Below are 144179 nucleotides of genomic sequence, written 5' to 3'. Positions count from 1 at the left end.
CCCAGAGAAAACACGTGCAAGTCGGTAAATCAAGACCAGAAGTGCGCCCCCAGCCTTGGGGGAAGGGTCTTCTTTAATGTGGGGGCAGTTCTGGGGAGTCCTGCCATCATTCTACACCCCACCAAATCCTACAGGACGGTCTGGCTTTGGCGAGTGTCACTCTGCGTTTATTTCGTGCCTTATGGTTGGGGTGGGAAGAAAATGAAGTAAGAATCACTAACTTCTCCATCTCTGCTGCCCAAAAGCCGGAAGGCGGTGCCCAGTTAGGGACCAGTGGGGTTCCTCCGCCCTCATTCCCTCCCTTCCTCTGGCACAGCCGGGAGGCTGCGGCGCCAACGCTCACCAAAAGGGCGCTCGCGGGCCGGGGCCGCGCGCTCGCAGCTCCCAGGGGAATCCGCGTTGCCAGGTTAGGTTTAACGCCTCCGCCCGCGCGCAGATTGTCACGGGCCGAAGGCGCCACCTCTGGCGCTCAGGCGCGAGCTGCCCCTCCCGCTCGGCGAGTCTTCCCTCTCCACTCGGCCCTCCCTCCACACCTCTACAGCCACCCTTCGCCTCCAACCCGGCCACGCGCCTTCCCCTGCTGGCGCCAGGAGGAGCGCTGAGTTTGGGTCGCCAACCCAGCCCCTGTCGCCGCCTCCGAATAACCGGCACCTGGCTCCTGGGCCGAAGCGGCAGGGGAGACAGGATGCAGTCGTGCGGGGGCGCCGCGGCGGGACGCCGAGCCTTCGACAGCATCTGCCCCAACAGGATGTTGGAGCTGCGGGGCCGGCCTTTCAGCAAGCCCGGGAAGCTGGAGAAGAAGGTGGGGCTGCGGGCCGGTGCCGGGCAGGGTCCGTACGCTCCGGGTCCCCGGGGCTGATCCATGCTCACCGTTTCTGTGTCCGGTAGTTCGGCCCTCCGCGGAAGTTCTTGCCTGGTTGCAGCGGCGGCAGCCCAGTGTCGGTCTACGAAGATCGGCGGGACGCGGAGCTCTCTGCGCTGCCAGGTGAGCCCAGTGGCTCCCGCGCGATCCCTCGGGTTCCCCAAACCGGGTGGGTGGGGCACGCGTGGCTGGGAAGCGCTTTTCTTCCCGGGGCCCGGATGTCCTGGCGGGGATGCCAGCGGCGAGACCTGGCCGGGAGGTTCAGGGTCCGCCGCGCGTGTCTCCGGTTCTACCCGCGCAGCGCTCACCACCATAGACCTGCAGGACCTCGCCGACTGCTCCTCGCTACTCGGGTCCGACGCGCCGCCTAGTGGTGACTTGGCTGCATTGCAGGTATCTCCCCTCACTCTGGAAGCCGAACAGCCCCGATTCCGACTCAGGAGTCAAGGGTTCGTTTTCCGCAAAGGCTCATCTCAAGTGGGGAGCGCAGGCACGTTTGGCTAGTGGGGGCAGACGTAGTGCTGGAATCTCAGCCCCAAGGACCGGAACTTCTTCCTGTCTCGTAGTCCGTGGCGACGGCCGTATTCTCAGAGCTGCTCTGACCAACCTGGAACAGAGGGGCTCGCTTGGAGGACTACCCTCCTGGGAAGGGGTCTCCCGTTCTCCCCATCTTTTCCCTGGAGCTGTGACAAAGCAATGTGGAGATTGCGCACTGAGGAACCAGGCGAGTAGGTGGGAGCAAATTTAAGAGCTGGGTACCTGGTACCTGCCCTGTCAGTGCCCCCACATTCCCTTCTTGGCTATTCACTAACAGTTTTCATTCCCTGGGTATCTAAGGAGTGTGAAGATTGGAGGATAACTACTCGATCAAGACTGGAAAAGACGAAAAGAGTTTACATTTAGGGGAAGAGGGACCAAGTTCAAAGAACTCTGGAAGAAATCTGACAGAAAACGTTCCTCTTTGCAGAGATGGCCCTTCAGCAATTGGGCCCTTTATAAAAGGCATTTTCTCCCCCTGCAAAGGCTCGTGTCACTTACCCTCATGGGGCAAAGAGGTATTTTGACTTTTTTTTTTTTCCTCGAAAACCTATTTTCTTCCTCCCATCCGACTTCTACCACTTGCCAGGGGTAGATGATGGAGGTCCAGAACTTTTCCTGGAGAAGACAGAGCTGGTACAGAAAGAAAGAGACCACTTAGAGGAAGATCCCCTGGGAAGACTCTGGGCAGTGCACATTCAGGTCAAATTTCCTAGCCTCCTTCCTGCTGGGTAAGGTGAACAGAGACAGGAAGCTCTCTAGAAGTATTTGATGTCCAGAATGAGCCAAGGACCTGGGAAAGCATGCAAGGAATAATTTCCTGGGCTCCAGGTCTTGTGTTGGCCTCAAGTCTCCTCGTGGTAAGATCTTTAGCTGAATCTCTACTAAGAGGAGGACCTTTCCGCCCTTGGAAAATGAGTCTGGTTTCATTTGAGGCAGCTCCTTCAACCAGGACAGAATGTTTCAGGATTTGTCTGAGCCCTTTCTAAGCTACTTTGCCCCATATAGCCTCAGTTCCCAACTGGTGCTTGAGGCCTCCTGGATTGAAGTTTTCCTCCTTGAGGAAAGCTGATACTTGTACTTTCTTTGAGATGAGGGCCAGACTAGGTTCCTCTTCTCAGCAATATTTGAATAGTAAACAAAAGCTTTGGGGAGATGAGTATGATTAACCCAAAGGAATCAATCAATCGATAATAGTGGAGTCAATAGAATAGATATTTCTTATGGGCATATTAGATACCTTCCCTCACACCATGTGCCTTGAGAATCTTCTTTCCTCTTCTCCAGTGCTGTGTTCATTGGAAGCCAGGCTCTCCTTAAAAAAGATGAAAGCTAGAGGCAGTGAGGCATAGAGGAAAAAAGACTGAACTAGTCACCATCATTCTCTCTGGTTACATTTCGGAGTTGGATGACTTGGGGCAATTCAATTTCTCTGAGTTCGAGATTCTTTATCAAAGGGGTTGGAGTCACTTCCTGGGCCCTTCCTGCTTCCTACATTGGAGTGGAAATTAACATAGGGACTCTGTGTAAAAGAGTTTGTCAACTCTAAATGTCCACGAATTAAGGGAATAAGAATGTCCAGGGGCTGCCAGCCGCGCGCAGGCACCTTGCAGGAACCAGGTGTCAGGATGTTGGGGTGCATCACAGTGTAAAGGAAAAGTAAACTTCTTACTGAGAAACAAAAGAGCAATAGAGTCCACACTTGGGTGCTGAACAGAAACGGTTTCCATACCATCCCTGCCCCTTCTTCATAGCCTACCTTTCCCTCCCTTATGGGGAGAAGGTGGTTTAGCTGTGACCGAACCTTGGCGGGATATATAGCCTCAAGTTATTTCTTTGGAGACACTCCACGCTGTAGGGTCTTGGGAGGAAAGACAGAGCGTACGCACACCCACTCTCTTAGGGCACTAGCTCTGTGGCGGGTCGGAGGTAAGTTGAACTGAGGTGCAGAGAGAGCTGGAAGAACTCAACGGGCCTCACGGAGACAGCTGGTTGTCTGGTGGCGGGCCAATGAGGCGGCTCAGGGGCAGCGGGCTGCAGGAGGTGGGGACGGGGGCAAGACGATGCGCGGAAGGACCCATGCCTCAAACAGCCTGCACAGTTTCGGCGCCCTTCGGAACCCTCTGGAGCCGGGTCCCTGCTTCGAGTCACCCGCTCCCCACCATGACAGTGCAAGCCTGCTGGATTCCAAGCCTGGAATGGGGCTTTGATTTTCAGGTATGAGGCTTGGCTGCGAACATACGAGAGGGCGTGCAGACCCGCTGCCAAGTCCGGGAGGACGACACTCGGTCTGGAACGAGTTTCAGACCTGCTGGAATTGACATTAACTAGTTTACACCTCCGTTTTTTTTCCAGAACCAGTCCCTGCAAACTGCTGCGGACTTTGATCTGCAGGATTTCAGAGACACAGTGGATGATCTCATTGCAGGCAAGTGCAGTCTCCTTGCAGTTAAATAAAGGAGGCAGAGGTGTTCCCCCACTCCGAAAATCAAACTAGTTCAGATTTCGGTTTCGTGGCGGCGAAGGCGGTAAACCCAGCACCTGTCGACGTCGTCAGTAACTCCTCAATGGGTCAGGCCCTTACGTATTTATGAGACTCCACCCTTTCTCACCGAGAAGATGAATCGCTGCATCTCTAGAGCTTTCTCAGCTTGTCGGTTTGAGCTCTGGGAGAGGGAGCCCTACGCTGTGATGTGGTCAGGGAGAGGCTGGGTGACAAGAGTGTACAGAACAGCGGACCGGTGTGACTTCGGGCAGGTTTGTCTTGGCCACGGTGGCGATTCTATTCAGATCAGCTCAACAGGCATATATTGAGTGCCTGCTGTGTATGAGGAAGATATTAGAAAGGGCCTGGGAATCGTAGGGATTGCAGAGTGAGGGGTGCTTTACTTAACAAGGTCTTCCCACAAATCCTACATCCGGAGTGGCGTCTTGTCCCTGTAGCTAGCTGGGCACGCGTCTGAGGCTGCAAACCTAGCTCCCACTCTTCCTCAGACTCATCCTCTTTGATGTCGCCTCCTCTGACCGGCGGAGACTTTCCCTTCACTCCTGGCAACGTATTGCCATTTGGGCCCTGTCTCTCTCCGCCGCTGGACCCAAGGGCACTGCAGTCACCGCCGCTGCCCCCTCCAGACGTGCCCCGGCCGGAGCAGTACTGGAAGGAAGTGGCCGACCAGAACCAGAGGGCATTGGGGGACGCGCTCGTTGAGAATAACCAAGTAGGGACACTGGGCTGGCTTCCAGGAATCCTGGGGTGGGGACTGGGTATGGAGCTCCGGGCGGAAGTGGGGGTGGCGGGAGCTGGCAGGTGTCCCTCCGTGAGGCAAAACCAGTGGATGGGCGGGGCGAGGGCTTCACAGAACTGCGATTGCTCCAGGGCCTCTCCTGTTTCCAACCGCAGTAAGTGGGAATAATCCTGCCAGACACCAGTATTTAGTGCAGCATTCCTATATGCCTGATATTGTGCTTATCCATTTACTTTCTCTTCTCATTTAATACTTACAATCACTGAACAAGATAGTAGTCCCATTTCTCAGATGAGGAACCTGAGGTATAGGAAGATTGAACTTCTGAGGCAGAACCTGGATCTGCTTGTTGCCCAAGTTCGTCCTCTTCACCACCACAGTACACGGAGGATCAAGATACATTTTGTCCAAGTGCTTTGTAAAACAAACAAAAGTCAAATAAACAAAAGCGATTATTATTCTCACCAGTGTAAATGCCCTTCGGCCCCCAGTTCCAGATTAGATGTTAGACCCCTGGTATAATTCATGCAGAGTATACAGATGAGACCGACCACAGTGGCCTACCTTTTAATGTTTGGGTCTCCTCCTGCAGCTGCACGTGACGCTGACCCAGAAGCAGGAGGAGATCGCCTCGCTCAAAGAGCGGAACGTGCAATTGAAGGAACTTGCCAGCCGGACCCGGCACCTGGCCTCGGTGCTGGATGTAAGTGGGGCGCGGGAGTGTGGGTCATTGCAGGACGTCGGAAATGTTCCTGTGCACCCCTCCCCCAGTCCCCAGAATTGGGACCCAGAGAGAGTTGGGAGACAGGTGGAGGCTGCTGGGAGCTTGCTGAGCCACTGGCAGCTTGCATCGGAGTCCGCGGAGTTCGAAAGGGACCCAGGTCTTCTTTGCGCACCCCGCACCAAGAGAGTCCGGCTTGCCCCAGCTTGGCGCCCCTCCATCTTTTGTAGAAGCTGATGATCACGCAGTCCCGGGATTGCGGGTCGACAGCCGAACCCTTCCTGCTCAAGGCGACAGCCAAAAGGAGCCTGGAGGAGTTGTTCAGTGCTGCGGGGCAGGATTGCGCGGAAGTGGACGCCATCCTGAGGGAGATTTCCGAGCGCTGCGATGAAGCGCTGCAGAGCCGCGACCCCAAGCGGCTCCGGCTACAGCCGGATCCCGCGAGTAGGGATGACATGCCAGGGAACCTCCACGGCACCTTCCGGGGGCTGCGCACAGAGTGCAGCCGGAGCGCGCTAAACCTGAGCCGCAGTGAGCTAGAAGAGGGTGGCTCCTTCAGCACCCCCATCCGCAGCCATAGCACCATCCGCACCCTCGCTTTCCCCCAGGGCAATGCCTTCACCATTCGGACCGCCAACGGGGGATACAAATTCCGCTGGGTCCCCAGTTGAGCTGGGATGATGTTCCCCCAAACACTGCCCTGTATCCGGACTGAAGCGCCTGGAGGCTAATTGGGAGGCTAATTGGGAACTGTTTCGCGAAACTGGCTTCAGAAGGACTCCCTCTGCTGGGCGAATGCCACCCTGAAACTTTTTTTTTCAGACACCAAAACGTCTCGATAATGATGTCCTGCACAGTCCTGGTATAAAATACTGTATATTCCCTTCCCTTCCACAGTGTGTGCTGTATGTGTGCGTGTAAACACACATATAAATCTCAATTTTAAAAGTATTTATTTTAGTAGCTTTGAATTATGTACTTCTAGAGTGGAAAGGACTTAGAAATCACTTAGCTATTTTATATTTGTATAATGCCCTAGTTTTATAAGAAGGGAAAGGAGCCTGTAAGAGATTAAGTAATTTTCTATAATAAGAAGCATTATTGGGAACTTCCAGGTTTTCTCACTAGTCGTTTAAAGATTGTAGGTCCAATGCATAGGGGCACTTGTACCCCAATGTTTATAGCAGCACTTTCAACAATAGCCAAATTATGGAAAGAGCTTAAATATCCATCAACTGAGGAATGGATAAAGATGTGGTTTATACATACAATGGAATTCTACTTGGCAATGAGAAAGAATGAAATCTGGCCATTTGTAGCAATGTGGATGGAACTGGAGAGTTTTATGCTAAGTGAAATAAGTCAGGCAGAGAAAGACAGATACCATATGTTTTCACTCATATGTGGATCCTGAGAAACTTAACAGAAGACCATGGGGGAGGGGAAGAGGAAAAAAAAGTTACAGAGAGGGAAGGAGGCAAACCATTTAAGAGCTTCTTAAAAACTGAGAACAAACTGAAGGTTGATGCGGGGGGCGGGGGGGGGGAGAGGGGAAAGTGGGTGATGGGCATTGAGGAGGGCACCTGTTGGGATAAGCACAGGGTGTTGTATGGAAACCAATTTGACAATAAATTATATATTAAAAAATTAATAAAGATTGTAGGTCCAGAAGCCAGGCTTCTGGGTGATTGTTTAATTACATCACTCAACTTCCCCTGGTCCTAGAAGGACCCTTAATTTTCTTACTATTGAAAACTTTTATCCTGGCTGGAAGAGTAAAAAATTAGGAGAGACAGCTAAAACGCTTGCCTTAGGGCGATAAAGTAGAGGCAATGAGCTACCTACAAAATAGGTGCTAAACACATTTGTTTGTAATGATCATTCATATAATTTTGTAAGATTTATGGTTTATTTTATATTAATTATAATTTTATATGTCTGAACAGAATAATCACACAAAAAGCAAACCTTGTTGATAAAAACATAAGTGATTTTAAGAAAACGGCATATTTCATGTGAAAAAGTATATATATTTGTGTGTGTATGTATATATATAATATGTATATTTGTGTGTGTGCGCACATGCACACATACGCACCAGAAACCAGTTGGGAAATCTTGGTAAAAACAAAACTATCTATTTGAATTCCATAGATAAAACTGAGGTGCACATTCATGTCTTACATTTCTAAGGTTGATCTTCTAAGAAAAACTTACATGTTACATAGTGCCTTCACTTTGACTTTTTTTCTATTTCCTTTTGTGTGGGGTTCCTTTTTCCACTGGGTTGTGAAATTATGTGAGTAGCGTATGTCAAGTAGTGATTTGTCCCAACCTTTGCTGTTCTCAACCTGAGAGCTACTCCTTGCATTTGTGGGTTCAGCTTGGGGGAGTTTCCAGCCGTGTTCCACCACATCGCCCATTCTGTCATCTAAGTGGTGATATCAGGTAGCAGGGGAGCTGGGCAGGGTGGCAGGACCTGCTCCTCCAGTTTGTCCTAGGCACTGTTATCTGTATTTAAATAGCCATTTAGAAACAAAGCAAAAAAAAAAAAGTGATAGAATATACCACATTTCCTCATATTTTGTCTAACAAATGGACTCTTAAAAAGTACACTGGACAGTTCAGAATTCCTTTCATCAGCTTCTATATAAAGTTACTGCAGTTGAGCTTCAGAAAAAACAAAAACAACGAAAACCTTAGCTTGCCCTGAGGAGCGATCAGCAGAAAGTCACTGACATATAAAGAGCACACAACCCCTCTCCTGTTTTCCCAGTACAAAGAGGAGGGAGAGCTTGGCTTAGTGCTGAGTGTCGAGGGGTTGGTGCCTGCGTCAAACAACACTTCTTCAGTAATTTCAAACCTGTAGGAGTAACCAACAGTTTCTTACACTGAAGTCAGTATCCTGTACTCCTGCAGGATAAACTCCCCTAAGAACACATTTACAAGAGTCAGAGACCTTATGGTACCACTGATTTTATTATTCTATAGCTTAAAAGTTTTCCTTTTTGCTTTTCTTCTTCTTCTTCTTCTTCTTCTTCTTCTTCTTCTTCTTTGGAGTTGTTTTTTGAGAAAATGATAAACTTTAAAAACTGCCATAGCTTTAATGTTTCTTACTACTTGTGTGCAATCAAATCTCAGTTGCCTATTGTAAGTCTTCAATTTCACTTAATTCCAAGGGAAATAATGTGTCCCTCAACTTTTAAAATATGACACAGACAATGTGGCTTCTGTTGACAAATGAATGTGCTACTTGGTTTGACATAAAGTATGGACGTCAAACATGTGCTCTTCATCATAGAGGGGCCATGCATATGTGCTGCAAAATCAAAGCCAGTCCATTACAAACTTGGATGCCTCCTGCTCGTGATTTGGTTTGAATAGAAGGACATTTGTAAAGCTGTGACCCAAATTAAGGCATCTTCTCCTTGTGAATATTAATAACACTTGAAGAAATATAGTAATCCAAAAAACTTACGGTTGACTGGCTTTCATCATTCACTGTATTTGGGGTCAGCAGACAGAAGGGAGGGAGATGTTTTCCAAAGGTCACTAGGTTGAAATAGGTGTCATCCTCCCCATGAAGCTCTGTCAATTTAGTGTCACTGGAGATTAGAGTACACAGCATACAACAAAGAATAAGTGAGAAATTTTTTTTTGAACAAACCAAAAATTAATCTTTCCCGAAACATAGAAAATTAGCAAACCATCTACTATTTGAAAGTAATACATAGGTTACCTGGGTGGCTCAGTCAGTTAAGCATCCCTGAGGTCATGATCTCACAGGTTATAAGTTCAAGCCCTGTGTCAGGCTCTGTGCTGATAGCTCAGAGCCTGGAGCTTGCTTCAGATTCTGTGTTTCCTTCTCTCTCTGCCCCTCCCCCACTTGTTCTGTCTCTGTTTCTCAAAAATAAATAAATAAAAACATTAACAAAAAAATCAGAAAGTAATACACATATAGAGTTATTTCTACACATGAAGGTTTATGGCATGCCTGGGTGGCTCAGTGGGTTAAGCGTCCAACTTTTTTTTTTTTTAATGTTTATTTATTTATTCTGACAGAGAGAGAGAGAGAGAGAGAGAGAGAGAGAGAGAGCATGAGCAGGAGAGGGGCAGATAGAGAAGGAGAGACAAGGAGACAGAGAATCCCAAGCAGGCTGACAGTGTGGAACCCTACATAGGGCTTGAATCCACAAACCAAACCCGCAAACTGTGAGATCATGACTTGAGCAGAAATCAAAAGTCTGCCACTTAACTGACTGAGTTATCCAGGCAACCCTAGGATCTGACTCTTGGTTTTGGCTTAGGTCAAGATCACACAGTTAGGGAGTTCAAGCCCTTCTTTGGGCTCTGTGCTGACAGAAGGAAGCCTGTCAGAAAGAGGACTCTCTCTCCTTTTCTCTCTCTCTCTGCCCCTGCCCTGCTTTTTCTCTCTCAAAATAAATAAACACTAAAACATATTAAAGTTTAATCTTTTTATTTTTTAATTTTTTAAAATGTTTATTATTTAGTTTTGAGAGAGAGAGCACAAGGAGGGGAGGGACAGAGAGAGAGGGAGACAGAATCTGAAACAGGCTCCAGGCTCTGAACTGTCAGCACAGAGCCCATTGTGGGGCTTGAACTGTGAGATCATGACCTGAGCTGAAATGGGACACTTAACTGACTGAGCCACCCAGGTGCCCCAAAAGTTTAATCTTAATGTCTCCATCTTCCCCACAAATCTTTAGATTTTATAAAAATATTTATGAGTAAGCAAGTATAAAATAAGAGCATAAGACCTTAGAAAACAATAAAGCCTGATTAATCAATGTAAAATGAGCCTTGAAAATTGCATTGTATTTCATCTTTAACAACTGAACAAGGAAAATAATTTAAGCAAACATGAATGTGGACACCACATTCACTCTGATTTATATATTTATATTAAAAATACATTTTCTTTTTATAACATCATACATTATACTATATTGTAATGGTAATACATATTTATTATAGAAATAGGGGCACCTGGGTGGCTCAGTCGGTTAAGCCGCCAACTTCGGCTCAGGTCGTGATCTCGCGGTCCGTGAGTTCGAGCCCCGCGTAGGGCTTTGTGCTGACAGCTCAGAGCCTGGAGCCTGTTTCAGATTCTTGTTTCCCTCTCTCTGGCCCTCCCCTGTTCATGCTCTGTCTCTCCCTGTCTCAAAAATAAATAAACGTTAAAAAAAATTAAAAAAAAAAAGAAATAAAAATAAGTCCAGGCATTTAACAATTCACTAATTTAACCGGTATATACTGAATACCTGTTGTGTGCTAGGTATTAGGTACATAGTGGTAAATACAACAGGTGTGGATCTGCCCCTTTGGAGCTTAGAAGCTAGGGAGTGAGACAAACAATAACCTGCAAACACATAAATATATAATTTAAAATTAGAATAGGTGCCTTGATGAAAACAGAGATCAGACATAGAGAGTAACAGTGGAGAATCCACGTACATGAGGGAACTTGGAGACCACACCTCGGAGAAAGAAGTTTTAAGTATTAAATCTGAACTTTTATCAAAGTGATATACACACGGTTAAAAAAACTTAAACAGAGAACTTATGTGAAAAGTAATGATCTGCCTCTCCCATTGTTACTGTACTCACCAGGTGCAACCATTTTTTTAAATTTCTTTTGGCTGTTTACCTTGCTAGTTGCTTCCATGACAAAATCACTGGTTTTTAACACTGGCTCTCATGAGAATCCCCTAGGGAGGTTTTGGAACCAGTATCAAATATGTGGGCCTTACCTACAAAGGTTCTACTTTAACTCTTTGTAATGACATCAACATTTAATTCTTCTTTGGTTAAAGAACATACTATTTAAGATTTGGATCTTTTGAAATCTACTGAGATTTGTTTAATGGCATGCTTATGTTCTAAGTTGGTGCATGTAACTTATAATTTGAAAAGTGTTTATTTTCAAGTAACTGAGGGCAGTCTTCTTTAAATGTTAATTAGATTAAGGTGGTTGATATTTTTGTTCCTATCTTCTATATCCTCACTTATTTTTGCTTTTTCTGTCTTATTGTGTTATCAAATACTATGAAAATCCTCAACCGTAATTTTGAAATTGTCTATTTCTTCCTTTCATTCTGTCAACTTTGCTTCACATATAGTGAAGTTTATTAGGCACAGATATTAAGGCACATATTTTATACTATTATATATATTTAAATGTATTGGCCCTTTCTATTATTATGGTGTTTCTCTTTATCTATGGTCATATTCTTGTCTTGAAGTCTACTTTGCCTGGTATTAACATAGTTACCCCTGCTCTTCTATATATAGTGTATGCATCAAATATTTTCTCTTTTGTTTTATTTCCAACTCACTTGTTATCTTTATATTTAAGATATGTAGAGAGCATATATGAGGTTCTTACTTTTATATCCTGTTTGACAACATCAGCCTTTTTATGTAATGTTCAGTTCGCTTATGTTTAATGTAATTATTGTTGCAGTTGAACTTAACTCTGCCATTTTGCCATCTACTTTTTATTTGTCTTATATACACTTATTTTTGGTTCCTCTGTTCCTTATTTGCCTTCTTTTAATAATTTTTTTTTAGTATTCCATTTTAATTTCTCTGATGGGCTTTTAGCTGTATCTTTTTGCATCTTTTAAGTAGTTGCTAATCTAGGGATTAAAATGAGCCTCTTCACTTTATTATAATCTACTTAATGTTGAGTGACTACAGATAAAACTTCTAAAACTCTGAAAAGTATAGTTCTGATGATTATCTTCTTATCCTTCTGCTACTTTTATATACATTTCATCAATATGTATAACTATAAACCTATAAACCTAACACTACAGTGTCTCTCTCCCATAAAAATTCTCATCTATGAAAAAGCTCATTTTTAGGTAACAGTGTACTGGAAGTTGTAGCCAGTTTAATAAGGTAAGGAAAAAAAAAGTCATAAGGATCAGAAAGAGGAAGCAAAACCAATGAATGTGGTTTCATTTTTACTGCAGCTGAGCTAACTTCTCTAGAAACAATATTCAATCTTCTGAAAAACCTTATAAAAAGAGTCATTCAGATTTTTAGTACACACTCTGAATCTGACTTAATTAACTTAATTTTTTACTTTATTTAATTTTCTTTTACTTTCTTTGGTATCAACAAGACACAGACATAAATGAGTTGAACAGGCAGACATTATCTGTTGAATTTAGACTATGATATTTTGACATAATTTGCTCTGGCTTGACATATGAAATATTTATATATATTTTTAAATAGACTTTTAGAGTTCCCAGATATCCCCTGGGATACAGTTTCCCATATTAACACATATAGTTAGTATAGTTAACTATAGTATAGTATGTTTGTTAACAATTAATAAGCCATATTGATAAATTATTATTAACATGAGTTCACACTTTATTCAGATTTCCTCAGTCTTTACCTAACATCATTTTTCTATTCTGGGATCCCACCCAAGATACCACATTACATTAGTCGTCATGACTCCTTATACTGACTTTGTGGCAGTTTCTAACCCTTTTTGTTTTTGAGGCCCTTAACAGCTTTAAAGAACACTGGTCAGGTGTATTTTAAAATGTCCCCCTCTACTGAAATGCATCTAATGTTTTTATCATGATTAGAGCAGGGTTATGTGTTTTGTTGGAGGAAGATCCTATAGGTAAAATTACGTTTTCATCATATCATAACAAGGGTACATTCTATCAACATAACTTATGACTGTTGATTGTTGCCTTTGATCACCTATGTTGTGTTCATTAGTTTCCTTCACTATAAGGCTACTCTTTCTCTTTCTTCCTTACTTCCCTGTGAAAGTCTAGTACATGTAACCCACCTTAAGAAACAGAGAGTTGTACTGTTCCTCTTTTGGGGTAGAGTATCTATATAAATTATTTAGAGTTCGTCTGCATGAGAAATTTGTCTCTTTCCCCCATAACAGTTATATCTAAATGCTATCACTCTCTCTCTTCATCCATCTATCCATCCATCCATTCATCCATCCATCCATCCTATCAGATATTTCCTTTTAACGTTAAACAAAGAAAAAAGTAAAAATTATCTTGCTCTTTAAGACTCAGTATTATTTCTAAATCTAAACTGACATGTCTTTTTTTTTTTTTTACTTTAAATTTTTATTATTTATTTATTTTTAAATTCCAGTGTGGTTCACATACAGTGTCATATTAGTTTCAGGTGTACAATATAGCATTTCAACAATTCCATATGTTTCTCAACGCTCATCAAGATAAGTGTACTCTTAATCCCGTGACCTATTTCATAGATACCCCACCACCTCCCTTTTGGTAACCATCTGTTCTCTGTAGTTAGGAGTCTGTTTTTTGGTTTCTCTCTCTCTTTTTGTTTGTTTCTTAGATTGCATATATGAATGAAATTATACAGTATATGTCTTTCTCTGTGACATGTCTTTTTTGGTCTATGCCCAAACATAACTGAGCAAAATCATGTTATTATGTTTGTTTTCATTTTACTAATATTTGGCTTTTACCTGAAAATTTACAGTGAGATTCTCTACACCTTATTATTTATTTTTGTAATAGTTTAGCGTATATGCTAATACTCTTATTACAGATGAATGAAAAAATGATTCAATGCCATTAAGTTCTCATAGCAAAACTGCCTCTACAATTGATTCCTAGTTTTGCCCCCACTTCAGTGAGTCTTATTATATTTAGTTTTCTCTACATAAATTTTAAGACATTATTTTTTTAGATATTTATTTTTGAGAGAGAGGGAGACAAAGTGCAAGCAGGGGAGGGGCAGAGAGAGAGAGATGGAGACACAGAATCTGAAGCAGGCTCCAGGCTCCGAGTTGTCAGCACAGAGCCCAACGTGGGGCTCGAACCCACAAACTGCGAGATCATGACATGAGTTGAAGTTGGACGCTTAAGCAACTGAGCCAAACAGGAGCCCCAGTAAATTTTAAGACTTTAAAGAAAAAATCCTTTCCATTTGTTCCTTCCTTTTGATTCTCTAATTTAAACGTTTCCTGTCTTTGAATAATAAAATTTAAACATAATAGAGTGGAGGGGAGAAATTAAAGCTAGATTTTTCTGCAATGCTTAGGAAAACCATCAATTAGCAAAAACTAAAAAACTAAAAAGTAAAATCAGACTGTTACTTTGACAACAAGATGAACACAAGTATTTTTTTTTAATTTTTAGTGGCAATCTTTTGCCTTCCTTTAAAAACATTTGGTTTTTTTTCACCTTTATTTTATTTTTTTATTTTTTAAAATTTACATCCAAGTTAGTTAGCATATAGTGAAACAATGATTTCAGGAGTAGATTCCTTAATGCCCCTTACCCATTTAGCCCATCCCCCCTCCCACAACCCCTCCAGCAACCCTCACTTCGTTCTCCATATTTATGAGTCTCTTCTGTTTTGTCCCCCTCTCTGTTTTTATATTGTTTTTGTTTCCTTCCCTTATGTTCATCTGTTTTGTCTCTTAAAGTCCTCATATGAGTGAAGTCATATGATTTTTGTCTTTCTCTGACTGACTAATTTCACTTAGCATAACACCCTCCAGTTCCATCCATGTAGTTGCAAGTGGCAAGATTTCATTCTTTTCGACTGCTGGGTAATACTCCATTGTATATATATGCCACATCTTCTTTATCCATTCATCCATCGATGGACATTTGGGCTCTTTCCATTGTTGGCTATTGTTGATAGTGCTGCTATAAACATGGGGGTGCATGTGTCCCTTCGAAACAGCCCCCCTGTATCCCTTGGATAAATGCCTAGTAGTGCAATTGCTGGGTTGTAGGGTAGTTCAATTTTTAGTTTTTTGAGGAGCCTCCATACTGTTTTCCAGAGTGGCTGCACCACCTTGCATTGCCACCAACAATGCAAAAGAGATCCTCTTTCTCCACATCCTCGCTAACATCTGTTGTTGCCTGAGTTGTTAATGTTAGCCATTCTGACAGGTGTAAGGTGGTATCTCATTGTGGTTTTGATTTGTATTTTCCTGATGATAAGTGATGTTGAGCATTTTTTCATGTGTCAGTTGGCCATCTGGATGTCTTCTTTGGACACGTGTCTATTCATGTCTTTTGCCCATTTCTTCACTGGATTATTTGTTTTTTGGGTGTTGAGTTTGATAAGTTCTTTATAGATTTTGGATACTAACCCTTTATCTGATATGTCATTTGCAAATATCTTCTCCCATTCTGTCGGTTGCCTTTTAGTTTTGCTGATTGTTTCCTTCACTGTACAGAAGCTTTTTATTTTGATGAGGTCCCAGCAGTTCATTTTTGCTTTTGTTTCCCTTGCCTCTGGAGACATGTTGAGTAAGAAGTTGCTGTGGCCAAGATCAAAGAGGTTTTTTCCTGTTTTCTCCTCGAGGATTTTGATGGCTTCCTGTCTTACATTGAGGTTTTTCATCCATTTTGAGTTTATTTTTGTGTATGGTGTAAGAAAGTGGTCCAGGTTCATTCTTCTGCATGTCACTGTTCAGTTTTCCCAGCGCCACTTGCTGAAGAGACTGTCTTTATTCCATTGGATGTTCTTTCATGCTTTGTCAAAGATTAGATGGCCATACGTTTGTGGGTCCATTTCTGGGTTCTCTATTCTGTTCCATTGATCTGAGTGTCTGTTCTTGTGCCAGGACCATACTGTCTTGATGATTACAGCTTTGTAGTGTAGCTTGAAGTCTGGGATTGTGATGCCTCCTACTTTGGTTTTCTTTTTTAAGATCGCTTTGGCTATTCGGGGTCTTTTCTGGTTCCATACAAATTTTAGAATTATTTGTTCTAGCTCTGTGAAGAATGCTGGTGTTACTTTGATAGGGATTGCATTGAATATGTAGATTGCTTTGGGTAGTATCGACATTTTAACAATATTTGTTCTTCCTATCCAGGAGCATGGAATCTTTTTCCATTTTTTTTTTTGTGTCTTCTTCAATTCTTTCATAAGCTTTCTATAGTTTTCAGTGTATAGATTTTTCACCTCTTTAGTTAGATTTATTCCTAGGTGTTTTATGGTTTTTTGTGCAACTGTAAATGGGATCGATTCCTTGATTTCTCTTTCTGTTGCTTCATTGTTGGTATATAGGAATGCAACCGATTTCTGTGAGTTGATTTTATATCCTGTGACTTTGCTGAATTCGTGAATCAGTTCTAGCAGTTTTTTGGTGGAATCTTTTGGGTTTTCCATATACAGTATCATGTCATCTGTGAAGAGTGAAAGTTTGACCTCCTCCTGGCTGATTTGGTTGCCTTTTATTTCTTTGTGTCTGATTGCTGAGGCTAACACTTCCAATACTATGTTGAATAACAGTGGCGAGAGTGGACATCCCTGTCTTGTTCCTGACCTTAAGGGGAAAGCTCTCAGTTTTTCCCCATTGAGGATATTAGCGTTGGGCCCTTCATACATGGCTTTTATGATCTCAAGGTATCCTCCTTCTATCCCCACTTTCTTGAGGGTTTTTTATCAAGAAAGGATGCTGTATTTTGTCAAATGCTTTCTCTGCATCTATTGAGAGGATCATATGGTTCTTGTCCTTTCTTTTATTGATGTGATGAATCATGTTGTTTTGTGGATATTGAACCAGCCCTGCATCCCAGGTATAAATCCCACTTGGTCGTGGTGAATAATTTTTTTAATGTATTGTTGGATCTGGTTGGCTAATATCTTGTTGAGGATTTTTGCATCCATGTTCATCAGGGAAATGGGTCTATATTTCTCCTTTTTAGTGGGGTCTCTGTCTGGTTTTGGAATCAAGATAATGGTGACTTCATAGAAAGAGTTTGGAAGTTTTCCTTCCATTTCTATTTTTTGGAACACCTTCAAGAGAATAGGTGTTAACTCTTCCTTAAATGTTTGGTAGAATTCCCCTGGAAAGCCATCTGGCCCTGGACTCTTGTTTTTTGGCAGGTTTTTGATTACTAATTTGATTTCCTTACTGGTTATGGGTCTGTTCAAATGTTTTATTTCTTCCTGTTTCAGTTTTGGTAGTGTATATCTTTCTAGGAATTTATTCATTTCTTCCAGAGTGCCCATTTTATTGGCATATAATTGTTCATAATATTCTCTTATTATTGTTTTTATTTCTGTTGTGTTGGTTGTGATCTCTCCTCTTTCATTCTTGGTTTTATTTGGGTCCTTTCCTTTTCCTTTTTGATTAAACTGGCTAGTGATTTATCAATTTTGTTAATTCTTTCAAAGAACCAGCTTCTGGTTTCATTGATCTGTTCTACTGTTTTTTTGGTTTCAATAGCATTAATTTCTGCTCTAATCTTTATTATTTCCTGTCTTCTGCTGGTCTGGGGTTTTATTTGCTGTTCTTTTTCCAACTCCTTAAGGTGTAAGGTTAGGTTGTGTATCTGAGATATTTCTTCCTTCTTTAGGAAGGCCTGGATTGCTATATATTTTCCTCTTATGACCGTCTTTACTGCGTCCCAGAGGTTTTGAGTTGTGGTGTTATCATTTTCATTGACTTCCACATACTTTTTAATTTCCTCTTTAACTGCTTGGTTAGCCCATTCATTCTTTAGTAGGATATTCTTCAGTCTCCAAGTATTTGCTACCTTTCCAAATTTTTTCTTGTGGTTGATTTCGAGTTTCATACAGTTGTGGTCTGAAAATATGCACGGTATGATCTCGATCTTTTTTTTTTTTAATGTTTACTTATTTTTGAGACAGAGACAGACAGAGCATGAACAGGGGAGGGTGAGAGAGAGAAGGAGGCACAGAATCTGAAACAGGCTCCAGGCTCCGAGCTGTCAGCACAGAGCCTGATGCAGGGCTTGAACTCACGGACTGTGAGATCATGACCTGAGCCGAAGTCGGCCGCTTAACCGACTGAGCCACCCAGGTGCCCCTGATCTCGATCTTTTTGAACTTACTTAGAGCTGATTTGTATCCCAGTATATGTCTATTCTGGAGAATGTTCAATGTGCACTGGAGAAGAATGTATAATCTGCTGCTTTAGGATGAAATGTTCTGAATCTATCTGTTAAGTCCATCTGGTCTAGTGTGTCATTCAAAGCCATTGTTTCCTTGTTGATTTTTTTATTAGTTGATCTGTCCATTGCTGTGAGTGGGGTGTTGAAGTCTCCTACTATTATGGTATTACTGTCAATGAGTTTCTTTATGTTTGTGATTAACTGATTTATACATTTGGGTGCTACCACATTTGGCGCATAAATGTTTACAATTGTTAGGTCTTCTTGGTGGATGGACCCCTTGATTATGATATAATGCCATTCTGCATCTCTTGATACAGTCTTTATTTTAAAGTCTAGATTGTCTGATATAAGTATGGCTACTCCGCCTTTCTCTTGTTGGCCATTAGCATGATAGATGGTTCTCCATTCCCTTATTTTCAACTGAAGGTGTCTTTAGGTCTAAAGTGGGTCTCTTGTAAACAGCATATAGATGGATCTTGTTTTCTTATCCATTCTGTTACCCTATGTCTTTTGATGGGAGCATTGAGTCCATTGATGTTTAGAGTGAGTACTGAAAGATATGAATTTATTGCCATTATGATGCTTGTAGAGTTGGGAGTTTCTGGTGGTGTTCTCTTGTCCTTTCTAATCTTTGTTGCTTTTAGTATTTTTCTATATACTTTTCTCCCCTGAGTCCCCCTTAAAATTTCTTGCAGGGCTGGTTTAGTGGTCACAAACTCCTTTAATTTTTGTTTGTCTGGGAAACTTTTTATCTCTCCATTTTGAATGACAGCCTTGCTGGATAAAGAATTCTTGGCTGCATATATTTCTGATTCAGCACATTGAATATATCCTGCCACTCCTTTCTGGCCTGCCAAGTTTCTGTGGATAGGTCTGCTACAAACCTGATCGGTCTTCCCTTGTATGTTAGGAACTTTTTTTCCCTTGCTGCTTTCATGATTCTCTCCTTGCCTGAGTATTTTGTGAATTTGACTATGATACGCTTTGTTGATGGTCAGTTTTTGTTGAATCTAATGGGGGTCTTCTGTGCGTCCTGAATTTTGATGTGTGTGTCTTTCCCCAGGTTAGGAAAGTTTTCCGCTATGATTTGCTCGCATATCTCTTCTACCCCTGTTTCTCTCTGTTCCTCTTCTGGGACCCCTATGATTTTGATGTTGTTCGTTTTTAGTGAGTCACTGATTTCTCTAATTCTTAAATTGTGCTCTTTTGCCCTAATCTCCCTCTTTTTTTCTGCTTCCTTATTCTCTATAAGTTTGTCCTCTATATTGCTGAGGTTCTCTGTTCTTCCTCATCCATCCTTACCGCTGCTGCATCCGTCTGTGATTGCAGCTCAGTTATAGCATTTCTGGCTATTTTTTACTTCTTTTATCTCTGCAGAAAGGGATTCTAATCTATTTTCGACTCCAGCTAGTATTCTTATTATCGTGATTCTAAATTCTGGTTCAGACATCTTGCTTGTGTCTGTGTTGGTTAAATGCCTGGCTGTCGTTTCTTCATGCTCTTTCTTTTGGGGTGAATTCCTTCGCATTGTCATTTTGAAGGGAGAAAAGGAATTAATGAGGTAGAAAAATTGAAATTAAAAAAATTAAAATTAAAAAAATATTAAAATTAAAAATTAAACACACACACACACACACAAAAATCGAATAGATGATGCTAGATCCTAGGTGTGTTTTGGTCTGGATGTTGAAAGTGGTTTGGCAGATTAGAGAAAAAAAAGGTGGGGGGAGGAAAAAAAAAAGGAAATCATTTGAGAATTTGAAAAAATGAATACACTGAAGTAGACTAAAATGAGATGATGGGGGTAAAATAGAATTTGAAAAAATATACACAAAAGAAAGAATATAGTAGAAAAAAATTAAAGAAAAATATTTGTAATAAAAATTAAAAATAAATATGAATTTTTTTGTGTATTCAAGAAAAAAGAAACAAAAAAGGGAAAAAAGATGAAAAAACAAAAAAAAAGGAAATCATTTGAAAATTTGAAAAAGTGAATATACTGTAAAATAAAATGATGGAAGTTAAATAGAATTTGAAAAAATTTACATGAAAGCAAAAAATATAGTAAAAAAATTAACTAAAGATATTTTTGATAGAAATTGAAGTAAAAATGAAGTTTTTTTCTTTCTGCATTCAAGAAATAGAAAAGAAATGAAAAAAAGAAAAAAGAAAAAAAGGAAATTGTTTGAAAATTTGAAAACGTGAACACACTGAAGTAGACTAAAATAAAATGATGGAAGTAAAATAGAATTTGAAAAAACTTACACAAAGTAAAAAATATAGTAATAAAAATTAAAGAAAAATATTTTTAATAAAAGTTGAAAATGAAAATGAATTTTTTCTCTTTCTGTATTCAAGAAAAAGAAAAGAAATGTAAAAGATGAAAAGAAAAAAATATTGAATAGATGAACCTGCTGCTGATTCTGTGGTTCAGATTGTGCAGATTGTTGTGTTAATCCTCCAATCAGTTTTCTAGGTGTGTAGGACGGTTTAGTGTTGGTCTGGCTGTATTTCATGGACACGAGACACACAAAAAACTTCCATGCTGTCCCACCATCTTGGCTCCTCCTCCCAAGATGAACACAAGTATTGAGCAAACAAAACGTAAAACAGCAAATTCAATAGCAAATAAAGAAACTTTCAGGTGTTACTACTTAGAGAAACTTTAGCTTTAGGTTCTTTGTTTCTGGATCGAAAGCAAGACATGTATGCATTTACTTTTGGAAAGTTTTGCGGATACCTATTCTTAAGAGTAAACACTCCACAGTAAGTGGCTTAACCATAACGCATGTATACCAGGAATGGAGACCTTTGCTATGTGGAGGGAATGGAAAGATGAGAACAGTGGAGCTGAACTTGGCATGAAAGAGAGGCTGAGGGAATGGGGTTATGTGTTACGCTTACTTTTATGGGAATTTTAAAATGAATTCAAAGTTGCTAAGTGAATAATGAATACAGCTACATTATAGAAAAATCTTTATGTCATTGTAGTACAAAGAAATTTGAACATCTAAAAGTCACATCTATAACAGGAGAATGTTTTTAGTTTCAGAGTTTAGTTTTACAAAGTGATGTACTCAAGAAGTATTTCATCTTCTGAACCAAATACTTAAAAAAATTTTTTTTAATGTCTATTTATTTTTGAGAGAGACTGAGTGCAAGAAGGGGAAGGGCAGAGAGAGGGGGAGAATCCAAAGCAGGCTCCAGGCTCTGAGCTGTCAGCACTGAGCTGTCAGCACAGAGCCCAGCGTGGGGCTCGAGCTCATGAACCGCAAGATCATGACCTGAGCTGAAGCTGTACGCCCAACTGACTGAGCCACCCAGGTGTCCCTGAAACAAATACTTAAAGCACCCAAAATCCAGCTATGGGTTGGCACAAAAATATTTAATAGATTGATACTAGAGGGAAAAAAAGTTTATAGTTATGTTGAAAATCTTTCAACTAAATGGAACTCCTAGATTGAATTAGAATGACAAATTAAAGTTGTCCAAATACAAAAAATACAATCTAGTTTTTGTTATATACAAACAATAATGTCCTTATTCTATTAAATGTATATTTATTGGCATTTTTATCAAACTATCTTATGGAACCTACTTTGAGTTCATCAGGTAAATTAAATAGTGGCGTAACCTAGGTTTGTTTTTATTTAATTTATTTCATTTTGTTTGTTTTGTTTTTATTTACTTACAGTGAGAAGATTTTGGCTGAACATAAGATATTGTCCAGGATGGTATCTATGAATAGCTATTGGCTGTACTCATTTAGAGTAAAAATACCCAAAGAGATTCTCTCTCTTTTTTAAATTAAATGTTTATTTATTTTGAGAGAGAGAGAGAGAGAGAGTGAGAGAGAGCAGGGGAAGGGCGGGGTGGGGGGGACAGAAGATCTGAAGCAGGCTCCATGCTGAGGGCAGAGAGCCTGATGCCAGGCTTAAACTCACAAACTATGAGGTCATGACCTGAGCCAAAGTTGGATACAACCAAATGAGCAACCCACGCACCCCAGAGATTCTCTTTTTTTTAAATTGCACTTTAGTTGACATATATTAAATTAGTTTCAGGGGTACAACATAGTGATTCAATAATTACATACATCAAGAAACACCACAATAAGTATATTATAATATTATTGCTTCTATTACTTATACTGTACTTTTCATCCCCAAGACTTACCTATAACTGGAAGTCTGTACCTCTTAATCTCCTTCATCCATTTTATCCATTCTGTTACCCCCTTTCTCTTTTGTTCTCTGTATTAAGAAGTCTGTTTACCTGTGGGTTGTTTGTTCATTTGTTTTGTTTTTTAGATTCTTTCTTTAATGTTTATTTATTTATTATGAGACAGAGAGAAAGACAGTGCAAACAGGGGCGGGGGCAGAGAAAAAGAATTCCAAGCAGGCTCCACTCTGTCAGCACAGAGCCTGATGCAGGGCTTGATCTCACAAATGGTGATATTGTGACCTGAGCTGAAATCAAGAGTCGGGCAACTAAACCAAATGAGCCACTCAGGTGTCCCAGTTTTTTAGATTCTTTTACCTTGAGAAGTTATAAAGAAAACTGCCTGAAAAGAAGAGAATCTACATTCTATGAAGTAAATCACACATAAATTACAAATAATTGTATACATGTCTACAGGCAGATGACAAAGGGCCTATAGCCTCAGTGTGTATTTGCAGTTAACAACTTGTCATTTCTCAGGAGGGTGATGACAAAGCCCTGGGCCAGACTGCTTCATGTAACCTATTCTTGATCAATCCTTTTTTTTTAAAAATCCATTTCTGTATTTCTTGATTATCTATACTGGACCATGTGAAACTGATTAGCTCTTTGTATCTGAATTGATAGGCTAACTGCAGAATTCACAGTCTGTTTTCATTTGCTCTAAAGTTTAGTCTTTCAGATATAGACTTTCTACCTCAACCAGAGAGACTCCATTTATTACACTCTATAGTGCTGGCTGTTTCTAGTCTTGTTTCCCATTATGCCAATTCATGTGATGTAGGAAATGCAGGTAGTGTGATGCTCCCTTAAATGAAATACATTCTACTTGGGAAAGCTTCTTAATACTTGTGCATACCTTCTGTGAAATGACTGACTTACAAAGAACGTCAGGAGTGTAATTCAGCACACATTTTTGGAACACCTCTACTGTGCTGAGAAAGTCTCCAAGATGAATGAAATGAGGATCCTGTTGTCAGGAGCTTGATCTTTCCCAGGTTAGGGTCTTTCCCATATTACTATCAGCTCAGGTCTTGATTTTCTATGTTTTATTTATTTATTTTTAAAAAATGTGTATTTAGTTTTGAAAGGGAGAGAGAGAGAGAGAGAAGGAGCATGAGAGGGTGAGAGAGAGAGAGATCTGAAGCAGGGGAGGAGCAGAGAGAGAGGGAGAGAGAGATTTCCAAGCATGCTCTGCCCTGTTAGTGCAGAGCCCGAAGAGGGGCTCAGTCTCACGAATTGTGAGATCATAACCTAAGCTAAACTCGAGTCGGACTCTTAACTGACTGAGCCACCCAGGGACCCCTAAGTTTTAGAAATAATCATATCATGGCATATTAGTAAAAGATACTCGACATCAGTCACCATTTGGAAAATGCAAGCAAATCAAAACCACAATGTGATAGATACCACTTCATACTTACTGGATTTGGTATAATAAAAAAGACACATAAAAAGGGTTGGTGAGAATATGAAGAAATTAGAATCCCCATATAATGCTGAGGGCAATGTAGTGTGGTACAGCCACTTTGGAAAACAGTTTAGCAGTTCCTTAAAGGTTAAACATAGAGGCACCATATGACCCAACAATTCCACTTTTAGATGTCTACCCGAGAGAAATGAAAACATGTCCATAAAAAACTTTTGCATGAATGTTCATAGCAGCATTATTCATATAGTCAAAAGGTAGAAACAACACAAATGTCTACCATCTGATAAATAAATAAAATGTAGTGTGCCCATGCAATAGAATATTGTCCAGCAGTAAAAAAGAATAAAGAAGTGATATATGCTACAATGTAGATAAACTTGGTAAACATTCTGCTAAACTTAAGAAGCCAGTCAAAAGAGACCATGATGAATGAGTCTATACTTAGGGAATGTCCAGAATTGGCATATCCATAGAGACAGAAAACAGACTAGTGGTTGCCTAGGGCAACCGTTGCCTAGGGGGAACGGGGTGACTGCTAAAGGGTAAGGGATTTCCTTGGGTTCATCAAAATGCTCTAAAATTGATCAGGGTGATGCTTACACAATTCTGTGAATATTCCAAAAACCAGTGACTTTTAAGGGTGAATTTTGTGCTATGTGAATTATATCTCAATAAAGCCATTAAAACAAATAAACAACAACAAAAAATACCATAATGCCTGTGAAGAAAGCAACAAAAAACTTTAACATCTACATTTAAGCAAAAATACTAAGAGCTGTTTTGAAGCAGACCATCTGAGTCTTAGTCCTAGCTCAATCATTTACTAGCTGTGGGATCCAGCACATTCTTTAACCTCTCCATGCCTCAGTTTCCTATCTGGAAAATGGAGACACTGGCAGGGGCTACTTCACTCAGAGGTGGATATCCATAGGTTTTTGCATAATTGAATGTTAATGGGAACAAGTACAGTGGTCACATTAGAGTTCAATAAATGTTAGCTATTTGTAGAGAGCTTTAACATTCTTAAAGTACTCTTACAAACATTTTCTCACTTGATAATACAAGTACTCAGGAAATTTACATTCCCTCTGCCTCAGTAAAATTTGAGCAGCTTGTTTTTGGCCCTCAAAACTCCTGATGCCTGTCATGCTCCTTACCCCTCCTTCACTTCGCCATGCCTAGGATTTATCTCTATTTCATTCTTGCTTTTACCTAATTTGTGCTAAGATGTCAATAAATATCACTTAATAATGTGACAAAGCCAAGGAATTTCCATGTTAAAAGAGAGATCTTAAAAAGCAAAAGAACTTGTAGAATCTAAAGGGAAGGCAACTCTCCAATTGTATCCTTATGTATAATTATGTATCAATTAGGGACACAGCCTGACCTGCCCACTCTGAGCTGGGATCTGATTTCTACCATGAGTAGCTTGTGGTTTAGTCTGTGAATTTTGTCTATTTTAAAATTGGCTGGAAAGTCTTAAAAATGTATGAATTCTCTTGTATATACAATTTCTACTTCTTTAGATTTGTTAGGCATTATGCTAATAAACAAAGATTCTAAAATTTTCTTTAATTCTGAGAATTTTATTACAAAATGAAGCATTTTTTTCTTGTTAAAAAATCAATAACTGCAAGCAAAAAAGAGTAACAAACACCTGTATTACCCTGCTTTGGTGGGAAATTCCATTTTTGTATATATATATATATATATATATACACACATATAAATACATACTTGAAAGAACAGAAATCATACCCCATTGTACACTCATTTTTTTTCCTACCCAACAATATGATTCTTTTGTGGCTTTTATTTCTGAAATACTTTTTAAAAGGTAAACTCTACACCCAACATGGGGCTTGAACTCACAACCTGGTTATCAAGAATCAAATGTTCTAAGAACCGTATGATCTTCTCGATAGATGCAGAAAAAGCATTTAACAAAGTACAGCATACATTCTTAATAAAACCCTCAATGACGTAGGGATAAAAGGAACATGCCTCATCATAATAAAGGCCAAATATGAAAAACTCATAGCTAATATCATTCTCAATGGGGAAAAACTGAGACCTTTTTCTCTATGGTCAGGAACAAGACACAGATGTCCACTCTTACCACTGCTATTTAACATAGTACTGGAAGGTCTAGCCTCAGCAATCAGACCAAAAAAGAAATAAAAGGCATCCAAATTGGGAAGGAAGAAGTCAAACTTTCACTATTTGCAGATGACAGGTACTCTATACAGAAAACCCATGGGGCACCTGGGTGGCTCAGTTGGTTATGGGACTGGTTCCAGCTCAGGTCATCACCTCATGGCATTAGTTTGAGCCCAGCGTCAGGCTCTGTGCTGACAGCTCAGAGCCTGAAGCCTGCTTCGAATTCTGTTTCTCCCTCTCTCTCTGTCCCTTCCCCGCTCCCATTCTTTCTCTCTCTCTCTCTCTCAAAAATAAATATTAAAAAAATTAAAAAAAAAAAAGAAAACCCAAAAGACCACAAAAATGCAATAAAGTCACAGGATACAAAATCTATGTACAGACATCTGTTGCATTTCCTTTTATTTTTTTTTTTAATTTATTTATTTATTTTGAGGGAGAAAGAGAGCACGTGCAGGGGAGGGGCAGAAAGAACCCCAAGCAGTCTCTGCACTGTCAGTGCGGAGTCCGACGCTAGGCTTAAACTCATGAATCACAAGATTCATGCCCCTATATTGCATTTCTACACACCAATAATGAGGCAGCAGAAAGAGAAATCAAGGAATCAATCCCATTTGCAATTGTACAAAAAACCATAATACCTAGGAATAAATGTAACTAAAGAGGTAAAAGATCTGTATTCTGAAAACTATAATACACTGATGGGTGATTGGCATTAAGGAGGGCACTTGTGATGAGTACTGGGTGTTGTATGTCAGTGGTAAATCACTGAATTCTATTCCTGAAACCAATATTGCACTTAATGTTAACTAACTAGAATTTAAATAAAAAGTTAAAAAAAAAGTACTGATGAAAGAAACTGAGGATAACACAAAGAAATGGAAAAACATTCCATGCTCATGGATTAGAAGAATAAATACTGTTGAAGTGTCTATACTACCAAAGCCATCTACACATTTGATGCAGTTTCTATCAAAATACCACCAGCATTTTTCACATAGCTAGAAGAAACAATCCTAAAAATTTGTATGGAACACAAAAGACCTAAATAGCCAAAGTGATCTTGAAAGAGAAAAGAAGAGCAGGAGGCATCACAATTCCTGACTTCAAGTTATACTACAAAGCAGTAGTGATCAAGACAGTGTACTGGCACAAAACAGATGCATTGGGGCACATGGATGACGCAGTCAGTTGAACATCTGACTCTGGATCTTGGCTCAGGTCATGATCTCACAGTTCATGAGTTTGAGCCCCATATTGGGCTCTTCACTGATGGAACGGAGGCTGCTTGGGATTCTGTCTCTCCTTCTCTCTGCCACTCCCATGCTCGTGGTTTCTCTCATAAAATAAATAAATAAACTTAAAAAAAATAGACACATGGGTTGGTGGAACAGAATAGAAAACAAAGAAATGGACCCAAGACTATATGGTCAACTCATCTTCAACAAAGCAGGAAAGAATGCCAGTGGAAAAAGACAGTGTCTTCAATAAATGGTGTTGGGAAAAGTGGACAGCAACATGCAAAAGAATGAAACTGGACCACTTTCTTACACCATACACAAAAATAAATTCAAAATGGTTGAAAGACCTAAATGTGACAGGAAACTGTCAGAATCCTAGAAGAAAACACAGCCAGTAAACTCTTTGACACTGGCTGTAGCAATTTCTTACTAGATATCTCCTCTGAGGAAAGGGAAACTAAAGCAAAAATAAACTATTGGGACTTTATCAAGATACAAAGCTTCCACACAGTGAAGGAAACAATCAATAAAAAAGGCAACCAACAGAATAGGAGAAGATAATTTGTAAATTTCATATCTGATAAAGGGTTAGTATCCAAAATCTATAAAACTTATCAAACTCAACACCCAAAAAAACAAATAATCCAGTTAAAAAATTGTCAGAAGACATAAATAGACATTTTTACAGACATGCAGATGGTTAACATACACATGAAAAGATGCTCAACATCACTCATCATCAGGGGAATACAAATCAAAACCATGATAAGATGTCCCCTCACACCTGTCAGAATGGCTAAAATTAACAGCTCAGGCAACAGATGTTGGCAGGGATGTGGAGACGGGGGAACTGTCTTACACTGTTGGTGGGAATGCAGACTGGTGCAGCCACTCTGAACAGTATGGAGGTTCCACAAAAAGTTAAAAATAGAACGACCCTATGACTCAGCAATAGCACTATTAGGTATTTACCCAAAAGATACAAAAGTATGGATTACCAGGAATACATGCACCCCAATGTTTAGAGAAGCATTATCTACAATAGCCAAACTATGGAGAGAGCCCAAATGTCCATCAACTGATGAATGGATAAAGAAGATAGGGAGTGTATGTGTGTATGTACATATATACACATATATATACATATAATGGAATATATATAAGAGAACATTACCCAGACATCAAAAAGAAAAATTTGGCCATTTGCAGTGAGGTGAATGCAGCTAGAGTGTTTTATGCTAAGCAAAATAAGTCAGTCAGAGAAAGACAAATACCATATGATTTCACTCATATGTGGAATTTAAGAAACAAAACAGATGAACATGGGGGAGGGTAAATGAGATAAACCAGGAAACAGACTCTTAACTATAGAGAACAAACTGAGGGTTACTGGAGGGGGGCCCCAGAAATTGGATAAATGGGTGAAAGGTACTAAGTAAGGATGGCACTTGTTGTGATGAGCACTGGGTGTTATATGTAAGAGATGACTCACTAATTCTACACCCGAAGTTACTATTATGCTGTATGTTAAGTAACTGGAATTTAAATAAAAACTTGAAAAAAAATCATAATAGTGAAACGTGATAAAAACAAAAAGAATCACATATTCTACCTACTGAGCCAGCCAGGAGCCCCATATTTCTGAAATATTTTAATGACTCCATCTCATTATAGAGATGTGGAATGATTTATTTAAGCAATACCCTATGGCTAGATATTTAACATATCTTCATGGGATCATGAATATTGTATAATTACTTCAAAAATAAACAAAATGCTAGGAATTTAAGGGAAGTAAGGCATTTCTTCCAATTTTCAGCCTTGGGGCCTTTATAATGGTGGTATAGTTTGGAGTTCTATAATCAAAGATAATAATATTGAAACCTGAGGATTCAGAGGAGGACAGTAAACAAAGCATTGAGAAATAAGAATTGAAATTATTTAATCTTAGGAAGACAATGCTTACAGATGACTGTACACTTATTTATATAAAAAGACTATCCTGTAAGTACCTTGAATTTTAATTTTATCACACAGACCGTGAGTATCAGAATTATTGTGTATATCTCCACTTGTAGCCTGAGAGTACCAGAGGCATTTCATTTTACCATTTGCCCTGTAGTGTGTACTGTTTGAAGAATAAAAGTCTGTTGAACAGGAGTTGAACATAATTATGACATTTCAAAGGAAGAGAGAGCATTGATACTTTAGTCCTGCGTACATACAGTGACTTTGCAAATTTCCATATACTTCTACTAAAGAAAATTACCAGCCATATGACTCTGTAAATATCACTAGTATGCTACTGTGTGTTTCCTATTCCCATAAAGAAGAATTTAAGACTTTGCCTCACTGCCTTACTCTAGTAAATCAGGTCCTTGCATATAATATTACTGAAATGTAAACACAATTGTGTTGAAATTATGACCCACTTGCTAATTTGAACAGTATGAAATGTTAACTAAATGCTTCTGTATTTACACAGGTATGTTTGCTTACTGGGTAAGCATAGTTGGAAGTGTTTCATTTTTTTTTTTAAGTTTATTTATTTATTTTGAGACAGAGAAATTGCATGCATGCAAGTGGGGGAGGGGCAGAGAGAGAGGGGAGAGAGAGAGAATCACAAGCAGGCTACTCGAGGAGAAGCTCGATCCCAAGGAAACAGAGATTTTGACAGGAGCTGAAATCAAGAGTCTGATGCTTAACTGAGCAACCCAGGTGCCCCAGAAGTGTTTCATTTAAGTGTGATGATCTGACGGTCTTATGGTGCAGCTGAGGAGCAAATTTTTCATTATAGTTATACAAATCAGATTTTCTGGGCATTTGTTGACTAAATATCTGGGCATAAAGCTGTGGAATCTCTACAGAAAACTTAAGAATACAGCCATGGCACACAGCCAATCCATAATGCATTCAAATAATGTGGTCTCAAAGTGGAAGGTGTAAGATTTTGCTAGGCTGTTGAGTAATAAGGTAATCTAAACTTTCAGGTTGTTTGAATCACAATTTATCATACTTGATGACAAAATAATTTAGGAGGCTTGTGCCATGCTAAACTAGGTCTGATTCTTGTCAGGGCTTGTTGGGGTTTGTTAACAGGAAACAGAAAATGTCCTTAATGAGATCTTCCCTTCCCTTCCCTTCCCTTCCCTTCCCTTCCCTTCCCTTCCCTTCCCTTCCTTTCCCTTCCCTTCCCTTTCCTTCTCTTTTTCTTTTTCTTTTTCTCTTTCTTTTTATAGCAGTTAACAAAATAAAGGCTCTTATTTGGTCAAGTCTCTATTTAATGAAGACAAACATATCTTATCTCCGTACATGTTATCCTCCACCCCAAAAGCAGAGAAATAAGTTTATAAACTCTTAATTTCCCAGTAAAATCAAGTAGGTTGGAATTGTGGACATTAAATATTCTTTTAAAATGGTTTTTCTTTATTCCACTGCCAAAGTTTGTAGAAAAGTGCTTATAACGTATTTAAAGTGCTTAGGACATTGGCTAAACATAGCTGGCATTCAATACATTTTAGCTATTAGTTTTTGTTTTGTAAAGAAAACAATATCTCAATATAAAAACTTACAAAGTTAATGGGCACAATTACAATTGACAGTAATTTTGAGCTAAAAAAGGAAAGTGAGAATAATCAAAATGAAAGAAAAAAAGCAATTAGGATTATGAAAGTCATCAAATAACCAAGATGCAGGTTATGTTGTATGTTTTTTAAAATCTAGTAATATAGTCCTATAGTTCCTGAGTAAGTTCTATAGTGAACAGTGCTAATAATTACTCTTCCTTGTTCACAGTGCCACCTTCAGGAGGGAGAAGTTTCCTTAATTTAGTGCAAGTGCACTAAATACTGGATTGAGCAAGGTCAAGTACCCAAAGATCTGGCATAATAAAGACAATGTATGTTTTAATTTAATTGATTATCAAGAGAATGTCGACTCTGATTCTTTCCATCTGACTGTGTTCAATGCAGAAGACCAATCTGTGAACTTTTTTTTTTTTTTAATGTTTATTTATTTTTGAGACAGAGAGAGACAGAGCATGAACAGGGGAGGGGCAGAGAGAGAGGGAGACACAGAATTGGAAGCAGGCTCCGGGCTCTGAGCCATCAGCCCAGAGCCCGACGCGGGGCTCGAACTCACGGACTGTGAGATCGTGACCTGAGCTGAAGTCGGACGCTTAACCGACTGAGCCACCCAGGCGCCCCAATCTGTGAACTTTTACATTGTGATGTGGGAAATTTAAAAATTGATTAGAAATGAATGCATAGGATTTATAATTGATTTTCTTTTGGGATACCACACTTAGATCATAATATATAAATCATGCAATTATTACATCATCACCAAGAGATTTTAGCAGTCTCCCTTGATATTTTGTTTCTTTAACCAGTCTCAGAAGGAAATACTCGAGGGGTGCCTGGGTGGCTCAGTCGGTTAAAGTGTCCGACTAGGACTCAGGTCATCATTTTGCGGTCGGTGAGTTTGAGCCCTGCATTGGGCTCTGTGCGGACAGCTTAGAGGCTGGAAACTGCTTCTGATTCTGTGCCTCCCTCTCTCTCTGGCCCTCCCTTGCTTCCACTTTGTCTGTCTCTCTCTCAAAAATAAATAAACACTTAAAACATTTTTTTTTAAAAGAAGGAAATATTCCATATTGAGTAAAAACTAGAGTTAAGTAATTACTTCTAGTACTTAAAATAGTACCCAGTCCATGAATAATTGGTTGAAAAAGCTGAACAAATGGTTGAAGAAGCTGAAGTAGGTCAGATCGACAACCTGACAGAGGAAAAGGGGTAGAGCCATTGGAACTACTAGAAGTGTCTAAGGCTACACTGTCCAAAATGGTAGCCACTAGCTTTTGAGGACTTGAAATGCAGATAGTATGAATTGAGATGTTCTATAAGTGTAGAATATATACAACATTTTGAAGACTTAATAGAAAAAAATCATAAAATACCTCATTTTTTATATGGATTACATGTGAACATGATGTTTTGTATATATTAGGTTAAATAAAATATTTAAATTAATCTCACCTACTTATCTTTACTTTTCTTAGTATGTCTACTAGGAAGTGTAAAATTACATATATGGTTTGCATTATATTTCTACCAGGCAGTGCTTTCTAGGCCATACAAATCAGTGTGGCAGCAGCACTTGTAACAGATTTACTGAGCACATACCATGTGCCCGGCACGTATGAAGTGCCGATAAGATTTTCAGGTAAAGTTCCATGATCACTTGTGTTTTTGCCTGGGTATTAAAGCTGGGAGATCAAATAATTGCCCCAGATATTACAGATAGTAAATGGAAGGGGGGTTATTCAAACCAAATTTGGCTGTACTCCAGAGTCCACTTCTGGATACCATACCTACACTATACTAACTCCTGGGATACCCTTTACTTGAAATTACATCAGAACAATGTAGAGAAGGTAGAGATTTTTTTTAAAGTTATTTTTAACTTGTTTTTAATGTTTATTTTTTAGAGAGAGAGAGACAGAGACAGAGAGCACAAGCAGGGGAAGGGCAGAGAGAGGGAGACACAGAATCCAAAGCAGGCTTCAGGCTCTTAGCTGTCAGCACAGAGCTCAACGTGGGGCTCCAACTCACAAACCATGAGATCATAACCTGAGCCAAAGTTGGACACTTAAGTGACTGAGCCACCCAGGTGCCCTGAGAAGGTAGAGATTTTAATTCAAATGTTCAGTTCTATAGCAGGAAAAAATGAGGCTAAGAGAAGTTAAGTCATTCCAAGACTTCTTGCAGTAGAATCACATAGAGCTTATCTCATGATTTGGGGTGGGGTAAATCAAAATAAATCCTAAATGGTAAAAGAAGAGGGTGCCATGAGAGCAAATAATTAGGAGGTGGAATATGGCATGAAAAGTTAGATAAGGAAGTAATGTTTGAATTAAGATCTAGAATAAGAACAGAAGTTAACTAGGTCAAGGAGGAGGGGCAATAGGAAGAACAAAATACAGTTGACCCTTGAACAACATGGGTTTTAAACTACATGGATTCACTTACACACAGACTTTTTCCCATAAATACAGTACAGTACCGTAAATGTATTTTTCTTATGATTTTCTTAAAAACATTTTCGCTTCTCTAGCTTACTTTAAGAATATAGTATATAATAAATATAACATACCAAATATATGTTAATTGTTTATGTTATTGGTAAGGGTTCTGGCCAACAGCAATAAGTAAGTTTTGGGGAATCAAAGTTATATGCAGATTTTCAACCATGTTGGGGACCAGTGCCCCTTAAGCGCTTCATTGTTCAAGGGTCAACTGTATACACAGAACTCAAGGTGAAGGAGAATGGCTTGTTTAAGGAAAAGTGCTTATAAAAAGAATGCGAGGAGGTGGGTGGTTCCAGGCAAAGCTGGAGAGAAAGGTAGAGGCCAGATCATTTGGGGAATTTTAGGCCTTATAAAGGTTCTGGTTAATGATGTGGCTAACTTCATACAAGTAGTAGGTGGAAAAAGCTAAGCTTCCAAAACCAAGTCTTCAGGCTCCAAAGCCTGTGGTCTTTTCACAACTCCATGCTATAAAGGAGCAAAAAGACAAAAAGGAACACATTCTGTGTCATTAATAAAATTAATCCAATTAATAAAATTAACAACCAATTTAAGTTTATTTAATTATCAATAATTTATTAATTAATAAATCCAATTAATAAAAATAAAATTGGATTAGGAACAGAAACCTTAACATTTATCTGGAAGATACTCCACAGTGGAGTGGAGTGGAATTTCAAGTGGAATGAGTCTCTCACATTCCTGCAGGTTTGCTAAATATACTAAGGATCCGAGCTCTGGAGGACCCTTTATCTAGTCTATTTCTCAGAACTGATTTGCAACAAATAAATTTGAGTGGTGAGTTAACCTCTCCATCTGGGAAAAAGAGCAGGCTTGCTTCTGCTTACTGTAAAAGCAGTGGATTCCCCAAGCTAAGCATTCTTTTCCTCTCATGCAACCCACTATGGTGGCAGGCATCTATATGGGCCCTCTGCATTGCACCTCTGAGATTTGGAGGCATGGTGAATTGATGTAAGCATAATGCTCCTGCTGACTGCTGTGTTGTGAGTAATAAAGTCCTTTGTCTCTGACCCACAAGTCTTGTGTCTTCTACCAGCATCTATGAAACAGCAGAGGCTAACTTCTTAGATTGTAAATAGGATAAAATCAAACCCTAGACTTGAAAGTTTACATCTAAATTACCAGTGGCCCCTGGAAAACTTGGGAAAAAAGGTGTAAGAGTAAGCAATCTTAAAATAGGTAAGAAGAAACAAAGAATGATTTTTAAATTAGCTTTTTGCATGGGTTTATTTAAACTGATCCTCCAATTCTTCACCCTCTGGCTTTATAAAAAGAAGCCCTGACTTTAGGACTTAAGGCTCCAAACTGCCCTTTGGTGGTACTCTGCTTCCTTTTATGTTAAGCTCTAGAAAGGTAACTTCTCATGTGCTGGTGGGAACTGTGGCAGGGGGCTTTCGCATTGCTGTGATCAGACACAGTGACTGAAGGAATGGCTGATTTCAATCAGTTTCCCTGTTGGGGGATACCATGTGGAGGTCACTTTGGTGGGTAATTTGTCAACCGTATGATGCAGAGGTGAGAAATATGTTAGCGTTCGCTCAGGCTACTCTCTCCTCATTTTGTAATTTGACTTCTTGTGGGGAGGAGTAACTTGGCCAAAACCACACTGTGAATGAATGGCAGAGTGGAATTCCACTGTTCTTTTCACCACTCCATTTCTCTTCCACTTCTCCAGAACTGTCGTCAATTCATTGCAATTATGTGGTACTGACTTACCAAGCTCAAATCTGGTGAATAAATGAGAATTCAATTCATTTACAATTGCAGATATATAACTGTCTAGAGTGGGATCATTTCCATATCAGGGGTAAGACTTCCCAGACTTAAGCTTAAGTCATAAATCAAAAGGTTGCCTGGTGAGCAGAGAATTGGAACACATTTAAAATGTCTATTCTCCAGTGATATAACCATCAAACTAGAGTAGCCATATGGATTCCTCTTGATTTAGTGTATTACTACTTAGAGAACTGGATTGGAGTTTGGAATTTGTTCACTTATATATTATTTCTTGACCACCTACTATGTGTCAGACACCTACTATGTATAGGCTCTGGACCTAGGGATACTAGCCTCTGGCCAGTGCTTTATAGAGACATGTTTATTATCCAAATACTCTCTTAAATTAGCCATCTAAGTATCATTACTTCATCTCAAAGAAAAGAATTTTTACTTTCAGGGATTTTATAATATCTCTCTTGAACCTCATTATCAATCTGTATAGTAGGTAGTAATTATCATATTTTACAGAGGAGGAACCTGAGACTTAAAGGGGTGAAACAACACTTTTCAAGTTACATGCTTAGCAAGTGGCAGGCCTAGGAAGACCCAAATCTACCTTAGTCCAAGCACCTTTGCTTTCCACTATACCCTTTAACCCATACTTTTCTTAAAATTGGGTGTATTACCTTCTAGGAATAGCCATATTAAGGTCTTTCTTTTGTGACTCTACAATCCTAGTTCCAGGATTTGTGAACGGTTCTAATCTCATCTACAAATCAATTCTGCCAACGGTTATTGAATATGAACTATGTACAAAGCTTACTATGTACAAAGCATTGAGCCATTCTCTGGAGGATACAGAGATGAAAAAGACCAGATCCTTTTATTCTTGGAGCTTACAATATACTTATACAAATACAAAACCTGGAATTAAGCTGACTAAAGATACAAACAAAATGCTACAGGAATATAGGGAAGAAAAAGTTAGAATTAGGGAGATTTGAGAAGGGTTTTGGAACAGGTAACTGAAATTTCAAGGGTAAGATTGCTAGAAGACATGAAAAAAAAAAACCCTCAAAAGTGAGATGGCTGCCTGGGTGGGGTGCTTCACTGACTCAGCCCCAGTAGAGCATGAGCGCCACATTTTCCTTGCAAGAAAATAAATAAACAAACAACAACAAGAGAGGTAGCCTGAAGGCAGGAGAGGGCTGGGCATCACCTACATTGTGGGGAACAGAATATACCAGTAGTATCATCGCAGATGATGCAAGAAAGGTAGGAGGAAGTTGAATTGTAGAGGGCTTGCAGGTCAGATATAAAGTTTGGAAATTAATTCTGTGTGTAAGGAAATCCTTATAGGGATTTGGGGCAGGGGAGAAATCCAATTCAGTAAAGATAATGCATAGTGACTTTTATAGCTTTGTCACTGGATCCTCACTGCTTTACATGGTGTTTGGAACTTGTTCTGTGCAAATAAACATGTTAAATGGAATTAATGGGAATTAATTAATAATAAACATTATTAACGAAAACATATTAATAATTGATAATAATAATTAATTAAAATTAATGAATAATAATTAGTAACAATTATATTAATAATAATCAATATATTATTAATAATAAACATGTTAAATGGAATTAATGGGAATAGACTAGATATTGAATTATCAATGAGGTTACTGTAATAATAGTTCAAGAAGAAGGCAGATGTAATCTTATGGGAAGGGAAAGTGTTAAAGAAGGCTGACTTTGACTCTATTCCACAAGTAAGATAGGGATATTGGGAAAAGGGTGCAAGTAGGCAGAAAACAGGCTGTTTGCGGTGAGGGGGAATAAGAAGGATTCTTAATTCTGTTTTGGATTATGTTGTGTTTGAAGTGCTGCTAGGATATCTAGTAAAAGGATTTTTAAGTCTACAGCATTCATGAGCCCTCTTTGAGGGGGTACCATGTTCATATACCTCACTTTATCCATAGTTTATACAGATTTGTACTGATTTCAGTTTGGTATTTTCCTTACATTCCTTACAATTCTGGAGAAGTATCTTATTTTAGTTAGTACCCTACGCAAGAGCTGCCTTAAGCAGAAAGAGAAGGGGAAAATGCATAAAAGAAGATGAATAGTTGGAGGCGAAGTGATCTTCAGATTTCACGCTTTAAGCTCGGTAAATTGTACCCTCCACCTTCATTAGCTCGGGTATCATGGACTAATATATCTTAATAAGGACAGACCCGGTACTTAGAAGCCGGGCGGTAACCGAAAAATAGGCATGTACAAAAACCACTTATAACTGAAAAAGTGGTAAGTCCATTGTGACCAGAGGTGACACGGTAGTTTATTGAGTACTCTTCTGACTGAGGCTTTTATTTGGTAGAATCTTTACAAATTATTTTCCGAGCCCGGCTGCTAGCCTGAATTATAAGGGATTCATTTATTCCTTCCCACGTGCTATTTTGAGCTATATATGATTGGGAGCAGACACGCTCAGTTTATTTGGCCAGAATGTGATGGTCTCCTTCCCTTTCTTTCCCCAAACTTCACAGCTAATTTCCCGACTCTACCACAGTGCAGCTATCCCAAACTCTCCCCTGCATCCAGGCTTTCCCATCCTACTTGGAGTGGAGCTGAATGGATCCTGAATGGTAGGCACTTCCCTCCTACTCCCCACCCCCTACCCGCACCTGGTGGGGACGTGCCCTAGGGACGGTTGGAGCGCACTGCAACGGTCCCTTTTGTCCGGTAGGCGGGCGCCAAAGTGGTCTGGCTGGCGCGGGAGGTGGGGCGCGAGTCGGGGCGGGCTGGTACGACAGGTGGGGGCGCAAGCCAAGCGGGAGACGCCGGGCCAGAGGGGCGTGAGAACCGGCAGTTGGAGCTGGGGATGGGGAAGCTCTCCGGTTTGCAACTGAATACAGCGAAGTAGAAAAAAGCAAGGTGCAAAACGATAAGTATAGTAAGATCATATTTACGTAGGAAGATGCACAGCGTCAGACTGAGTACACACGTATGTACGTAAATGCATTGGAAAAGGTCTGACAGCTCTGTGGAAAGGAGAAAGCTGGGAGGGCGGATGAAGGGAGCTGACTTGGTGCATTGTGTATGTGAGATTCTTAACATTATTATTTAGGAAGAAAATGTGATCATGTAATTGAAAAAATCTGCACTTGGCAAGTTTGTTTCTCCTCTTGGCTTCCCATCGGTAGAGACCTGTTCAGACTCAGACCGCAGGCCAGACAGGAGTCAAGAAAAACGCCTTTCTCCCTTCTCACTGCTTCACCACTTACCCCCCTTCACCTTGACACCGTTGGAATTGGCCTTGGCTTTTGTGGAGAAGCCTTCCTCACAGCCCTGGTCCTTATCACAGATCTGCCTGCAAAACCCTCTCGAAAGGAGGAAACACTTTGAAGAGAGTAAATCACACACAGGCACATAAATACATGAATTAGACCCTATTCCTAAACCGTATTTGATAAATATTAAGATAAAATGTTTACAGGATATATCAATTTTATCTTAAACAGTTGTGCCATGTGTCCTATTAATATGATCACATGATATTAATTTCTTATTTTGAAATAATTTTTGACTTAGAAAAATGTTACACAAATGGTACAAATAATTCCATTAAATCCTTCACCCAGCTTCCCCAGACGTTAGCATTTAACACAACTATAACACAATTATTATAAGTAGGAAATTAGCATTACTACTACTCTGTTCACTATCTACAGATATTATTCAGATTTCTACAACAATTGTTCCTTCCCCTCACCCCAGTCCAGGATTCAATCCAGGATCTCACAATGCATTTAATTGTTATGTTTTACATAGATACTTCTAATTGGTGATAGTTTCTCAATTTTTCTTTTTCATGACTATACTTTTGAAGAATACTACTCGCCATTTTGTGAATGTTCTTCAATTTGGTTGGTTTAGTATTTTCTCATTATTAATTCAGGTTGTGCATTTTTGGGCAAAAATATTAAATAAGTTATTTTGTGCCCTTTCTAGTGCATCATATCAGGAGGCACAAGATGTCAATGTGTCCTTAATGGTGAGGTTAATTAAAATGGTGTCCTTAATGGTGAGGTGGTGGCTGCCAGGTTTGTCCAATGAGAAGTTACGATTTTCCTTTTTGCATTGGGTCATAGGAGGCAGACACCCTCATCATATGTACCTCAGTTTTACCATTCATGATCCTTGACTGCAACAGTTAGTACTAAGGTGTTTGCCATGGTGATTTTTCTACTTCCATCATTCTTACTAAATTTCAATATGAATACTTAAATGCACAATAACTTTTTAAAGGAAAATATTTTTACTGCTTTAACCTAGGGGGGAAAGGCATTTGGAGATTGTGTGATATGCTGTGGAATTAGTGGCTAAAATGGAATTTATGAATGCATTACAGATAACTGAATTCTAAAAGAATAAAACACTATTCTTAATACTTGTAAGGGCATGGATTCTAAAATCACAGTTTACATGGATTTAGAAGCTCATTACTTGAACTGGATTTATTACTCCTGTGTTTGTGCCCATCACTGACCCTTTTGAGGATCTGTTATCTATGAATCCTTTCCTTGCTAAATGGTACAGTAAAATGGTACTTAAAAATAGAACAAAAAGTCTTCGATTTTATTTCTAATATGCTGCTAATTTTTGCTGACATTTGCAAAACTGATCTTTAAATTAACAATACAGTTGAAACTCAGCCAATATCTCACTTTATTTAGCCTCCGTGTTTGCTGAAAAGATTTACTGGAAGTCAATGCACTGTAAGGAGGTGAAATTCTTGTGGGTGAAACTTACATATTTCAATCCATTTGGCTATCAAGCATTTTGATAAGCCTCATTTGATTATGTTACCCTGTGCAGCGTTTTCCCTAACCTTTATTACTGTAGATGGAAAACTGGTCCCAAGATTGGGTCTCAGCCTTGATGTCAATTTTTCTTGCTTTCAGTAAGAAGGAAAACAGGAGAGTAAGTTTAGAGTTTTTGTTGTTGTTGTTTTGTTTATAAATCACTGACCCTTCTGAGTATCTGATATCTATGAATCCCTTACCTGGTAAAATGCACAAACGCACATGTTGCATGAGAGCACAAGCAGTCCCATGTCAAACGGGGGGGAGGTATGGAGGTGGTTATGGGGAGGGAAAAGCTGACTGTCAGAAGCTTCCCAGACACGGTTTTCCCTCCTGCCATATGGCACAGCCAACCTCTCTTGGCAGCTCAGGTGGGGCCGCTAAGGCTACACAGCCCATCTGTCTCCTTGTCATTTCCATCTAACCCCCTCCCTTAACCCCCAATATCATCCTCTCCTTTATTACTTAGCCCCCAGTCTGCTCAGCTTTCTTGCTGGCTCTTCACTCCTCATGAGGTGCTCCCTGTCACCAGCTTTCACCAACTCTTTCACCTCGCTCACCAACTCTTGTTTGGGAAGATAGCGCAGAAACTCAAGTGAGAGAACCTGCCCACTTCCAAATGGCTGCAGCAGAGAAGCACTTGAGTGAATGTCAATGCTCTCCCTTCTCATCAGCACAGAACGCTTGCCACGTTTCCCTGCCTATCTGAAAGTGGAACAAGAGCTGATGAACACGTTGGGGGGATACGTCTAATATCTATGGCTTACACAAACGGTCACCATTACCAACGGAGAGAAAGTCCCGTTGTAACAAAACTTTCTCCCCCCCCCCCCCCCCCCCCGCAAACGGAAAGAACGTGAACTCACAGAACCCGCTTCTTCGCCCGCCAACCCCCTCATCTCCTGCTGGCGTGACAGCCCTCGGCGCCCGGCCCAGCTCAGGCCCGCCAAGGCTCGCGGCAAAGCTTGGCGCTCCAGTGCGCGCCTCCGCGGACAAAGAGCAGGCGGCGGCGAGGCTGGGCTGGAAGGTGGAGGCGGGCCGAGGGGCGCGCCGGGGGGAATCCCTCCCGACTTCTGACGTCACCAAAGCGCTGGCCAATGAGAAGCGGGAGAGGGGGATTCCCGCTCCCGCTGCCGCCCCGCCAGCTTTTTAAACAGTACCCTGGGGAATACTCTCTGGGAGCAGTGGGAGGAATGGGGGAAATGGAGGTTAAGAGCGAAAAATGATGGTCCTGGGGGATGAGACTAGAGGTTTGACGATTAGGCGTCAAGGCTGGCTTAGACCGGGGGGAAAACCAGAGCCGATCGAGGTGAGGCCGAACACCCGGCAGGGGAAAATCCTCCTGAGATGGAGTGGAAACTGGAGCGCACCGCCCCGCGGAGGGTCCGGACGGAAGAAGAGATGCTGTGGGTGAGTAACGTCCTTTTGTTTCCCAGCCCCGACTCCCTGAAGGGGACTCTGCCCGCTGAGGACCAACAGGTAGGACAAACTCTAAACCCCGATCCTTCATTTTGCGATGTGTAATTTAGTTGTGTTCTAGAGGTGCCTGGCTGGTAGAGAAAATGAGTAAATGGGGTTGGACAAGCTGAGGATCTAGAAACATTCCGCACCTAACATTATGATTTTTCTCTCCATATGTTATATATATTTTCCAAGGAGAACGTCATGCGGGTGCTCGCCAAAGACATGAAGCAAAAGAGAAGTCAAGGTTCTCCCAAGGTAAGTGTCTAGTGCTTACTGTGGTTCTCTTAATTCTGATTTTGAACAAACTAATTTTTCCTAAAGAAGGTACTTGTTGGAAGTACGGCCTGGTCTAAGAATATGAAAATTTAAAAAATCAGTCTCCTAAAATATCACTAACTGCAGAGTCTAATTATACACCCTCCCCCCACATTTCTATAAGAAACTGAAGATCCCTGACAAGAGTAATTGTTTGTATATCCATGGGGCTTTCTAGTTTTTGGCTCAACAGAAAAGGATAAAGCTTGGATGTAGGCAGCGCATTGCTAGCTGGCTGTTACTATTTCATTTTAACAGTTGCGAATTGTACTTTCCTCTGTTGCATTTAAAAGCTTGCCCCCCAAAGAAATGGAAATGGTGCCATCTTGTGGATAATCGGGAGAAGTGGCCTAATCCAAGGTCGATCCTCACGTTAAAATTGATCCAATGTATTACTTTTTCTCCTTCAAAGTCTGAAGCCAAGGCCTGTAGCTTCTCTCTTCATCAGTGTAAGAATAAAACAAATATAAACGAGTTTTTCTTATTTTTACTACATAAACATCCCTCATATGCTTTAAATCTCTCATAATCACCATTCACCTTGCTTCTCTCTACACGAACTTGTTCTTATTCCTCTAAACTTTACTCATAGATTCTAGTTTCAAACCCATTAACATTTTTACAGATTTTTCTTAATCTTTTAAAAATCTTGCAATATTTAAGTGGTGACACAATAAATCAAACACATAACAGCCCTTTCAGAATGCAATGCCTAATGTTATTTATAATGGGGGACAAAATAATGACAACTTAAGTCCCTAAATACTTTAAGAATGATTTTTTCCTTCCAAAATAGCTACAGTTTTCTTTTACACCAAAATTATGCACTTCCATGACTCCTAAATATTTTCCTTCCTAATACAGACAATTGGTCTTTTGGTCAGTAAAGAGAAAATATTTCTCAGTAAAGAGAAATAATTGGAAAAGCTACAGTTAAGTATAACTTTGCAAAACCATATTTTGATATCCAAGCATTTACTGTGGAACAGCTAAGTGCAAGTGTTCTGAAAGTTTGTCTTTTTAAATTTTTGCTGAGATTTAAAAATAGTATTTTTTTTTTTATAATAATTTTGGAGTAACAAGTTTTATTTATGAGTTTTCTTTTCTGTGACTATTAAGATTACAGTTCGGCTACTGTGTTTCATATTGCATACAGTAGCTTCAGTGACTTCATGGGCCATGAAAAGCAGCAGTGACCTGAGTCAGGTAGGCAGTGTATTGTTAGCTGGCTGTTTTGGGTCAATGTGGCAGCCACAACTACCCTGCCACTTGCTTCTGGACAAATTCTTCTTGCTAACAAGCTGCACTGGTTTCCTGTGTGTGATGGGTTGGCAGTGTATTGTTAGCTGGTTGAAGATGTGAATGACATCAGCTAACATGCAACTGCTATCTTATTGCATATACAATGAACATCAGAGTATAATTGATTCTGTAATTAGTGTGTGTGTTTGGTGCATATGTATACTTTTTGCTATGAACCAGGGCACTGGTAACCATAATACTTGTAATTGCTCTTCAGTCACTCAATTATAACACCATAGACAGTGTTACAAATGGTGAAGAAAGCAATACATTTTTTTTTAATTTTTAAATATTTATTTTTGAGACAGAGACAGAATGCGAGTGTGGGAGGGACACAGACGGAGGGAGACACAGAATCCGAAGCAGTCTCTAGGCTCTGAGCTGTCAGTACGGAGCTTGACATGGGGCTCAAACCCACAAACTGTGAGATTATGACCTGAGCTGAAGTCGGATGCTCAACTGACTGAGCCACCCAGGCGCCCCCAATATAATTAATTCTTAAAATTTTTTTCCAGGTAATATTTTTGGAGTCCTGGGTACACAGTATGAAAGTATTTGTGAAATTATTTTTTTTAGTATTTATTTTTAATATAAAATTTGGAATACAATGACAATTTGAAAAGGAAAGCCTAAACTCTTTCCCCCAGTTTTCAACTAAGTCTATAGTATTCTTTCTAGATAATCAGCTTCTTAATATGCCATTAGAGCAGGTCTCTGTAACCATGTGTATGTACCAGCTGAAGAGAGAATGGAGAGGTAACTTTGAAGATGAATCAATCAACTCAAACATTTTCACTTGAAATATCAAGAAAAGTGGAAATTTTGGGGTGTGGTTGGGGGATGTGGTTGAATTGTTTGCAGGATTTGCCTGAATTTTTCACTTCATTTTCTGTCAAGTCACAGACTCATAAAATATTTGAGCATGATATTTAGCTTGTGAAGTGGGAAGAACTAACTGTACCATATGCTTTTAAATATTTTCTGATTCCTGTGGAGGCCATTTTGACCCATGCAACAGTGTTCAGGAACTTGCTGGGTCCCAGATAAACAGTGACATCAGTGTCCTCATGTGGGCATTTGCAGCAAGTTCGTGAAGCTGACTTTAGGTGGTCTGGTCAATTAGTTATATTCTAAGTGAGATGTGAGAAATATATTACAGTCCACTGTAGTGAATTACAAATTACTGATTTAACAATTTTTATTCTTATTTAAGTTTAAACATTTAAAACCATGGGAGATTTATACCTATAATTTGATTCTTTATGCATTTTGCTACTTTCATATCCTCTTTTCATTGTTGCCCATTTCATTTTCAGCATTTTTCTGTGTGTGTTTAAGGATCCCTCCCATGTAAATACTGTTTTCATCATTTTTCTTACAAGGCTAAATTTCAACATGTTATTTTTTATGGAAAGCCACTGACTTGTTGATAAAAATAAAACCTACTTAATTTAGAAGGCTTGGCCTTTGTGTTTTAATTTTTTTACACTAAAGAATGAGACATAAAATGCAAACATTTATACTCAATAAACAATACATATTTAAAGCTGTTCTTCACTTCCATATTCAGGAGATGATGAGAAAGAGAGAGAGAATGGAATGCATGAAAGATGAATTAAGGAGATCAGTGGGTAAGGAGGAGAATGAATATATATATTCAAATGAAGAATGTCTCCATAGGAATCAGAGGGAAAGACAGGGACCCACAACTGGGACATCAAAGCCACTCTATTCCTTTCCTCCAAAAAGAGAAGGCTTCACTCTGCAAGGTATGGCCTTACCAGTTCAGCGAGAGGAAGGAAGAGTGGGGAGGAGTGTGGTATATTAGTTTCTAGGCGTGACAGTTATTAGAATTTTATTATTCCATGGGAAAGATGAAATCAAGGTGAGGAATACACATGGATAAAGTGTTCACATTATAGCCACGCCCAAACATCCTTTTTTCCCCCAAAGAAACACTATGAATGAATGTAATGTTTTGTACAGGGACCAACCAAGACTTCTTAGCTTCTGCAAGGTAGTCTTGAAAGAGAGTTAATATGTTGAAAATATAGAGAAATACAGGTTTTGTTTTTCTGCTTAGGCTTTGTCTACAATTTTTTTTTTTACAGTAGTATTTTCCTACCTGAGACTACCTGCAGACAATTCAGTGAAATCATTAGATTTTACTGTGATTATATAGCATATTGTTAGCAGCTTTTCATATTTCAGGGACTGTAGTTCCACATTTTCACATAAGCCACCAAAACAGTATATTTATAAAAATAAATAATATATGTTTTTGCTCTAGATTGAGCTCTTTGGCGATCCTTATGATAACCTAATCAAGTCTGATTTTTAAAAGTTTTTGTGTTCTGGATCCAACGTAAAGTGGTTTGTGTGAACTGAGTGTTAAATTTTCAGAAATCTGGCATGCCAGTTATTAAAGCATTGGTAGCTGGAAGTTGGCCATGTGGGAGCATTTATACCATGGAAATTGGCAAATGCTGCAAACTGGAACCCCTCCTCCAGAGAGGTGGTTATTACTTCCCAGCCACCACTGTGTGCAGGCTATATATACTACAATCGCTAGGAATTATATATAGGCACATATATACATTAAGATTATACTAATTATTAAGCATTTTTGAAAATGAAGTATGACTTTCATGGTATACTTCAGGCAAATTCCTATTTATTCCAATCTCCCAGCACCACGGCTATGTCTGCTATGAGATGAAGATCAGGAGTTAGAAGGAAGTACTCCTTTCCACCTTCCAAATACACAAAAACAAACTTCAAGCCAACGAACTACTGACCACAATGAAATGAATTTGATTTTGTCCATGAGTACCTTTTTACATGATGCCAGCTATTTTTCTGTTATACTTTTCAATTTAGACAGTAGCAGTCTATGTCCAAGGCTGTTTGATGCCGAGACAGGGAAGAGAGGCTCAATTCAAGAAGATGCAATTTTTTCTCTTTATGTATATATACCTGGCAGAATTCGTATAAGACACTGGAGTTATGGGTTGAGCAGTACATCAGCAAATGGCTTCACACACTCTTTAGTACACAGAGGCTAATTGTTACAGAACCCTGAATGGACACCTACTTGCCACACTTTCAAATCCCCACCTGCCTTCCCTGCATACCCAAAGGGGAAGGGGAGAGAACCAAGGACTGACTATAGTAGAGACTGTAGGTTGAATAAACACGGAGGATTGGAGATATGTAAGTGAAAACCCCCTTTATATGGCTTTGGAGAGAACTAGTGACTTTGGGCAGGATGGACATCTGAACTGCATTCACTGGGACAGTCCTGGTCATTCCCCACCACAGCAGCAGTCTTGTGGCACTTGTAAATGGGGTGTATGGCAAGAATGCTCTGAGAACAATACTTGGAAAGTTTGCCCTTAACAAAATTTTGCTTAGAGTCTCAGAATTCAAACTGCTTAGGCTCAGAATTCAAACTGCTTCTATGTTCTTGGGGCAAAATTGCAAAGGACACATAGGCTTGTTAGGTGGCTTTTATTTCTTCAAAAATAATTCAGATTACTGATTCCAGTCCTGATCACATAAGACACCTTGTCAAGCACGATCATTGACTTGGAAGGTTGGAAGGGGCTCTTTGTTCAGTCTGACCTCCCTAAGTTTATGGGTGAGGAAATCTGAAAGTAGTCGTGTGATTTGCCCAACATCATACAGCTGGTGAGGGGTACAAGCAGGTTTGCTGACACACTAACCTGGCATTCTTGAGGCTATCCTTGTGAATCTTCTGGACCTCTAAGAGAAACTGTGCCTCCCCCCAGCCCCCAGATATCTTACTAAATACAATCAGAGCTGTGTGGCTGGATATATGCTTTGAAGCAGAAGGTGTTCCAGGAAATATTTTTGGTTTCTCCAAGGACTTTAAACACTTGCAAAGAACTATATGCTGAGGTGGCATTACTGACTTCACCATAAAAAAATCTTTACTTTCATTAATCAGGACAGTATATGGGGGCCAGCTCACAGCTATTTAGATTGGGTCTTCCTTCTTGGCCAAATTTTACATAACTGCCTTTTTACTTTTTTTTTTTTCTTTAGCCCTAGTATTCCTATTCATTTCATGAAATGAATATATATTTAGTGGGGCAATAATTAGCCTTCATCAACTTGGCAAGTTGCTTTATCAGCCAATAATGAGAAGATGGACAGAATATAAAGGTTATGATAAAGGAGAAAAAGCATGTTGTGACTCGGTCAAAAGGTTTAGTGATTGCTGATGCTTAAGACTGGTGTAATTAGTCCCTCCCTTTTTTACCTTCAGACCTTTGACTATTTAGAGTTGATTCTTATTATTTTAGCCATCAGAATGATGCAGCACTGAATTCTTTCCAAAAGGTTAATCTAATCTGAATAAATTAGCAACCAGTATTAATATATAAAGAATTGAGCTAAATAATCATATACTCATAGCCTTTTTCTTACTCTTGGGATTTTTACTCAGCAATTAATATTCTATTTATAAAATTTGAGTTTCTTCTGGAAAATAATAGAGAAATATTGACAATGATGAAGGTTTTTCAAATGTTAGGATAGTGTCATTTATAAATGACTATTTGGGCAGATACAGTAAAACATACTATGAACCTGTACTTAAAAAAGAAAACAGAAAAAAAACAACTAAAGAAACAAAATTCCTGTGCCTGAAACAAAAGTACATAATGATTTGAATCTCTCTATATATTTAACATTTTTTCAGTGTTTATTTTTTATTTTATTACATAAAAATAGCCATTTACAGTTAGTTAATCCAGAAAATTCAGTCACACACAGTGTCTTGAATTCAAACAGAGGTCTAGTGGATTGGCATTTCCATTAAGTACAATCCTGAAAATGTCAAGTCGAACAACAGGATATTGAAGCACATTGATGACTGTATTTTGAATTATTTAGTGTGATCTGATGAAATACTTAGTATATTTCATTTTGATTCTTTAGATACTCTTTATTTTTGTTTTGGGTAACATCTCTGTCCTGGGGGCATTATTCATTACCACTCACTGGCAAGGTATCATAAAAACAAACAAACAAAAAATCCGTCAGTGCCGTATTTAATTGTCAGAGTATTTAAATTGAGACCAAACCCCCCCTCCCCTTGACATTTCTATATTCCGACTACGGCATTTGAATGACTCACTGGCATTTTCATAGGTCCTCTTTCTTTTTTATGATCATTTGTCTAATCAGAGCTGCTATCTCAGGCCTGATGACTTCAATGGGTTCCTCTGGCCTCCAGGTTTTCACAACTTGACCCTCAGGGTTGACCAGATACTTCCAAAAATTCCACCTTGGTTCTTTCTTTGAAGAATCTAAAGTACCAGAATATATTTTCATAAGCATAATTTTATTTTTTGTCAAGATTTTCATTTCTATTAGTATCTATGTAAGTGATAACTTAAGAATCAAGTTCTAAGATTATCATAATGTCAAAAGCAAAACAAAACAAAAAATAAAACACCCAAACAAGGCAAAACTCAAGCTCCAAGTAACCATATTTCTGTACATTTGGTGACTTCACTGATGATTCTACTGGTCCGGAATCATGAAACAAAGTGGTTTATTCTGGATTTATTGATCTAAATAACAAAAAAGTTGGGGCGTCTGGGTGGCTCAGTCAGCTAAGTGTCTGACTTCAGCTCAGGTCATGAGCTCACAGTTCATGAGTTCGAGCCACACGTCAGGCTTTGTGTTGAGAGCTCAGAGCCTGGAGCCTGCTTCAAACTCTGTGTCTCCCTCTCTCTGCCCCTCCCCTGCTCATGTTCTGTGTTTCTCTCTCTCTCTCTCTGTCTGTCTCAAAAATAATACACATTAAGAAAACTAAAAAAAAACAGCAACAAAAAATTTACCTTGTCACTAGCTCAAAACTTTCAGTTTCTTAACATTTTTAAAGATAAAATGATACTCTATGGTCCTTGGTAATGGCCTGTACGGAATTCTTTACATATTAAATATACCTATGTTTTTAGTATTGTTACATATTATGTAGAGGAAAACAGAAAGGAATTCTAAATCACATTATTTTGTTTCTAAGTTTTTATTTTAATTCTAGTTAGTTAACATACAGTATTAAGTCATATTGGGAAATTATGTGGTCCTTTTGAACCATCCTAATGTATGTAAGAAATGTATTTTCCATTTACATTATCCAGAATTGATGTTCATTATTGACTAACATGTGAAAAAAATATAAACAACTACTTAAGATGTATCTAGTGTCTACTATGTGCCCAGGAATGTATGCTCATTGCTTTAAATGGATCCTTTTGTTGAATCTTTACAGCAACCCTGTGAAATGGGTATTATCATTAACCCCATTTTGCAGATGAGAAAAATGGAGTCTTAGACTCGAGGTCTTGTGGCTAATGAGCGGTAGAGCCAGCCCTGATATCTAGACCTTCTACTCCTATACTTCCCACTCCTACTTCCTACACCAAGCAGATTTTAGGAGGAAGATGACAAATTCATTTTTTTACAGGAGGGGATTCAGGTGTATGTGGGACATTCTGTCAGAGGAGGCAGGTGAGTATAAGGCTTTGGGGCTTAGGAGAGAGAGCTCAGTCAGGGAAAGGGGATAGAATAAGAAGAGCTCCAGTGGGCCGTGGCACAATCCTGAGAATCAGCACAGTTAAGGGTGGATGGAAAAGAGGAACCTGAAAAGAAGAAACAGAAGGGCCCAGAGTGGCAGTCACTGGTACCTGCTAGGTTCAAGAGATTCATGGAGCAAGAAGCCAGACACAGTCATCTAAGAAGGTAATTGAGACGGGGAGGCAGAAATTGTAAGTATTAACTATTCTTTTAGAAATAGCGATGAAATTGGTAGAAGGAACACACTGTCTAGAGTTTTGAAGGTGTGGAATGCTTTGCTTTGGGCTGGGAGAAAGAAGCAGTGAGGGAGCATAGGTTAAAATTAAGAAATAAAAATAAAAAGTAGCCTGATTACTTATATGTGTTTTACTTGGAGTACTGTGCCAAGCATTTCAATTTATTTCATTATTAGAGAAAAATATTTTTGACTAGAGCAAACATCAAGGACTCCGTGTGAGCATCCTATTATTACATGAAAGCCATCTTAACATCATTTTGCAAAATTGCTCTTTTCTATAATGGAAAATGTGTCTCTAAAGATAATGCCCTCCAGGGCAGAGCTCTGTCTACCTGACGTAAACATCTTTGAGAGTTAGGAAAAGGCACTCTTCCAGGCCAGTACAGTCCCCCAGCACATGCCTTGCTATGGCTGAGCTTCAGCCCGCATTTGCCTCCCCGCCCAGATGCCCTGTTTAGTGACACCTGCACACATGTGCACTGTGATCACATGATCAGTTACTGTCAATTTTGGCTAGTTTTAAAAAACTCATTTCCATTTGGCTATGATCTCATAGTCTTCATCTCTGGAGCTTCATCTAACTTCATTGAAACCTTAAATCACTTACTTTTTTGATTACACAAGGGTAGGTGGAACATTATGTTGATTTTCCCCAGAAATTTAATGTTTTAAAAAGATTCTGATTTCACACTTAAATTTTGTAGAACATCATGAAGTGGCTTACTAGACTGGAAGCTTGATTGCCTGACTGAGGTCACTGTTTTATCAAAATTCAAATTATCTGCAGTGAGAATAGGGACTGAGGGTATCATCTGTATAAGTCAGATGAGAGGACATTAACTGAATGTCCTTTGTTTTTTATCTATTATGATTAAAAAAATTTTTTTTAAATCTTTATTCATTTTTGAAAGAGAGAGAGAGAGACAGAGCATGAAGGGGACAGGGGCAGAGAGAGAGGGAGACACAGAATCCAAAGTAGGCTCCAGGCTCTCAGCTGTCAGCACAGAGCCTGAGCTGAAGTTGGATGCTTAGCCTACTGAGCCACCCAGGCGTCCCTGAATGCTCTTTAGAATAGTGTTAGGCACAGTGTAAGAAACATATAAATACTTTACGTCTATTAACACACTTAATCCTCCAAATTATCTTATATTGATAATCTTATTTTACAAGTGAGGAATAAGGCACAGAGAAGTTAAGTCATGTAGCTGAAGCCACACAGCAAAACTAACAGAGCAGGGACTTGAATCCAGGTAGGTTGCGGCTAAAACCTATTTCCCTAGTCACTATACTTTACTACTGTTATGCTAACTGACCCAGGAAAATCTTTAAACAGATTTCTGTAGCTAGCCTAATTTTAGAGACAATGTAACACTATCGTCCTCAAAAAAAAAAAAAAATTCTTATATTCTGTTTTGAATTTTAGCAAAAACAGAGATATTATTCATCCATGAAGACAATATCTCAGACAAGGGAACTTAAAATTAATCACAAAGATATGTCTAATAATGCCCAGCAATATTCATGAGACATGGATAGCATTGGTAATGGGGAGGGACATTAACCCAAGTGCCAGTTAAATAAGAGAGGAATTAAGGTATTTTGTGAAGATAGCCATGACCACATTTCGGCTAAATTCTTCAGGAAAGTGATCATAAGGAAAAGAATACACCGGAGTCGACTTATTTTGCCATTCAAGAAGTTAAAACATTGATTTCAGAGAAGCATAACTTCTAGAAAGTCACCAAGGATGAGATTCTGGCTTTCTGATGGTTTTACCAAACTTTCCCACTTAAAGCATTTCACATGAAATAGAAAGAGTACGGTCCTGGTACATTTGTTTTAAAAATGAAAAGCAATTGAAAACATTAACTTGATGAGGCAAAGTAGATATTTACCAACAAGAAATCTGAATGCAGGTTCTGCTTCAGATCCTAGAATCTTAATCTTGTGGAAGATGGGGAATGTCACGCCGTAGTTATTTCTTGCAAAAGATACAACTTCCTTGCTGGGGCGGGGCTCCGATTCTCCAAACTGATTGCACGGAAAAGCCAAGACGCTGAAGTGGAATGGTCCAAACTCTTTGTGCAGTTCCTGCAGTGCTAAGTAATTTCTGTCTGTGAGTTGGCAGTCACTAGCCACGTTTACAACTAGTGCAACCTCCCGGAAAAAGAAAAAAATCCAACCGGAAAGTGAAGCAAATAAAAAGATTAAAAAAAAATATTCTGCAAGTAGTTAAAATCCTAAACCATTTTGAAGCTGATGGTTATTTTATATTTTTAGACATACCCAATTTTGTTGAAAATCATAACCTGGATGCATGAGTTAAGACTCTGAAAAATCACTACCATTAAAAAAGCATCAGGCACAACAGTTTAAGATAAAAGAAAATACGATCATTGATAAGAGTGCTTTTTAATGTTGCTAGTTTATGGAAGTAGTATTTTTTAATGTCTCCATATTCACATTACTAATTATAAAAATTTCCTAAACAACTTACAGTGTTAATTTAGCATGCCTCTGAAAACAGGATAATCAGCTTATCAATTAGAAGTACTGTATATATACACGATGAGAACTCTGATGGTCAGAGTGATATACTAATTACATTACTTTGAAAACTAAATTATAACTTAGGACCCTTTATCAACGAAAAATTGATTCCATTAAAGTAAACAGAGAAATCAACAAGCAGTAGGAAAAAAAACAACAAAAAACAGAAGATACAACTTACTTTGCCTTTAAACTTTTCCAGAGAAACCGTTCTTCCTTTTGCATCTTTCACTTCAAAGGCATAAAAGCTGTTGATTTTAGGTTTTAGGAATTTTAGTTGTAGAAGAAATAACATTACTGTGCATAGAACCATAGACAGTAAAACTGCAAATACCTTTGCTTTCGGCCCCGAACATCTTAAAGGGTAAGCTGTAAGAGGCTCCATTTTGGATGATTCTAGAGGGAAGTCTCAGCAGGCTGGAATTCAAGGAGGAGCTGAAACTTGAAACCAGCTCAGTTTAACGGAAAACCAGGAAGGACAGATGGGGTCCTTTCACTGCTAAGGAATAGAAAGACCCTTCTCAGATGGGGAATGGAACGAGACTCCTGGATAAAACAGAGTGCTAAAGAATTTCGATGTATTTATGATGCCTATTGCAATCTTCGCTAGGAAGATCAGGACTGTTTCGAGAGCTCTTTAACATTCTCCTGACAAAATTTTTCACCAGAAGATGGTGCCCTTGTAGGGTGAAAGCTGGGGAGTGAGTGCTCCCAGTAACTGGGCGAATGTAGAGGAGTGGGTTAAATACCATCCAGGAATAGTTCAGAGTGTAGATTAAACGTGCTCTATTAACATGATGTATAACCTGAAGGGGTTTAATATTATGTGTATGGATTAAACTTGCTACACAAGTTCAAGATATTTACAGTGGAAAGGGCAGAAAAATAACTGAAGTGGCTACTTACTTTGACCTCATCTCATTAAGGCAATGCCAGGTGAATATAATAAAAATAAATAGATTAGATACAATGTGAAGGCTTTAAAAAACCCTCCTCTATCATAAAGCCAACTATAGGCCAGTGTTTTTCAAATTTTTGATCCTGACTCCCAGTAAGAAATGCACTTTATAATTTAACTCAGATGCATGTAACTGAGAAGTCTGATTAAATGATCCTTCCTTCCCCTTTGAACTTTGATACGCCTGTGGCAGTTTTAAAACAGCCTGGCTCTGACCCCTGACAATGAAGGATTTCAGGGTTCACCAATGGTCTGCAACCTGTAGATGGAAAAATACTGCACTTGATAATAAATCAGGAATTTAGCAATTAAATAAGACAATTCTACCAAGAAGGCAAAAATGAACAAGGAAGCCCTCCAAACCCACTTCTACCTTGGTGCATCATCTAGTTGCTTCTTTTTTTTACCTTCACTTTTCCTGTGGCTGTTGTCTCTTACAGGAGGCTTAACTTTACTGTTGAAAATTATAGGGGTAGGTGTGGACAGGAAATGGAGGTAGCTGCATATCCTGAAATCCATGGTTCCTTTAGTCACCTTGGACTCTTCCCCAAGACACACAGCAAATTTCAAATTAAGGTGCCTCATTCTACCTGGTCCTGACTCTTGGTGTCGCTCAGGGGGCTGGTAGCTCTGCCTCCGGAGCCAAACCCACAGCTTAGGCATATAAAACCTGTCAAGAGACTGATAAACCACTTGGCTCCCACTCTTGCAGCCCGATAATAAAGGATACAGTAGAAAAGTATTCTCCTGTAAACCTAATACCCAGTAAACAACAAAAAAGTATACAAAACACGTTGTATCACCTCTTCACTATGATAATTTTACTTTGATGCTCTCTGGCTGAGTTACTGAGAAAGCCAAACTTCATATGACACCCGGACTTCAATTCTCTGACCTTGCTACGCCAAGGTTCTTGGACTTAAAAGTGCTGCCATCACCTGGTGCTTGTTAGAGACGCAGCTATTCAAGCCCCACCTCAGATTTCCTGAACCAGAATTGGCCTCCTGACTCAAGCATACATTTGAGAAAATTTAGACCTCAGTATTTTTTCTTTTTTTCTTTGGTTTTCACTGTGACAAGCCTCTTTAGTTTCCGTTTGTCTAGGCTGTTGAAGGACATGGCTCAGGAACTTGAGTTTTAATGATTAATTAAAAAAAAATTAATTCATAGAACACCTGCTGTAATTTGAACCATGTAAACCCAGCCCATGATAACTGCTTTGAGGGAGATGACAGAGGGTTCCCTTGGAGGAGGATGCTGATTGACTGTACCCTAGGCATGGCCCCATAGGGTGATGTTACTTTGATAAAATCATTATGATACTTTCTAGTTCAGTGTTTTGTAAGTACAGAAACTCCCATCAAGTGATCTACAGCTTGGTCTTTGAGAATATCAAAATTATGCTTACAAGAGGTTCTGTATAAGCCAACATGCCAGTTATTAACCAGAAATAAAAGGCTTGTACCAGCCTGATATTTCATGTTGGATTGTCCCAAAATTTCATGCTATATTAAAAGTACTTTGAAAACTGAAGTTAATCTCTTGTCAAGGCCAAAATCAAAGCCAGTTTGTTAATTTTACGATTCTTAAGTTTTTTTTGTTTTGTTTGTTTGCTTGTTTTTTTTTTAAGTGATTGACATCTTTGTTGCTTTGGAGGTAGGGGGCAGGTGCTCAGGAGCTCTTGGTGGGGCAGGCCTGATTCCTCTTCACCATCATAGGCTTCTGGCTGTGCAGGATGGCGCTGGCTCTGCAAATGGCAGCCATGAACAGACCTGGGCGGTCCATGTTCTTGCGGATCCTGTGCCTGATGCTGCTAAGGGTGGCCAGGGCATTCTTGTTGATGTTGGTATGCATGTAGGAGGTGGTAGGTTTTCACTGGTCAGATCTCCGCTTCATCACCATCATTACATTTTTGCTGTAGGCCTCTGGATCCATGCCTGCAGTCTTGTGGTAAACCAGGCCATTGTAGTGGAAAGAGTTGCAAGCCTGTTGGGCTTGGTGCTTTATGTCTGCTTGTCCCTTTTGATCAGGATCAATTCCACATGACCATCCATTGCAGGTGGGGGGACATGGTGGCAGCTCCTCTCACTAAGGTGGCTGGGGACAGAAAGAAATATATATGCTTTTATAACATATATGATTTCATATATGAATGATATATAAATATCCTTATAGGCCCATTAATCAGACATTCAGCACAGGAGTTTGGGCAACTCCCAGCCTGGATGTTTGTGAACATAGATAGATTTTGGCCCTTAGACATTTCTTTTTTTCTTCATTTGTCAGAGTCTTTTTCTGTATATGTTGTGATATCATCATTTCTTAGTTTTCTGGGGGATCTGTCATCAATGTTTCCATGTTCTGTCTATACTAAAACCATTCTCAAATTATAATTATATCAACACTGCAATTTTCAATGCATAGGAGATAGTATGCTAGAAAAACCAACAGCACTCTTTCAGGAGATCAAGGAAGGTTTGTTAAAGGAGGGGAAGAGAATGATGAGTTGAAGGTCAAGGGAACCTACTGGGCCAATAATGGGACAAAGCAGTTGACTCTGTTAATCAAGCACCACAGGCACTGAAGAAGATACAAATAATGTCTGTGATGGAGGCAGCCTCACATGAGCTTGAAATCAGTTTTGGAGAGGAGAAAATACACAAGAAACATTTGGGGAACAAATATAAGGCAGCAAATAACTGAGCACTAAATAAATGGCTTATGTTTGTAGAAAGCTTTATACTGCCCATGATTTATTTATAAATCAGACACATATATACACATATTAAAAGCAATCACATGTAGTATAAAGCTCTCTACCGGCAGAATGCAATAATGCTTTCAAACAGGAAGAAGTTAGTAATATTCCAATCACAGAACAAGTAAGTAGAACAAGCAAGAAGAGAGTTTAAGACTTTTAACTTTATAACCCAAATTATTTCAACTACATTCAACAGTTTCTCTGTAATAGAAATATGTTTACTTAGAAAAAAAATGTGGTGGATGAGATTACTGTAGTACTGTCTCTGGTAAGGGGGTTTTATTCATCAGGAGACATTTAGTTTTATGAGAAATCACTGTTAGGGTTCGAAGAGGAGAGGGAGTGGACCACCACAACAAAACAACTTGGCCATATGTACTGAAGTTGTCTGGAAGGAGTCACAGAGTCTGCAGAGTAACAAGTCAAGATGAGAGAGAATAGTGTCTTAATGAAGGCCGCTTTGGTCAGCCTGATAGAAGGGAGGGATAGATGCCAAAAACACTCTGGAGCCCCCAGTGGCAGGCATTGGCAGTGCAGAACAAAGCGACCAATACCTGAAAATAAATGCTCTCCAAGTGTTTGCTTGGTTTGTATTGGCCAATACCAGGATGAGGACACATTGACGGTGCAAAAATAAGAGGGACATTTTGATCTTCATGATTAATTTGAAATATTATTACGACTCCAAATTTGAAATGTCTTGCTGCCTTGTTGGACTGGCGGTGGTGGGGTTGGTAGGGGAGGGGCAGACATTCAGAGGCTAAGGAAAGGGAATTGGGATGATATGCCTGAGAGCTGATGGGCCATCTTTGTTAATTTTGTCTCTGCCATAACGTTCTAGAGAGACCCTGGCATCATCAGCATGTCTTTCCTTGGAATGTTTAGGTTTCTCTTACCTGCTGAATATTTGTGAGTCACATAATTTATCACTATATATGTTTGTTCTATTTTCCCAGTTGTTTCATTTGGTTACTTCCTGACTTTATTTTTAAATTCTCTAGGCTCCTTTCTATTTATTTTTTTGGCCCTGGTGCTCTGAATTCCTCCCTATTTAAGGCCAACACCATGTGAACTCTGAAAAGTAAACAAGCCAAACTGATGTGCTTAAAGTATCCAGTCATTCATTCTTTTCTCCTTTGTCTTATTTTTCTTATCATCCTCTTTCTCTTTATTGATACATAGGCCAGTCATTTAAAACTATGTAACAGGCATTTCCCCAGCAAGAGATAGATCCTGGAATAAAGTTTAAAAACAGTGAAGATGAAATATCACATTCTACCACAGCGTTCCCTAAGCTGTAGTCATTTACATACATGTCTGTGATTTTTCCATCTGTGCCATTTGCTAGTTAACATTTTTGGTTCAAATTGGCTCATTTATTTTACCAAAATACATTTTTTTAAATAACAGAAGACTTTATGTCCACATTGAACATTTTAAAACATTTAAAAATGCACATTAAAACACATGAGTATTTAAAAAATGTTCATCTGTACCACTATGAGCCACATGTCCTTGGAGGAGGAACTGACCGAAAACTGTACTACGCATTCAAAACATGATAGAAAATCATGCTGTAACTCTTTGAAAGTTCTTTGTGCTGAATAAAAATTTGTCTCCTCCCATTCACTGTTCTCAATTTTGTCATAGGGAGCAATACAAAGTAAATTTTTCTTTGTTTCATAAATTGCCTTCTGTTTCATATTTGAAGATGGTTCCTTATGGGTGTTCTTTCCTGTAGACTAAATACCCCAGAAGCCCTCACTCCATTCATGTGTTGCTCTATTGCTGTGTTCCCTGACCTTGTATCATTGCAGTCCTTTCCTCTAAATGAACTCAGGTTGGGGATCCTGGCTTGCTTATCTCCTTCTTACAAGACAGATTCAAGACTGGACCCAGTTCTCCAGCAGATGGGTCCTGACCAGTGCAGAGACAATTGGGTTTTCCTTGTTCTTGTTTTGGACACTGTCTTTCCTTTAATGAGACCTAAAATTGTATTGCTTAAAAAAGGTCATTGCATTATGCTATTGATTCATATTCTGGTGGTGGCTGTCTAAAACTGCCAGCCATTTTCACTGCATATCAGCTGTCTCTCATGTCTAATGATAAAGCATCATTATTGCATTAGGATTCTCTAGAGAAGCAGAATCAATAGAGTATACATAAATATATATACGTGAGGCTCACCAAATTATGGAGGCTGAAAAGTCCCAGAATCTGCCATCTCTAAGATGGAAAACCAGGAAAAGCCAGCGGGATAATTCAATCTGAGTCCAAAGTCTGGGGAGCAGCTGGTGTAAATTAAGGAGTATGAAGGTCTGAGAACCAGGAGCTCCAGTGTCTGATGGCAGGAAAGAAATGGACATCCTAGTTTAAGAAGAGAGAAAATTTGCCCTTCCTTTGCCTTTTTGTACAATTTGGGACCCCAGTGGATTGGATGATGTCAACCCACAATGGTGAGGCTGGATCTCTTTACTCAGTCTACCAAATCGAATGCTAATCTTCTCTAAAAACACCTTCCCAGCCACATCCAGAAAAAAATGTTTTACCAGATCTCAGGGCATCCCTTAGTCCATCAAGCTGATGTATAAAATTAAGTATTGCAATTATTTAACCTACCATAGGTGGCCTAATGGGGAGTTTGGAAGGGGGAGGAAGGTAATGGAATGGAGAGGAAGGTAATGTCAGAGACACCTTCGTGATATGATGGCTGATTCCAGTTGTGAAGGTGGGCTAGGAGTTACCCTGGCAGAGAATTGTGGAAGAGCATCAAGGTGGGGAGACAGTATGGAGGATATGACAGGAGATGAGCCAGAGAAACACACAACTGCCAAGACAGTGTAAGATTGTCAATAAGAAATTTCTTGATCATTTTTAACTGATACGTCATTTGTGAATAAACAATTATATTATATATAATATATGTATATGTACACACATAAACATATATCTTCCACAATTTGCTCATCCATTTTTTTGCTGATGGACATTTGGGTTATTTTACCTTCCAACTATTGTGAATAGTACTACCGTGAACGCCCATGTACCTGAGTTTGTTTGAGTTTGAGTACCTGCTTCATTTCTCTTGGGTCTGCACCTAGCAGTGAAATTATTGAATCATACAGTAATTCTAGGTTTAATTTTTTGAGGAATTGCCAACTGTTATCCACAGTGGTACCACTTTACATCCTCATAAGCAATGTGTAATGGTTCCAGTCTCTCCACATTCTTACTAACATTTGCTATCTATCTATCTATCTATCTATCTATCTACTTACTTACCTATCATCTATTGCCATCCTAGAGCGTGTGAAGCGGTACCTCATTGTGTTTTGGATTTGCATTTCCTTAATGTATGTCCTAATTTCTAATGGCTGCAGAATATTTCCTTTTAAGGATGTCACAAAAATCTACCTCGTCAATTCTCTACTGGTAAACATTGAGTCCTTCCCGTCTTTATGCACCATGTGCCTCCTTTTTCAATGCTAATTTATACTCCACCAGCAATATATGCCAGTGTTTGTTTCTAGAACCTTCAACCTTGGGGCTTGTCATTAAAAAATACCATTGCTAGCATCTTGTTATTGTTTTAAGTTAGCATTTCTTTGATTACTAGCAAGGTTGAATATTTTTTGAGCATTTAATTATTTCTTTTGTGCATTGCCCGTTTAGGTCCTATGTTCTATTTTTTTTCTATTTGGATTGTAAATTTGTCTAAATTTCTCTGACAGTCCTTTACACAAGGGTAATAACCTAACATGCCCTACATCTTATTAAAAATATAATATATTTTGGGGTGCCTGCGTGGCTCAGTCAGTTAAGCATCCGACTTCAGCTCAGGTCATGATAACGCGGTTTGTGAGTTAGAGCCCTGCGTTGAGCTCTGTGCTGACAGCTCAGAGCCTGGAGTCTGCTTCAGATTCTGTGTCTACCTCTCTCTCTGCCCCTCCCCTGCTCATGCTCTGTCTCTCAAAAATAAATAAATGTTAAAATTAAAAAAAAATATATATCATATTTCCAGTTTGTCATTCGCAATTGAATTTCACACATAGATCCATGGTATGGTTTGCCACCGTAGGATCTGTAATACCAAACTCCTGGGATTTCTCAGAGGGAATGAGATAAATGTTGAGCAACTTAGGCCTCAGATCTCTCATCTGTGAAATGAAAAGTTTGAACTAGGGAATTGCTATGTATTGCCAACTGTATCCAACAATACATTAAAAGAATTATTCACCACCATCAAGTGGGATTGATACCTGGGATGCAGCGCTGGTTCAATATCTGCAAATCAATCAATGTGATATATCACATCAATAAAAGAAAAAATAAGAACCACATGGTCCTCTCAATAGATGCAGAGAACGCGTGTGACAAAATACAGCATACTTTCTTGATAAAAACCCTCAAGAAAGTAGGGATAGAAGAATCATACCTCAAGATTATAAAAGCCATATTGAAACACCCAACACTAATGTCATCCTCAATGGGGAAAAACTGAGAGCTTTCCTCCCAAGGTCAGGAACACGGCAGGGATATCCACTCTCACCACTGTTAGTCAACATAATATTGGAAGTCCTACCCTCAGCAATCAGACAACACAAAGAAATAAAAGGCATCCAAATTGGCAAGGAGGAAGTCAAACTTTCACTCTTTGCAGATGACATGATACTGTATATGGAAAACCCAAAAGAGTCCACCAAAAAACTGCTAGAACTGATTCATGAATTCAGCAAAGTCACAGGATATAAAATCAACGCACAGAAATTGGCTGCATTTCTGTTCACCAATAATGAAGCAGCAGAAAGAGAAATCAAGGAATCGGTCGCATTTACAATTGCACTAAAACCCATAAAATACCTAGAAATAAATCTAACCAAAGAGGTGAAAATTCTACACAATGAAAACTATAGGAAAGCTTATTAAAGAAATTGAAGAAGACACAGAAAAATAGAAAAATATTCCATGCTCATGGATCGGAAGAACAAGTATTGTTAAAATGTCGATACTACCCAAAGCCATCTACGTATTCAATGCAATCCCTATCAAAGTAACACCAACATTCTTTACAGAACTGGAACAAACAAACCTAAAATTTGTATGGAACCAGAAAAGACCCCGAATAGCCAAAGCAATCCTGAAAAAGAAAACCAAAGCTGGAGGCATCACAGTTCCAGACTTCAGGATGTATTACAAAGCTGTAATCACCAAGACAGTATGGTACTGACTGGCACAAAAACAGACACTCAGATCAATGGAACAGAATAGAGAACCCAGAAATGGATGCACAAACATATGGCCCACTAATCTTTCACATGCAGGAAAGAATATCCAGTAGAATAAAGACAGTCTCTTCAGCAAGTGGTGCTGGGAAAACTGGACAGTGACACGTAGAAGATTGAACCTAGAATACTTTCTTACATCATACACAAAAGTAAACTCAAAATGGATGAAACATCTAAACATAAGACAGGAAGCCAACAAAATCCTCGAGGAGAAAGCAGGCAAAAACCTCTTTGACCTTGGCTGCAGCAATTTACTCAACACATCTCTGGAGGCGAGGTAAACAAAAGCAAAAATGAACTATTGGGACCTCATCAAGATAATAGCTTCTGCATGGTGAAAGAAACAATCAGAAAAACTAAAAGACAACCAGCATAATGGAAGAAGATATTTGCAAATGACATATCAGATAAAGGGTTAGTATCCAAAATCAATAAAGAACTTCTCAAACTCAACACCCAAAAAATGAATAATCCAGTGAAGAAATGGGCAAAAGACATGAATAGACACTTCTCCAAAGAAGACATCCAGATGTCTAACAGACACGTGAAAAAATTCTCAACATCACTCATCATCAGGGAAATATAAATCAAAACCACAGTGAGATACCACCTCATACCAGTCAGAATGGCTAAAATTAACAACTCAGGCAACAACACATGTTGGCTAGGAGGCGGAGAAAGAGGAACTCTTTTGCCTTGCTGGTGGGAATGCAAAGTGGTGCAGCCACTATTGAAAAAAAGTAAGGAGTTTCCTCAAAAAATTCAAAATAGAACTATCCTAGGGGCGCCTGGGTGGCTCAGTCGGTTGAACGTCCGACTTTGGCTCAGGTCATGATCTCGCGGCTTGCAAGTTCAAGCCCCGCGTCGGGCTCTGTGCTGACATCTCGGAGCCTGGAGCCTGTTTTGGATTCTGTGTCTCCCTCTCACTCTGCCCCTAACCCACTCTCACTCTGTCTCTGTCTCTCTAAAAAATAAATAAACATTAAAAAAAATTAAAAAAAAAATAGAACGACCCTATAACCCAGCAATTGCACTACTAGGTATCTATCCAAAGGATACAGGTGTGTTCTTTTGAAGAGGCACATGCACCCCAATGTTTATAGCAGCTCTATCAACAATAGCCAAAGTATGCAAAGAGCCCAGATGTCCATCGATAGATGAATGGATAAAGAAGATGTGGTATATAAATACAATGGAGTATTACTTGGCAATCAAAAAGAATGAAATCTTGCCATTTGCAACAACATGGATGGAACTAGAGTGAATAATGCTAAGCAGAATTAGTCAGAGAAAGGTAAATATCACATGATTTCCCTCATATGAGAAATTTAAGATACAAAACAGATGAACATAAGGAAAGGGAAGCAAAAATAATATAAAAACAGGGAGGGGGGCAACACATAAGAGACTCTAAAAATAGAGAACAAACTGAGGGTTGCTGGAGGGGTTGTGGGTGGGAGGCTGTGGTAAATGGGCAAGGGACGTTAAGGAAGACACTTGTTGGGATGAGTACTGGGTGGTATATGTATGGGATGAATCACTGGATTCTATTCCTGAAAGCATTATTACACTGTATGCTAACTAACTTGGATGTAAAATTAAAAAGAGAAAATAAAAAAAGAAAATTACTGTTTATTTCCAGATTTGCAATTTTGTGATTTTATATGAACATGTGATTTTACATGTTCAATATAAATGGTTATTTCAACTTCATATTTATATTGATATGTAATTATAATAACTAAATATAATCACTCCATAAGCTGCTTTTATATATCTTGAGAATCTTGAACAGAGGCTGTAAGTATACACACACATACATATTTATATATGTATAAAATAACATTCTCTCAGGTCACAAAAATAAAAAATCTCATATATAATTTGTGTTGTACTAAATGAGTTGTTAATAATTCTACTTTTAAGGAATATTTAATTTTGCATCGTTGAGGCCACTATAAATTATGGCTTTTTTTTTATGTTAAATAGATATTTGACGGAGTTAATACTACATATTCTAACTTTAAGAGCAACTTTGTGAAGAGACTGTCGGCAGAGGTTCCCGTTGCCAGTAGCCCAATTACCACCAGATGGCGGCAAAGCCAAACCAGGGATCTGGCAGTTGATTCCTTTGAGGAAGAGCGTTCAACCACTTACCTCCCAGAAGCTTCTGGATCCGTGCTGAAGATAACTCCTGAAAAAGAGACCTTGATTCTAGGTGAGGTAATAGAAATTCTACAGGCCATTTAAAAAATGTCAATGAAATAGAATTCCTCAAAGAATCTCTGTAGCATAGAACTATCTGGTATCACATTTAGTCAACTGCTTTCCTTTTCTTCCTTCCTTTGAATAAGAAATTTCCAAGATGGTGGGGAAGGGGCAGGAAAGGAAACAAGAACAAAAGACAGTATGTTGTATTTTAGATGCATTTCTGAGATTTACATTGGTATATGATTCCTTTTGTAAAGATTACATATGTAAGATTTTTCAGTGGTCCTTATTAGCTCCTCTGTTGAACAAGTGATAAGAACAAAAATATACTTAGTTTTACAGGATGACTTATTAGCTCCTCTGTTGAACAAGTGATAAGAACAAAAATATACTTAGTTTTACAGGATGACTTGGCAAGGTTTTCTATGTAGTTAAAAATCTGGTAAAGGGCTTTCTCAATCTTGAGAAGAAAACAGATATGAATAATAATGATGCAAATAACACTGACTTTGCTATCACTTTCACTTAGAAAGTATTTCACTACTGTCATCTCAAAATACCCTTACAGCATCTTTCTATAACAGAGAGATGGAGACGCAAAGTGATTTGCTCATGATCATAGAGTGGATGCCAATGTTGGGAAAGCAAGCATCCCATAGTGATTTCCTGGCAGAATGATCATAGCTTGGGCAAACCAGATACCTTTGCTCCATCACTTTAACCCATGGAACTGTTTGTATCTATTCTTCAGATGTGCAAGTATGTTCTTTCCATTCAGAGATAAAGCATTTATGCTGCTGCTGCAGTTGCAATCAGGTCTTTAATCTTGGCATTTCTTACAGAGGCCACTGAGGCAGTGCTCACTTATGACCCTGGCATTCTCGACAAGGCCAATCTTTCCTCTTTTACCCCATCTTCCATGGTTTTTAGAGAGGTGTGGTCCTGTGCTTTCACATTCTGTTGTGAAAGACACCATGGGTTGACTTCCAACCAAAGTGATTATCTTGTTTTGAAGAACAAATTAAAAACTAAATGTTTTTCTTGCAGGGTCCTACAAAGAACCACTGAAGACCCCCGTCAAAGGGAATTTTGAAACAAATAACTCAGCTCTCCATTTTTGCAAGGCACCTCATGCACTGGGCAGAGGCTGGAATGAAAATGTTGCCTCAAAAGGCCAGGTGGGTAAAGACAAAGAACTGAAGATCTCATATCCTGACAGGCTCAGACAATTGAGTCCCAAATGTGAAGAAAGAGCTGGCTTAGCTGCTCTTACACGTCAGTAAGAAAATAATGGGTTCCTGATAGAAAAAATGAGTGAGTTAAGGACATGAATAAGGGCACTTTGTAAAAGAAATATAATACAAGTTTAGTTAGTCTCAATCAAAAAAGTGAAAATGAGACAGCAAAAAGGTAAAGATTAAGATGACAGGATACTATGTAGAGAAAACCCTAAGGGGTCTACCAAAAAACTAATAGAACTGATAAATTAATTAAATAAAGTTACAGGATATCGAATAGGTATACAGAAATCCAGTGCATTTCTATTCACTAATAATGAAGCAGCAGAAAGAGAAATTAAGAAAACAATCCCATTTACAAATGCACCAAAAACAGTAAAACAGATACCTAGGAATAAACTTAACCAAAGAGGTAAAAGGCCTGTACTCCAAAAACTATAAAACACTGATGAAAGAAATTGAAGAGGACACAAATAAAAAGATATGCCATGCTCATGGATTGGAAGAAGAAATATTGTTAAAATGCCCATACTACTTAAAGCAATCTCCAGTTTTAATGCAATTCCATTCAAAAGATCAACAGCATTTCTCACAGAATCAGAATAAACAATCCTAAAATTTGTATAGAACCACAAAAGACCCTGAATGGCCAGAGAAAACATGAAAAAGAATAAAACTGGAGGTATCACAATCCCAGATATCAAGATATACTATAAAGCTGTAAAAATCAAAACAGTAGGGTACTGGCACAGTACAGACACATACATCAATAAAACAGAATAGAGTCCAGGAATAAACCCACAATTGTATGGTCAATTAATCTCCAACAAAGGAGGCAAGAATATGCACTGGGAAAAAGAAAGCCCCTTCAACAAATGGTGTTGGGAAAACTGGACAGCTACATGCAAAAGACTGAAACTGGACCACTTTCTTACACCATACACAAAAATACACTCAAAATGAATTAAAGACCTAAATGTGGTTCCTGAAGCCATAAAATTTCTAGAAGAAAACATAGACAGTAATCTCTTTGACATCAGCTGTAGAAACATTTTTTTTAAAGATATGTCTCCTCTGACAAGGGAAACAAAAGCGAAGTTAAGTGATTGGGACTACACCAAAATAAAAAGCTTTTGCACAGTGAAGGAAACCATCAAAAACCATCAAATGGGAGAAGAAATTTGCAATATCCAATAAAGTATTAGTATCCAAAATATATAAAGAACTTATACGACTCAACACCAAAAAATCAATCCAATTAAATGAGAAGATATGAACAGATATTTTTCCAAAGAAGTCCTACAGATGCCCAAAAGACATATGAAAGCATGCTCAACGCTACTCATCATCAGGAAACACAACTTAAAATGACAGTGAGATATCACTTCACACCTGTCAGAATGGCTAAAATCAAGACAAGAAATAACAAGTCTTGGTGAGGATGTGGAGAAAAAGGGACCCCTGTGCCCTGTTAGCGGGAATGCACACTGGTGCAGCATTGTGGAAAACAGCATGGACATTCTTCAAAAAATTAAAAATAGAATTACCAGGGGTGCCTGGGTGGCTCAGTTGGGTAAGCATCTGGCTCTTGCTTTCGGCTCAGGTCATGGTCTCACGGTTTATGAGTTCGAGCCTCACATCGGGCTCTGTGCTGATGGTGAAGAGTCTGCTTGGGATTCTCTCTCTCCCTCTCTCTCTGCCCCTCCCCTGCTTGTGCCCTCTCTCTCAAAATTAAAAAAAAAAATAGAATTACCATATGATCCAGTAATTCCACTACTAGGTATTTACCCAAAGAAAACAAAAACACTAATTCAAAAATATATATGCATCACAATGTGTATGGGAGCATTATTTACAATAGCCAAGATATGAAAGAACTCAAGGATCCATCAATAGATGAATAGATAAAGAAGATGTGGTATATATATATATATATGTGTATATATATATATATATACACACACACACATATCTATATGTATGTACATATAGATATGTATATATACATATGTGTGTATATATATACATATGTGTGTATATATATACACACAAATGAATAAATAAATAAATAAAATATATATACATATACATACAATGGAATATTACTCAGCTGTAAAAAGAATGACATTTTGGGGCACCTGGGTGGCTCAGTTGGTTAAGCATCTGACTCTTGATCTCAGCTCGGATCATGATCTCACTGTTCATGAGTTTGAGGCCCACGTTGGGCTCTGCACTGACAGCCGGAGCCTGCTTGGGATTCTGTCTCTCTCTCTCTCTCTGCTGCTCTCCCACTCTCTTGTGCTCTCTTCTCAAAATAAAGAAACAAACTTAAAAAAAAATGTCATTTTGCCATTTGAAACAACAGAGATGTAGCACAAAAGTATAATGCTAAGTGAAGTAAGTCAGAGAAAGGGAAATACCATATGATTTCAGTCATATGTGGAATTTAAGAAACAAATGAACAAAGGAAAAAGTGACAAACCAAGAAACAGATTCTTAACTACAGAGAACAAACTGATGGTTACCAGAGGGAGGTGGGTGGGGGGCATGGTTGTGATAGGTGATGGGGATTAAGAGTACGTTTATCATGACGAGCACTGTGTAATGTATAGAATTGTTGGATCATTATATTGTACATCTGAAACTCTTATATGTATGTTAATTATACTTATATTACAAAAATAAACATTAACAAAGGTAAAGATTAAAAATATAATAAAATTACACATATTATGGTATGTTTCCCCTCAGCCAAAAGATCCCTTGTACAATCATTTCCAACTATTCTGTGACTTGGTCTGGCATCTGGGGTCACTCAGGATACATTCTATTCTTCCTCTACAAGATGGTCTTTTAAATATTTCCCTTAAGTCCTTTTTACTGTTTTTTTTTTGTTTGTTTCTTGACTAAGTTAATTTCATTCTTTTAAGTATCTTATTTATTATGTGTTTTTAAATGTTTATTTATTTGTTTTGAGAGAGCAAGAGAATGTGCGAGCAGGGAAGGGGCAGAGAGAGGAGACAAAGAATCCCAAGCTGGTTCTGTGCCATTAGCTCAGGGCCTGACATGGGGCTCAAAGTCACGCATTGTGAGATCATGACCTGAGCTGAAACCAAGAGTTGGACACTTAAACCGATTGAGCCACCCAGGAGCCCCTTTATTATGGTTTTAAGATCTTTGAGGAATCTGACCCAAATCTTAGGGCACATGAAATATCAATAGCATATTTTTGAGTGTATCAAATCCAACGAAGAGCTTCTGAAGGAATAAAGGTTTAATTTAGAAAGCGTTACACTAGGAACGTCATAAATTCTCAATTTAGACAGTTTCTCATTTAGTATGTGCTTTCAGTGTTTGGCATATATATCTTGCTAGAGGAACAATATCGTGAATGTAAAATTTAATTATTTGAAATAACATGCAAAGTGAAAACAAATATCTTAGAGCAGGTCTTTTGCTGAGTGCTCTACTGTTGGTTAAGGGTTTGGAAGTGCAGAAGGTTAGAGAGTTCTGAGTCAATGGGGAAATGTTGACTTTACATCCAGGCCAGGTTATTAGCACCATTGCCTTTCCACACCCTACGTCTTGCCAGTTGGAGTTTGTACTGCCTTGATCTTCAGAACTTCCTTTTACTCTCTCCCTTAGGCTCTATAGTAACTGGTGGCAGTAAGTAGGTGGCTCTGTGCGATCACAATGGTGTTGGCAAACTACCATTGTTACAGCAATTGTAATCCAATCAGAACATTGTCCCAGCATCACTGGAAAACCTGAGAAAGGGATAATGGAAACTGTTTGACTATTTTATGTCAAGCATTTGTTTAATGACTGATTAGAAATCAAGCAGCATCAGGAGTAGTGCAGATACAGTGAGGTCTTTCGCATTGACAGTAAATGTGTGTCTTCATGTGGTCCTCAGAAGTCATGTGGGGGTGTTTCTACAACAAGGGCCTGCATAGCTGAGGAGATGTTCAAAATTATGATATATAGTCAGCTCTAGGCCAAATTGTTCATTAAAGTAGTTAATAGATCTTACCTGGGGTAGAGCACCCTTGGGGACATCAAACAGAAGCACACTGTGCCAGGTAATGTCTTGGGCAGCTTTGTGCTGACTATAGATACTGGAGAAGCCAGTCGATTTTAGGAACATTATTTGTTATCAGTAGTTCTCAACTGGAGGTGATTTTGCTCCCCAAGGGACATTTGGCAATGTCTGATTCTTGACTATCACAACCTAGTGAGAGGGTATCTAGTAGATGGAGGCTGGGATACTGCTAAATGTCCTATAAAGGACAGAACAGCCCCCCACAATAATGAATTATCTACTACCAAATGCCAGTGGTGCTGAAAGTGGGAAACCCTGCTTTATACTGAATTGTTCTAATTAGAATACCTAAAAATCCATGATTCATTGACTGACAATGCCTATTATGTGGCATGATATCTGGGCAGAAAACCAAAATCTCAAAATGATGCCTGTGAGAGAGACTTCTGTGTGAATTATGGTGATCCCACAATTGTTTTATATGTAAGATTAAATATATTATCATGAAGGAGAAAAAAAGGAATCATCTCTGCTTTAACTGTTTGCTAAAATGTTTCTAGGAAATTTCTGCAAGTACTTTTCTTTATACTTGTAGTAATTTTCTCATCTGTTTTTGACTGAAGTTGGATGTAAGAATGTCGGAAGTGCTTTTTGTATACTGGTCCAAAGAAACAGCAATCCGATTTTTGTGTTCGTGGAAACTGAGGTATGTTATTTAAGATCCCAGTGATTTGGTGTTCCCATTTCTAATAGGTGAAGGTGTTAATGGAAAAAGACCTTTAGGATGATTAGTTCAATCTCAACATATTACAGAGGAGGAAAATTAAGACGCAGAGAAAATCTCAGTAACAGACTGAAAGAGCACCTCCAGGTTAAATGCTGAGAGGCATCTTTTGAAAGAAATCTTTCTTGAAAAAGTAGCCTTAACATACAATCAACTTTATCATCTTGGGGAGGTCTTTCAGTTTCACAACGTACCAGAAATATCATGACATTTCAGTTCTTGCAGGCTTTGATGATCTCACTGGCCTTTTAGTTGGTTTGTGGGCTAAAAAGATTTTTAGGCTAGAAGAGTAAAGAAGATTTTATTCTAGCTGAGTAATACCTGCCCTATGGAGTTGTTGGGGAGATTAGAAATAATACATGTAAAATGCTCAGCACTGTATTCACTACATGCTGGTTAGGTAATAAAAAATAGCAATTGTAGTGTTGGTTTTGATAATGTGGAAACTTTGAACTTGCTGGTGAATTACTGGTTTAACACTATGTCATGCATAACATCTGAGATGTGCATATATGTTTCTAAAGAAGTATTTATTTGTTTTCAGAAATGCCTAAACCAGCTATTTTTGACCCAGAAGGTGGCTCAGTGGGTTAGTGGGAAAATGCAGCTCTGTGAGAAATCCCAATGTGTTTGGAAAGGTATGGGGCAAAGATTTTGTTTGTCCTTCTTTCCTACCCTTCTCTCTCCCTGCCTTCTTCATTTCTTTTTTATATTTATTAGACTAATAAACATAATTATAAAATTCAGATAATTCTCTCTCCCTGCCTTCTTCATTTCTTCCTTATTCTTCTTTATCCATTCATCATTTGGTGGACATTTGGGTTCTTGCCACGGTTTGGCTCTTGTTGATAATGTTTACAACTATTTTCTAAGTAATATTTGTAAACTGCTCTTTTTTGAGATTTTAGACTTTATCATAACTTTCTAGCAGAGTAGATAACAACTTAGTTCTCCTGCCTCATTCACCTCCTTCAATCTACTTATATCACACTTCTAAAAAGTAAACAACCCCTCACACAGTTGAAAATCTGTATATAACTTTTGACTCCCCCCAAACTTAATTGCTAATGGCCTATGGTTGACTGGAGGCCTTAATAATTTGGACAGGTGATTCACACATCTTTTGTATGCCATATGTATTGCATACTATATTCATACAAGTATGCTAGAGAAAAGAATGTTATTAGGAAAGTTATAAGGGAAAGAAAATACATTTATATTACTGTATGGTATTTATAAAAAACAATCAGCATATAAGTGGACCATAGCAGTTCAAACCCATGTTGTTCAAAGGCCAATTGTATTCATTTCAGGTATAAAACATAATAATGTGATATTTGTATATATTGTATATATTGTTAAATGATCACCACAGTAATTCCAGTTAACATTCATCACCATGCATAGTTACAGAATTTTTTTCTTGTGATAAAAACTCTTAAGGTCTACTCTCTTAGTAATTTTCAAATATGTAATCCAGTATTATTAACTGTAATTGCCATGCTCTACATTACATCCCTATGACTCTTATTTTGCAACTGAAAGTTTGTTAAAAAACAACCTGTTTTTTAAAAAACCTTTATTGGCGGTGCTTGAGTGTTTCCAGCAACCTTGCAGTTTTACTCACAACTGTAGCTCTTCATGGCTAACACCAAGGCTGGGAGTACTAATCTACTTCTTGGTTTAGCACTGTGAAGCTCTTACGCTTTTATCCAAAGGCATGTGGTCATAGAGACCACAAATTACTTGGGTGGTCTCAACACCTATTCATTTATGTCATTTTTAGTTTGATCACAAGCCAAGTGGTTGTACAGATGAAAAGACAGTGGCCTGTGGCTTATACTTAGTTGGGTCTTTGGATGAGAATTAAAACTGAGCCCAAGATATGACCCTGACCTCAGATATTCACGGGTAAAACTAGCCAGAAATAACTGCATGCTCTGGTACAGAACCAGTGAGACAAAGAGCTGAAATAAATGAACCCACAAATGTTTACTGACAAAAACTCAGAGTAGTGCTTATGTCTATCAGGTAATTGTTGATGTGACAGACAAATGGATATGCAAAAATTACTTTGATTTAAAAATTTTAACATTTATTTATTTTTTCTTTTTTTAAAAAAAATTTTTAAATGTTTATTTATTTTTGAGACAGAGAGAGACAGAGCATGAACGGGGGAGGGTCAGAGAGAGAGGGAGACACAGAATCTGAAACAGGCTCCAGGCTCTGAGCTGCCAGCACAGAGCCCAACGCGGGGCTCGAACTCACGGACAGTGAGATCATGACCTGAGCCGAAGTTGGATGCTTAACTGACTGAGCCACCCAGGTGCCCCAACATTTATTTATTTTTGAGAGACAGAGAGAGACAGAGCATGAGCAGGGGAAGAGCAGAGACAGACACACACATGCGTGCACACACACACACACACACACACAGAGTCCAAAGCAGGTTACAGGCTCTGAGCTGTCAGCACAGAGACCCATGCAGGTCTCGAACCACGAACTGCAAGATCACGACCTGAGCCGAAGTCTGACACTTAACCAACTGGGCCACCCAGGCACCCCCAAACTACTTTGATTTTAAAAACTCAAGTGACACGGGGGCACCTGGGTGGCTCAGTCGGCTAAGCGCCCGACTTCAGCTCAGGTCACGATCTCACAGTTCGTGGGTTCGAGCCCCGTGTCGGGCTCTATGCTGACAGCTCAGAGCCTGGAGCCTGTTTCAGATTCTGTGTCTCCCTCTCTCTCTGACCCTCCCCCGTTCATGCTCTATCTCTCTCTGTCTCAAAAATAAATAAACGTTAAAAAAAAATTTTAAAAACTCAAGTGACAGAATAAATATTCATAGTATGATATAAGGTTTCTGTGTGCTTTCCACAAGGTCTGTTGTCACATTTGGGTCTGGCACTCAGGCTTTTTATTAAAAAATGCCATGAAATGTTTTTTAAATATAATTTATTGTCAAATTGGCTTAGAGACAATACCCAGTGCTCATCCCAAACCATGAAATATTTTTAAAATTTTTGTTTCAATGAATACTGAAGTCTTCCTTTTTTCCCTTTCCTTCTCCTGCAACTTGTAATTCAGTTTTATCAGGAGGACTACTTTCTTTCTTACTCTGTTATCTCTTAATCCCTGCAAGGATAAATATTATGTTCCTGAGATCATAAAGATATGTAGATGTGTTTGTTTCTTGTAGGCTGCAGAGATGGAGTCAGAGATGAATCCTTCCATCTTAAAAGATTCAGTGGTATAAACTATTCCATACTGCAACCAGAGGTGAAATTTCATCTTACTGGTCTTCGAAATGACTATTGTAAGTTATTTTTAGATCATTAATTAAAAAGTAGAAGTGACACATTGTATCCAATGTGGTGGCATGAACTTGAAATTTGATTTTGGAAGAACCTGATGGTCCTTGTGCCTCATGTCCCAAAGCTGTACCATCCAAATACCGTTAATATAGTTTGCCTTTTCCTTGTACAAATTTCATGTTTGGAATGGGTACTGTTGGTGTTGGGAGGGCATGAGCAATATACATATTTTTTACTGTATTAAAATGAACTGAGAAAATAGTGGCCTATTCTTATGCATATATTTTAAACATAGATAATCCAATCAGTCAACAGCCACATGGGGTCTTCTCGTCATGTGCCTACTTTATAATCTATTTGGGAAGACAGGACTAACTCACATGGAACTTCTAGCAACATGCCAGTGTAGAATATAAATAATGAATTGTGGGATGAAAGGAGCTAGTTCAGTGATCTTTGGATCTTTGTCTAGAAAGACTTTGTGGAGATAATCACACGTGAGCTGGGTCTTGAAAAATGGGTAGGACTTGGAGGGGTGGAGGAGAGAAGATAGAACATTTTTCAGCAATGTTGTTAGTTGGTAGTTAATGGCAATGAAGAGGATACACTGGGGACTGGTGAACAGGTAGGTAGATGCAAATTTTGTAATCACATAGGTCCCCTCCACCCTCCTCCCCCACTTTTTTTTGGGTTGCTGTAGTTGTTCTGCATTTTATGTCTACGAACATTGAAAACTCTACTATTGCTATAAATTTTACTCTAAAAGTCCATACATATTTGTATTTTAAATAAAAGAGGGGACAATGGTCTTTATATTTACCCAGTATTTACCAATTCTACTCTTCTCTTTCATTCCTGAAGATCCAAATTTCCATCTCATATGATTTCCCTTCAGCCTGAAAAGCTTCTGTTAGCAATTGTTTCAGATCCGGTTAGTTGGCAAAGGCTTCTCTTATACTCCATTTTATGATATTTTTGCTGCATATAGAATTCTGGGTTGCCAGATTTTTTTCTTTAAGCATTTAAAATATATTATACTGACTTCTGGCCTCCATGGTTTCTGGTGAGAGGTCTAAGGCCATTTGAAACTTTGTTCTCTTGTTTCCAGGACCTGACTCCACTTACACATGTGAGAATCTTTGAATATTATTCCACAGGACCCTGAGGTTTTGTTCATTTCTTTTTTCAATTTCTTTTCCTATATGTTCTTCAGACTGGATAATTTCTGTTGATTTATATTCAAATTCAGTGACTCTTCCCTCTGTCATTTCCATTCTGCTATTGAGCCCATCCAGAAGATTTTTCAGATATTGTATTTTTCAGTTTCAAAATGTCTATTTTATTGTATTTATGGCTTCTATTTTACTTTTATAGTTTCTATTTTTCTATTCCTCTGCTTCTATTTTCTATGTTTTCATTCATTTCAAGTAGGTTTTTCTTTGCCTCATGGAGAATAATCTATTCTATTCTGCTCGTATATTCTATTATAGCTGCTTTAGCATCTTTATCTGATAATTCCTATAACTGTCATTTTAGGTTTCTCATCTATTGATTATATTTTCCTTTTATATATGCCCAGTGATCTTAAATTGTGTCCTGGACATTGTGGATTATATGTGGTATTAACTCTGGGTCCTGCAGAGAATGTTGTCATTTTTGTCTTAGTTAGGTTTATTGGTCTTGCCTTTTGTGGGTGGCCTTTTAAGTCTCAGATCAGTTTCTTCAGCCTTGATTATGATGGTTTGGGTCTATCCCTTACATATAGGGATCAGAATCCAGGCTGAGACCTAAATGGAGGCTTCAAATCCCAGTTCAGCTCTAAAAGTCTTTGCTAAGCTGATTTGAGTTTTCCCTGTCCTGACACAAATTCTGGGATAGGCTGAGATGTGTGTGGGTTCCTACTTTCACCATTAGAGGGTACCTTTCTGTGTCTCTCTCCCCTCTAGGACTTCTCTACACACTTTGGCCACTTCAGGCTTCTTTCCCTGGCTCCTCTAACCAGAGATACAGTGATTTTTCTATTGGAGTTTGGGCTGCTGGTGCTACTCCATGACTGGGGCCCATCCTCTGGCAAAACCACGTGAGAAAAAAAGTGAGAAACTCACCCCTCAGCAGGTTGCTTCTTCAAGTTTTGACTCCCTTACTTAGTTTCACTGCTTTTGCTTATTATCCAGTTCTCAATGGGTTTTTTTTTTAAATTTTGTTCAGAGTTTATGGTTGTCATCATTGGGAGAGGTAGGTTATAGGTGGCTTAGGTCACTATAGTGAAACTGGCGTGCTTCACAGTTTTGTACTGATATGTATCAATCAGGATAAGAGTTTTTGTCTTATAAGAAATAAGAAAGGGTCATATGTCAACTACTTCAATTAAAAATAAATAAGGTAGGATACATTAAAATTTTTTAATGTTTATTTATTTTTTGAGAGAGAGAGAGAGAGACAGCATGAGCAGGGAAGGGAGCAGAGAGAGAGGGAGACACAGAATCTGAAGCAGGCTCCAGGCTCTGACCTGTCAGCACAGAGCCTGACATGGGACTTGAACCCATGAACCACAAGATCATGACCTGAGCCGAAGTTGGAGGCTTAACTGACTAAACCACACAGGCACCCCTTGGTAGGATACATTTTAGAATGTGGTCATACAAATATGGTTTCTTTTGGCAGTTAAAGAGTTCTTAGAGTATAAGCTGGAGAATGCTGCTAGGAACTTTCAGGTATCATATATAAGTCAGTGACCATTTCTTCTAGATATACGTAGTTGGGTGGTATTTTGGTTAGAAATGATGGTGGCATCTATCATATGGATATTGTAGGTTCAAGGATGTCTCCATAAGAGTTATGTGCCTTCCCCTTATGTTTATTGCAATATTATTTACAATAACCAAATTATGGAAGCAGCCCAAGTGTCCATCAATAGATGATGGATAAAAAGATGTGATACACACACACACACACACACACACATACATGTATATATATATATATATATATATATATATATATATACATATCTATATACATATGATGAAATATTATTTAGCCATAAAAAAGAATGATATCTTGCCATTTACAACAGCATGGATGGATATAATTTTTTTTTTTGATGGATATAACTTTAAGTGAAATAAGTCAGTCAGAGAAAGACAAATACCATATGATTTCACTCATATGTGGAATTTAAGAAACAAAACAGATGAACAAAAGAAAAAAGAGACAAAGCAAAACCAGACTTTTAACTATAGAGAAGAAACTGATCATTACCAGAGGGGAGGTGGGTTGGGGGGTGGGTGAAATAGGTGAAGGTGGTTAAGAGTACACTTACTGGGGCGCCTGTGTGGCTCAATCAGTTAAGCGTCCGACTTTGGTTCAGGTTGTGATCTCATGGCTTTTGAGTTTGAGCCCCGCGTTGTGCTATGTGCTGCTAGCTCAGAGCCTGGAGCCTGCTTCAGATACTGTGTCTCCCTCTCTCTCTGCCTCTCCTCTGCCCATGCTCTGTCTCTGTCTCTCTCTCAAAAAATAAATTAACATTAAAAAAAAAAGAGTACGCTTACTGTTATGAGTACTGAGTAATGTGTAGAAAGGTTGAATCACTATATTGTACACCTGAAACTAATATAGCACTGTATGTTAACTACATTAGAATTAAAACAAAAACAAAAACAGAACGAAGGGCCAGATAATTTCAATGAAAAAAATTTGTGGACTTTTAATTTTTAGTGATTTGTTAGAGAAGGTACATGGGTGGTAATAATGGTAGATGAAACTTGGAAGTTCTCTAAATGACTCTAAATAAATATATTTGATGTAAATAGTAAGCATTATTACTTCTTTGTGAATCTTGACACAAAGTTGTAGTTTTTATTTTTGAACATCTAATGATCTGCTTGCATGGGTGATTCTATTTTCCAACTGACTATGGGAAAGGTATTAAAGTTGTTCATCTACCTATAAAAAAGTTGTTTATTTGAAAATTACTTTTATTTGGTTGAATAATTACCCTAATATGAACATCTTTTCTTGTAGATCTCAATATTCTAGATTGGAATTTTCAAAATCTTGTTGCTATAGCCCTTGGATCCTCTGTGTACATCTGGAATGGGGAAAGCCACAATAAGATTGAAAATATAGACTTCACTCTCAATTGTAACTATGTATCTTCTGTGTCCTGGATAAAAGAGGGAAACTGCCTGGCAGTTGGCACCAGCGAGGGAGAAGTACAAGTAATGGATGGTTTTTTTCTCCAAATGTGCTCTGTGTAATTGCTAGATGTCTAAAATTGACATTTAATAGTAAGTTAATACACAAGAGAAATTATATTAGTTGTGTCATTTGAAACTATGGAGAGTGAGTTGCCTAGGTGGCTCAGTTGGCTAAGTATTGGACTCTTGATTTTGGCTCAAGTCATGATCTCATGGCTCATGAGATCGAGCCCCACGTGGGGCTCTCTGCTGACAGCACGGAGCCTGTTTGGGATTCTCTCTCTCTCTGCCCATCCCTCACACACACACACACACACACACACAGACAGACACACAGACACACACTCTTTCTCTCTCAAAATAAATGCAAAACAACAAACTACGGAGAGTGAGAGTATACACCATTCTGATTCTTTTCCGAATGTCATTTAATGAGGACTTAAGGATACTCTAGATCATGACCTGAACTGTAATCAACAGTCAGATGCTTAACCACCCAGGCAACTCTATATTTACCTTTTTTAAAGTCTTTTCTCTGTTTTTTTCAAATTAAAGTTGGGTTTGTAGACACCCCAGTGTTACGACTTTGGAGAGATGAAGATAACCTTCAGCTTTTCTTTTCCACCTCAAGCCATGATCAGGAGTAGAGTTACTTAAAATAAATGAATTTTTTCTCTGATAGCCTCTCTGAAGTGTGAATTTACCAGTTTTAATCTATTTACTTTCTCATGTATTATTATTATTATTAGCAATAGTGTAAACAATATTGCTCATGTGTTCAATGACTTTGGAGGGCCATAGATGGCACTCGCTACTTTCTCACCTCTGCGGTGATATTGGATGCTATGAAGGGTATGTCATGATTTCTTCTTATAACAAAGTTCTCTTTCTCATATGGGTCAGAATATCATTTATAGTGGCAGAAAAGGAGTTTCTTAGCCTGTCGGTGGATTTCCAGATATGAAATTCCCACAATTTAGAAGAAACTATAAGTATGAAAGCCATTTTCAACATGTGGCTTCCCACTGAATTCACCTGGGGAAGTTTAAAATAAATACCATATCCACAGACTCTACCTCCCTCATTAAATCAGAATGGCTAGCATCCATAGCATGCTCCCTAGGTAATGGAATATACAGGCAGTGTGGAGAAATGCTGCCCAACGTTAAAGGTGCTCACTGAGCTTTCCTTTAGTACAAGGACTGGCTATATCAACATTAATTGGCTGTCAGGCCTTTGAGAATATAGTGGGCTGTGAAAATTTTAATGCTATATACTCTCCTTATTAATTTTTTTAATTAATTTTTTTTTTAAGCTATGGGATGTGGTAACTAAAAAGCGGCTGAGAAATATGCTTGGTCATTTGTCAGTGGTTGGGGCTTTGAGCTGGAATCACTATATTCTTAGCAGGTAAGAAGCATCTTATTGCAACCAATTAGATTTATATCATCAAAGGATTATGGGGGCTGAGTGAACAGAACTATAATATTTGAAACCAAAACCAAAACAAACCAAAACAAAGTAGGCTATTAGTTAGCAGTTATGACTCTACCCTCTCAGATATTCTGATCTTCTGGTGATGTGAGTGGTCCAGTGGCCACAGGTACCATGGTGGCTATGCACCTACGCCATGTGCTAGTACTGGAAAGTGAGGCTCAGGATTCAGTAAATTGTTCAGACAAAATGTAAAACTGTTTAAGCAAAAAGTTTCTCTGTACCAAGTAATACCTACTAGAGGGATATTTTGTTGAAATCAAGTATTTATTCCTATCAGGATCAAGACTTTGGAATATGTTAAGCTTTCTGAGGTACATTTCCAATTCATAGACCCACAGACGTCAGAACTGGATGGAACCTCATAGAGTAGCCAGTTGTGTGGTTCTCAAACTTGAGCATGCATCAGCACTACCTGAAGGGCTTCTTAAAACACAGATTGCTGGCCTCGGGGAATTTGATACAGTAGTGCTGAAGGTGCACTGATAATTTGCATTTCTAATTTTCAAAGACATGCTGATGCTTTATCATTTTTGAGAACTACTGGTTTAGTCGGACTACTTTTTAACCAGAAAAGTTAGGTGACTTGTCCCAGTGATCCTAAATCATTGATCTGAATACATATTGCTTTTAATAATTGCCATTCATCTTTATACTGTAGCTTTTTTTAAATGTTTATTTATTTTTGAGAGGAGGGTGGTGGTAGGGAGGGGTAGAGAGAGAGGGAGACAGAGGATCCAAAGTGGGCTCTGTGCTGATAGCAGAGAGCCCAATGCTGGGCTCAAACTCACGAATCGTGAGCCAAAAGTCAGATGCTTAACCGACTGAGCCAGCCAAGTGCCCCTATACGGTAGTTCTTAAGATAGGTTTAAATTAAATAAATTCCAAAGCCTTTTTATAATTTCTTTAAGTGGCTAAGATATAAATTTGAGATTTTAATACCTTGTGATTATAAGCCCAACCTAAAAACACTTAAAATACCATATAAAGGGCTAATCATTTACTGTGAGAGATTGTAGTGAGGTCAGTTCTATATTTGAATTCCTTTCATGGGCTGCATTGTTTAAGTTTAATTTTATTATCCATGAGGAAAATGAACAGATCCTTTTCTTATAATGATAGCAATGAACATTTTTGGAGTACTGTGTGCCAGGCATTGTGCTATACTGTTTATGCGTGTAATTTTGTCTTAATCCCTGCAACAACGCTATAAAGTGTTTTCTAATCCACCTCCCCCCACCCCCAACCTTTTCTTAATGAAGAAACTAAGACACTAGCCTGAGGTCACATGGTTAGTAAAGGGGGCAGAGTCAGGCTTTGAACCCAGGTTGTCTGGCCACAGAGCCCATATTGTTTATCAGAATGCTATTCAGTGTGGTGCCTGAATGGTTTTTAAATATGATACTGGATTTTGAGAAATTTCAGAAATAATTGAAGGTAGTTATTTACTTGCTCCTTGGGGAAAATTAAACTCATTCAGAAAGAGTTCATTAACTTTGATAGAGTGATAGGATCTTTACCATTATTTGGATCCAAATCACTAAGACTGAGTAGACATTATCCACTGATTTTGAATCACATTGCAGTTTTTCTGTGACATTCAGATAGTTTTATACCCTTTTAAGATATTAGTAACATTAACAAAACTAATAATGGATTTGTAGCTTAAGAGAAAAAGGACATAATACATTTCTATGTCTGACATTTTACTATAAATATATAAATATATTTACTAAAATATATTTAGTATATATACTCAAACTATTTCATTGGGATAATAGGAAATATTCTGAGTTCCAGGAAAGTACTATTTCCTAGGTTTGGTACAAAGACTCCTTCCTGAAAAAATAGGGTAATCTTTTAAATTTATCTTTTCTATAGCTGCCTGCATCATAGTAAAGCCGTTAGAAATATCTATCAAAGGATATCCTCTCGATACCCAGATTTGAAAGTCTGCCCCACAAATTTTTTTCACTTGTGAAAACAATAACCCAGGCAGAATCCTCTATCGTGACTAATACAAAGAATGTTCAAAACCTGTGTTGTGAATCTGTCCTGAGGGGTCTCTTGGTAGTGTGGACTATGCTTTCCTTCATGTTTTCAAATGCTTGTTAGCAATAGGGCTCAAGTTTTCTGCCAGAAACCTACCCCTTTACCTCCGTGCAGTGGGTCGAGGCTGGGCCGTGTTTATCATCACGACGTTCGGGTAGCCCGGCATCATGTTGGAACACTTCACCACCAACAAGCTGTGTGTGCTCTGAAGTGGTCGCCCGACAGTAGGCTGCTTTCCAGTGGCTGTAGTGACGGACTGCTGACTATATGGCCCGGTGACCCGAGTGCAAAAGCACAGGTTCAACCACTGAAAGTCATACCCCAACCTACAGCAGTCAAGGTAAGAGCATCAATCACTTTCCAAGTTGCTCTTTACGAAGAGATCACTGAGTATCCTTTGCACCTGAGAACAAAGCCATTAAGCCAATGTTTTGAGATTTTCTTCGCCCAGAATTTGTTTTGGATTTTGCCATCACTCTCCTCAAAGACAATCCTATTTATACTTCCCATGCATCAGGTTTTGTGGTTTGTAAGTGACCGAAACCAGAGTTAATCTTGAGCTTCAGCAAAAAAGTAAATATATTTTCTCTTACAACTGAAGAGTCCGGGATACATACAGCTGTTTCAAATATTGTCTGGATCTAGGGCCTTAAATAATGTCGTTAGAGTTCTGTCTCTTTGGCTGTTGGCTCTGCCTGTCTCTGTTTCAATTCATTCTTTATTCAGAGTCCATTCTGTGGGCAAGATGGCTCTTATCAGCTTTAAATTCAGATTCTCCCAGATGGGAACTGGTGAAGAAACTACCGTTCCCTGTAACTCTGGTAGAAAAGTACCAGGCAGGACTCTGATATGAACTTGGACACATTCTCATCTCCCAACAGATAATTGCGGCCAGAGAGATGGGTACACTGACTGGTGAGGCCTGAGTCATGAGCTCACACCCATGAAAGGAAACCCGTTACCAGAAGGAGGAGGAAGGGTGCTTCACACTTAAACCAATATTCCACCATGCTCTGTATAATATATATTTTTTATTTCTCTGTATTTTAAATCCTTATTTCTAGTGAAAAAAATCCATACTTTCATTCCTTTGGTGACATAGAGATATGTGTTGGCTTCAGTCTAGTCCCAGGATATTTATCACTTATAGAGCAAAGAAATGGTTCTACTTTACTATGAGCAAATTTATTGGAATGAGAACTTAAAACGTTATCATGGAGTTTCCTGATAGAGGGTTTAACATAAAATACCTGCGGCTAAGGAATAGTGGTGGCCCAATACTCTGGCTTGTGGATTTTAATATCCACAGAACATTAAGAATGATTTTAAGTCCAAATGCCCATTCTTAATGATTTGAAAAAAATGTAGGAAAAACGTATGTAAAATATTCTGTCAGCAAACAAAATATAAAACAAAATAAAGCAAAATAGAAACCCAGCATGTGAAAAACCCAAGCCAAGCCAAACAAGTTACTTTCTTATACGCCTTGTTGTCAGAAATACAATGAATTCAACCAAGAGTTTCTGAAACCTGAGCAAGTCAAGCTTGTGGCAGCCTAATACCAGGATGGATCTATAGATATCTATATACAGATAAGTAGAAATGAAATATTTGTTAGAATGTCCTTTAAAATGACTATTACTCATCATTTGAATTATCAGTAGAAATATGAAACACTAAATCTTATTTTTCAGAATTAACTATAGTAATTTATAAATAAGTAAATCAAAGGCAATTTTATTTCCTGAAACGTATTAGGAGTTGAAATGCATGAGAGCTTTTGAGTTGCGAGCAATCATGTGTGGCTCCATTTTGTCTTTTCTTCTCTGACCTAGAACCTAAAGACACAGGGAGACAAATGAGAGGAAGGCTGCATTTCATAACCAGATTCTAGGGGACATGTCAACTAGTCCAGCAGTGGAGTTTTGCCACATAGGACATGTTGAGTGTAGTTTTCGGAACATATTATTGGGTGATTTTTCTTTGTTTAAAAATATTTGCAATTGTTATCAACATTTAAGGAAGGCACCTAATAGGTGGTCTCTAGTCCCTTCGGAGTAACCTCTAGAGATTGCCGTTGCTCCTGCCTTTAGATCAGGGGTCCAGGAGAGCTGTGGCGTGTGCAGACCTCTGGCACTTCTGCTTACCTGAGCAGGCACATTCCCAAACTCACTTTCTCCAAGGCTGACCTGCCTGTGTGCTTATTTGAACTTTAAAGGCCATGGATTGGTGTCCCTGGCAGTCTGCAATCCTTGCTGTTGGAGGCGGAATGAAGGACGGACACTTACATATCTTGGACATAAATACCGGGCAAACCATCCAGACCCCAAACATGAACTCACAGGTAACAGTCTCTGCTGGAGTTGACCTTCACTCTGATATTCTAGAATCTTGTGAAAATGATTCATGAGAGAGCCTAGGACCCAAACACACCTCTCTGTACTTGCTGAGCCTATTGGGATTTCAGTTCTCGAGAGTTTCTCTTTCTAAAACCTTTATCTGTGAGTCGAAAGTTAATTTGTGTATCCTTTTCCCCCCAGATTTTTTCCACATTTCCCTTTTTTCTCGGCACTGCTTTGACTGTGTGCCAGTCTACTTAAATTTGTTGGTTCATTGCAGCTAAACCTATTTGTGTATTTAGTCCTTTGTTGGCTTGGGATAAACTTTCCTAGAACTCATGTCATTCCTCTAACACCCTAACCCCAGCTGCGGACTGGAGGATGCACGTGGACAGAACACACTGCCTGGAATCAGTTTGAAACACATTCATAATGAATCAGACATTGCCATAATTCTGTGTTTTGGGGGCCATTCTTACAGATTTGTTCCCTAATCTGGCTCCCTAAGACAAAGGAGATTGCAAGTGGCCAAGGTACTCCTAAGAACGATGTGACTGTGTGGGCCTGTCCCGGTCTGGCCAGGTCGGCTGGATTTTTTGGTAAGTAAATAGGTGAGTAAAATGCCATGTATCTATAGCTAAGTGAGGTGTCATTGGCAGGAAAAGCCCTAAATGAAATATTTCTCCCCGCTGGCTCTTTGAAATAGATATTTTGTCAGAGGAGAAAGGCCTACAACCACCTCGGGGTGTGTATAGATGAGTGCTTCTGAATTTGACTAAGGTTTTTCATCACTTAAAATTGTCATGTCTTCTCCTTCTTGCATACCTGTGTGGATGAAGCAGTGATGATCAGGGACAGTTCCTAAACTATGTTTTTGAATTCTGGAGTTAGTATCATAAATCGTCTTACCTTACTTTGCAGAAGAACCAGCAGTGCTGGAATGTGTGGGAGATAAGGAAAGATGAAAAGGGTGAGATGTTGTTCTCTGAGGGGAGACCACTAAAGATCAAGAAGCCCTGGTGCTCCCCTGCCCCTTCAAGGCAGAAAATGGTTCTTTCTCAGTTTAGTTCTATAAACATTTACGGGGTGTTTCTTGAGAAGAAGATCCCATGATGGGGAGCAAGACTCAGGTTTCATCCTTGAGGGTCTTAAATCCTCTCGGGGACAATCTGGAATGTTCAAGGGGGTTCATGGGTGAATAGGTATCCCCTTCTACCCAGCCCTGGTAAATATGAAGATAGAAATGATGGTTGGTGATGGAACAAAGTATGGCATCCAATCTCTTGTAGGCTTCTGATAACATATCCTGTCTTCTTCCTCTTCACACGCAATGTGTGTCCTGGTCAGTACCTGGGATTTATTTATTCAATGCCCACTTAATGTGCATCTAGCATGTGTGAGGCACTTTTTGGGGGTGTTGGGAATATACATGTAAACAAGACAGACATTATCTTTGCCCTTATGGAGACTACACTTCTGTGGGAAGAAACAGACAAACCCCCAAATATATATCCTGTTAGACAGAGGTAATACTTTGACTCTCTTTGCAGATTCTGATAATGTCATTTGGCAACAACAACAACAAAAAACACCCTTCACAGAAAGACTTCCTGCTCCTGCTGGTCAGTCTGACTGGACCTCTGACTGACCTTGGGATGACCTTTATATCTTTATACCGTGTGATTTGGTGAATAAAAATGTAGGCAGTTCTTGATAGAGTTACTTGGGGGGCCAGCCATGAGTGTAGGATGGACATGAGTTGATCCTTTGCATATTTTAAATCATAAGATGTGCAGTGCATGGGATGTTTTCTGATTAGAGAAACATTTTTAATCAAGCCTTAAACCTGATTCTTCATAAAACTACAATTCCAGTAGCTAATTAGATCCTTCAGCTAGGTTAGGACATCTGATAGCTACTCGAGTAAATTTGCTGATACTTGGAATAAAGAATGAACTTAACTGGTACATTTTCTTTTTTCTCTAGCTTTAACAAACCATAAATTCTTGGGGCACGTGAGTGGCTCAGTCGGTTGAGCATCTGACTCTTGATTTCAGCTCAGGTCATGATCCCAGGGTCTTGGGATCAAGCCCCACATCTGGGCTTTTCACTGATGATGGAGCCTGCTTGGGATTCTCTCTCTCTCTCTCTCTCTCTCTCTCTCTCTCTTCCTCTGCCCCTCTCTACTGCTCATGCTCTGTCTCTCCCTCTAAATAAATTTTTAAAAAACATTAAAAAAAACAAACTATAAATTCTTTAGCATCTTTAGTAATGCTTTGTGAATTTCTTTCACTGATATTAGACAGAATTCCAAAGAGTGCATTTAACCTTTTCTCCTCTTAACATGTTTATGGTCAGAGAAGATGCAGTTACTTTTGAGGTCTTAGACACTAATTCTCATCTCTGATGCAGTAGTATCTTCCACATGCGATATTTCTCAAAAATGTTTAGCAGGGTGGGTGTTATACAAACACACGTCAGGTGGTTAGCATTAAAAAATGAAATAGAATAGAATAGAATGGAAAAATGTATATGTAGGTATTATTTTGCAAAACTTTTGTTACGCTGGGCAGTACAGATATGCGTCTAATATGGGGTTACTACCTAAAATGTAGTTTTGAACTGTGAGTTGTGGTCAGAAAATTTGGAAAAAGACTTCTAGATTCTGGCCATGCCCTTCCTTAGTCTCACTCTGTTAACCACAGTCATGACTTTCTGGGGGGAAAATTCAGTTAAAGAAGCCTCACCCATATAACTTCAGAAGAAAGAAAGCTTACCATTTTCCTTCCCCTCATCCCCCCCAAAGGTGTAATTTACAAGCTTTGAAGCGGGAGTGGGTAACTTTCTAGCCTGTAAGTGAGATCTGGCCTTTGATTTGGTTTCATCAGTCCATAGCACATGCATCGATATGTGGTCTCCTTTGTAATGATAGCTGCATAAAGAAAACAAAACTTTCAATCCTTTCAGTGATAATATTCTTAGAATTTAGGGATATAAATCCTAAAGGATGACTTTTGGCTGAGATAAAGATGGCATTTCCCACTTAATCTAGTAAATTAAGATTGTCACTTATGAGAGAAGTATTTCGAGAATGCCTTTACTTCTGATACAAACTCCATTTTCCTAACAAATTCTGGAAGTAGCTGTCCATTTTTTTAAGTTGAGACATTTTTCAAAGCCTGCTTTAGAAAAGATATGGAATTTTTTTCTCTGTTACTCCTCTTCTACTTTCTTTCTTTTTAAAAAATGTTTATTTTTGAGAGAGAGAGAAAGAGAGAGAGAGTGAGCAGGGGAGGGGCAGAGAGATGGGGACAGAAGATCCAAAGCAGGCTCTGCACTGACAGAAAAGAGCCTGAAACAGGGCTTGAACTCAGGAGCTGTGAGATCATGACCTGAGTGGAGATCAAGAGTCAGACACTCAACTATCTGAGCCACCCAAGCGCCTCTCTTAAGTTTAATTTGAAAGTATTTATGTAATGTTATTTTTTTAAGTTTGTTTGTTTGTTTATTTAGAGAGGGAATGAGTGCATGGGTGGGAAAGGGGCATAGAGAGGGAGAGAGAGAATCCCAAGCAGGCTTTGTGCTGTCAGTGCAGAGCCCTATGCCGGCCTCAATCTCACCAACTGTGAGATCATGACCTGAGCTAAAATCAAGAGTCAAATGCTTAGCCAACTAAGCCATTCAGGTCTCCTGTGTAATGTTCTATATTTATGCTAACTAAATTAAGTGGCTTTTCATTTATATTGCTTTAATTTTTAAGTGTTTAATTAAAAAAAATAAGGGACAGTGGTCTTCAATAGGAGAAAAGATTCTTCTTTCCTCTGGGTTTGGAGGATGGGCTAAATGTTTAGAGCATTGGATTTGATTATAGTTCTGGTCCTGCCATGAATTAGCTTTGTGAACTAGGACAAGACCTTTGGTATTCCTGAATTTTTTTTTTCATGTATAAAATAAGGGAGCTGCTTTGTATCTATGAATCTACGCTTTTTTAATGTACTGACACACCTGCAGCCAATCCCATGTCACCATAGGGGCGTGTGTGTGCACACGCGTGTGAACATGCAGGAGAGGATTAGGAGTGATGTGTGTGGATGGAAATATTCCCAAGTTTCTAAGATATGTCTCCTTTGGGAGTGGAATAGTATATTTGCACTTCTTGCTGCTGAGAATCAGGTGTCAGAACACAAGATTATTTCTGAAATTCCAGAATTCACTTGAGTTGTAAGCTGTACTGGTCCTATGAGGAGATGACCACTCACCTACTTAGATTTTATGTGTGCCCCCAATTACCTCCTCACTCAAAAGCTTATCCAACCTCGTTCCTTCCCCCCATCATCCCAGCCTCAGCCTCCTTTCATGGAGTCAGTTTTGCCTGCTTTGGCCTGAAGTTTTGATTGTTACAGTCACTGTTGGGTTAGGATAGGTTTTGCCAAGTATTTTCCAAGGAACAGGAGCCATGTGAGATGCTTGCATCAAAAGGACTCTCATAAAATATGTTTCAGAAATGCTGCCTATTATACTCTCTTCTCCCAAATATAGCAGTCTTAAAATAAGGAATCCTGTTTCATTCTTTTTAACCTGGAGCTCCCAAACTCATGTGAGCATTAGACACTTTTTCCATATTTAATACCCATTAACTTCATATAGAACTACTGTTCCACAAAGTGGTTTTTTTTTGGGAGATGATTGGTTACGTAACAAAAAAGGGGTATTGTCTCCAGAATTAGATAACTAAGACTCATATTTGCTTTGCGGGAGAGGTTTTTGGGTCCTTTTCTATTAAGCTGAATCAATTTATTTGATTAGCTCCTTGAAATCTAGATCCCAAGGGGAGGACGTTTTTGGAAAGGTTAAGAAAAGGGATGGTATGGGAGGCAGGAGCACAGCAATAGCAATTGCTGGGTGTTGGTGGATTAGAGAAGATAGAAGTGATAGTGGTTTGGGGCATGAAGGGTGTGGTGGGCTAAAAAATGATTCCTAAAGGCATCCTCCTCAAATTCCTGGAAGCTGTGGTTGTGATCTTATTTGGAGAAAAGATCTTCGCTGATGTAATTAAGCTGAGGATCTGGAGATGAGATCATCCTGGATTATCCAGATGAACCCTAAGTCCAATGACAAGTGTCCTTACAAGAGACACACAGAGAACAGACACACAGAATAGGGGCCATATGACCACAGAGGCAGAGAATAGAGTGATGTGGCCCCAACTCAAGGACTGCCAACAGCTAGAAGAGGCGAAAGTTGGAATCTCCCCAGGAATCTCCAGAGGGAGGCAGCCCTGTCCACGCCTTGATTCTGGACTTCTGGTCACCAGAACTGTAAGACAGTAAGTTTCTCTTGTCTCAGGCAGTTTCTGGTAACGTGTTGCAGCAGCCCAAGGAAACTAATACAAGGGGGAAGAGGTCTGAAAAGGAAATGGTGAAGCAAAACCTCAGCCACTTTAGGGTACTGACCATAGTTGGCTCTGTTTACCACAGCACAGGCTCAGTGGGAGCATGAGCTCCAAACTCGGCAGGTTTTGGAGAAGCCTTCATCCTGGGGTGGGATTTGTGGCCCCACCTCAGCAACAGCTCTTGTCATGTGGGACATTAACTGTCTTCCCCTTTTCCCACAGGCCACAGGGGCAGAGTGCTGCACCTGGCTTTGAGTCCAGACCAGACCCAAGTGTTTTCTGCCGCAGCCGATGGCACAGCCTGTGTATGGAACTGCTGTGAGTCACTCAGCCCCTCTGTGAGCTCCAGTTTCCTCACTTTGAAGTGAGAATGATGACATTGGCCTTGTCTTCTCCATGGGGTTGTGGTGAGGATCAAATAGGATAAAGTGCTTTTCTTGCGGTGAATGTCTGTTTTCCTGACTTTCTTTCTCAGGTTGCTTTATTTTCCTCACTTCCTCCTGTTGGATTTCCCAGACATTGTCTTGGCCTCTTTTCTACTTTCCTCTCCCTCCTGCTCCTCTTCTTCCTCCTCCTTTTTCTCCTTTTTTCTCTATCTCTTCCTTGTTAGAGATGCATTTCCACTGCTCTAGTCAGAATATCTATAAAAGAGATTTCTAAACTCCTTTTTCCCACTTGACTTTCCAAGCTCCAGCCTCACCCTTCTTTCTGCCTCTGGATATTTCCTTTCTGAGATCCTTTCTTATCTTTAGCTCAAACTCAGAATGTTAAAAATACATACAAATAATATTTTGCTTGAAAAATATTGATTAAAATCCTACTGTATGGTAGGCAGTATGTTAAGCATGCATATTATTTCCTTTCAAAATGAGATCTTCCATAGGACTTCCTTGTCCCCTTTCGTGGTCTCATCCTTATCCTGGTCATCCCGTCACTCAGGAAACATGCAGATTATTCTGCTCCATGTTTACTCCATTTACCTTTTGTTCTCTTTCTCTCCCTTTTGTTTCAGCCTAGGCATGTCCTGAATACCTGATGACCACTCTGTTGTAATTCCTTCTGTTTTTCCAATCTTTATTCTTCATGGGTCTCCACACCACTGTTCGGTTACATTTTTTTTTTTTAATTTTTTTTTTCAACGTTTTTTATTTATTTTTGGGACAGAGAGAGACACAGCATGAACGGGGGAGGGGCAGAGAGAGAGGGAGACACAGAATCGGAAACAGGCTCCAGGCTCCGAGCCATCAGCCCAGAGCCTGACGCGGGGCTCGAACTCACGGACTGCGAGATCGTGACCTGGCTGAAGTCGGATGCTTAACCGACTACGCCACCCAGGCGCCCCTCGGTTACATTTTTATAAGCACTGTGGTGATCTTCTTAGGCCCCTGCTCAGAAACCTTCAATGACTCCATATTACCTTAGTCCCTCACCTCAACCTTCAGGTCCCAAGCCCAGAACCTGAAGTATGATAACTGTGCTTACCTTGGCTCTGCCATAAACTGACTGAATGGCCTTGGGTTTGTTATAACATTTATAAGAACAGGAATTTGGATTTGATAACTGCTAAATTGTTTTTAGGCTCAATCAGGCCACTGTTCTTTTGTTCAATTACCTTTTTAAAAAATGTTTGTTTGATAGAAAGGGTGTGATCAGGGGTGGGACAGAGGGGGGGTGGGCAGAGGATCTGAAGTGGGACTGTGTTGACCCTGGGCTAAGTCTTGTGATTTCCTGCCTTGATGCCTTTGTTGGAGCTTTTCTTCTAGTCTGGAATTCCTACTTTCTTCATTTTCTTTGCTCATCTGCTAAGTCCAAACCTCTCCAGCAAGTGTTTTTGAGATGATGTTACCTAGGTTTGAACTCTTGGTATCAGTCTATACCACCCATTTGATATTAATATACTATTCAGATCAAGATACGAACATTTATTGTACCTTAAAGACTTCCTTGTACCCACTCTTAGTCAACACCTCTCCATTATTCTGACATCTATCCCTATAGTTAGTTTTGTCTTATGCAAACCTTCAGATAAATGGAATCACACACTATATATTCTTTTTGTTTGACTTCTTTCACTCAATATTAAGGTTGTAAGATTAATTCATATCATTACATGTATCTGTAGATTGTTCTTTTTCTTGCTGTGTAATATTCCATTGTATAAATGTACAATTGTTTATCCATTTTATTGATGAATATTTGAGCTATTTTCAGGTTCAACTTTAAGAATAAAGTTGCTGTGCACATTCTTAAACATGTCTTTGGTGGACAAAAGCACTCATTTCTGTTGGGTATATACTGAGGTGTGGAATGGTTAAGTCATAGAATATACGTCATTGACAAATTTCCTAAGAAGTATCAGTTTACACTTCTACCAGCAATGAATGAGGGTTCCATGCAAGTACTTTTTAAGTGGACTTCTAAACCTGTAATATTTCTGGTAGGGACTGTTCCATCCTCTTGTTGCTGTTAAAATCCTAACTAGGAATTAGGGATGATAGTAGGTATCTACAGGATCATCCTAGTGACTCTCTTAGAGCCTCTGTTTTAGATACCAGAACCAGACCTCACTTTTTAGTGTAGGGATTCCCATCACTAGCTGCATATTTGTATCACTGTGGTGATTAGATAAAGAATACTATGTCCTGGGTCTCACTGAATACAATTAAATAAAAATTTCTAGAGGTGGGGCCTGAGCATTGGTAATTGAGCTAGGCTTCCTTCTTTGTTTTAAGAAGCTGTCTCTTAGTGTTGATGTGTGTTCTTGGTTTGGGTATACATTGTGTGTGCATGCACACACATGTATATTCCTAAAGGAACTAATGGAAAGTGAAGAAATCCATTCACCTAATCACATCTTGAAGGGGCTGCTGAACTGATGACTATCCACTGAGTTCAATGTGATGAATAACAACATGGAATTTTTTCAAGGAAAACTTTGAGCACTCACTCCCTAGTATGTGATGGCAGCCACTGTAGCCACCATGTTGATTGGCCCTACCCAGGCTCAGAGACGAAGAGAACCAGGAAATCACCTAGATAATCTAAGGCTTAAATACCAACTAATGAGAAAGGGGGGTGACTTTCTCTTGTATACTTTTCTTGTGTGTCCAGGTGTTTCATTTGTGTCCCCTAAATTTTAATTTCTATTTCTCACCTGCCTTTGGAAAAACACCATAAGGCATTTCCTCTTCTAACTCAAATGCTCCAGACTGGCTGTTTCTGTTTCCTGCAGAATTGCTGGGTCCAACACTGTTTTTGTTACTAGACAGACCTGACCTTATTGGCACTCCTGATGGGTCCCACTGAGATGCTGAATAATGCAAGCAAAGTATGATTGTCACTTGACACATGGATGACACTGTGACATTGGTTTCCTCCTGTCTCCATTGCATTATCCACAAGGTTACTTTGCCAGTGCAGATCTGCCTACTAAAGTTATAAGAGAAATGGATAAAGTTACACAAATTGATTTTATTTATGATAACATTAACAAGTGATGGCAAATGAAATGAAATAGTTATCTAAACTGCCCCTTCATAGTCTTATTTATCCAGTTGAGATACTTCTGTGAGAGAAGAGTATAGATGCCAGGTCCTCGAGGGTCTCCGCATTTCCCTGGAAGGCCAAAGGCAGTAATGCCTCTATAAGTACCCTCACATATCAAAGGGCTTCCAGAATCTCCCTGGAGGAAAACAAGATGGGTAGTGGAGATCAGCATGGAACGTGATCACTAGTGGAATGGAAGAGGTTCCATTTAATGTGGAGCATTCAATGTGGAGTTAAGACCAACCTTGACTTAAATGAAAATTAGTGCTTAAAAGTTCAAAATGTTGGGAAAGATTTTAATATTTTGAAAATTGGCTTACTCAACTTATTTATAAACTAGTGAACATGAAATAAAATGTATTATTGTTCACGTTATCTACTAATTTTGAGACTGATTGTGCTTTAGAAGGAAAACCCTCCTGGGGCACCTGGGTGTCTGAGTCGGTTGAGTACCCGACTTTTGATTTTGGGTCAGGTCATGCTCTCATGGTTCAAGCCCTGTGCTGGGCTCTGTGCTGACAACACAGAGCCTGCTTAGGATTCTCTCTCTCCTCCCTCATCTCTGCCTCTCCCCTGCTTGCACTCTTTCTCAAAATGGATAAATAAACCATAAAAAAAAAAATAAGGGAAACCCTCCTATTTACATTTTAAAAAATGTTTGTTTATTTATTTTGAGAGAGAGTGACCATGAGTGGGGAGGGGTAGAGAGAGGGAGAGAGATAATTCTTTTTTTTTTTTATTAAACAAATTTTTTTAAATGTTTATTTATTTTTGAGAGAGACAGAGTGTGAGTGGGGGAAGGGCAGAGAGAAAGGGAGACAGAATCCAGAGCAGTCTCCAGGTTCTGAACAAGCTGTCAGCACAGAGCCTGAGGCGGGGCCTGAACCCACAAACCACGAGATCATGACCTGAGCCAAAGTTGGACACTTAACCAACTGAGCCACCCAGGCACCCCAGGAGAGAGAGATTTCTGACATGGGGATCTGTCCCACAACCTGGAGGTCATGACCTGTGATGAATCAAGAGTCAGATGCTTAACCGACTGAGCCACCCAGGGGTCCCTGTCATTTTCTTAAAATGCTTAATAATTCAAGAGGTAAAAGAATCAAATGCAGATGGGATGTTGAGGCAAAGAGTAAATACCATGTTTTCTCGTTTCTCCAAGCAGATAATTGTTTTCCCAAAGGAACAAAACCAAAGCAAATTTTCCCTTCATCCTGTCAAATAGAAATTTCTCCCTCAAGTCTCTTTGGAGCATCTGACACTAGATGGGAGGTCCCAGAAGCCAGTGATCGCACTTCAGAGCTAACTGCCTCCACTAGCAGAGCCCTTTCAGTTAGCTGTGGGTCAATGCTTTATGCATCCTGTGCCACCAGCTGTGTGATCCTGTTTTCTCTAGTGGAATTCTAGAATCAGCATATTTAAATGTATTTGAGATCCAGAGTCTGAAGTGGCCATTTCACTGCTCTGGCTTTAGGAAAGATTGTTGGTGTTGCACAGAGGGCCACTGAGGCATACGCATGGAGCTCTGCGAGTGCCAGGTCTGAGGGCCCAGCTCCTTCTCAGCCATGTGAAGGCATCAACGATCCCTCCTGTTCAGGCAAAAACTAGCCTTATGAGCGTATGAACTAAGCAACTATGTGCAAGCCTGGGACCCCTCCTGGAATGGTGTGTTTCATGCAGTGCCTGAAATTTTCATAATTAGTCCCTCAGGTTTAATTCACCCATAGCCACTTCTGAGGGGTCTTGGGCACTGAGGGAACGGGAGAAGGACTGCTAAGTTTTGATGGTAGAGGGTGGCTGTTGAGAGGCAGACAGGCATACTGGGATGCTGCCATGGCTTTAGGGTGTTGCGTGTGGTCCCAATGGCATGAAGGTTCTGGGTTCCTGGATTTCCAGAGTGGTGGCTGAAGGGAGGGGAGGGAAGAGGGAGGGCAAAGGACAGGAAGTGCAAAGATGCAGAAGACAGATGTCATCTTTTCCTGAAATTTGCTTAGCCTTGTTCCTGAAATCAAGCCATTCAGATTCTGCCGGTGTTTGGACAAACTTGTGAAAAGAGCAGAGACCTCTGGATCTCTCAGTCTCCAATTTAAACTCCCAGACCACCTACACGGCAGCTCCTTCTCTTCAGAGGAGGCTCTCTCTACAGGGTCTTTGGGAAAGGTGAGAAATGATAAACTCAGAGCTGAAAACTTTATGAGGTGTCTCTTCTACTCCTGTCTTTCAGCAGAGCCCCGTCCTGCTGCTGCTCAGGGGACTCTGGTATGGACACTTGCACATTCTCTGTACTGGGAGTGGAGGCCCTAGAGGAACCCTGACTTCAGCTCTCCTGGATGTCCCAGATTTTCAAATTTAGAGCTGTGTATGTTCATACGAAAAATGAGAAAAACATTGCTTCTCAGTGTTTTTCTTTCTTTCTTTTTTTTTTTTTTTGTAAAATCAAGAAGATGTACTAGATCAACCCATGCCTTAGCAGTGAACTTGTTTTTGGTGAACAACTTACTTAAGCTGAGAACATTAAGTTTTTTGACTGGCATCTTATCAAACTTCTTTAAAAAAAGCACTAGGACCCTACAGAAGCCAATGCCATGACAAGACAAAGCATGATGTTACATGTTCTATATCTGCATGAGTAATTCCAACAGCTCAAACATGGGATCTTATTTCACTTACATTGCACGAGTCTTTTCCACCCTTGAGGCTGCCGGCACAAATCATATTCAGCCCAATCACAGGATGATAATCATAGTGCTTTTGATCATTGCAGATTCTTCTGTTTATGACGGTGATATTGACTTCTCTCAGAGTATCTGACTGAGGTGAGTTATTATGAATTTTCCCCCAGCCTGCAACTTGGCACATGGTTCCTGGTTTCACATCATCCCCCTTTTTAGGAAGACGGAGGGTGCTCACATTTTTATTAATTTTTGCCTTTTTGGTCAGCTGTTAGAAGACAAGCATGAAGACTTAACAAAATGAGGTAATCTAGATGGTCACATTTTTACTTAAATTCTAGCCCAACCATCGAGGACCCCATTATGTAACTATAGTCTATAGCTCTAGGGCACCGAGGAAAAAATTTCCATTTGGCAGCCAGAACGTAGGAGGTTCTATGACTTTTAAGTCAACCAAAGGTACATACCTGTAAAAGTTTAAGATCACCTTCATGCGTGTCCTGGTCAAAGCACGGATAGGGATATTGTTTCTTAACAAACATTATCTGCTTTTCTGGCTCGTTCTTGGTTATTGAGTGAGCTCCAAGAATGACCTGGGACGTTCTGTTCCTGAAAACAGACACAGTATATTAACAGGATTTACTCTTTGTATCAGTAGCAGAGCATGTTAAGTGATCAGTTTCACTGTCTCATTTGTAAGTATACCTGCTGTGGAAATCCTTGTTTATGGCTCAGAAAGAAAAAAGTGTACGTTGAAGAATAAAAAGTTGCTTGTGAATTCATCGTTATTACCACCAGCTTCTTTATAACATGCTAAACTAGGTTCATTGAAAAGTAAATAACAAGAGAATTCCATAGCAGCTAAGCCAAGTCTTGGGATCATGTGGGTTGGGGCTTTAGTGTTGTATCCCTTAACCCACCTTGAGCTGTGATAGAGAATTTGGTTGCAGAATACTGAAACACAAAGTTCTCAGTGTTCTAGAGACAGAAGCAAAAGGCACTGGATAGTTTAGAGAAATGCACTGGAGGGATCTTTGTAAGATTTAAGTTTGTAACAAACTTAAATGGGCAAACTTCCAGAAATATGACTGCCCAATGAAGGACCCTATTTGCATGGCACTGAGTGTGTGTATATTGGGGGTGGGGGATGGTGATCTGAAGGAGGGGGCCAGGGTTCTTTTTTTACTCCATGATAAAGGTTCATTTGGTTAATAAAATCAAAATACTCAGGGGGCTCCTTGTTGGCTTAGTCAGTAGAGCATGTGACTCTTGATCTCAGGGTCATGAACTGAAATCTCATGTTGGGTGTGGAGCCTATTTAAAAAAATTTCTCTGGTATATTAATAATTAAGTGTCAGTCACACTTAGTGCCATTCACAACCTAGTATAAACTACACTAAACAGATAGTTCCAGTGATTTTTCCCCCCATCACACACTATTATTCCATTACACATAGTTTTCTTCCATTACATCAGCTGATGTGAGTTTCACTCAGGAGGCTAGAACTGTACTTCCAGTAGAGTGCAAATGGATGATGAAATGCTCTATACATCTGCACTGTCCCATATGGTAGCCACTAGCCACATGTGGCTACTGAAAATGTGAAATGTGGCTAGTGCCACCAAGGAACTAAACTTGCAATTTTATTTAACTTCAACTTAAATTCATAGAGCCGCATGGAAATTTACATAACCAATATGACAGTGGCTTTCACAAGGGACAGCCCAGGTTTACAGGTTTGATTTAGAGAATGGAGGAAAACCCAAGCCTGGCAGAGGTTTGAAGGTAGTAGTCAGCAGGTGTTAAGAGATGGCTGAAGTGTGAGAGAAGTTCACTAGGGGAAACGGGAAGGTTTTAGACACGAGCTTTCTCTACTTGACTATTGTGCTCAGGATCCTGAGGGGACACTTCAGTTTTATCCTTCCAGACTGTGGTTTATTCTCTCTAGTCATTGAAGTCAAGGCCAGAAGCAAAGCCCTGCAGCACCTGGACCCAGCAGCTCCAGAGGAAGTGTGGGTGCTCACTGTGGATTCCCCATTGGTCTGATTCTGTGGGCTTAACTCCCTGCTGGGGTACAGCAATTTCCTGGAGACTTCAGTGATATGAAGTTACACATGAACTTCCTGTGGTTTTAGTGAGATTTATTCTCTTTGTTAATATTCCCCCAAATGAGAATATCTCCACAAACATTTTTTAAAACCCAAGCACTTACAGGACACAGTGAGCTGCAGTCAATACCCAGTTTTTTTCAATCAGAGCCCCGGCACAGATATTTTCTCCTTTAAGTAGCACCATGTAGGGTCTTGAATGAGGAGTCACTTGATTTCCTCCAATAATTTTTACACAGAAATCTGTGAAAAAGGAAAAGGCAACTTAAGTCAGTGCCCACCCCAAAGAGTTCTACCTCAAGCCATGTTTCTAAGACCAGACAAGCATTTCCTCCTTGGAGAGGAGACAGATGAGAGCACCTCCAAACCCCACGCAGGTGTTCAGATGTCTGAATGTAAAGCCCATTCCTATTGGACTCCTGAGAGGGTCCTGCCGTTTCACCCACAGAAACCATGCCATTGGCAGTTCCAGGGATTATCAGGCTGGAGATCTGTCACAACCAGTGACCTCAAGCCTCAGGGCTTGCAAAGGGCAGACAGCTGTGCATTGGTCGGCACCAGTAACAGTTACTACCGGAGATGCTAGTAACGATCTGCACTCCTCCCTCCCCCCTCCTCCCTTCCGGCTATTCATCTGGGGAAGTGGAAAAGCTTTTAGAAGACTGAGAGCCGCCCTTGTCACCTAAAGCCCTTGCAAAAAAACACACCTTACAAACTGATATGGCACCATTTAGCTCTGCCCTCACCTACGAGTTCTTTGGTCATTGGGAGCTCTCTGTTTATTGAAACATGTACTCTCCTCATTCCTAAGCTGAGAGAATAATACCTGTTGCACCCAAGGCTCCCCTTCAACCTGCAGACTCAAACACATGGTTTCATGAAGGCTTTCTCCAACGAGGGAGGAGAAGGAAGAAGATGCTATAAGGAGAAAATGGTGCCTTCGTCAAATTTCCTTGATGACAGAGCTGGAGTATAGTTTCATTACTAGAGAACAGGAGACCTACACACAAGGCTCATGATCCATGCTGGTTTAGTGATCTTGGGTCTTTGTGATGTACTCTGAGTCTCCACCTTCCTACACCAGATATTCTTGGATTTTCCCAAAATATGTCTCCTGACTATTGGCTGAGACTCATGGTTTCTTAAAAAAGGGCACAGGGCCTGCTACTCCATTTATAAAGCTAACTCACTGCCATATCCACAGTAAGATGCAAATAATGAGAGTGAGAGAAGGGGAAGAGAGTGACGTAGATGGCTCTCATTTCTGGAAGTGAGTTGGGAAGGGGGAAATTCTAGGCTCTAGAAGGTAAAGGATAAGGAAGTTAGAGCAACGCAGAGAACTTCACCCACATCTTAAATTTTCCTTGGGTGAGTCATGCGTGGATAGATTTAAAAGGTGCGTCTTCAGACCTTCTGGGCTGCAGAAATCATAAAGTCAGTAGACTACTTCATTTTTCAGGGTCCCCTGTTTGGTGCACACATACACTGGCCTCAGAAAAAAGGTCAACATCTCCTGCAACCAACCACTCCTATGAGGGTCAGGAAAAGGGTTTAGAGCAGGTGAGAAGTTTGGGAAACTAGCAACTCTTGGTCTCCACCCAGAAAACATGAATGAGCATCTCTGGAGCTGGGGCTGGATGCGAGCATTGTTTAAAAAGCCCTCCAGAGTATTCTAATGTGTAAGAGGGTTGAGATCGCTGGTCCAGAGCATCATGTGATCTGCTGTGTCTGTTCCCTTTACGGGCCCACATTGCTCTCTCTGACCACAGGAAACAAAGCAGAGCAGAGCAAGCTGCTTTTGTTGTTTCCTTTGAAGAAAAGATATCATTGGATTTTTCATCTGCTCTGTTTTCGCTGTTGTCGAGGACTTAACAAGCCCGAACACAGTCATCCTATGCCACCCCTTTGTCCCCCAAATGCTTCAACCTTGTTATTTTAAAAATTTCTTCTCATTTTTAGTTGCAAGGTAAACCATAGAACTTCCTTGGAAATTCCTGGTGAGATAGGTTTTCCATCAGCCCCTGCCCACCATTCCCACCTCCAGAAGCTGATGGACCTGGAGATAAACACATGACTGGTCCTTAACATCAGCACAGTTCAGGCAGCCCCAGACCAGTCCTCACTTTCTTGAAGGATTTCAAGGAAAACCTAGAGCCACCCAGGGGCTACAACCAGTCTTGTGATAATGCTGTGAGTTTCACAGCATTTTAAACTGGTGCCCGTGTAGCTCACACAAAACCAGGTAGGTTGGTTACTAGGTGGTGTACCCAAGACTTAGCTTAATACTAAATACCATAGCACTTCCAAAGAGTCAAGGTGGCAACATTCTCAATGACACACTAGCCTAGGGAAATGATACAATTTCAAATCGTTTCTAATTTGTTTTGGGTGACTAAGTCAGGTTTTTGAATTTTATTTAAAACTATGCATTGGGCTGCCTGGGCAGCTCAGTCTGTTGAGCATCTGATTTTGGCTCAGATCATGATCTCACAGTTTGTGAGTTCAAGCCCCACATCGGGCTCCCTGCTGTCAGCCTGGAGCCTGCTTTGGATCTTCTGACTTTCTCTCTCTTCCCCTCCCCTGCTTGCATGCTCCCTCATGCTCTCTCTCTCTCTCTCTCTCTCTCAAAAGTAAATAAAACATTAAAAAAAAAGTATCTATGCATTTTCTACAGAAAGGCTGAATACCACTATTCCTTTCCAGAAAGGTATATTTATTTTCCTAACCCAAGAGGTTTTTTTATTTTTTATTGTTTTAACATTTAGGCAATTTTAGGGGGCAATTTTCAAGGTATAAATTGGCAGTATTAAACCCTGGTGGTTCTATTATTTCTTGTGAAGCAATTTTAGAGAAGAAAGAAGGATGTTTTTCCTTTTAAAATAAACAGCTAGAATGTAAGAAAGAATGTTAAAGCTTGAGGAACAAAAAATCTGCTCTTACCCTGAGCTAATATTGCCTAAAGTTCACTGAGAGTCTGCTCCACTTTGCTTAATGGTTATAATGGAAATGATGAGAATCAGTCTTACCTCCAGGAATTAGCAGGAGAAAAATGGCAATCAAGAGAGAGGATGCCAGAAATGTATAGGAGTTCCTCATTGTGGCTGGTATCCCCACCTCAAATCAGTCAACATGAAAATCTGTGTTAGTTCTTCACCGACACTATATATTGAGGGTACAAAGGATGTGGTTTTTGTCTTTCCAATTTGTAACTTGAGCGTTAAGAAATGAAACACAACTGACAACAATGAATAATTGCTCCTTACCCTTGGGCATGCTTTCCTTTGCTAGGACTGCTAAGGCAAAGGATGGTAATTCTATATTGTGGATGGGGGTGAGAGGACCTTGTTGTCCTCTGAACATATTATACAAGGGGAGACTTTATTTTTATTTATTTATTTAAAAATTTTTAAAAAATGTTTATTTTTGACAGAGAGAGAGAGAGAGACAGAGCATGAGTGGGGGAGGGGCAGAGAGAGAGGGAGACACAGAATCCAAAGCAGGCTCCAGGGTCTGAGCTGTCAGCACAGAGCTCAATGTGGGGCTCGAACTCACAGACGGTGAGATCATGACCTGAGCCGAATTCGGACGTTCAACTGACTGTGCCATCCAGGTGCCCCTACAAGGAGAGACTTTAAAATGTCTCAGCAGAAATTTTGAGGATTTTAGTTTTCATCAATAGCAGAACTATCTTCTGTATCCACTAATGGCATCTGTTAAGACTTAAATTAGAGGTTGGAAAAGTGTCCTAAAAATTGATCACCAATCATATTTTTTTTCTAGTTATCTCCTTGGGTTATGTAAGGATTAATAGGCCAAGGCCAGGTAGAGGTGCATAAGGAAGTCTTATTTGTTAGGAAGTTCCTCCCTACATTTTCCTTCCCCATTTTGTGGAGGATAATTTATTGTGCTCTTGTCTGAAGTCTGTGGCAGGTATGGAGACAGAGGAAGGTGGGGGGAGGAGGTGGTGGCTCTTTGCAGTCCTCTGTGCTTCCCCTGATTGCTTGATGATACAACTTCAGAAAGATACTGAGTTTCTCCTTCCCTCTCTCCCTCTTTCCCCCCACCCTTCCTTTTCTCCCTCTCCCCCTTTCCCCTCCCTTTCTTCCTTCTTTCTGGATTTAGCTAAAGAAGGAAAATGGTAGACATGGCTATTTTGTTCTAATATATTAAAAAAAATTTTTTTAGTGTTTATTTATTTTTGAGAGAAAGAGACAGAGTGCACGTGGGGAAGGGCAGAGAGAGAGAGAGAGAGGGAGACACAGAATCTGAAGCAGGCTCCAGGCTCTGAGCTGTCAGCACAGAGCCCAATGTGGAGCTCGAATCATCAACCAGGAGATCATGATTTGAGCTGAAGTCAGACGCTTAACTGACTGAACCACCCAGGTGTCCCATTTTTGTTCTAATATTGAAGAATGTCTTTAAGACAGATGAACCTCAGTCCCTCAAGGAAGAATATTCTGTATTCTTTCTATTAGAAATATCTTATTCTTCTTTTCTGAGCTGAGGATGTGGTCTTTACTATAATACATATGTTCTTTCAGGATGTTTGGTGTTACACCAACCATCCCCAGAGTTAACATGCTGATAACTTCAGACCTGGTGGTTACTTTTTCAGAAATCACATGACCTTATTATAAGGGAGTCACACTGAGACCCCAATGTTTCCTTTTCCCCAGATAATACTAGTGCATTAAAGGTTCATCGTGAAAGGTTATCATTTTCAGTAACAGCAATGGGATACCCAGCTTCTGGTTCTGGCAAGTAATTTTAGTTCAGACTTAAAAAAAAGCTGGGTCTTGATTGCCTATAGCTACAGAAAGTTTCCTAAAGCAAACAGTGACAATTCTGTTCTTTTTATGTGAATGTGGTTGCTATTCCCCCATTCGTGTTAACTTTTAAGAGCTTTACGAAATATAATTTACATACCATTAAGTTAACCCATTTAAAGTTTATAATTCAATGGTTTTGAGTCTATCTACTGAGTTGTGCAACCATCACCATAACTCATTCTAGCACATCTTCATCATCCCCAAAGAAGCTCTGAACCCATTAACAATCCTTTGAACCGATTACTCTCCTTCCTCCACACCCCTGCCCTGGACAACTACTATTTCAATTTCTGTCTCCATTGGTTTGCCTATTTGGGACATTTCACATACAAAGAACTGTAGAATATGTAGTCTTTTGTTACTTTTAAAAAAATGTTTATTTATTTTGAGAGAGAGAGAAAGAGAGAGAGACAAGGTGAACATGAACGGGGAAGGAGTGTTGGGGGGGGGTGGAGACAGAGAGAGACAGAGAGAGAGGGAGAATGAATCCTAAGCAGGCTCCTCTCTGTCAGGGCAGAGCCCAATGCAGGGCTCGATCCCATGAACCGTGACCTTATGACCTGAGCTAAAATCAAGAGTCTGATGCCCACCCAACTGAGCCACCCAGGCACCCCTCTGACTTCTTTCACTTAGCACAATGGTTTTGAACTTCATATTGTAACATGTATCAGTATTTCATTCCTTTTTGTTACCAAATAATCTATCACATGGATATACCACATTTTATTTATCCACTCATCAGTTGATGGATACTGGACTATTTCTACTTTTTACTTATTATGAACAATGCTGCTATAAACATTTAGGTATCCATTTTTGTATGGATATGTTATCATTTTTTTGGGTATATACCTATGAGTGAGATTACTGGGTTATATGGTAACTCTATGTTTAGCTGTTTGAGGAACTTCTCAATTGTTTTTCAAAGTAGCTGCATCATTTTACATTCCCCTCAACATTGTATGAAGGTTCCAATCTACAACACTGTAGAAGGTTTCTACATCATTGGCAGTACTTGTCGTTGTTGTTTGACAATTGCTATTAGAGTGGGTGTGAGGTAGTAACCACTGAGGTTTTGACTGTCGCTTCCTTAATAACTACGAGCTTCTTTTCGTGTGCTTACTAGTCATTTATTTATCTTTTTAGGAGAAATGTCTATTCAAATATTTTGCTTTAAACAAATTGCGTTGTCTTTTTATTATTGAATTTTAAGTGCTCTTTATATATCCTGGATATGACTCCCTTATAAAATATATGATTTGTTACTATTTCCTCCCAGTGGAGGGCTTGTCTTTTATTTTTCTTGATGGTGTTCTTTAAAGTACAAAAATTTTAAATGCTCACCAACCTCTTTTGTCTGGGTCTTTGTTGTCACATCTAAGAAATCACATCCTCTTTCATCTCAAAGCACAATTTACAGATAGAAGATTACTGATTAGACAGGAATATCTAACTCCTTTCACTCCCACCCTGAATGTGAAGTCTTATTTCCCCTCAGTGAGATTTTCCCTTTCTTATCTATTGGTGTCTTTATCAAAGGAACTGAATCAGTCTCCAGAATCATCAACCCAGAAATAATAAACACTAACAAATTATTTGTCATTATCCCTCCTTTCTCAGATTCTGGTCTGTGTCACTTGCATGTTTTTTGGTCTATCACCATGACATTGACTTCTCTCAAGGTATTCAAATTTGTGCATGAGTCTCTTTTGGCACTTTCCCATTCTGCTGCATGACACTGGGTCTTCTATTTTTCGTAGCTTAAGTATTTCTATAGCTTTGGTTACAGTAACTTTACCTTCCAGTTAGAAGACAGACAGGAGATGCAGTTTTGGGCAAGGAAAACAGGAACACGACCCAGAAAATAGCTCTGATTAAAATAGGTCTTGCTTATTTAATATGTTCTAATGAAAGACATGGCTGAAGACACGTTCTGACCTGACAATCCACAATTGATTTTTAAAAAGTCACAGCATAGGATAGGTGTGTTATGCTAGGCTAGTCTAGGTTAACTTGAGTTCAGTTGGCCATTTAGTGATAAAATTATATTGGTGGTGGCTGATAGTTCTGGGTTTGAAAACCTGTAGTGGGGAACTCAGTCATCATTCAGATGGTCTTAGGTTTGTGAACTGACTGGTAATGAGACCAATGGAAGAAAACCAAGGCTCCTGGTACAGTGGGGCAGAGTAGAAGAGGGGCCAGGGTTAGTAGAAATGTGGCTTTCCCATTTCTGAGCATGTGCAAGCCAGCCTGAGGGTCTCACCTGCCTTTGAGGGCTCACCCACACTCCATTCTTTTCTTTCATTTGCCAAGCCCTCTTCTTGGCTCACTACCTTGCTCCCTTTTAAAAAAGTCAAGACCAGGAGAGTACAGAGTGTGATCAAGTTTGAATACACAGAAGAGGGAGCCAATTTTAGTTCTTTTCATCTTTTCATCATACCTCAAGCTCAGTTTCAAACAGCCGAGGGTCTTGGTATGATGGACTTTGTAAAAACAGAGGACAACAGAGTAGTGGCCAGTGTCACAGTCTCATCATTGCACTGGGTTCAGCCCTTACTTCCTGACGTTTGACTGTCCCCACTTCCTCAGTGGCTCCTCCGAGTAACTGGTGCTCCCAGGCCCATCTTGCTAACATTTAGAAGCTGAAACAGCCACAAGGGAAAGCCTTTCCATAGAACATGGCATCAGATGCCCACATGCACCTTCTTTCCTTCTCTGTCACTCATGCTTTCTCATGGCCTTCATGCTTGTTATCTGGTTGGATGGACAAGGGGGAAGAACTCTTTTTTTTTTTTTTAATGTTAATTTTTTTGAGAGAGAGAGAGAAAGCACAAGCAGGGTAGGGGCAGAAAGAGAGGGAGACACAGAATCTGAAGCAGGCTCCAGGCTCCAAGCTGTCAGCACAGAGCCCGACGAAGGGGCTGGAACCCATGAACCGTGAGATCATGACCTGAGCTGAAGTGGGACTCTTAACTGACTGAGCGACCCAGGTGCCCAGGTGCCCCAAGGAGGAAGAAAAACTCTTAAAGAGACTTTTAATCTTAATGAATGGACTCAAGTTAGAATCTGAGAAACATGTATCTGTGAGGCAGATCCTCTCAAGCTCTCTTGTGCACAAGCACACAGGAGAGCAATGAGCATGCCAGTATGGTGGACCCTGAAAGGGTAACCATGTTAAAGTCCTCACACCCTCTGTGTGGTTTCTCTAGCAACATCACCTCACTGGCCACAGTGGCAGAGGTGCGAGGGAGATTCCCAACTTTACTCTAAGAATACAAACCCCTCACCTCTCCTATTGTTCTCCCCCTCCTTATAAAGATAAGGATGGTAGGTCCTGAAGGAAACCTGGCTCCTTCTACTACTTGCTCGAAACCAGAGCCCCAAATTCTCTAGCCTTCCTGTGACTATCTTTGCCACTGTCTGGATTAATTCCATCCCTTATTCAAAGTTATTTGGGAAATACTTACGGAGGGCCTGTTATGCATGAGGTACTCTTCTAGGTGTTGGAAGGCAGAGAAGTAAAAAGACAAAAATACCTATTCTGTGGAACTTTCATTCCAGTGAAGGAGGCAGAGAAACAAATAAACACCATCTAAGTTTATCAGATGTAAATGATATGAAGAAAGAGGCAGTGGGGAAAATAAGTCAGGGGAGGGAGTTGCCTTTCACTACCCAGGATGCTGGATGGGGATTAGAGTCTGGGGAGGAGGGGCGACCTTGAATGAGAGGTCCCCTTGATAGTCCTAAGGCAGACGGTGTAGGGAGTCATGATGTAAGTAATGGGGGGATGGGGAATATGGGAGGAGAGCTCTAGGGCCCTCTCTTTACTTTTGAATTGGGGGGTGTGGGGATCCCCAGAGCTTTCTCTTAACTCCTGCTGGGGAAGTTCCTTATCAGCCCCCTTAGGACTAGTGTGAACCTTCTCTCTATTCACACTCTGCCTCCCAACCCTGCCTTCTCTAGCGCGCTTTGTGCAGGGTAGCAGATAATCATTTTAAACACAAGTCTGATCACATCACTGTCTGGCTTAAAAGACTTTCCCCTTTTCTTCCCTGTATAATTTGAACTTCTTACCATGGTTTACAATGCTTGGCTCCATTGTCCTCTGTCCTGTGTCCCCTCTTTCTCAAATCTCAAGAGAACTCTTTTTTCTTCCACTTGCTCCAAATGAGTTTTCCACAAAGACTCCTCTTACACAAGCTGTTCTTCCTGCCTGCAAACTCCTTGCCCTTTTCCTGCTTATTGCTGCATCTTCTCTATGATGACTTCCCTGACCCCCTTCTTGGTTATCTCTGTCACTGATGAGAAAAGAATCAGGGCTGTTCATTGATTTTGTCTCTCCCACTAGCCTGAGAGTGCCTTTAGGGCAGGACCTCAGTACTCTTTATCTTCCGAGGAAGAGAAAAGCAGACTCAGCCTCATAGTTGGACCCTGATTTTTCTTGCTGATCACAAATGTTCTCAAAGACCACCAATATCAGACAAGGCAAGAAAACTCAGGAGTCATGTTTGAGCAAAAGCAAAAAGCAAAACAACAACAACAAAAGCAAATGAAGATGAGTATACCACAAAAGTGACCAAACACCCCAAGGTCACTGCTACTTCTTTAATAGAGTCTCTCTCCATTTTTTCCACCTCGTAGGTAAGTGAGATTAAGATGCCCCAGTCAGAGAATTGCCCCACTTCTTGACAACTCTCAGTTTAGAGCTAACTCGTATCCTCGAACCCTCCCCCAAACTGCCTGACACAAGCCCAAATCCTATGATAAGCTCCATCCAACACTCTCTTACTGAGCCACCTCGTGGGTCCTCAGGGTGTACGGGTCTCTTGCTGATCAAGTTTCAGTAAGCCCAGTTTGGTTTGACTGTAGGGGAGTTCACCACTTTGGATTGCCACGTCCTGCACTCCTGCACGTTAGGACTTTTCTCACTATCTGTTTAATTGCATTGAATTTCAAGAGAGGGAACATCTGTAGCAATAGTGCTGGGTCACACCTGTGGTTCGTACCCATATTCTGGCATCAGCTGACCTTGGCTGTGAGGCCCTGTGTGCGGAAACCACTTTCAGGTGAAACTGACAAAATTCAAAAATGATTACTGGGAAAAAAAACCAGGAAAAAACATTGAGAAAAACCACCTGAAGGTGCTGAAGAACCCCTTCAAATGACTGTGGATCACAGCATGGATAGGAAATTGCCCTTTTAACGGAAAATATTTGGGATATAGGGTGGGCCCAAGAAAATGTTTGCCCTCAATGTTTGCCCTTCTTGAAAAAAACAAGGACAACATAGTATTTATATGAGAGAATGGATGAAAGTAAGCCATGAACCTAGTTTATTCAGATTTGACCAGTTCTTTCAAGGGCTTCCTCCTCCCGCGCCCGCTATTTTTTAATGTCTAACAGTCTAATACCAGTCATTTCCTATGGTTCAACCCAATGCAAAGGAACGTGGGGTAACACTAATTTTATAGTAGCAAGTCACTTGTAATCATAGAGGACACATAATTTGCTTGACTATGTTAAACATGCTTATGAAAAAGTCTGCAACAAAATATAGCCGAATATTAACAGTGATTGTGTGGGGTTGATAATATTAGAATGCTATTGTTACCTTTCCTGTTTTTCAAAATTTTAATGTTGCTATTTAGAGTGAAAAAATATTTTAAAATAATAAGCGAAAATGGTCATGCATTTCACTTATTGGATAGGATCTGGTCTTTGCTTATAGACATAAGTATCATATAGATATAAACATTAAAAGATATGATATAGATATTAAAAGATACAGATACGGTAAATACTGTAAATATTATAACAACATGACACTGAATGTTCTGGCCCACTTTTTTCTCCAGCCCTTTTTCGTTTTGGACGTCAAAGTCATTTTCACAACCCTTCCCACCGCCCCCACCCCCACTCCCCAAAGTGCCTTGAGAAAGAGGTGCTCAGAATACTAAGAGGTCACCCTGAGCAGTTCTTTGATTAAAGCTCCTACCCAGATTTCCAGCCCTTTGATTCAAGTCGTGTAGTGTCTTTTGTAAGGTGTAAGGCGGCATTTCATGTCCTCCTATAATCTCCCCCAGGATTCTGGAAAAACTGAAAGTGATCCAGAGGGAAATCCTATCTTCCCCCGCCACACTTTGCTTCAGGAAATGTGGCTATGACTACTGGTTTACCTTGAACACAGACGTGTGCTCTGCGTCAGGAAGAGAGGGTCAAAGCAGTGCAGAGGCTTGCTGCCTCTTCCGGCAGCGTTCTCATCTGTAATTAACATCTCTTGTGGGGCTCACACCCTTGACAGTGTTTTCTCATGATAATGTAGTACTCTGTATTCAGGTGAATTTTATCAAAAGCAAACATTCCTATTGTGTTTAGGTTTTTAAATTAGTTTTTCTGCCACAGGTCTAAATTGATTTCTCTCTCTGTTTTGAAATTGTTAGGGCAAACAGGAGACATATATGGAAATGCTTTTGTAATTAAAAAAATTTTTTTTAACATTTATTCATTTTTGAAAGACAGAGCATGAATGGGGGAGGGGCAGAGAGAGAAGGAGACACAGAATCCGAAGCAGGCTACAGGGTCTGAGCTGTCAGCACAGAGCTGACACGGAACTGGAACTCACCAACTGCGAGATCATGACCCGAGCTGAAGTCGGACACTTAACCCACTGAGCCACCCAGGAACCCCTAGAAATGCTTCTTTTTTTAAAAAGTAATGGTTCTCTAACTATAGTGTCATAATAGCTCCTCAGAGCGCCTACTTAAAATGCAGGTTGTCTAGGCCCACTGCAGAGACCCTGGTTCAGAGTCTTAGAGGGGATCCTGGGAACCTTCATTTTAAGTAAACACCTCAGGTGATTCTGAGGCAGGTGGTCCCCAGAGAAGTTCTGAATTTATAAGGCTGTGACCAAGTGTTAAAAAGTAGTGAGTTATCCTACTTTAGCTCTTCATGCAGGCATTTCTCTCAGAGGGCATTTTACCAGCGGCCATTTGATCATAGGTGTGAATAGGTAGCTGGAGGACAGAGTGGTCAGAGGCTAAAGGGCTGGAGTGGGATGGCCCAAGGCTGCAGTGGTCTTGGTAGGACACCCACACCTGGCTCTGGGCCCCAAACAAACCTTCTGGTCCTTCTTTTGCACGAGGGACAATTCTCCAACCTCTGATTTGGCAGCTAGAATGTTCAGACCCTGCTAAGATTGTTACAATTGAAAAAATGCCTTATTAGTTACAAAGGTACCTGTGCAAATACAGGCACGGTTTCATCTTAACCCCTGAAAAAGAAAAAGTGACCTTTGGGGCGATTGGTTACACCCTGGGTATTCTGGCTGGACACAGAGACTAAGGGGAGACTTAGTTTCCCTCCTTCTTCCTCCCTTCACCTAGCTCCTTCTAGGTAATTCCTGGGCATGGAGAGGTTCTAAATATGGCTGGAGAATTCACATTTCCCCCCATGTAAGCCTGAGTGATTTATAAAGAAATAAAACTCACTGCCTTAGTTTCGTGAGCTTCACGTTAGCTTAGCTCACCAAACCAGTCTGGTTCTGCACTGAACACGATGGTATACCTTAAACATAATAAAGTTACAGGTTTTTAGTGGCTTTTATTTATCTTTCTCTTTTCCCCCTTATTTGTTATTATATATACAGAAAACAAGGCAAGGCAGATGAGCTAAAATAGGGGTGGGGCTATAAATTATATGTTGTAGCCCAACAACACATGTTGACTAATGTCCCCAGGGGAAAGGCAAACAGCAAATTCGTTAAGTTCACTTTTGCTTGTACTTCTAATTCCAGAGGCTGAAATCACAGCAAGACCTTTTTCCTGAGCCATTTACATATTATTTTATTTTTTTCTTTTTGTGCCATTATTCCACGACTATTTTTGGATGACTTCTGCAAAGGTGAATAAAACATAGCCCTTACCTTCAAAGAGCTAAGTAGTAGAAAGATACAGAAGACAAAGCTGTGGACAAATACACAAATGATCACAATGCTACACAGTGTGCTGAGTGCCTTGGGAGTATAAACGAGGAATGCAAAGAATTCAGAGACACAGGAAATACTATTGGTAGAGAGCCCGGAAGGTCTTCAGGAAGAATGCAGATTTAATTGCTTATTTATTTCTGAGGGAGATTGAAAACAGCACAAAATTTCAGCAGGCGAGGCTGGAGAGGACTTCCAGTTCAGGTAGAGGTAAGTAAAAGGCAGACAGCCTGGGATCATGAGACTGACACAGGTTGCTTACAGAGAACTGGTAAACAGATCTTAATAATTTATCACATTTAAATGCCTTTAGAATCTAGGCTTGACACTTATCTACAAGCCAGTCTTTAAAATGAAAACTGTTAGCCATGTGATATTTTTAAGGCCCCAACTTGACTTGCTATTATTCTTTTAATTGTTCAGGTTCAATTATTTTTTATTTTTTTTTAACATTTATTTTTGAGACAGAGAGAGAGAGAGGGACAGTGTGAGCAGAGAAGGGCAGAGAAAGAGGGAGATACAGAATCTGAAGCAGGATCCAAGCTCTGAGGTGTCAGCACAGAGCCCATTGCAGGGCTCGAACTCACAAGCTGTGAGGTCACGTCCTAAGCTGAAGTCAGATGGGTAACCGACTGATCCATCCAGGCGCCCTAGGTTCAGGTTTTTGTAGCTTCTACAATTTCCCATGGTATCTTTGGATAACAGTGTCTTGATGCTTCTCTTCGCCAAGAATTCAAAGCACCTTTCTCTGTCTTTCCTATCCCTGGGAAGTAGGAAGTATCAGGCAATAGAGTTTCTTTTCTTAAAGCTCAAAAAACAAAAAGATTAAAGACTTAACCCTACGTCACACAGAGCAGAGTGGGAAGAAATCCCATTCTCCTATTTCTGCTGTTCCTATTCTGTTCATTTCCTTCCACAGGCTGCATTGTCTCAGTCTCAGGTTGGACATTGTGTTATTCACATTAAAAATCTCACAACATTCCATGGCAAGATTATAATTTGGACTGGTAGCTTAGTAAATTATATTAAAGAAAACAAATCAACAACTATACTACTACTAGTAAAAAACTTATCTATGATTTTTTAGGCACTGGTTAGCTCCAGACATTGGTTCTAGTGTTGACTATAATGCAAGATGGGTGTTATGATTTCCCATGTAGAGATAAGGAACATGAAGTTTAGATACGACAATTAGTGTGCCCAGGTTCATATAACTAATAAATGGCAATGCAGTGTTCTTTCTTTATTTATTGATTTATATTTTAGAGAGAGCGTGTGCAAGTGCAGGAGAGAGGCAGAGGGAGAGAGAGAATCTTTTTTTAATGTTTATTCATTTTGAGAGGAGAAAGTTGGGGGGAGGGGCAAAGAGAGAGGGAGAGAATCCTAAGCAGGTTCTGATCTTCAGTGATGTGCCGAGCTCGGGGCTCAATCCCAAGAACTTTGAGATCATGACTTGAGCTGAAATCAAGAGTCAGATGTTCAACCAACTGAGCCACCTGGGTGCTCTGGCAATGCAGTGTTCTAGCCCAATTCTACATCATGTAAAAACCATAATCTTTGGGGTGCCTGGGTGGCTTGGGAGTCCCACTTCGGCTCAGGTCATAGTCTCGCGTTTGTGAGTTGGAGCTCCACATCGGGCTCTGTGCTGACAGCTCAGACCCTGGAGCCTGCTTTGCATTCTGTGTCTCTCCGTCTCTTGGCCCCTCCCATGCTCGTGCTCTGTCTCTCTCTGTCTCTCAATAATAAATAAATTTTAAAAAGAAAATTTAAAAAAACGATAATATTTTCATTGTGAATTACTGTTTTCCTAAAGTAGTGACTCTTTAATATTTTTATTTTTTATTTTTGAAATACATACATTTTTGAAATACATTTGAGAATCTGATAAAGTATAGACACACATATGCACACAAATACTTGCATATTTTTGGGGGGAGATTCACAGACTTTTTCATGTCTATCCATGACCTTGAAGGAGCTCATGGATCCCATGTTATGAATCCCAGCTCTGAAGATACCATTGAACTGTAAGATATCACAGTGTGTGGTTAAGAGCATGAACTCTGGGCTCAAATCCCAGGCCTAGCAGTAGATGACTTCAGTAAATTTAATTAAGCTCTCTGTGCCTTAGTTTTCTTATATATAAAAATGGAGCTGATAACATTGATACTTAAAAAAAGATTAAATGTTGGAGTGCCTGATTGGTTAAGTGTCCCACTCTTGATTTTAGCTCAAGTCATGATCTCATGGTTAATGGGATTGGGCTCTGCTCTGACAGCATGGACCCTGCTTGGGGTTCTCTCTCTCTCTCTTTCTCTCTCTCTCTCTCTCTGTCCTTCCCCCACTTGTGTGCATGTGCTCTCTCAAAATAAATAAATAAATAACTTAAAAAATTAAATGTTAATATAAGTAAATCATTTAGAATGCTGCCATGTTTTATTGTAAGTTTTATTATTAAATGTTAGCAAATATATGTATATTTGGACTGGATTATTTTATAATGATATTATTTCTTTCTTCACTCCCCCCACCACTGGAAAAAAGAGACTTGCGAACTCATTCTGAAACCAAAAGTCTTGAGATCTATCTATCTGAGAGCTATGACTAATCAGTGTATTTGTATGACTGAATGAGTCATCTATATACCCCCAACTTAGTGTCTTTGTTGATCATTCACTTAAGGGTTTTGCTCTATAGATCTGGCCTGAATTTAAGATTGTCACCAGATACAGTCAAAGCTTTCTTATTTTACTGTAGACATAAAAGGTACATTTTCATCTTAAAAAGTCAATATGCCTTTGAGCTAGCAAAGACAACTAGTAACATTAAAAACTATTGGAAATGAAGTTTTGATTTCTTTTTCCCTTCTACACAATGTTAAACATAAACTAAAGCAACATAGAATTCTATTTTCTCATGAGTAAAACTAAAAAGCATGTGAAAATGTGTCTTACTTCCAAGTAAGGAGAATGAGGAGACACATGGAGATAGGGAAAGCAAAAGGAAAAGAATGTTCGTGGCCTCTGTTACCCACATAGGGAGACCACTTTGTTTCAGGTATGGACATTAGCAATATATAATGAAACACAAGGATGTGGGTTTTTTTCTTTTCTTTTTTTTAATTTCTCTGCTATGCTGTTAAAGATTTTAGTGTTATGTTACTTGGAAACATAATCTTATTTTAGCGATGGTGTGGTTACTTATTTGTCTCACAGACAAAGTCATTTCCTTTGGGCTTAGCCCTCTTCTACCCTAAAGGGTAAGCTGTGGAGACTGATAGATTAAGAGCATGTGATAGAAAATTGCTCTCCTTTTGACCACTTCTTTCACTTTCAAATACGAGTTTATTTTAGAAAGCTGAGAATTCAAATCTATGTCAGAAATTGCTTTGAAATATCATCTTTAAACCTAAGGATGTATATTAGATACATTCATTGTTGAGGCTGCTGGGTGACCACCAAGGAAAAACTGAAGCTAGAGTCTTAACTCACATTCAACCATAAAAGCACTAAATGAAGATACAGATAAATATTCATATACATGTAGAAATGAGAGACTTTGAAATATGGCATCAAGGAATTTAGAAATCAAAATGATTGATGGACTTAATCATAAAAAGTTAAAGCTTCTGCCCCTTAAAACATAAAACATAAAGTCAGATTGCACACATTTTCCATAGATGTAACATAGATGGGTATTTTCACAAAGCGAGAAGAAAAGATGAACACCTGAAAAGACAGATGATCAGAGAATTTGAACTAGTAATTTCCAGAGAAGATGTAAAAAAGGCTGCTATATTCCTACTCTATGGAAGAATGCATTGGCACACAGCACAAATTATCGATAATAAAAATGCAATTTAAAACATTTGGGTACCATATTTGCCTGTTAAACTGGTAAAAATTAAAAAAAAAAAAACGAAAAGAGTACTCTGTTGGAAATTCTGATGTGTTGACAGTTATTTCAAACTGTTACTATCTTTCTGGAAGGCAATACATGTAAGGGTTACTAAATTATGCATGATCTTTGACTCAACAGATCATTTCTCGGAATTAAAAAAATTGTGGAGGTGCATAAAAATTTAGCCATAAGGAGTTCCATTGCCTTATCATTCTGTGACAAAGAAAAGTTGAAAGTAATCTAAATGCCCCCAAATAAGGAATTAAGTCCCTTAGTTCCTCATTGCTACTGTAACAAATTACCACAAACTTAGGGGCTAAAAAAAACAATAGTGTATTATTTTACAGTTGTGTAGGTCACAAGTTTGATGTGGGTCCCGCTGGGCTAAAATCCAGGTGCAGCAAGGTTGCATTCCTTTCTGGAACCTCTAGATGAGCATCCATTTTCTCACCTTTTCTAGCTTCTAGAGGACACCTGTGGATCTTGGCTTGCAGCCCCCTTCCCGCTTCAAAGCCAGCAATGCCTGGGGGAGTCTTTTCTCACAGTGCATCACTTCTACATGGACTCTTCTGGACCAGTTGCCTCCACTTTGAAAGATGCCTGTGATTACATTGGGCCCACCCAGGTCGTCTCCCTATTTTAGGGTTGAGCTGATTAGCAACCTTGATCCCACTTGCAACCTCAATCCCCCTTTGCATTGTATACATGTTCACAGGCTCCAGGGATTGGGATGTGGGCATCTTTAGGAGGGTGGGGAGCGTTATTCTGCATGCCATAGTTTGTAAGTTATAATTCATCCCTACAACCGTTCTGTGCAACTATTAAATAACATGCAAAGTGATCATAAAATGTTGCTGTATCAAACAACTCTGTGGTGTCACCACAGATCCTCTTGCTTTGTGTCAGTTTGTGGATGTCAGCCACTTGTTCTTCAGCTACCCTGTGGAGACCCATTCTGTATGGTCTGGGACTGTCTTCACTGGGCACCACCTGACAGCACCTTGCCTCATGCCTGCTTTTGTTTCTTATGACTGGGCTCTGCCTCTGCTGCTGAGACTAGGATGCAGCATGACCCAGAAATACAGGGAGTTTAAGCCTTTTTGGGAAATCCATTGAATAGCAGGAGATGGAATCTAGCAGATGAATTCTCTTCTCCTCCTTCCTCCCATAGGGTATTCTTTGAAGCAGTAATTCTTACAGCTCTTGAAAGACTGAGCAATCAGTTGTTCTTGTTGCCGAGATGTTTTCTGCCCAGCTCTGTGCCCTTGGACTGGTACTTCTCCTCAATACTCCTTTTCTCCCTCCACACACCCCCCACCCCCTCATCAAGTATTCTGATCTCTAAGAAAATGGTAGCACATCATCTCTCCTCCCTGGGAGCTCTGGCCAAGAGAGCTGGGAGTGGTACCAGGAGTGGGGAGTGGCCTTGTAAACTGGACCATCACAAAATAGGATTGGGTTTTCACATATTTATCTCAATGGTGTATGTAAATGTTAAGACAAGGTTTACAATGAAAATACTGTTTATATAATTCATGTAAGCACACATTGATTAACCACTCATGTATCTGTTGAAAACTTTCTGTTAGACTGTGTTCTGAGCTCCAAAAATGCAATGAATGAAGACATGTTCTCTGCACTCAGGAACTTAGCCATCCCGATGGGGACCTCTCCTCACATCACATACCTTCTCTCATAGTCCTTCAGTTCCTTCCATGTACCCAACCATTTAGCCATCCATTCATCTGTCCATTATCCATCCATCCACCTGTTTAATGAGGGAACTGTGTTCCAGGAATTGGAGTAGGCATGCAAAGTGCATTTTGCCTTAGTTAGCATGGTAGGATAAATATGGCACTTCCTGGGTATTTGAGGTGATGTGGGGTAATTTTCCTGACATATGGGATTGATACAGAATATGATTTTAATACATACATTCAATACATATTTAATTGTTTCCTAAATTCTGGGCACTGTGCTAGTTGTGTGATAAATGCTGCCCCTCATGACCTTGATTTCTCAGGTAACTAAAAGTAGCTCAGTGTTTCAGGAACCTGAGTGTGGGAAGTAGTGGAAGATGAGGGTAGAGAGTTGGGAACTTTATGGAGCAATCTTAGACCACGGTAAATAAGTATGTGGACTAGGCCAGTGACAATGGCAAGTCAGCAAAGTGTTTTAATCAGGAGAGGCTCAGGATTCTGTCCTCATTCAAGTGAGGCCACTCTGGCACCACTGTGGGTAGTGGCAGTTCCAGAATGTTTGTATATAACAAGATTAGTAAACAGCAATTTGTCAGAAGGTGGGGATTTGGAAGTTGTCTTGGAATGCTGTTTGCCTAGCAAGACCTAATTTTTACCTAGAATGAATGCTCACTGAGGAGAGATTGCTAAATGGGAGAAGATAGTCACAAATTCATGTTTGGGGTGTGAGGCTGACTGCTTCCAGCGATGGGGGAAGGAAGGAGGGAGTCAACAGACAGGGAGACTAGTTAGGAAATTGTTGTCTAGGTCAGAATTGACACTGTGGGGATGGAATGGAGGGGACAGATAAAGGGGATTAAAATTAGTTTATTTAGTGATAAGGGGTGCCTGGGTGGCTCAGTCAGTTAAACATCAGCTCTTGATTTCTGCTCAGATTGTGATCTCACAGTTGTGAGATCAAGCCTCGTGTCGGGCTCTGTGCTGACAGTGTGGAGCCTGCTTGGGATTCTGTCTTCCTCTCTGTCTGCCCCTCCCCAGCTTGCACTCTCTCTGTCTCTCTCAAAATAAATAAACTTAAAAAAATTAGTTTATTTAATGGTAATGAGTTTTCCACAAAGGGCCAGGGCAGAGAGGCTGGGCTGGAGAGCAGCAGTACAATGGGCACTTGCCCTCGTACCTGCAGTTCGGGGTTTGGGCGCCCCCATCCCCTGCCTCCCACCGAAGACGGATGTGTGGGAACAGGATTTCCCCAAAGTGGGGCAGGTGGGAGAGGGATAACTGTAACTTCTTTGATTTCTGAACGTTGTCATGAGAAGAGACTTTTAGGAGGTACCCACCACAACTTTCTGGCTGTTAATTCTGTCAGTTAGATGTGGTCTAGGGCTACAGGTTTCTACGTCATGGGTTTTCTAGGTAATGAAGCTAACAGACATCCCTCCCCCTGTTCCCCAACCCCCAGCTCTGTGTCTCATGTGACCCTGCTAGATCAGTAACATCAGTAACCACCTTACTGCCATTTTATCTACTACTACCACTGGGACTGCCCCCCCCATTTCATTTCTTTCTTTTTAAAAACCCCTTTACTGAGGTATCTAATTTATATACCCACTTAAAGTATACAATTCATGTTGTCACAAAGGGCAAGCTCTCATTTTTTTATGGCTGAGTAATATTCCACTGTATGTATATGTGTATATATATATATATATATATATGCTACATCTTCTTTATCCCAAACAAACATACAAAAAACAAAAAAGAATCATAAATATGGAGAACACACTGATGGCTGCCAGAAGGGAGGGAATTGGGAAGATGTGTGAAATAGGCAAAGGGGATTAAGAGGTACAAACTTCTAATTATAAAACACATAAGTCATGGGGATGAAAATTACAGCATGGAGAATACAGTCAGTAGTATTATAATAATGTTGTTTAGTGACAGATGGTAATTACACTTATCCTGGTGAACATAATGTACAGGCTTGTCAGACCATCATGTTGCACACCTGAAACTAATATAACATTGTATGCTGACTATACTTCAATAAAAAATGTATAGTTCAATGGTTTTTGATATATAGCTATTAATTTTTAAAATTGTGATAAAATATACATAACACAAAGTTTGCATTTTAACCATTTTAAGTGCACAGTTCAGTGGCATTAATTATATTCATAATGTTGTGTCCTATCTATTTCCAAAATTTTTTAGTTGCTTTCAACAGAAACTGCAGGTCAGCCGAGAAGGCTGAGATCTGAGGGTTGATAGATACTTCCAAGGAGAGCTGGGGCTTGCTTGCCTGGAGTAAAGCATGATAGAAAGAGGTACTGGACATCATAGAAGGTGATCAGAAGAATTCAGGCAAATTTTAACATAAGTTGCTTAAGGGCTATGTGCCAGTTAGCGGACAGATAGAGAGCCCTTTGGAACTATAGACACAAGGAGAGTTTGCACTAGCTAGCAGGTTTTCTCTGTGGACCTCACCATGAGAGATCTAAGAGGTAAGGCAGAAGACTGGGGAGAACCCCTCTTTGATGCCAGGAGCAGAGCAGTCACCACTGGGGTGGGAGGGGGGCGGGCAGGGTGCAAAACTTCACCAGGATGCTTTACTCCTATTTTCTTCACAAACACCCTAAGCTGCTGAGGAAAGTTCAGCAAATACTAACCCTCGGGGCACCGGTGAAGACACACTGTAGCCCTGAGAAGAGAAGGGAGAAAAACCAACACTCTATTTCTATTTCTTGGGAAGAGACAAGAAAAAAGTCGTCTGCCACTAGGGGAGGGACAGGATCACTGACATGGCCCCACACCTGAGACCAAGGTATATCATGTCTGCCTAAGATAGGGGCTGATTATGGACATGAGAAAGTGTCTCCCCACTTCCCACCCCCAGGACATCAAGAACTGAGTAAAAAATAATAGCAGTCTACTACTGAGGGGAGGGGAGGAGACAAAAGTGAGGACAGAGAATCTCACTAAGGTTCAGGCTAAGGCTAAAGTGGAACAGAACATTGAGAAACACACTCTGGTAACCCAACCCCAGCCATAACCCAAGGTAATGCCAGAGGAATTTAAAGCCTGAGGAGTACCAGTGGTAACTAGCAACAATAAATACAAACCCAGGTTAACTCCTGACTAGATTGATTCATTTCCTCACAGTAAATGCCTAGAAAAGGAAGAGTTATCCACATATCCAGACATGAAACTATTTACCTCAGTGTCTTCTGTCTTGAAAATTATGACACTCACAAAGAAGCAAAGAAAAACATCACATGGTCAAGAGACAAAGCAATCAGTAGACTTGAACTCAGATATGCCTCAAATGTTAGATTATCATAAAAAGAACTTCAGTAATTATGATGACTATGTTAAAGTCTCTAGCAGAAAAGATGGATGACAGGCATGGCCATATGAAGGATATCAGCAGAGACAGAGAAAGTACAAGAAAGGACCAAATAGAAAGGCTAGTGATGAAAATCATGTTGAAAGACTAAAAACTTGGATGCCTCATTAGGAGACTTTATTCAATAGGAAACATAAAGATAGGTCAGTAGAAATTGTCCAAACACAAGTACAAAGACTAGAAAGGAAGGAAGGAAGGAAGGAAGAAGGAAGGAAGGAATGGAGAGAGAGAGAGGAGGGAAGGAAGGAAGGAAAGAAGAAAGAAAGAAAGAAAGACATAAAGAAAGAAAGAAAGAAAAAACAAAGAAAAGAAGGAAGGAAGAAGGAAAGAAACCCAGAGGAGTTCATCTAAGAGTTGTGGGACACACTGAACTAACCATCATGTAATTGGAATCCCAATAAGAAAAGAGGGACAAGGTGGCAGAAGAAATACTTAAAGAAATAATAGAGTGAGCCTTTTATCCCTCCTGAAAGAATGGAAGACTTTGCACTTTCCTTCGTTAGACTGAGATGACATTTGCAGTCTGATTCTTTCACTAATCTGGGCTACTTGGACATAGTTGCCTCTTCAATTCTAGAAACTGAAGCACTGGCAAAGAAGCACGGATGTCAAGTGTTACCCCCGACACAGTGGGCACTCAGCAAATGTTAGCATTCCTTCCATATCTACCTAAAGTCTCCTCCAGATTACAGTCTTTGCCAGACGCAGTCTTGGCATTATAGCTGATTTCCTTTTTGTTAGGCCTGGGGGTGGGGAGTGAGTGGAGATGGAAGAGAAAAGATCCACTCAGAGTGAGTCAGAGCCAGGATGGGCTGGAGCTGCCTGAGGCTTGTTTCTCAGGAGTGTAGGAGGTTAAACCTTTATTTATTTAAAAAAATTTTTTTTAGGGATGCTTGAGTGGCTCAGTCAATTAAGCGTCTGACTTCGGCTCATGATCTCATGGTTCGTGAGTTTGAGCCCCGCATAGGGCTCTGGGCTGACAGCTCAGAGCCTGGTGCTTGCTTCAGATTCTGTGTCTCCCTCTGTCTGCCCCTCCACTGCTTGCACTCTGTCTCTCACATTGTCTCAAAAATAAATAAGCATTAGAAAATTTTTTTAAATAAAAAAATAAATAAGTTAAAAAAATTTTAAGTTTATTTATTTTGAGAGAGACAGAGAAAACAAGCAGAGGACAGGCAGAGAGAGAGAGAGAGAGAGAGAGAGAGAATCCCAAGCAGCCTCCACACTGTCAGCACAGAACCCAATGTGGGGCTCGAACTCGCAAAGCGAGATCACGACCTGAGCAGAAATCAAGAGTCAGATGCTTAACCAACTGAGCCACCCAGGCACCCTGGAGATTAGACCTTTAGAAATCCCTCTCCTCAGCTTCTCTCAGCATCTGGAGACTAGGGACTTGAACTCAAGGCCACACACTTCTGCAGTATACCCTTGGCCAAAACAGATAGTGCTTCTCATTCCTCTGAGACCTAATTCAGTCTTTCCTCTGCCTCACAACAACCAAGTGCTATTTTGTTGTTGTTGTTAAAACATATACTTTAGTATATGATGGTATAAGACATAAATAAACCTACTTTTCAAAAGTCCTTGAATTGGCAAAATTTGATAATTAACTGGTGAAGGGGGCTGGATGATAGATATGTTAATATATGATGGGTTCACATATTATTCTCCATACTTTTGGACATTTAAAAATAGAGTCCTTGTTGGCTTTCCTTTGTTGTCTGTATTGAATTTTACCTTTGACAGAAGAGTGATCTTGTAATATATTCTTACCACTCATAGGGAGAGGTATCCTTGAACTTGGCCAGTTTACCAATTATCACATATGAACATTGCAAAAGGATTTGGCTAATTACAATGAGTTACAATGTAAAAAAAGTATTTAAACTTCATTTTAGTATATTTGAATGCTTATTCTATTTTTATTTGGGCTTTTTTTTTTTTTTTTTTTTTTAGTTAAGTAGACTCCACACCCAATGTGGGATTTGAACTCATGACCCCGAGAGCAAGAATCTTGTGCTCTACAGGGGTGCCTGGTTGGCTTAGTCAGTTAAGCATCTGACTTCGACTCAGGTTTGTGAGTTGGAGCTCCACATCGGGCTCTGTGCTGACAGCTCAGAGCCTGGAACCTGCTTCAGATTCTGTGTCTCCTTCTCCTTGCCCCTCCCCTGCTCACGCTGTCTCTCTCGTCTCGTCTCTCAAAAAATACATAAACGTTAAAAAAATTTTTTTAAAAAAGAATCTGTACTCTACAGACTGAGCCAGCCAGTTGTCCCTGTTTGGGCTTTTTTGAGTTATTTTACTGATAGTCTGTGAGATAGATGATTTTTTTGGGGGGGGGTCTGGGTGAATCTGAAGGAATGTAGAGGTTTTTTGTTTTGTTTTGTTTTTGTTTTTTACTTTTTACAGCATTCACAGATTGAAGCATAGATGTAGTTTTGTGGTTGTATACTGAACCACTTGAAAGCACAGCTTCTGGGCAGGGAGTGGTAGCTCCCCAGCTCTGTGAGTTCGACACATCCCATCCTAGTAGAGTAAATGGTTTTCAGAAGCTGGAAACCACATCTTATGTTGTGGGAAAATAGAGCTAATTATTGGGGAGCTCCTGTGGGCACCAAGCAATTTGGGTTATGGTTTTTTCTTTGTCTACCAGGCCACTTTGTTTGATTATCTCTCAAGAGGTAGTTGAGGGTAAATGGAAGATGAGACCTTCTTAACTGACACCTGGAAAGGGATGTGGTGGGGTCCCAGGGTGCCCTGGGCAGTGGGATGTCAGGTGAGGTGTAGAGGGACGCTGTGAATTGCAAGAGTGTGTGTGTATGTGTGTGCAGTAAGCTGACCATGTATTAACGCAAAAGCTTGATTAAGATGTCTTTAGTTAGAATGAAAACTTTGAACTAACCTGAGAAAATAATGAATGGGGTAGTTTTACTAAGATGTTCAGTAGGCACATCTCCAAAGCGGCACTATTTTTTAAGAGTAAGATGGAACAGCAGTTATCATATGGCTGACCTGTAGGAAAGAGCTTGTCTTTAATAATAGCTACTATACATGCTGCTGTGATTATCTCTTGCAATTTTCTCAACTATCCACTTTACACATGGGGGAATCTGTTCCCTAATAAGGGACTTATTATTATTATTATTCCCTAATAAGGTGAAGGAACTTGACACAGCTGGTTAATTGTGTGCCTAGAATGCGAATCCGGACAGACCCCAGAGCCCATTCTCTTATCCACTGTGCAACAGCAGTGTCTCTGCATAAGCATCTGTGCAATAGAGAGGAGTGTGCATAGGTGACGTATATGTGACAATAAAGTTTGTGCAAAGGTGATGTCTGTGCAAGAGCGCTTGTCTGTACAAAAGTGATGTCTGAGACTATCTCCCTGAAATGAGAGAGCTGGTCAACTTAAGTTAGCTATGTTTACAGTGGCGGGGAGAGCAGCAAAAAATCTGGATTCTAGCCCTGACTCTCCCTGTCCCCGTGGATTGCCCCCACAGTAATGCATTTATCTTACCTGGCAGCTCCAGTTTCTATCTCTTAGGTAGGCATATACTCACCCTTGGAGGACTTGTACTACCTCTGAGGCTAAGCGAATGCCTTGCAAAATTAACTTGCAGAATATAGTTTTGGGCAAATATACACTAGTCTACATTTTCTTTGTGACTTTGTCCTGGGCAAAGTGAGGGAACATCTGAGGAAGTGTGGAGGGGACCCTGCAGTCCAGGGGACAGGGAGGAACCTCTGGAGGGAGTGGCTGAGCACGTGCCTGAGGGGGACGTGTCTGCCTTTTGTGGAAACTGGCCAGTAGACTGGCAGTTAGGGGAGTTTCCTGCAGAGTGACTTGATTCCAGGGCTTGATTACAGCTGAGTGACAGCATGTTGACGGAGATTTTGAGGCAGTGGTAATGACGGATGTCTCGGGGTGATGGAGACACCTGGTGTTTGTTTTGAGGAAGACACAGAACTTTTCAGTGCTTTGAATTCAAGTGTCTTTGTGGGGGGTGGGGGTGGGGAGCATTCCAAGGCCTGCCATCCCAGTTTCCTTCTTGGAACCTCAGGGCTCCAGGGAACAATTGGAATAGTTGTGATCTATACTCAGCCTCCTTAACTGGTGGATTCTGGGCTTTCATGTTTGAAGTGACTGTGAGGCACGGGGATGGATGTGTACAGAGAGGGGCCATGGGCCTTACTGTTTCAGAGGCTCAAGGGCTAGAGACAGAGGTTTGAAGATGATGACATATCCTCCCATCATAGCCTCTATTTCCTGCAGAGGTGAGAGGGGCAGGGCAAGGCCTGAAGCAGGAGCGTTTGAAATACTAATGGTTGGTGGCACAGCTTTTTCCAGGCTTGCTGGGCTTCTCTGATAGGATTTCATGCATCCATCCATAGGTTTATTCATTTATTCAGTAATTTGTGGGATATTTACTGACTTCCTATTATGAGAAAGATGCTATACTAACATTTTGTGGGGCCGGAGTCGGTTCTAAGGTAAATCAGCAAAATACCCTTGCTTTGAAGGAGTTTAGTAAGGGAGATAAGGTAAAAATATCAATACACAAACTACAAGGTAGAAAATGCTAAATGCCAAAAACTGGACATCACTAAAACACTATGGGGTTCTGGAAGAGGAAGGAATCATGTGACAACTGTGAAGGTTAGGTAAGGAATCATGGAGGAGAGGGTTGGATTTAGACGTGTGGAGATTGGAGAGAGAGGGCAAAATGGTCCTCCTGGTGAAGGAAAGCTCATGCACAAATGCAGGGAGGTGGGAAAGTGTTTTGCGAATACCAAGCTGTTGAATTTGGCAGGAGCATGAGGTAACTGGGTGAAATTAGAAGGATTTCCTCTCAGTGCCCCCCCCCTCCCCTGCCACGTTCCACACCTTTAAGAATACAGAGGAGGACATCAGGCCTAAATCTTGCCTCAATTAGTACTACTGAAAAAGGAATTAGAGGGCCACCTGGGTGGCTCAGTCAGTTGTGACTCTTGTTATCAGTTCAGGTCCTGATCTCACAGCCATGAGATGAAGCCCCACATTTGGCTCTGCTCTGGGCATGGAACCTGCTTGAGATCCTCTACTCTTTCCCCGGTCATGCTCTCTCTTACTCTCTCCCTGAAAAGAAGAAGAAGAAGGAGGAGAAGAAGAAGAAGAAGAAGAAGAAGAAGAAGAAGAAGAAGGAAAAGAAGAAGAAGAAAAGGAGAAGAAGGAGAAGAAGAAGAAGGAGAAGTAGTTAGGGATGAAAGCCATGTCTGTCCTGGAGTCTTTAGGATCCTATCAAGGGGAGAAGTCAGTCAAAACAACAACTTGAAGTCTGCCTTCCTTGACGGTTTCCCGAATGGATTCTGACAGCGATTCTGAAGAGGACTGGCTAAGCCACTCTCAGCACAGACACCACTGGCAAACCTGCCCTGCCAACTCTTTCTGGATGTTGAAAGTCCTAGTTTCTTAAGCTAACTCCTTTCACAAACACTAGAAACATATAACAGTAAGTGAACTGTATCTTGGAGCACTGAAACAAAAGCATTCCATTTTTGGGTCTAACACTGCCTTTATTCTGGCATGAGGAAGATCTTGGGTGTGTACCAGTTTAGAGTAAGGATGAGGAGAAACAGTATCCCCAAGATGGCTATCGCTAATGTATTTTCACAGGCTCTAGATGCTAATTTCCAGAAACTCAGTATGTACTGTATGGCAGATGTTGAGAAACTTAATCAACATCTTTCAGAAAAAAGCTCATCCGGTTTGTTGCATTTAATAGTACTTCATTCCTTTATTTTTTTAAATGTTTATCTTGTGAGAGAGAGGGGGGTAGAGAGATAAAGAAAGGGAGAGGGAGAATCCCAAGCAGGCTCTGTGCTGACAGTGACATGGGGCTTGATCTCAAGAACTGTGATAGCATGACCTGAGCTAAAGTCAAGAGTTGGAGACTTAATCGACGGAGCCACCCAGGTGCTCCTAATTCCTTTATTTTAAAATTTTTTTTTAAGTTTCGCAGGATTTTTTATTGCAGTAAAAAAATATATGTAACATAAAATTGACCATTATAACCATTTTTAAGCATGCAGTTCAGTGGTAATAAATACATTCACATTGTTGTGCAACCTTCACAAATATCCATTTTTAGAACTTTTTCCATCCTTCCAAGTTGAAACTCCATACTCATCAAACCCTAACTCCCCATTCCTCCCTCCCTCAGTCCCTGGAAGCCACCATTCTACTTTCTGTCTCTATGAATTTGACTACTTGAGGTACGTCATGTAAGTGGAATCACAGTCTTCATTCTTTCATAACTGGCTTATTTCACTTAGCATAATGTTTTCAATGTTTATCCATTTTTGTAGCTTGTGTCAGACTTTCCTTCCTCAATAATATTTCCTGATATGTATGCACCACATTTTGTTTCTCTGTTCCCCCGCTGAGGGCTGCTTGCTCTGCTTCTACCTTTTGGCTATTGTGAGTCATGCTGCTGTGAACATGAGTATGTGAATATCTGTTTGACTCCCTGCTTTCAATTCTTTATGTGTATACCCAGAAGTGAAATTACTGGGTCATACGATCATTCCATTTTTAACTTTTTGAGGAATCATCATACTGTTTTGCATACTGGCTATACCATTTTACATTCCACCAATAGAGCCTAGGAGTTCTAATTTCTCTATGTCTTTGCCAATACTTGTTACTTTCTGCTTCTTTGATAGTAGCCATCTGAAGGGGTGTGAGGTGATATCTTAGTTTGATATTTATTTGCGTTTTGAAAACAACTTTTTAATATGAAATTTCTATAAAGAATAAGGTCATGAAACTGGCTGAATGCTTTTTTACAATATGACTCAAAAACTGTACACTCCAGGGGCGACTGGGTGGCCCAGTCGGTTGAGCATCTGACTCTTGATTTCGGCTCAGGTCGTGATCCCAGGGTCATGGGATTGAGCCCCACATCAGGCTCTGTACTGAGAATGGAGCCTGCTGAAGATTCTCTATCTCCGGTGCCCCTGTCCCCTGCTCATGTGTGCTCTCTCTCACGCTCTCTCTCTCTCAAAAAAGTACATTCCAACAGATATTTTCATTAAGAATTAATCCTAAAGATTTTAAGCAAAGAAATAGCCCCTACATAGATCACACACTTCAATAAAACTGTGAAAAAAACTTTTAACCAAAAATGAGCATGCTTGATGTACTGTGTATGGCAGGTTGCTACTTATTTTCCAGTAGTCAATCTACATCTCTGTCATCAAAATTGGGCTTGAAATGATCATTTGGCCACTTAGCTAAAAGCTGTTCTTGTTAGTTGAGAGACGGGAGGAAAAGGAAAAGCATCAGACTTTCACCACCAATGGATATCCTAGTATCATCTGGCATTACTCACTCAACTCTTGATTTATTCGTGAGAAAGAAAATAATACAATAAATACTTCCTAAGCCTTAGAAATCTTGCAGTATCTTTGAGCACATTCTTTAATTCATTCAATTACAAAATTTAAGCTCTTATTAATTAACTAAACAATTAAGTTCTTATTGCCTAGCTTTCATGACCATAACATTAACCTTGGGCGTTTCTAGAATTCAATTTCCCAGACCTCCATTTCTTGGAAATTTTGATTGTCTAAAACAGAAAGGACCCAAGAATCTGTATTTTTGTTAAACACTCAAGTAACATATTACTTGTTCACCTCTGAAAATTGCTTTGATAATAGTTGCCAAAAGTATGCACATGTCTTAACTCATGGCTCAGTTAAAGAAAGGGTATTTTATTTTACTTTATTTTTAAATTTTTTTAATGTTTTACTTATTTTTGAGAGGAAGAGAGACAGAGCAGGGGAGGGGCAGAGAGAGAGGGAGACACAGAATCCAAAGCAGGCTCCAGGCTTTGAGCTGTCAGCACACAGCCCAATGCTGGGTTCAAACTCCCAGCTGTGAGATCATGACCTGAACCGAAGTCATATGCTCAACTGAGTGATCCACCCAGGTACCCCAAGAAAGGGTATTTTAGAAAGATAACAACAATTAAACATTTTAATGAGTTAAACATTTATTTTTTTAATTATGCTACTTTTTATGCTATCAAACATGCAGTTAAGACATTAGTTTTTCAAATTATCATTGAATAATTGAACATAGAGAATTAAAAATCCTGAAATGACAGGAACGTAGAGTTGGAAAAAAGTTTAAAGCTCCATGAAGTCCCAGAAAATAATTACTATATCAGAAAACGCATGCCCCTTATGGTTCAAAGCCTTTGCTCATACTATTTATTTGCCTGAAAATTTTTGTCCTCTTTTTTTTTGGTATGTGATAAAGAATTACTTTTCCTATTCTCCTTTCCTTCCCCACCCCTGTGTCTTTCTGTCCTTGTCTTCCCATGACCTCTTACTGGGAAATTATTTTTTATGGAACTGGCTCATTTGCTTCTTATTAACTGTGCCAAGACTCTAGGCTTATCATTTGCTCCCAGATAGCCCTTATTAGGCAGCCCTAATAGTTGAAAGTTGTAGAGTTCATACTGTATGAGGTAATCTCTAGGTGGCAGGTTAGGGACTAGGACTTCTCAGGGCAATGGTGATAGGGATAATGTAGAACAATGGATTGCACTGAGGTCTCTTCCAATCTTTGGGATTTTTCTAACATCTCTGTAATTTCAGTTATCCCGAAGAGAATTAATCAGGGAGTAGTGGTGTCAGTAGGGGGGACAATACCATTCAGAAATAACTCAGGGTATATAATCTAGGCAGCTAAATATATTTACCTAATCCTGGACGATTTCCTATCTAAGGGGACTCTTTGGCTAAAAATTCTATCTCTATCGCTTGAAAATCAATGTTATTAGTTTTTCTGAAGTGTTCATAAACACCGAACTAAAATTTGTTATTTAAAAAAAATTTTCACCTATTTTTCTCAACCCAATTGCCCCACTTCAGGCAAACATCAATCTGTTCTGTATATCCATGAGTGCAGGGTTTTTGTTTTTGTTTTAGTTTAGATTCCACATATAAGCATGATCATACAGTATTTATCTTCTTTTGTTTTATTTCACTTAGCAAAATTCTTTCAAGTTCTATCCATGTTGTGGCAAATGGCAAGATTTCATTCCTTTTTATGGCTGAACAATATTGTTTAAAGAAGTTAATTTGAGAAATGTAACAGAACACCATGGGGGAAGGGAAGGGGAAAAAATAGTTTCAAACAGAGAGGGAGGCAAACCATAAGAGACTCTTAAATACAGAGAACAAACTGAGGGTTGATGGGGGTGTGTGGAGGAGAGGAGAAAATGGGCATTGAGGAGGGCACTTGTTGAGATGAGCACTGGATATTGTAAGCGATGAATCCTGGTAATCTACTCCCAAAGCCAAGAGCGCACTGTATACACTATATGTTAGTGAACTTAACAACAAATTATATTAAAAAAAAATGTTCCAGTTACAGTCACACATGAAAATAAAAAAATGCTTCCTTCTCATGGACATGATTCAAACCATCATGGTTTTCTGTAATACTCAGGAGCACGTAAAGCTCTGATGGATTCTTTGGAAAATGCGGAAGGAAAGGGATTGTGAAAACACACACTCAGTGCTTAGAAAAAGAAGCATAGAAAGGAGACACAATAGTGGGGTAAGAAACACCAGGGAAATTGAATTCAGCATAATTGTCACCAGAGAAAGTGTCACAGAGAACTTACAGATACACCAGGCAGTGCGAAGAAATGGTCTGTCCTTTTCCAGAGGTGACCTAAAAAGCAGGAGAAAACCTATGTAAGAAATCCCGGATGAGAAAGTGTTCAAAATCTGGTTGAGTGCAGCGTTGGTGGTATAATGGTAAACATAGATGCCTTTCAAAATCTGGTTGTGTTGCCAAGAAACCTCAAGTAAATCTTACCAGGATCTTCCTCAATATCTAGTCACCAATGTAGAGCTTTGTAAAGCCACAAAGCCCAAATGGATACCAATTATCAGGATCAAGACAGAAGGATACAGGACAGAAAACTATCAGACTTTACAGACCTTAAGTAGACAATGACATTACTTGGTTTTGAGGCAGAGAAGGCTGGCTTTTATTCTCACAAGCACTCTTTTTCTGGTCAAAATGTGTGCTTTTCTAGAAGTGCTTTGAGCAAGCAAGTATGGTTTAAAGAAAAGAAGGATAACTATCGAGTCTGGACATAGGCAGTACCTGATCTTTTAAAAGATTTCGGGTGCATCTGGCTGGCTTATTTGGTGGAGCTTGTGACACTTGATCTCAGGGTTGTGAGTGTGAACCTACGTTAGGTGCAGAGTTTACTTAAACAAATATAAGAAAAAATAAAAAATAGATTTCAGCATGTGTAGGTGCTTAGATAAAACCCTCCTTTTGGGGGATCATGGTGGGCTCATGCATGATTTCTCATGTATTAGCCTACATGCTTTCTTTCTATTTTTTTAGACAGCATCATGACAACCTTAAAATAAATTATTCTTCATGATGTTTGCTTGTTGTAGCTTTATATGAAATGACTCCTCTTGTCCTTCCTATTTTGTTGAAAGCATCTAGGGTTTTTTCCATGCTTTTTACATATGGTAAAGAAAGTCAGCACACATAAAATCAGATCTGTATGTTCTTTGGATATTAAGGTTCAGAAATTTTTAAAATCAGTGTATTTCCTTTATATATGTTTAACAAATCTCCTGCTTTAGAAAACATAGGACATAAATAATTTTCTATGAAAACAATGATGCGATAGATAAAAAGGTTTAGCCATGCAGAACTTTCGTGTCTCTTGTATATTTTTGCCATTTCACTCTGGCTTCCTAAGTGGCTGAAGAATGCCATGGATTCTTAAGAGATCTATCTACAATTAAATGAGAACCAGTCTTTGTACACAGCTCTTTTGAGAAAACTGTATTGAAAAATGACTTCTATTTCCAGAAACATTATAGTCATTCAGAAAGCGATACAAATGAGTTTTGTAGTAATGAATGCTATAGATTATTGAAGTTCTTTTTTATGTTAATCACTAACATAAAGCCATGAATCACTTTATCTCAGGGTAGGAAAGTAGTGCTCTGTTACCTTTCCGTTGTATTATTTTGTTATGGAAACTGGTCTGGATTGCCCAGTGGAAGGACCAAGTGGCAATCGGAATTCTTGGAAGGCAGAAGGTTTATTTTACACTGCCGGGCTCAGAGGAGATTGCTTTCCAGAGGCCTGAGTCCCCAGCATAAGCAGAGGGGACAATTTATAGTCTGTTCTTGCGTGGCAAGTGGGGTGGGAAGAAAAACCTAGAAGGGGAGTCTTCAGGCAGGGACTGGAATTCCCCTATCAGTCCTGTCAGCCATCTTGTAACATATTTTTCCCTGTCACTTTGCCTTTAAGAAGGGGGTAGTGCCAAAAAAAAAAAAAAAAAAAGTAATGTTTTTTTAATTTAATGTTTATTTATTTCGAGAGAGAGACAGAGCGTGAGCAAGGGAGGAGTAGAGAGAGGGAGACAGAATCTGGAGCAGGCTCCAAGCTCTGAACTATCAGCACAGATCCCAACGTGGGGCTCGAACCCACAAACTGTGAGATCATGACCTGAGCCGAAGTTGGGCGCTTAACTGACTGGGCCACCCAGGTGCCCCTTAAATGTTTTTTTAAACAAAGGTAGGGAAATTCTTGTTAATTAATATGTAATAAGTTAATGTAAGAAATAAATCAAATGAAATTAATTGATGTAATGAAACTGTGCTGAGCCTTTTGAGACTTGTTATTTCTCTTAGTCTTCATTCATATGTGTTTTAAGTTAAATAAAAACTGTTTTCTTAAATAATGAAGAGTTGAGTCTTAAGGATTTTAAATATACTAAATGTGGCGAATTAGCTTAGGAATTCCCTGAACCTGCACTGATGGGTTAACAAGGCATAAAGAACTACAAAGCCATAGGATGCTCACACCCAAGTATGGGTAAACAAGATTAGGTAAATAGGTATGGAAAGGGCGGGGCAAAGGCCCCAGTATAGAACAAAAGTATATAAGGTAAACAAGATTAGGTATTCAGGGCAGAAATGCCCCCCAACTTAGTACTATAGCATAAAGCTGCTTTCACAGGAAGGAAGGACCAAATTAGATAAACAGGTAAATAGGGCTATAGACCACTGCAGGGCAAAGTTGACTAGAGTGGAGCTAATTAACAAAAGAAAGGTGCCTTGTTGACCCTGAAGTAGCTTGCTCAGTCTTGTCCCCTAGACCAGTTTAGGGAAATAGAGGTGGTGTCTCTTATCTGCTGTAAAAACCTTCTGCCCACCAGTGCCAGGATTTTGCTTTTATTAACCCCAACCCCTAACCCCGCATATTTTCAAAACCCCCTTTCTCTCACGTCCATGAGTTAATGTTCACGTTTCATTGTCTCTTTGTGCACGTCCATCACTATGTTTGTAAGCCTTCTGATCCTAATAAAAATGGAGCAAGGACCCTTAATTGGGGCTCTTGTCTTCTCCCAGACATTAGCCATCTCTCGAATTTTAATCCTGTGTCCTGCTTTCTTGCTAGAAAAGAAAGAACTCTAGACCCAGAGTCCACTACAACTAAAACATTCTATTCTGGTATGAAAGATAATTTTCTTAGCATGACTCCTCCTATGAAGTTAAGGAGCAGAAAGGCTTCCTAGAATGAGATTCCAGGTTGATCAGCTGAATGCCTTTGCCTTAACAGGGAAATTATGCCAGAGTGTGCATACAGGAGCAGAAGAAAGGTTCATATAGAGCCTCTTTAATGAGTATTTTTTAATTTAAGGAGGTTTTTATCCCCCCACTTTAGTGATTCAGATAAATACTTCAATGCTCTCTTTTATGCCATTTTAATTTTCTTTTTTCCCTTATCTTAATCTGAAATGGCATTTTTCTTCAGAACCCCAACACTTCTTGCACAAACCCAAAAGGCATAATCATCAAACTTGCCTTTAGATCCACACATACTACTTCACTTCCTACAAACTGGATTCCGCTTAGCTGGGCCTAGAAAGCCATTTCTTCATTCCCCAGCTGGCCTCTGTCTATCTTTCTGGCCTATCAGAACCTTTCAGGGTACAAGATCTCAGAACATTCACTGTGTTATAGCGTTCTAAGATATGGGGAAGGTGGAAGTATTCAGTCTTCTATTTTCCAAATTTTCTGCATCCAAATATTATGGAGACAAACTGAATCTGGGTGTGGGTGGCAAGCAAGAGGCTAAGGTTTTCTCAGCTCTGCTTCAAGCAGAGCAGACTATATTCTGTTTGTGTATTTTTAAAAAGTTTTTAAAAGTTAATTAATTAATTAATTAATTAACTTGGGGGGGGAAGAGCATGAGTGGGGGAGGGGCAGAGAGAATTCAAAGCAAGCTCTGTACTGTCAGTACAGAGCCCAACACAGGCTTGAACCCATGAACCTTGAGATCATGGCCTGGGTCGAAATCAAGAGCTGGATCCTTAACCATCTGAGCCACCCAGGTGCCCTGCTTTTTTATTTTAAAAAATATGAATCTAGGGGCACCTGGGTGGCTCAGTTGGTTGAGCATCTGACAATTGCTTGTGGTTCAGGTCATGATCCCAGGGTTGTGGGATTGAGCCCCGCATTGGGCTCTGAGCTGAGTGTAGAGCCTGCTTAAGATTCTCTCTCTCTCTCTCTCTCTCTCTCTTTCTCTCTTCCCTCTGCTCCTCTCCCCTGATCATGCTCTCTGTCTCTAAAAATAAAAATAGAATAAAAATATTAATCTAGTGTGTGGCTTCCAAAGTTGGATGCTTAAAGATGGTCCAACAGAGACACAAGATTTGGGAAAGTCTAGAAAATTAACAGTACCAGAAATCAGAAGTAACTCTGGAACTGACTTTATTTGTTATGGAACAAACTTGAAAATTATGTAAGATCCATCATATCTGTAAGACTCTTGCTGACCTCAGTGGAACTCCCAAGGAAATCCATGGTTTAAAGAGAATTGAAAGTAGGTTTTGAGGTTCCAGGTAATGTGGTTGCTGTCAATGCTTAGCATTTCCCTTCATGGTACAGATTTAGTTTTCCATTATTCATCCTAAAAACAAGGTAATGGAAGACATCAAGGATCAAGAAATTGTGGCACCAACATAGAAAGAAAATGGGATTATTTAAAAATAACATGGGAGGAACCTCCACACTGGTTTCCAGAATGACTGCACTGGTTTGCATTCCCACCAACAGTGCAAGAGGGTTTGCTTTTCTCCATATCCTCACCAGCATCTGTTGTTTCTTGAGTTGTTAATTTTAGCCACTCTGACTGGTGTGAGGTGGTATCTCAGTGTGGTTTTGATTTGTATTTCTCTGATGATGAGTGATGTTGAGCATCTTTTCATGTGTCTATTAGCCATCTGGATGTCTTCTTCGGAAAAGTGTCTATTGATGTCTTCTGCCCATTTCTTCACTGGATTATTTGTTTTTCAGATACTGAGTTTGGTTAAGTTCTTTATAGATTTTGGATACTAACAGTGTGGAGGTTCCTCAAAAAAATAAAAATAAAACTACTCTACGATCCAGCAATAGCACTACTAGGAATTTATCCAAAGGATACAGGATTGCTGATCCATAGGGGCACATGTACCCCAATGTTTACAGCAGTGCTTTCAACAATAGCGAAATTATGGAAAGGGCCTAAATATCCATCAACTGATGAATGGATAAAGAAGATGTGGTTTATATATACAATGGCATACTATTGGGCAATGAGAAAGAATGAATTCCTGCCATTTGCAGCAACGTGGGTGGAAGTGGAAGGTATTATGCTAAGTGAAGTAAGTTAGTCAGAGAAAGACAGGTATTATATGGTTTCACTCATATATGGATCTTGAGAAACTTAACAGAAGACCATGGGAGAAGGGAAGGGGAAAAAATAGTTACAAACAGAGAAGAAGGGAGGCAAACCATAAGAGACTCTTAAATACAGAGAACAACCTGAGGGGTGATGAGGGGTGGTGGGGCAGAGTGGAATATGGGTGATGGGCATTGAGGAGGGCACTTGTTGGGATGAGCACTGGGTGTTGTATGTAAGAAATGAACCACTGGAATCTACCCCCAAAACCAAGTGCACACTTTACACACTGTATGTTAGCCAATTTGACAATAAATTATAATTTTTAAAAAAGAGAAAAAAAATCACATGGGTAAAAGCAGCTGTAGTCTTGGGCTTGCCTGTTTCACACTGACCCGCTTTGAGAATTGTGACTTTCTGTCCACTACTTTCTTGGCTCAGATCTAGGTGCCTTATATATAAAGTGAGAGAATGGGTATCTGGTGTTTTTTCCAGCTCTAACTTTTATGGCTACGGGGCACACTTACCTTTAACATTCATTTATTTCTGCAGTAATGGTTTATTGAGCTCGTAATATAATACTGGCACTATCAAAAACAAGAGAGGTATAATTTTTACCTCCTCACTACCTTAAGAGGTGAGCAGTCATTAATTTTGAAAGCGGAGACGTCCAACTCTTTCTTAGTCACACATTCTAATTTTAAGCAGCCTTATAATCATCTTATTTCTTGTGGATGGACAGGAGTTCAATTCTTCAATGTTTGCATGGCTCACCAAATCCAATCTTTCAAGTTGTTACTTAAATTTAAAATACACTTTAATGGTCAATACTAAGTAATCTATAGGACTCACAGCCCTCCTTATCCTCTGATGCATTTTGTTTGCTGTCATCTGCAAAAACGAAAACTCCATGGAAGCAGGAAGCAGGAGGCAATGCTGTGTGTTTCGCTCACCAACTTACCTCCATGTGAGCAATTCCTGGTACACAGTGGATGTTTAATAAATATCTGGTAAATGAATGATTCAATAATAAATTTATTCCTACTTAAAAATCTGAATGTATCACATTCTTTCAGAAAATGATTGAATTTATTGTTCAAAGGTTAAGTACCTTTTATGTTTTCTTTGGACAAACACCCAAGGCACTACTGAGAGAAAACTACAGAGACACATGGAAAAATGTTCTTGTATTCCCTGTGGATCAGAGTGATAGTTCCTGATACAAATAAACAGAAAGTCATCTTACCTTTTGGCTTCATTAAATACACAGAGGTTACCATAGGTTTTTCCATCAGAACCACAGACTGGTTTGTAGATAGACTGACATTTTGTATTTCCATTTGGGTTCTTGCTGCTGGTACTGCCAGTCTGCAGTCATGTGAAAGACCATGCAGTAAATATAGGGAACTCAATTTAATTCTGATATTGTGATAAGACAATAGTCATTGCTCATTAGTTATTGATGAAGCATTGCACTAAACCTATCATTTTGTTAATCCCTTTTTTTTAATTTAAACTGCACAACAATTCTGAAAGAAGGATAGATTTTGCTCCATTGTATAATCGCAGGCATACAGTGCATTTAAGTGATAAGTCCAAGACCAGATATAGATTAAATACCCAAGTTGGGGTTCAGAACCTGAATGATGTGACTGCAGAGCCCTTGCTCTTATTAATGTCACACTGCCTCCACTTTAATGCTTTGTAGACAAGCCTTCTCCTGCCCAAGGAAACAACAATTCTGGAAAAGTTATAGTGGCAAATACAAAACACATGTGATCATCGTTTATTGAAACTTTCTTTTTCTTTGACCCATGAAAGCAAATGAGGCAGGAGGTAGGACTGCGCAGAGTGGAATTAAGTCCTACCTGAAGCACTTCCTTGGAATCAAGTTATAGAATGACAGAAGTCTGTGAACGGAAAGGAGTTTTGACAGCAGATTATAACAGAGACACTAAGTGAAACTGTGAGGATATTCAGTAGGTGGCTCAGTCTTCTCAGGACCAAGGAAGATGAACAAGTAGTTCAGTCTTTTCCACTGGTTGACACTCCACTACCATTTTCATACCAATTGAGAAAGTTTAAGTGACAATGTAAACACCCAGAAACACGCTGGTGGTGGCAGTAAGGTATGAATGGCAGGGGTGTCCCTGGAAGATTACTACTTCATGCCAGCCTAGATGTAAAAACCAAGAGGGACAGGCGATTTTCATTTGCAAGAGTGCTGAGTAACGACAACTTATGATGTAAAAAATGAAGTTCCCATTAAGATAATGAGATTGAAGAAGTGTTCTACAAAACTGTTTTGGATGTACTAAGTGAGTGTTCAGGGTCAGGGTTAAATGGAATTAGGAGGAAGACAGTTGGGAAAGAGAGAGACTGGCAAGGCTTCACGGCAGGACTCAAAGGGAATATAGGAGTCATGGATGTGCACCTGATTACAGTGATGTCTCCCGTATATCATTTATTCACCTATCTGAGAAACAGTTCAAAAGAACCTATTATATGCCTGTCTTATACTAGAATCGGGGGATACAGATATTTTTAAAAAAAGGTATTTTCTTTAAGGAGTTCATGTGCTGATTGAACATAATGAAGATCAATTACAAAGCAATATGGTATATTCTATGATAAAGGCTATCATTGGTATTAGAAATACATTTGTGGAAAATCAGAGGATTCTGTAAAACATGGATGTGTGACTAAGAGTGCCATGAAATGTCCAATCATACATGGACATGGGATCCAATCATTAAAAAAAATCCTTAAGAATACAGGAGTACTGATGCATAGGGGCACTTGTACCCCAATGTTTATAGCAGCACTCTCAACAATAGCCAAATTATGGAAAGAGCCTAAATGTCCATCAACTGATGAATGGATAAAGAAATTGTGGTTTATATACACAATGGAGTACTACGTGGCAATGAGAAAAAATGAAATATGGCCCTTTGTAGCAACATGGATGGAACTGGAGAGTGTGATGCTAAGTGAAATAAGCCATACAGAGAAAGACAGATACCATATGGTTTCACTCTTATGTGGATCCTGAGAAACTAACAGAAACCCATGGGGCAGGGGAAGGAAAAAAAAAAAGAGGTTAGAGTGGCAGAGAGCCAAAGCATAAGAGATTCTTGAAAACTGAGAACAAACTGAGGGTTGATGGGGGGTGGGAGGGACGGGAGGGTGGGTGATGGGTATTGAGGAGGGCACCTTTTGGGCTGAGCACTGGGTGTTGTATGGAAACCAGTTTGACAATAAACTTCATATATTGAAAAAAAAAAATCCTTAAGGCCATGCTCAGGAGTTTGGGTCTTATCTTCTAGAGAGTATGGTGCTACTGAAGAATTTCGAGCAGGGGAGTAATAGATCGGGTCAGATTTGTGATTTAGAAATAAACACCACTTGAGTGGCTTCTAGATTATGGATGGGATGGAAATGGGCATGAATGTTAAATCTGGCAAGGGTAGGGACTCCGTTCACAAAGGTCTGATCTAGTCCAGTATAGGTAGAAAGGCTGGAGTGGAAGACAGAAGAAAGGAATGAGAAATGGAATGGAAGAGCATGACACTCATTAATGACCATAGGTATGAAAATAACCACCCCCAGATTCCTTCGCCTTTTGTTGAATCCGTGTCATCACAACGTGTGGGTCTTTAGTAGAGTATATTCTGTTAACAATTTCAAGTCTTGGAAAATTGAATAGTTGAGGTAAGTTGACCAAGGGGAAAAAAAAAGAGATTAACACCAACCTGAATCTCCATTATATTGGTATTCAAAGGGTTGCCCGCATTTTTTATTTCTTCTTGATTGTAAAAAGGCTTTGATTTCCCTTGTTGGCTAGACAATCCTGGTCTTCCTTGGTGGTTAGATGACCCTGGCTTTCCTTGCTGGCTAGATGACCCTGGACCCCCTTGCTGGCTGGAAGACCCTGGCTTCCTTTGCTGGCTAGATGATCCTGAAACTCCTTGCTGGCTAGATAACCCTGAGCCTCCTTGTTGGCTAGAAGATCCTGGTTTTCCTTGTTCATTAGAAGCTTCTGAATTCCCTTTTGGATTAGAGTCTCCTGAATTCCCTTGCAGTCTTCCAGGCTGATTGAAAACTCCTGGCCTTCCTTGCTGATTAAAATCCCCTGGTTTCCCTGGCTGGTTAGAATACCCTGGTCGTCCTTGGAGACCAGATATTGCTTGTTTTCCTTGGGTGTTGCCTCCTTGCTTATTAAATTCCTTTTGTTCTCCTTGATGGTTAACTTCATGTTTTCTCTGTCGAATAAATGCAGGTTCTGAACCCTCTTCTGGTTTAAAAACACTTGTTTTCAAAGCCTGGGTTGAAGACACTGAAATGATGCCATAAGCACAAAAATAAAAGTAAAGTCATTTAACTTTAAGAGTTTTAAATCAACAGCATTCATCCCAAGTTGTAGTATGTATTTAACACCTCTTTCAGTTGTTTTTAATCAAACCTCAGACAGAAGCTTCCCATAACTTCTTACAACCTTAATATTTTGGGTCCTCTATTTTTTTCTTAATTGTATTACATGGTTTCTAAAAATCACGGCGTTGGGGTGCCTGGGTAGCTCAGTGGGTTAAACATCTGACTTTTCTCGATTTCAGCTCAGGTCATGATATCGAGGCCTGTGTCGGGCTTTGCTGACAGCTCAGGGCCCACTTGGAATTCTTTCCCTGTCTCTGCTCCTCCCCTACTCATGCTCTTTCTCTATCAAAATAAATTTAAAAAATAAATAAAAATCGTGGGGTCAAACTGGCTTGTCCCATTTCTAAATCAGAATCTGAATTACTTGAACGGAACTATCTGAGCTTCATACTACTCCAAATTCCTTGTAATGATTTCCTGAATAATCAAATAGACTCTGAGTTATGCTTATTATAAACTTTCCCTACATCACAAACCCTTTCCCATATTCCCGACCTCACCCTACAGAAGGTGCTATCAGCAGTTTTCTAGACATAAAAACTGCCAGTCGTGAGTCCTCATTCCATATTCTTTTCTCATCTCTATATATGCTTTCTGTAGCTGTTTTCTTCCCACCTTGCCCCTGTTCCAAAGGGAACAGCCCACCATTTCCCATAGGGGTCCTAGCATCAACCAATCAGTCATACTCTCTCCAGTGGTTATTTCTTTCTTTCTTTTGTACTCAAACTATTCAAGGAAATGGTAGATATTATATGACTATTTCTTAATACCTACTTTTCATAACTCATCTATTTCTTGAATTTATTTTGGAAGTTCATCCATCACTATATATATGTATATGTAAATATATATACATCACTATATATATATGTACATATATACACATATATAGGTACATACATACATATATATTTCCAGCAGGGGAGTAATAGATTGGGTGAGATTTGTGAGATATAGATATAGATATAGATATAGATATAGATGATATAGATATAGACAGATATAGATATATAGATGTAGATATGGTTTATTCAAATTTCTACTCCCAAATAAGCAGGGTTTAGACAACAATCCATGAGCAAATGGAATGGCTTTATGGCTGTTAAGTGCAATGGTATTCTACTGGGTCTTATGTTTCTTGTTCTTGGTTTGGTACAAGTGTTTCTTTTTGACTTCCTCGCCTTTTCTGTTTAATGATTTTCTTTTCCCCTTTACTTTCTCAATTTGGGGTTTCTGAAAAAGCTTTATTCAAGCTTGCATTGTTTTTCTTCGCAGGCTTTCTCCCTAAGTTTTTCATTTTATACAACCTGAAATAATTTCAGGGTAGGTAGTTCCAAATCTGTGCCTAGAGTCTCTGTTGCATTTGCATTTGATCCTCTTTTTATTTCCACAAGTGTACACACTTGTACCTTCAGGTAAATTTAACTAAAATCAAATGCATCATTAATTGTTATCCGTTGAGCATGCCATTGTCTACTCTATCACTGGTGGTTAAGGTCTTAGCCCAGGCTCAGGAATTTAGCACTTAGTAACCTGGTGTACTAACTGTGGTGTAGCGTGTGGTAGGACGGTCATGGGTGTAATCTAGCCATCCTTTCAACTGACCAGAACTATATTTGAAGGGTCCATTACCATGCCAGAGCTATAGAAAGATCTAGACACACAACCATGAATAAGGGATTGTTATTCTACCCTGAAGAAGCTGGAAAGTCTAATAATGCGTGTAAACAAGCAAACGGGCATTTATGGTAGCTTGATTAATGCTATCCTGTGAAAAATAAATTAGACAATAGACCCAGAGTCAAGATAGCAGGTAGTAGGGCATCATGTCTCCATCCTGGAGGAGGTGACACAGATAAGAAGTATAGGCTATAGCCAGAAAAATGGATAAGGAAATAATTATTTTCAGCAGAGAGATGAGCATTTGCATGAGTTCTAAGACTCAAAAGTATTCCTTAACAGGCACTAACTTTGAGCAGAAATCAATTAAAATAAGGTTGTGGATGAAATGGTAAAAAATAGATCAGCTGATCTATATTCTTTGTTAATTATGTTTTTTATTTTTAAATAGGTCTTACAAGCAAATTACATCAAATTTCAAAGACATAAAAGGGTAGTTTAAAGTAACTTTCCCTTCCTCTCCTGTCCCAACCCTCCTTGGACACAATTACATTTAACAGGTTTTTCTGTATCATTCAAGAGATGTCTTCTGTATTTACAAACATATTGGGATATATTTTTTCACACAATTAGTAGCACATTGTACACTGTTCTAATCCTTATTTTCTCCCTTGACAGAACCGTGAGGTTATATCAATACATATAAAGGCTCTATATCAATACATATAGAGCACCTTTATTATTTTCCCTAATGGCTGAAGAATATTTCACCTGTTAAATTACCATAATTTACCTAAACAGTCTTCTAACAATGAGTAGTGATTGTATTTCCTTCTTTTCCTAGTACAAACAATAATATAATGAAAATCTGATTAATATATCATTTCTCACATGGCTAAATTTGTAAAAAATCAGGGGTGGAATTTTTAAGTAAACAAGGTAACTATAATATCAGAATATGGTATAACTGTTTTTTTTTAATCTTTATTTATTTATCCTGAGAGAGAGAGAGAGAGGCAGAGAGACAGGGAGAGAGCAAATTCGCTGTCAGCACAGAGCCTGACATGGGGCTCGAACTTATGAATTGTGAGCTCATGACTTGAGCTGAAATCAAGAGTTGGATGCTCAGGCGCCCCTAACCATTTTTTTAAGTTAAATTTTTGTAAAATAGTTATCTGTTCTGTATTTTTGTCCTCTGATGTTACATTCTAAATATACTCTTGGCATTGCTCTATATTGTAATAGGCATTCCCGAATCCTCTCCTTTTGTCACCCTCCAAATCCATATAACTACTACATTTGGCATTAAGGGACTTTCTTCCATCAACAAATGCTTGCTTAATGCGTACTAAACATCATCTAGTAAAGCACTGAAGTACAAAAGAGATATGTTACCTGCCGTTATGGAGCATATATGTTCTAGGGAGGAATTTTATGTATCTATCTATATATTTTTCTTGCAAACATACGTAAACATAATAAGTATATGCATAATATATATTTTTCTCTGATATATATTATAAAAATATAGAATATCTGTGTCATTTATTATCTAGAGAAATTTACATCCTTAGCTGGAAATTTCATCTCTGAAAACAGACCACCTAACTGTATTGAGGTAGGGAACACAGAGAGGTCTGCTGAGTGACAGGCACCTAAGAACTCAAGTAATGGTAGCTACTGCCAGAGTATACGTGATTCTTATGGCAGCCTGTGGGAATGTCTACTTATTTCCATTTTATAAAGGAGAAAACTGAGGCTAAAAAATTAATTTATCCAAAATAACATAAACAGAGAATTGAAAAGTCAGGGTTTGAACCTATTTCTCTGTGACCACAGAATTTCCTGGATCATCACACAAAACTATATATTTATGGAATATGGACTTGTGAGTATTCACAAACTCCCATAATCCTTTTAGACTGAATTATCTTTCCAGGGTAATGCCTTGCTTTTCCCATTCCTTTGCCTCTGCTTCTCTTCAGTCGTGTCAAACTATTCACTGTTGTCTCACCTTGTCACTATTTTTATGCCTTTGGTCTATATTTATGCTGTCTGAAATTAGCCTCTTCCCTTTCTCTGTCTGATGGAGATTTATCATTTTAACATTTTCTGACAAAGTATTACTAAGTCACTCAACATTTCTGATTCTTTACTTTGAGAGTTGGAAGGAAAGTCATCGAATTTAACTTTTCTTACCTGAGAACATGGCCAAGAACATGAAGGGAAGGAAAATGAAAGCCTTCATGTTAGAGTCAGCTGTTTCAGACCTGGTTGTCGGATGGAGTTAAGGGTAACTCTTCAGTAGATGCTTTCTGAATAATCCGTCCTGATCACTACCATGTTATATATTTGAAAAATCCTCCACCCTAATTGCTAAACACTGTCACTTTGTTTTAAAAAAATTATAGAGTAATTTTCACAAACTGGAAGGTGTTCCTCCTTGAATGGATTGCCATTTTAAAAATTAGCTCCACACCCCAACTCCCATAAATACCCCAAATTTAATATGCTTCTATCAGATATTTGTCTTACAGAAAAAAATAAACATGGCGAAATCCAGCTGGGAAAGTGGTAAGCTCAGTGTTTAAATTTTTTTTTTATTGTTGAGGGATAACTTGTCTTCCGTCAGTGCTGTTACTGACCTTGCATGTTTATATGTCCACAATAGGGATTCCCATGACATCTTCCCACATATAAATCATGTGCTAAGTATTTACCTCAAATTATATTTTAAAAGCAAGTAAAAATGCATCATTAATAAGTGATGAATGCATCTAGTGGGGAATGATGAGGTGTAATGCATTTTTATGAGGTAACAAAAAACAATAGATCTTATGTTTGAGAATAACATCACTCTATTGACTTTCTTGCCTCAAGCTGTTATGCCAAACAGAAGCTCATATGACAATCACCTTGGGAGTTTTAGTCAGCCATAAACTCAATATCATGAAACAGTGGAATATTGTGTTCAAGGTTGGCTGCCCTATATGAGATAAATTTGAATTAATTGAGGCCTGTCTAAAAGAAAATGACCTTGATAAAGTGGGGTCTAGAAAACACAGAGCAGAAGGTTGGTTGATCGTAGTAGAGAATATAAACTTGAGTAGACAGATTTAGGATGGATGTCGCCACTGGATTCATCATGTGAAGGGCATTAGCATGGGGGAGGATGATATTGTTTTTTCTGTGTAGTTCCACATGGCAGATCTAGTTCCAATATAAGAAAGTGCAGGATAAACATTTTTGAATTCTAAGGGAAGTGAAATAGGGGCTTCTTATAATTCCTTCTAATTCTAAGATCTTCAGATTTAGTGGTTCTGGATTGTGTTTGATTTTCATTTTAGCTTCTTTAGAAGGGCAGTTCTGAAAATGATGAATGATTTCTTTTAATCAAGCCAGCAATTGTAGGGCATCAAAAAGGACAAATTTAACATTTTTCTATAGTAAAAAGGCAACCTCCCCCCCCCATAAATGTTCTCTGTACTGACTAGTATTCATATGAATGTCAGAATAAGCTCAATGAACTACAAGGCCTGATTATGCACATATATACGTGTGTGTGTGTGTGTGTGTGTGTGTGTATCTCCCATATAATATACCCCATATTATATATACACATATATATATTTAAAGATCAGATCATTTTTAACAAAATGTCACTATGAATTGTTCAAAAATACAGTAAGTTGAAAGAACTGTGCATACACAACACCAAGATTCTTCAATGAACATTTTGCTACATTTGCTCTACCATTTATTGATCAAAATGGCTGAATTTGATGCAAGTTATTTTCACATGCAGATACTCAATGCAGTGAAATCCCAAATATCAACAAATGGACCATAATAGCTGCATTTGCATTTTGCCTAAACAACTGTTTTGTACATACTTATGCCATCATCTGTCCTACCCATGCTTTTCTCCTAGCTCCAGTGTTATCACACTTCAAAATAGCATACGTAAATAACAAATATGATTGAGTGCCTGTATCTGAGGACACGGCAGTGAGAAGATGAAGTCCCATGAAACCTGTGCTCTGAGGTCTCAGAGACTGTCTCATGAATTAGTAGAAAGTATTGTTTGTTGCACTGAGTAAGGCAGCGTTTTCTCTATATCCCTGTTCTCCAAACCATGCCAAAGGGTGTTTTGAATAATTGCCTTTAATCCTCTAATTTTCTTAAATGGAACATTTAATTTATCCTTTGATGATCGGATTCCTCCACCTTTAGAATTGTCTTCCATTATTATTTTCCTTTACATTTGGGAGTCAGGGCAGAATTCTGTGTTGGAGTAGGCTCAAAAAATGCTCTGCACAGCCACCTGCTGGGGAAAGGGAGGGGGGCATCCCACATGTCTTCGAGTGCGATTCCACATCAAGGCTATTCTTTTAGTGGTCATCATTTTGGGGTGGAAATAACAACAGCATTAGAGTCAGATGACATGAGTGTCCGTCACTCCTCATTTTAGCTGTGTAATCTTACGCGAGTTAATCTCTGTCTCTCTCTCCATCTGCCACTTTTCCTATCTCTCTTTCCTCTTTATTTCTAAAATCATGATGATAATACCCTACTGAAGGAATCAAATTTTGCTAAGTATTTTCTTGTGGTTTGGAAGACAAAGT

General features: G+C 39.6%; 4 protein-coding genes and 1 pseudogene across 10 annotated transcripts; 2 read left to right on the top strand and 3 right to left on the bottom strand.

Moving 5' to 3' along the window:
- The first annotated feature begins 413 nt into the window (after nt 1–413).
- On the top strand, nt 414–6891 carry MCIDAS (multiciliate differentiation and DNA synthesis associated cell cycle protein). Its single transcript, XM_049649471.1, has 7 exons — nt 414–802; nt 889–985; nt 1164–1255; nt 3755–3827; nt 4394–4617; nt 5237–5347; nt 5596–6891. The coding sequence occupies exons 1-7, from the start codon at nt 686–688 to the stop codon at nt 6034–6036; spliced, it is 1155 nt and encodes a 384-aa protein (XP_049505428.1). The 5' UTR covers nt 414–685; the 3' UTR covers nt 6037–6891.
- Nucleotides 6892–37989: 31098 nt separating this feature from the next.
- Nucleotides 37990–90825, top strand: CDC20B (cell division cycle 20B). 5 transcript variants are annotated; one of them, XM_049649469.1, is made up of 12 exons: nt 38138–41451; nt 41698–41760; nt 63516–63744; nt 64785–64915; nt 70346–70439; nt 73001–73117; nt 77139–77335; nt 78630–78724; nt 80975–81200; nt 83079–83204; nt 83681–83798; nt 88814–90825. In XM_049649469.1, the coding sequence occupies exons 1-12, from the start codon at nt 41389–41391 to the stop codon at nt 88957–88959; spliced, it is 1605 nt and encodes a 534-aa protein (XP_049505426.1). In that variant the 5' UTR covers nt 38138–41388; the 3' UTR covers nt 88960–90825. The 5 variants fall into 5 exon arrangements, 2 of the variants coding, with proteins under 2 accessions (XP_049505426.1, XP_049505427.1); XM_049649470.1 differs by lacking the exon at nt 83079–83204; XR_007461720.1 differs by lacking the exons at nt 38138–41451; nt 63516–63744; nt 64785–64915; ... (6 more) ...; nt 83681–83798; nt 88814–90825 and adding exons at nt 37990–38110; nt 44439–44579 and having other exon boundaries at nt 41478–41760.
- Nucleotides 47833–53158, bottom strand: GPX8 (glutathione peroxidase 8 (putative)). 3 transcript variants are annotated; one of them, XM_049649466.1, is made up of 3 exons: nt 52704–53121; nt 51868–52129; nt 47833–48458 (listed from the first exon to the last, which is right to left on the bottom strand). In XM_049649466.1, the coding sequence occupies exons 1-3, from the start codon at nt 52905–52907 to the stop codon at nt 48295–48297; spliced, it is 630 nt and encodes a 209-aa protein (XP_049505423.1). In that variant the 5' UTR covers nt 52908–53121; the 3' UTR covers nt 47833–48294. The 3 variants fall into 3 exon arrangements, with proteins under 3 accessions (XP_049505423.1, XP_049505424.1, XP_049505425.1); XM_049649467.1 differs by having other exon boundaries at nt 52857–53042; XM_049649468.1 differs by lacking the exon at nt 51868–52129 and having other exon boundaries at nt 48390–48458; nt 52704–53158.
- On the bottom strand, nt 55152–55551 carry LOC125935628 (60S ribosomal protein L28-like; annotated as a pseudogene).
- A 1241-nt stretch (nt 90826–92066) lies between the features above and the next one.
- Nucleotides 92067–100054, bottom strand: GZMA (granzyme A). Its single transcript, XM_049649465.1, has 5 exons — nt 99948–100054; nt 97026–97164; nt 95280–95421; nt 94811–95080; nt 92067–92273 (listed from the first exon to the last, which is right to left on the bottom strand). The coding sequence occupies exons 1-5, from the start codon at nt 100015–100017 to the stop codon at nt 92109–92111; spliced, it is 786 nt and encodes a 261-aa protein (XP_049505422.1). The 5' UTR covers nt 100018–100054; the 3' UTR covers nt 92067–92108.
- Nucleotides 100055–144179: the final 44125 nt, after the last annotated feature.

This window comes from Panthera uncia (genome assembly GCF_023721935.1).
Source record: "Panthera uncia isolate 11264 chromosome A1 unlocalized genomic scaffold, Puncia_PCG_1.0 HiC_scaffold_17, whole genome shotgun sequence".
In the NCBI taxonomy this organism is placed as follows: Eukaryota; Metazoa; Chordata; class Mammalia; order Carnivora; family Felidae; genus Panthera; species Panthera uncia.
This window is presented reverse-complemented; position numbering and strand designations above follow the sequence as displayed.

Bases quoted from the DNA above. Each gene is read 5' to 3' on its own strand.
- MCIDAS (XM_049649471.1), top strand. From the start codon at position 686: ATGCAGTCGTGCGGGGGCGCCGCGGCGGGACGCCGAGCCTTCGACAGC. The intron at 1,256-3,754 runs GTATCTCCCCTC...TTTTTTTTCCAG, and splicing joins GTGACTTGGCTGCATTGCAG to AACCAGTCCCTGCAAACTGC. The intron at 4,618-5,236 runs GTAGGGACACTG...CTCCTCCTGCAG, and splicing joins CGCTCGTTGAGAATAACCAA to CTGCACGTGACGCTGACCCA.
- CDC20B (XM_049649469.1), top strand. From the start codon at position 41,389: ATGGAGTGGAAACTGGAGCGCACCGCCCCGCGGAGGGTCCGGACGGAA. The intron at 63,745-64,784 runs GTGAGGTAATAG...TTTTTCTTGCAG, and splicing joins AAAAGAGACCTTGATTCTAG to GGTCCTACAAAGAACCACTG. The intron at 78,725-80,974 runs GTAAGAAGCATC...ACCTCCGTGCAG, and splicing joins AATCACTATATTCTTAGCAG to TGGGTCGAGGCTGGGCCGTG.
- GPX8 (XM_049649466.1), bottom strand. From the start codon at position 52,907: ATGGAGCCTCTTACAGCTTACCCTTTAAGATGTTCGGGGCCGAAAGCA. The intron at 52,130-52,703 runs GTAAGTTGTATC...TTTTTCCGGGAG, and splicing joins TGGAAAAGTTTAAAGGCAAA to GTTGCACTAGTTGTAAACGT. The intron at 48,459-51,867 runs GTAAATATCTAC...CTGGTACTTTAG, and splicing joins TGCATTCAGATTTCTTGTTG to ATTCTTCAAAGAAAGAACCA.
- GZMA (XM_049649465.1), bottom strand. From the start codon at position 100,017: ATGAGGAACTCCTATACATTTCTGGCATCCTCTCTCTTGATTGCCATT. The intron at 95,081-95,279 runs GTATGTACCTTT...GTCTTCTAACAG, and splicing joins GTGATCTTAAACTTTTACAG to CTGACCAAAAAGGCAAAAAT. The intron at 92,274-94,810 runs GTAAGTGAAATA...GTTTTCCTCCAG, and splicing joins GTGGAAAAGACTCGTGCAAT to GGAGATTCTGGAAGCCCTTT.